At 41.6% G+C, this 143,871-nt stretch overlaps 7 protein-coding genes across 10 annotated transcripts; 2 read left to right on the plus strand and 5 right to left on the minus strand.

Moving 5' to 3' along the window:
• Window positions 1-18,462: 18,462 nt before the first annotated feature.
• LOC308118753 (uncharacterized protein) lies at window positions 18,463-28,825 on the minus strand. Of its 2 annotated transcripts, none has more exons than XM_080478278.1 (7): window positions 27,452-28,825; window positions 26,039-26,112; window positions 25,552-25,780; window positions 21,996-23,965; window positions 21,669-21,887; window positions 20,257-20,393; window positions 18,463-19,457 (listed from the first exon to the last, which is right to left on the minus strand). In XM_080478278.1, exons 1-6 carry the CDS (start codon window positions 27,804-27,806, stop codon window positions 20,289-20,291), a joined length of 2,952 nt encoding a protein of 983 aa, XP_080334404.1. In that variant the 5' UTR covers window positions 27,807-28,825; the 3' UTR covers window positions 18,463-19,457; window positions 20,257-20,288. The 2 variants fall into 2 exon arrangements, with proteins under 2 accessions (XP_080334404.1, XP_080334405.1); XM_080478279.1 differs by having other exon boundaries at window positions 25,552-25,777; window positions 27,452-28,823.
• A 5,316-nt stretch (window positions 28,826-34,141) lies between these two features.
• chaf1b (chromatin assembly factor 1, subunit B) lies at window positions 34,142-45,399 on the minus strand. Of its 2 annotated transcripts, none has more exons than XM_080477823.1 (14): window positions 45,309-45,399; window positions 44,823-44,987; window positions 43,640-43,772; window positions 43,212-43,332; window positions 41,814-41,917; window positions 41,625-41,721; window positions 41,414-41,498; window positions 39,465-39,558; window positions 39,288-39,357; window positions 39,112-39,203; window positions 38,874-39,033; window positions 36,728-37,267; window positions 35,853-35,941; window positions 34,142-34,804 (listed from the first exon to the last, which is right to left on the minus strand). In XM_080477823.1, exons 2-14 carry the CDS (start codon window positions 44,946-44,948, stop codon window positions 34,620-34,622), a joined length of 1,896 nt encoding a protein of 631 aa, XP_080333949.1. In that variant the 5' UTR covers window positions 44,949-44,987; window positions 45,309-45,399; the 3' UTR covers window positions 34,142-34,619. The 2 variants fall into 2 exon arrangements, with proteins under 2 accessions (XP_080333949.1, XP_080333950.1); XM_080477824.1 differs by having other exon boundaries at window positions 45,225-45,383.
• A 1,314-nt stretch (window positions 45,400-46,713) lies between these two features.
• Window positions 46,714-57,024, minus strand: morc3a (MORC family CW-type zinc finger 3a). Its single transcript, XM_080477915.1, has 19 exons — window positions 56,950-57,024; window positions 55,024-55,096; window positions 54,469-54,601; window positions 54,110-54,336; window positions 53,807-53,963; window positions 52,980-53,127; window positions 51,839-51,967; window positions 51,628-51,750; window positions 51,454-51,551; window positions 51,052-51,159; window positions 50,851-50,979; window positions 50,549-50,620; window positions 50,393-50,420; window positions 50,165-50,272; window positions 49,661-49,769; window positions 49,505-49,577; window positions 48,303-49,392; window positions 47,806-47,981; window positions 46,714-47,692 (listed from the first exon to the last, which is right to left on the minus strand). Exons 1-19 carry the CDS (start codon window positions 56,986-56,988, stop codon window positions 47,551-47,553), a joined length of 3,162 nt encoding a protein of 1,053 aa, XP_080334041.1. The 5' UTR covers window positions 56,989-57,024; the 3' UTR covers window positions 46,714-47,550.
• Window positions 57,025-57,949: 925 nt separating this feature from the next.
• On the minus strand, window positions 57,950-81,997 carry dop1b (DOP1 leucine zipper like protein B). Of its 2 annotated transcripts, none has more exons than XM_080479235.1 (38): window positions 81,879-81,997; window positions 79,039-79,216; window positions 78,535-78,716; window positions 78,251-78,421; window positions 77,467-77,656; window positions 77,226-77,324; window positions 76,347-76,470; window positions 76,144-76,253; window positions 74,432-74,543; window positions 74,232-74,352; window positions 74,014-74,133; window positions 73,575-73,683; window positions 73,134-73,370; window positions 72,729-73,024; window positions 72,375-72,655; window positions 72,018-72,289; window positions 71,758-71,910; window positions 71,513-71,613; window positions 69,475-69,665; window positions 67,778-69,365; window positions 67,536-67,635; window positions 67,244-67,435; window positions 67,014-67,136; window positions 66,774-66,908; window positions 66,633-66,688; window positions 66,442-66,546; window positions 66,230-66,296; window positions 65,965-66,124; window positions 64,860-64,942; window positions 64,656-64,765; window positions 64,421-64,570; window positions 63,858-63,919; window positions 63,408-63,536; window positions 63,172-63,308; window positions 63,026-63,081; window positions 62,776-62,919; window positions 62,548-62,680; window positions 57,950-60,130 (listed from the first exon to the last, which is right to left on the minus strand). In XM_080479235.1, exons 2-38 carry the CDS (start codon window positions 79,174-79,176, stop codon window positions 59,870-59,872), a joined length of 6,798 nt encoding a protein of 2,265 aa, XP_080335361.1. In that variant the 5' UTR covers window positions 79,177-79,216; window positions 81,879-81,997; the 3' UTR covers window positions 57,950-59,869. The 2 variants fall into 2 exon arrangements, with proteins under 2 accessions (XP_080335361.1, XP_080335360.1); XM_080479234.1 differs by having other exon boundaries at window positions 73,125-73,370.
• Window positions 81,998-87,482: 5,485 nt separating this feature from the next.
• slc5a3b (solute carrier family 5 member 3b) lies at window positions 87,483-95,669 on the plus strand. The gene is made up of 3 exons (XM_080477942.1): window positions 87,483-87,538; window positions 88,039-88,260; window positions 91,576-95,669. Exon 3 carries the CDS (start codon window positions 91,855-91,857, stop codon window positions 93,988-93,990), a length of 2,136 nt encoding a protein of 711 aa, XP_080334068.1. The 5' UTR covers window positions 87,483-87,538; window positions 88,039-88,260; window positions 91,576-91,854; the 3' UTR covers window positions 93,991-95,669.
• Window positions 95,670-106,170: 10,501 nt separating this feature from the next.
• Window positions 106,171-111,449, plus strand: casq2 (calsequestrin 2). Its single transcript, XM_080479107.1, has 11 exons — window positions 106,171-106,654; window positions 108,446-108,530; window positions 108,655-108,755; window positions 108,860-108,971; window positions 109,446-109,519; window positions 109,608-109,738; window positions 109,871-109,916; window positions 110,004-110,058; window positions 110,575-110,675; window positions 110,767-110,841; window positions 110,981-111,449. Exons 1-11 carry the CDS (start codon window positions 106,418-106,420, stop codon window positions 111,305-111,307), a joined length of 1,344 nt encoding a protein of 447 aa, XP_080335233.1. The 5' UTR covers window positions 106,171-106,417; the 3' UTR covers window positions 111,308-111,449.
• A 2,569-nt stretch (window positions 111,450-114,018) lies between these two features.
• Window positions 114,019-132,876, minus strand: LOC308119272 (vang-like protein 1). Its single transcript, XM_080479165.1, has 9 exons — window positions 132,651-132,876; window positions 126,687-126,936; window positions 125,199-125,370; window positions 118,915-119,343; window positions 118,480-118,655; window positions 117,728-117,861; window positions 116,006-116,156; window positions 114,576-114,810; window positions 114,019-114,358 (listed from the first exon to the last, which is right to left on the minus strand). The coding sequence occupies exons 2-9, from the start codon at window positions 126,755-126,757 to the stop codon at window positions 114,098-114,100; spliced, it is 1,629 nt and encodes a 542-aa protein (XP_080335291.1). The 5' UTR covers window positions 126,758-126,936; window positions 132,651-132,876; the 3' UTR covers window positions 114,019-114,097.
• Between the last annotated feature and the right edge of the window lie 10,995 nt (window positions 132,877-143,871).

The raw sequence follows: 143,871 nt of genomic DNA on the forward strand, positions 1-143,871 counted from the left end.
GTGTGAATGGGTGAATGTGATTTACAATGTAAAGCACTTTGGGGACTGCTCAAGCAGGGGAAAAAGTGAAATCCATTTACCACAGTGGTTTGTGGTGATGTAGTGTTTAGCACACAATGGCCTCACAGTGAGAAGGCCCTGGTTCAGTCTGGGATTTTGGATAATTTTTTTTTTTTCATGTGAAATTTGCATGTTATCCCTGCACATGCATGTATTTGCTTCTTCCTGAGGACCCCAAATTGCCTGCTGGTGTGAATATGAGTGTGTGGGGTTGCTCCTGTGACTACCTGGTGATCTGTCCAGCATGTATCCCGCCTTCACATATGGGTGAAGAGCCATAACTGGATTGGCTCCAGCCCCTTGTAAAGCAATGTAGAAGGTGGAAGCCTGAGTGTATGAATAACTGACAAACCATTACATGTCCAGAGATATTATCTTATTTAGATAATCCTGTTCCTTGAACATTACATGGTAAAAATGAAGACCAAACATAATGAAAAACACACTTTATGCAACGTGACTGCAGAATAAAAGCATAACATGTGCATCAACAACGTTAGTAACAGGCTGCAGTAACAGCAGTGATTTGAAAGTGGAAAGAAAACTCCAGATGATATCCTTCATTGCAAACTTTTGCCTAATTTGATTCAGTTATAAATGATTTTGAAGTATTAATGTTCCGGATTGTTTCTAAAAGTCAGCCAATGATTATAACATTGGCTTCTTCATGACACTGAAGTTCAATTCAATGCCGCAAGAAGTGAGAGTTAACTTTAAATAAGCTTCCTATTTGAAAAGATGAGCTGGCTTATCTAAAATGCTGTCATTTGCATTTCGTGTCCTCAGTGGTGTTGAAGTGAGCATCTTAAAGTTTTGAGTTGTTTGTGCAGAAACATGAAACTCGCTCTGATATGGCAGGTAATTTTCAATGTCTGCAGAAAGTATTGCCCATACTAGTAATTAAGAACATAATTGGCAGATAATATAATTGTTCTCGTGGCAGCCTGATGTTCCTGTCACTGCTATTCACCCATTCAATCCACACACCCCCTTTTGTTTTTTGTTTGTCCAGATGTTTTTCTCCTGTAATGAAGCTGTCACTTTATCTCCAGCTGTGTCTTGGTCTTTTTTGGGGATATAAAAAAAAGACACTTAATTGGCCTCAAAATTACCAGATTTATTTGGGATGCACTATAGCTATTGGTTCTCATGATGATTATTGGCTGTTTGTTCAATTTTACAAAATGTGAGAGCTCACGGTGTTGATTAATCATGCAAATCTTAATTATCTGTATTTCCTAAGCAAAAACCAATCAAAAAAGAAAAACCTTACAACTAAATATATACATAAATGTCTACAAATGTATACTTATTTAGATAACAGATGAGGTTTGTGATAAAACCTATAAACATATCTACTGTATATATGTGTGTCCTTACATCCATACAGTTTCAGTCTTGTTGTGATACGGTGAATAGTAAATACTCAGGCTCTGCTTTGTCGTGCTGCTTATTTGTGCTACATTATACAGGTCCTTGCTTCCAGTATCCTGCCCTTCAAAGTTCTATTTTGATACTGACATGAGGCCTTTCTGTGCAGAGTTTGAATGTTCTCTGTGTGCTTGTTCTGGGTTTCTACATTAACTTCTTCCCACTGTCCAAAGATACGCATGTCTGGTTAATCGTTGACTCTAAATTCCCAGTGAGTGTGTCTCTGTGTTTGCGTTTTGACGGATCTGTGACCTGCCTTTTGCACATAGTCAGCATAAAGCAGGTGGAAAAGTTGGATCAATGGATGCTCGTACAGGTTTGTTATACTGATGCATTAAAGTCTGCAATACCAGAGCTTTTTCGGTTCAGAAAACAGCAATGACATGCCATTTTTCCCTCTTTCCTTTAACACATTAGGTTTTTGTACTTTGCATTTGCTATTCCAGCTTTGGTTTTACGCTCTGAAAGAAAATTTTGTCCCTAATATGATGAGGCACAAATCTGATCAAGTCTACATCACAAAACGTCTCAAATTCCTACTGCGTGTTTCCAAACTTTGTCATCTGCATTGCCCTTCATCTTTTCTTTCAAGCCAGGGTTATTCAGTGCAACCCAGATTTAATAGTATTCACGATGAGCCAAATAGGTAACGACGTTCGAAAAAAAATAGATGGATGCCTCTTGATAAATAAAATTATGTTCGGCCACAGCACACACTTATCAGAGAGTGACTATCATAAGCCTCAGAGGAAGAGTCAAACATTAAGGACATGCAATGTGAGAGTGGTCCCTCTTAATATTTAATCAAGATACATTTCAGATCCAGCCCAAATGTATAATCAAGACAACTGGGGATTGAATGAATTGGTGTTTAAGTGCACACATTATTAGCTGGCCTGATTGAGGGTGTGTGTGTGTGTGTGTGTGTGTGTGTGTGTGTGTGTGTGTGTGTGTGTGTGTGTGTGTGTGTGTGTGTGTGTGTGTGTGTGTGTGTGTGTGTGTGTGTGTGTGTTCTGCTTCTCCCGTCTCTATGAGAACTGATTCAGAGTCTTGAAGTGAAGATTTTTTTATTTTTTTTTCCAGCAAAATGAAAGCTTTGTTCTTCAAGAGGCAGCTTGATAGAGCGAGTGCTGGCTTTTGTGTGCGTAACAGTTTAAGCGTATTACATGAATGGAGGGTATTGAGCCTCTGAATAGTGGTGCGTCACTTGATTACAGTTAGCAACAGGATGTTCTCAGTTCACCAGCTTCAAACTACCTGGAAAATGGCAACTGTATCATCATGAATGAATGGCGGTAAAGTCTGTTTCATGTGCTCTCAAGAGCTTTCGTGCGACATAGTTGTGTCATGTAGGGCTGCAGCCAATTGTTTTTCTTTCTCGTATTGATTTAATGTTTTAATTTTCTCTCAAATAATACACACTGTTGTGTAGAACTCCTCTCTAACCTACACGGATTATAGATTCATAACGTGGCCTACTTTTTTAGTAAACCAGTTAATCGAGCTTCCCATATTTTCTCTTTCTGTGCTTACTTTTCACTCGCTTTGATAATGTGCTTTGCTGTCATCACCGGAAGTGTTTGTTTGTCTGGACAATATTCACATCCTGTCCATAGACTCGTGAAAAAGTTGACTTTTCGTTGTTTTTCAATGGATTACAGAGCATTTATTTGAATTTGCGAGTGCTTTGCACAGAATCTATGGTAGCTAAGCTCACAACGGAGAGCGAGCAGATATCGGAGCAGAGTTTTGTAGAGTTCACCAACAAAATGCGAAGAAGAAAAACAAAAAACGTGTCCCCGTTTTTTATTTGTGATATTTGTGTCTTTGGGCGAGGCTTCAATTGTTTCCACATTGTTACAAAACCGTATAAGACATTTTGTTATTGAGTGATTTATAACATTAATTCCAATCATTCACTGTATATGCCCTATAAGACTTGAAAAAAGCTATTCTCTTTTTGTTGTTATTTGATTAGATTTTCTATACAGAAAAGTCTGGGTCCTATCAGGATAACGATAGAGGTTTTTTTTTAAGTTATTTTTGTCCAGTTGACTGTGGAAGAGAGATTATTCTAAATGCAGTAAAGCATGTTGAGTAACCTCTTTGAAGCCCATCTGATTGGTTATGGAGAGATATTATTTTGTTTTGTAACTGCATTTGCTGTCCGAGGCATATATATATATATATATATATATATATATATATATATATATATATATATATATATTAAGATTACAAGGCAACTTTAAGTAAAGTTCAAGTATCATCTAAATACTGTATCTCCTGGCTCGGCCAGGTGTGTTTGTTTTTGGAAATCACAATACAGTCACACTGCTGTGAAGGATCAATGAGCCTGAAACTTTTAACGGCTCTCCTCATTGTGCAATGACATTATGTACGTAGGACAGAAAATCATGGGATGAGAGCTGCATATTTGTGACTTTTGACAAGCAGGCCATGGATATGTTGGACATGTTTGTGCATGCCAGCAGAGATCAGCGACACAAAAAGCGCTCTCTCTCTCTTTCTCTCTCTCTCTCTCTCTCTCTCTCTCTCTCTCTCTCTCTCTCTCTCTCTCTCTCTCTCTCTCTCTCTCTCTCTCTCTCGCTCTCCCTGACACACACGCACACACATTCCCTCTCATTCTGGTTCTGTATGTGTTGCGTGTGTTTCTCTGTGTATGAGCGTGTGGGTGTGTGCACGATAAACCCCACTGGTGGAGTAACAGTAGACTGGCAGTATTCCCAGACTGGGTTGTATTAGACATGCACACTAGCAAAGCTCTTCAGGTCGATGTTCTGGCTCTCCAACACTGCAACTCTCAGGCATGACTAACCCAGAATACTTTGGAAGCGCCAGGACAAAATCCAGATTCTGTCCTTTGCTGCGTTTAAACAAGCGGGAGGGCGACTGAATCGTATTTCTTCCACTGCACACACGCGCGCGCGTGTGTGTGTGTGTGTGTGTGTGTGTGTGTGTGTGTGTGTGTGTGTGTGTGTGTGTGTGTGTGTGTGTGTGTGTGTGTGTGTGTGTTAAGCCGGACACCAACATTGACTGTTCACTTATCATATTACCATCTGCATTATTTAAAGCTTTGATAAACAGTCTTATGCTGGGGAGATACGCTGTAGACACAGAGAGAGGCAGGGTGACGTGGGCCGATGGATGCGCATTACATTTTATGGATAAAGAATGTCACCGTGACAAATTAACACGTAAAACATGAACAGAGCCGCTTAAAACAGATGCCCAGTTTGTCTATGATTACCAGCTGTGGTGTTGTTGTGAGGCTGAGGAATGGGGGGGGGGGGGGGGGGGGGGTTGTTGTGTGTCCTCAGGTGTTGTCCTGCAGCTGGAGAGGATGGTTGTATTTGGGTTCGCTCATTAACAGGTTTGTAGGCGATGCTGAGACGAAGACAACAGTGGCTGGGTTATCAAAATAGTGAGACAGTGAGCTCACTCACACAGCAGTGAGGTCACTTACCGGAGTGTGGCAGCCTGACCAATCATCACTCGGCCTATTATCGTGGTATGCAGTGTTGCTATGAGTAACAGAGACAAGCACTGCCTCATGGATCCCTAATGATGGCTGATGCACCGAGAAACTACCACCTCGTCTTTGCTGTTCTGTTCTCCCTCACGGTTGCCACCTGTTCCTCATTTTTCAAGGCATTCCTGCCTTTATTTCAGGGTTTTTTTTCTGAATAAAGTTGAATCTCTGGTAGTATTTAAAAAAAATATTCAATTATATTTTCCATTATCACATTTCCTGTCCTCTGCCCTCCTGTCTTTTACCCTTCTGTGTGTTTACTGTCCCCTGCAGCAGTGTTTTCTGACTCTTCCCCATGGAAGGTGAGTGTAAACAAGCTGGAGGACTGAAACAATGTTAATTAACTGATCATTAACGAATCGAGGCAGACCCAGGAGATGTAAGCAGTTGCCCACCCACCTGCGTCTCACCATTTCACTAACTGGACTGTTAATGACTAATCAGAGGCGAGAGCGATTACATCGCCTCCTAACGAGAAGGATTTATGATTGCGCGAGTCTATTATGCTTATATTGCCGAGGCTGTTATAGTGACAACAGGAAATTAGCACAGGTCCAGCAGGGGAAGATCAAATTCCCATAAGCAAAAGTATCTTTTTCACTATGCGAAGGGACACAAAAGTTCTGCTTTTCCCTTGAGTTGATGTTTATTTGAATTACTCAATTCACTGGTTCCCAACCGAGAGATTCACAGGGAAGCGATGGTAAAGAAGTTCAAATAAAGCAAAGTCCAGTTGTGTGTATAAATAAAGGATGATTTTGAATAATTTTTTTCATAATCTGAATATTTACCTCAAACTTTACCACCATCTCTCATTGATATTAACCGTTTTGAACATCTAATTCATAATATAGCATGTTGACATGGTGGATCTTACATTATATACAATTATACTAGACAAGGAAGGGTTCCCGCTTATGAAAGAAATTACAGCCTTTATAAATCATTCAATCTGTTTTCAACGGGACTATTCAGTCTTGTGTACGCATTCATGGCTGTAAGGTGTTGTAGTGAATAGTGCTCCAGCCTTATAGTGAGGATGTGTTGATTTTCTCTGGATACTCCAGTTTCCTTCAAAGTCCAAAGACAGCATTTGTGGTTTAATCGGTGACTTTAAATTTCCTTGTGCTCGTAAAAGTGAGTGTGTGTGAACGTCTCCCTGTTTCTCCTGTGATGGACTGGTGACATGTCGAGTCAGCTGCGTCACCTGGATCAGCTCCGGTGCCCCGTGAAGCTGAGTGCGATGAAGTGGGGCAGATAGATAGCGCTTTGCACAAACTCAACCCACCGTCTTCTGTCACCTTAACCCGAGTTGAAGAAATAAATGCGGTACTTGATTCAGTCACACAAATATTGCCTGTGAACATCATCCAGGCTGCAATTACGTATGCCAGTACAAATTTAATTATGTAATTGGTAAAAACAGTTTAACAACATAAGCGTAATGGTTTGGATTTGTGTCAGGGGACACTGAGTAAAAGGTTTATTTCAGAAGGGTCACAAGCCAAAACTGTGATAATGATTAGATAAGTAAATGGCATATTTGTATGTTTCATTTGTGTCTTTTTTAATTTGAAGGGTAACTCAAAGCTTGGACTGTTCTGGGTTGTGGTTTTCAAACTTGAAACTTGTAAAAATGAACAAATAAAATGAACCAGAAATAGTTGTGCTCGGGGCAGAATGCATCAATTTTTAGCATCTATTGTTAGAATGAGCAAAAAACTGAGTAAAGTATGATGAAAACATTTTTGTTAGGTTCCAAAATTGATTAAATTCATTTTCCACCCTCATTCTACAGCCCATACCCCATAATGACAACGTGAAAGACAAACTTTTTAAAAATGATTTCTTAAAAATATATAAACGTGAGAAATCACAGGTATTGACGGCTTTTGCCACGAAGCTCAACATTGATCTCAGGTTCTTCCCCTTTCCACTGATCATCCTTGAGATGTGTCTACAGCTTCACTGGAGCGCACCTGTCATATATTCAGCGTGGACATGATTTGGAAAGGCACATACCTGTCTATATATGGTCCCACAGTTGACAGTACATGTACAAGTAAAAGGAACTGTTTGCAGACCTCAGAGACAGGACTGGCTCATGGTACAAATCTGAGGAAGGGTAAAGAAATGTTCCTGCTGCTTTGAAAGCCTCAATGTCTCAGCAAAGTGGCCTCCATCATCTGTAAGGATGGAGCTTGAAACGACCAGGACTCTTCCTAGAGCTCGCCGTCGGTTTAAACTGATCAGAGGAGAAGGGCCTTAGTCAGGGAGGTGACCAAGAACCTGATGGTCACTCTGTCAGAGCTCCAGCTTTCCTCTGTGGAGAGAGGAGAACCTTCCAGAAGGACAATCATCTCTGCAACAATCCACCAAGTTTGCCAAAATGCACCTTCTGGACGCTCACACCATAAGAAACACAACTACCTGGTCTGATGAGACAAAGATTGAACTCTATGGTGAGATGGCCAGGCGTCATGTTTGGGGGAAACCAGGTATTTCTCACCACTGGGCCAATCCCAGTACAGTGACGTGGTTTTTTTTATAGTGGCATGAACTAGGAGAGTAGTCCAGATAGATAGAAAGATAAAGACAGCTATGTACAGAGACATCCTGGAGGAAAACCTCGTCCGGAGCACTGCTGACCTCAGACTGGGGCATAGCACACTGCCATGATATCACAGGAGTGACTTCAGGACAACTCTGTGAACGTCCTTGAGAGGCCCAGCCATAACCCAGACTTGAATCAAATTGAGCTTTTCTGAAAATGGCCGTGCATCGGCGCTTCCCATGCAACCTGATGGAGGTTGAGAGGAGCTGCAATAAGGGATCAAACTGCCCAAAGATCGGTGTACCAAGCCTCTGGTGCCATATTCAATAAGACTTCAGGCTGTAATTGATGCCAAAGGTGCGTCAACAAAGTATTGCGTAAAGGCTGTGAATACTTACTGTATGTACATGTGGTTTCTTAGATTATCTGTAATACATTTTCAAACTTTTCAAGAAAGCTTTTTTCACATCGTCATTATTGGGTATTGTATGTAGATATTGTACAACTGGACTGTAAAAGTAGATAAGTGTGATTCTTGGAAAGCACTGGGCTGAATGTGAGTACATTTCTAAGCTTTTAATAATCTTGTATTTTAGATTGTGATTAAAAATGTCCCCATTCAAAACAATGGAATTGATTACAGATATTTAAGTGTTTGAAAAATAAATTCAATACAGTGATGGGTTGAAGGCAGCTGGCTTGTGAAATCTGTTCTGTGTAAGGGAGACTCATCCTGTTGCACATTGAAGACCTCTGTTTATTGGTTGTAAAGTGGCGCAAATATAATGCAAATGGGATATTTCTTCAAGCAGAAGTACATTGGAAATACTTGAGTAAAGTAAGTACGTCAGATTTATGCTGAAGTAGCATATGCGGTTTATTGTGCACCAATGCTCAGATCACGATTGGGATGACAGACAGACGTGGCAATAGTTGAGAAGTGTGTGTGTGTGCGTGTGTGTGTCTGATTTTTCTGTGAGAACCCACTTTGAAACGCCACCCAAACAGAACAACACCCTGACTCACTGAGCGTGCTCTCGTTCTCCCTCCTATCTTTGTGTATGAATGCTTACCAAGAGGAAACGATAGATGCAGACATTCCACAACCCATATTCCCCCTCACTCTATCTTGTTGCCATGGGAACCGAAGCAGACGGGAGACAGGTTCATATCGGCCTCCCTCAGGTCTCCAGTCACAGTCTCCTTCTCTCCCTCCCTCTCTCTCTCTCTCTCTCTCCCTCTCTCTGTGTGCTGTCAGAGCTGGCTGCTCCTGTGTGGGCCACTGATACTCGCTGATTAAAGGAAGTTATAATTTGATTTTCTCAGCAGGCGCCGTTTAATAGAGCAGTTTAACTAAAGCTGTGCCATCCCCAGGGCTTATAGAAGGAGAGGGAAAGAAAGAAAGAGGGAGATGCATATATATATATAGCGAGAGAGAGAGTGGGTGAGAGGGAGAGAGACCCATGTTAATCCCAAACACTGAGCAATCACCCCACCATGAAACTCTCCCACTCATTCTGCCGTTCTAATTCTGTTTGGCTATTTTGCCGTCTGTCTCCCTCTGTCCCCCTCAGTGCCTCTCTGTCTTTCTGTTTCTGTTTCTCTTGCTCTTCCTCCGCCTATTAATCTGTGCTTCCCTCTCCCTGCCTCCCTCCTCCTTCATTCCTTCCTCCCTCCTTTTAGTGAAGCAAACATGGGAGGGCAGGCTTCTCAATGTACAGGCTGGCTGTATTAGTGGCCCATTGTGATAATAGCGTTTAATTATCCTCTCAGCTAAAATCAGCCCCATCTCTCTGCCTCTCTTCCCTTACCCCGCTTTCCCTTGCCTCCACGCTCGCTCGCTCGCTCGCTCGCTTCACCCCCCACCACCACCACCCGTCTGTGGTGTGTCTAATACTTCCCCCTACCGCCCTCTCCCCCTCCGTGCATCTCTCTCTACCCTGCCGCCACCACCGCTCCCCCGCCCTGTTCTCCAGCTATTTCAGACCCATTTAGCGGGATAAGCATCTTGAGACAGACAGAGGGGTTTTTGCTCTCTTTCAGAGAGAAGCGAGGAGAGGATATGGAGACTGGCATCTTGGTGCCCGCCTCAGAATACCAAACAGGGGCCCGGGCATCTTAATATGCAGTGTGGGACAGAGGCTGAGATCAAAGAGAGGCACAGACAGACAGAGAGATGGGCTTCAGGGGGAGGTGGGGGTAACAGAGAGGAGGAGAGAGGCAGAGATGGAGAGAGAGGTGAGAAAGGGAGGGAGTGAGTCCTCTCATTTCTCCTCATCTTAGCATCCTTTCCTTCACATCATCATTTACGCCCTGCTCTCCTGCGTCACTCCCTTGACCCTAAGAAAAATCGACAGCTTAATTACCACACCGTGCAAATCTGCATGCCGGTCTGTGCGCTGGCGTGGTTTTGTTCAGCCGTGCAGATGCCGTTTCTTGGTGTCACCCTGCTGGTTACACGTTTGTTTGTATGGGCTGGAGGGTTGGATGGTGGCTCTACCTCGGCTACCTACCCAGCCCCTCTATCGCCTCAGTCAATTAAGATCGTGAGTAGCTGTCCCTGAAGCAGTGCAGACAGGCTAAATGAAAAGGCAGTAGATGTGAAATATGAATCATTAGAATACTGCAAGGACAGGCTGGAGGGGGGGGGGGGGGGGGGGGGGTGGGTGTAAGAGAGGGAGGTTGGGAGGGTCTGCTTCAGAGATAAGGAGAAAAGGGAATGGAAAAGAAAGGGAGAGGAAGAATGAGAGAGCAGATAATAAAAGATTAACGTCACGCCTCTCAGAGTGGTGGAATTTCAAAACCCTCCAGATCAAATTATTTATCCCTGTCTATAAAGGCAGAAGAAGAGAGGAAAAGAGGAAGATCAGGACAAAAAAAAAAACAGAGGGGCTCTGGTGGAGGTGAACAGAAGTGGGGGGGCAAAAAAGGAGAGTGGAGAAGGAAAGAATAGTGCAAAGACCTCTCTCACTCTCTTTGATGATGGCGCTGACAGCGAAACAAATGCTCTGTGTGTGTATGTGTGTGAGCATGTTTGTGTATCGGTCCAAAGACAGAAGAGAGGGAGAGACAGACAGAGAGAAAGAGAAAGTGCAGGCAGATGTCTGCATTCAGTCTGTGGGAGGCTCAAGGCTGTTTGCCGAGGACAGGGAGACAAGAGATTGAAAGAGAGAAAAAAAAGAAAGAGAAGAGGAGGGAGACAGAAAGGCTGGGATTAAATGAAACCTGTTTCGCTTTGATTCTTCGCTAATTTGCAGCAAGATGAAGAGCACACAGAACAAACCACCTACGCAGCACAGTGCCACACCAAAGCACACACACACACACACACACACACACACACACACACACACACACACACACACACACACACACACACACACACACACACACACACACACACACACATCTCCTGATTCTCAATGGACTCCACGCTGACACACAAACACACACACACAGTCACATTCATGTGTAGTTCATTGCCTTTCGCCCTTCGCACCAATGACATTGACATTTCTCTACATGGACTGTGTAACCCCGGTTTGACTCCATCGCTCCTCTATTTTTAATTTCCCTCTCATCCTCAGGCTCTCAAATGCCTCTTCCACTGTATTCCTTTCCACATTTCTTTTTTTTAAATTTCCTGAAGTGAAACCATTATACCGCCAACACTCAACAATACCGGCAGACTCTGTTGCTCAGATACACTGACTAAACACTTGCACGTACACACGCAGGCGCAAAGTCCTTCCTCATTAGCCCTGATTCCCCCTGAGTGACATCTTTAACAAAAGGATGCAGCCTCTGCCGCCATGGCAACAGCCTCCTCCATCTCTATGCGGTGCTTCAGTCTGTTTACATGACGGGATCTCACTCTGTTCTTTCCTCTCACTCATCTCTCTCTATCAGCTTCCTGCACTTTGTCACTCCTCTCTTTCTCTTTTTTTCTCTCCTCCCTTTCCCTGTTTCCCTCTTGCTCCGGCTCCATGCACATTTTTTATTTCTTTTCCTCTGTTTCCGACTCCGGTTTCTTTCTCCTGGCTGCGTCGCCGTTTGGTGTTATCTTTTTCCATTTTTCGCCCCCCCATCCTCAAACCCTTGAGGACATTCAGTGGAGACCACCTGCTTGCCAATCAGAAAACGATATGTAGGTCTGAGAGAGGGAGAAACAGAAAGGGGCAAAGGGAAACAGAAGGAAAAGGGAGTCACACAGATGAGTGTTTGCATGTGATTTTGCGTGTGTGTGTGTGTGTGTGTGTGTGTATGTGTGTGTGTGTGTGTGTGTGTGTCGGGTGGGTGGGTGGTAGAGAGAGAGCGAGAGAGAGAGAGAGAGAGGGTCTTCCAGGGGACTGATATCTAGGCCATGGGAGTCCAAGGCAGCCCGTGTGTCTGGTGTCACAGCAAATCAACTGTCAGCTGTACACCACCTGCCCGCCCACACATGCTTGTGCTAACACACACACACACACACACACACACACACACACACACACACACACACACACACACACACACACACACACACACACACACACACACACACACACACACACACACACAAGCACACACACAAGCACACACACACACACAGGCCTAAAGTCTGAGGAGAGAGAGAAAGAGACAAGAATAGAACACCCAGAGAGCGTTGCCACTTCTCCCTCCCTTCCTCCCTTTCCCTCTCTCCGCTCTCCTCCTGCCACCATCAGAGGTGTTTTGCAAGTGGCCTCCAACACGATAGGAATCTTTTCTGTCTTCCACCTTCTCCCCTGAGCTCAGCCCAGCCCTTCTCTGGCACAGTGAAATGAATCACCCAATCTCTTCGCCCCGCTCCACGTCTGCACATGCCGTAGAAGTTAAGGTCTTCTCTTCTGAAAGGGAAGCTAAGCAGGCAGACGTCATCTCTAGCCCTCCGGTACCTTCTGCTTTTATTGACGGAGAGGGAGGGAGGAAAAGGGATGCGAAGCGGTGAAGGCACAGGAGAGATGCTTCAGAAGCGGGATTCGATCCGAGGCCGGCAGGGGTGCGTGCGGTTTCAGAGGCCTCAACCGCTAAACCGTCTCCTGGGAGGGTTTTCAGGGCCTGCATCCACATTAATGTGTGCAACCTGAAGATATTAGACAAGATGGAGCACAATTGTCTCTGCTGCTGTCTTTCACCAGGCACGGATTGTTTGTGTGGGTCTCAGCAGAAGGAGTGGTTGGACCCCTTTGTAGCGTCGGAGACCACATAATACATAAGCGATGTGCGTGTGGGCACGTATACGCAGAGATGTGTGAGCGCTTGCTTACATGCGGTGTTTGTGTGCGTGTGTGTGTGTGTGTGTGTGTGTGTGTGTGTGTGTGTGTGTGTGTGTGTGTGTGTGTGTGTGTGTGTGTGTGTGTGTGGTATGCTGCTCTCAGTCTGGTCCCTCTGTTTCTCTGCTGTCTGTGGCCTCCTCTTCCCCATGAATACTAATGTGCTTCAAACCCCAGAGATCAACCCTCCTCCCTTTCCTTTCACTCCCTCCCTCCTCTACCAGCCTCCCTCCCTCTCTCCATCCGTGCCTTCCTTTGCCACAGTCTTCATTCATTTCTCCACCCCTCTTACCTTTCAACTTTCCCTCTCTTTCATCTACCCTTTTACACCCCATCTTTTTTCCCCTCCCTTCATTCCCTCCCTTGCTTCCTTTCGCCCGTCTTATTCCCTCATCCTTTCCTCCCCGTCCCTTAGCCTTTCCTCCTCTTTTATTTTTAACCCTCACACCAGTCTTCTCCTTTTCCTCCCTCGTCTCACCTCACGCTACATTGCGCAACTCTTCTTCTTTCATCCTCACCTCTCCTATCTCTTGTTTCCTCCTTCCATCCTTTCTGTTTTTGCCCTCTCGTGTCATCTCATCCTTCTGCCCTCATCTCTCGTCTGTGCTATCGCTCTCCTTTTCCTTTGTCTTCCCCTGTATTTTCCCTTCTTCACATCTCCCCTCTCTTTACATCTCTCCCTTTCTTATCTTCTCTTCATACTCTGATCTCCTTTGCTCCCTCCGTTCTTTACGGTGCACCTCCTCTTGTTGACATGTCGATGAGAGCGGCGCGGCCGCCTGTATCGGTCACATCACCCAGGTGCTGGCGTAGGTGCGTGCCAACACGTAACTGCACAAATTAAACATGCAAGTCGATGAATTTGTGTGCTTGTTCATTACGGTTTGTGTGCGCGCGGAGCGTTACAGTAATAATAAAGAATTTCCTCTCTTAAGCTGTGTACCAATGAACCAAGTGCTCCAATTACATAAATGCCTTCACCCCAATACATTTTGACATCCTGAAAATTATTCACGGCCTAATTCATTTAAAATTGCATCCCGTTTCTTGGCCCCTTCCTGTATTTTTTTTCCTCCCTCTCTCTCTCTCTCTCTCTCTCTCTCTCTCTCTCTCTCTCTCTCTCTCTCTCTCTCTCTATTTTTTTAACCACAGGCTCTGGAAACAGATGATGAGTGGGGGTGAAGGGATGAGAGGAGCATTCAGTTTCTTGTGTAACACAGCGGACAGTGCTCTCTCTGGCTTGCTGCTGCTGCTGCTGCTGACTGGACAAACAGAAACTTTACTTCTTTTCCACATATGCACACACACACACACACACACACACACACACACACACACACACACACACACACACACACACACACACACACACACACACACACACACACACACACACACACACACACACACACATGTATATACATACATGCTTTCAACCACAAGTATCTCTCTCCTTATATTGCATGTAACTCTACTATATGATACCTTGATCTTGAAAAAAACTGTATACATATATCTTGGAAAAGTCCTATACTACATTTTTTTAAAAAGGACATACTTATTACATGCTAAGATGGATGTCCAAGTGAAATCTGTTGAATGTACAGATGTAGAAATGCATGAGACAGTGATAGAGTAGTGAGGAATAGAGAAGAAGACAGCAATAAGTAGAGAACAAATGTACAATTGAAAGTAGAAAACTGGTCAAATGTTTCGAGGGAAAAGAAGCAAAAGTGGTTCATCATTGGGATTGAAGTCGATTTAAGTTTTAGGATGTTCTTGTTTATGTCAGCAAATAGCAAAAAAAATAAAAAATGTGCGTGTGTTTGTTCAGCAGCGGCAGTGGGAATAATGACGCCGGGGACGAGGAATCCTACAGGAATCCATCTCAGTCTGCATTCCTCCTGATGTGGAGCTGAGAGAGCAGTCAGAAGCAGAAAGCAACAGGCTACTGGAGATTGACCCCCCCCCAACACACACACACACACACACACACACACACACACACACACACACACACACACACACACACACACACACACACACACACACACACACACACACACACACACACACAATCTTAAAACAATACCAGCCCCTACTGGGGAGAAAGTACATAACACACTGAGATATAGAGACACTTGCATGAACAAACCCACCCACATACAAGACTCAAAACACACACACACACACAAACACGCACACATACACACACACACACACACACATGCACAGATTGTTAGTATACAGATTAAATTGGAAAAGCTATCTGCTCTGGCATGCATGGAGCTGCACATATGCAGATGCATGAACATCAGTGTGTCTACACACACTCCTACAATTCACACTGCAGGACCACTTCAGGTTTCATCATCTTCTTTTCCTTTTTTTTTTGCTTTCTTTCTCCTGAGAGCCAGTGAGAGAGAGGGGAGGGGGCATGAGGGTGTCTCATTCCCTCTCTTTTGTTGCTGCTGGGGAGAGAGAGAGAGCACATATCCATACAGAACGCTCTCTCCAGCCCCATTCACACCCACACAGTGCTCCCTCCCTCCCCTCTCCGCGCGCGCACACACACACACACACACACACACACACACACACACACACACACACACACACACACACACACACACACACACACACACACACACACACACACAAAGATACAACATCAAAGAGCCGACACCGCCGAAGGATTACTTCAACCACACACTGGCTCCTCAATCCGGGTCTGTTCCTGTGGTGGAACCCCCCTCTCTCCTGGCTGCACTTGGTACGTCCCAAGCATTCCTGCCAAGTAGCTTTCACACATGGAGGGGAAGCTTGTCTCAAGCAATTGCTGACAAGCTACAAACAAGACAGCCTCCCATTCCCCCTCGCGCTCTCTCTCTCTCTCTCTCTCTCTCTCCCTCTCTCACCCCACTAAACCCAGGTCTGCTTTGCTCCAACCCATCCTTACGCTTCACCCTTTACACTCTCTAAAATCCCATTCTTTTCCTGCTCTTCTTCCCTTACTACCCCCTCCTCTCTCTCTCTCTCTCTCTCTCTCTCTCTCTCTCTCTCTCTCTCTCTCTCTCTCTCTCTCTCTCTCTCTCTCCTCTGAGAATGTGGGGGCCCCACTAGCATAAATTGTCAGCTGTTCCTGGGCGTGCTCTCCATGGCTCCCTAAACTCACATAAGCCTGCATATGCAGTGGCTGGTGGGGCAAGGGTAACCCAAGTAAGCCCTGTTAGTTATGAGTCTGAAAAAGTATCCCTCCACGGCCCCCGAATAATGCTGCAGTGTGAAGGCACTCAAGAGTTTTACTCTATAATAAGCTGCAATAGATACTGGGCCTATTAGAATTGCGGGGTTAATGTCAACATACTCCATGCCCCCCCCCCCCCAAAAAAAAACCCTTTTGGTTCATTAATGCAAACACACTTTTATCAGTCTGATCCTCATGATGCACAAGGGATGTTACACGTGTAATATCACCCTTTTGTGTATCTCCTGTTTTCCTTTTTTTTGTTTGTTATCAAAGACCGTGCACTCTTGGGCACTCAGACTGCTGACCTTTAAGAGTCGAGGGTGCTTAAAACCTAAATCATTGCCCTTTTTGTAGCATTATTATCGTGTCGTACGTTTACAAATCATTGAATGTCAGAACATAAAGGAGTTTTTTTGTTTTGTTTTTTTCAGTACATCCAGCTGGAAGTCAGGCTAGGTTTCTCTCCCCGCAAACGAATCAAATGAGTGTTTTCTCCTTCTTCATTGGAGGTGTTTCCAGGTCTCCAGAGGTGATGTTTCACACTGCTGGAACCATTTTGCATTGTAGTTTTATTGTTAAGGAGCAGCCATTGTTATCTACAGCTGTAGGGCGCCATCTAGTGTCTGGTTCGGGTTTTCTCGGGTTCACGAAACGAACACATTTTTCGGGTTAATTTTGTTTTACCAGGCAACTTGAAAGTGAACTTGAGTTTGTTTTTTTTTCTATTGTTTTCGTACAAAAAGATCTGAATAAATCCTGCACTTTCTGGTCCAGGGTTCAGTGCTGTGTTACAACACCAACATCCCCAGTGAATAAATCAGATACATCAGTTACTTTTTAGAGTGTTCATTTTCAGTCAAGGACTTCTTTTCCAAGTTATGCGATGCCATTCCACAGGTCGGTCTTGGTCACTGTGCAATACGTTATTTCAACATTAAACCTACAGCGTCACAGTGAGAACGTTCCTGCTTTTTTATTCTGGGTTTGGGAACCTTTCTGTGTGCAGTTTGCATGTTTTCACTGTCTGTATGTGGGTTTGCTTCAGGTACTTCAATTTCCTCTCACAGTGCAAAATCATGTTTTAGGCTCTCCCTCTCTCTCTGTTGTCCAGATTGATAGATACGTTTTGTTTTCAGTTTCCCTCAAATCAAGGATGATAATGCTGAATTCAAAGGATTAGATTGGAGTTTTATGAGATTTGTTAAAGCGTGTCTATTCTGAAAAGTGTTAACCCAAACTCGCCAAAGAAGCTCTCTCTTCCTCCGTTTTGTCTGGCTTTAATGGTTCGTGTGGGATTTCTCTGCTGAATATTGTGTCGGTGTTTCAGTGTCTGTCACAGGAAGGACCTGATGCAGCTGCAGAGCAGTTTGGATTTCACTGATTTGCACAGGGACATTTATGCAAATTCCAACATTACTTCCCTATGCTGCACTCAAAGCTATGCACGGGGGAAATTTGCCTCAATGCTGAAGACGATGGAAGCTTCTAAAATCGTTTTTTTTAGAAAGTAAAATTATTAGGAAAAAAAAAAAAAAACAGGTTTGAGAAGAATAAAAAACTAAATAAAACATTCCATGTAGGCTCTATTATGTTGTACACAGGTGTACATGTATTATTTGTACAAGCTTAACTCTGAAACCACATTATTTTTAATGTTTTATAGGTTCAGAATGTTACTCTCCACTCATCTTTTAATTGTCACGGGACTTGAAATTTCCCAGAGACTATAAAACAGGTGCAGACACACCCACACAAGTTTCCGTTCTGACGCCTGTTGAGACTCTGCGAAACCTCTGAAGACCTGCTGTGGCGTCTGGCACCGAGACGTCTGCTGCAGGTCGGCTCAGTCTTGTGACTCGCAGGGTGGACCTCCATGGACTGGACCCGTTTGTCCAGCGCGTCCCACAGATGCTCAGGTGAGATCTGTGGGATCTGGAGGCCAAGTCAACGCCTCAAACTGGTTGTGATCCTTAAACCATGTGTGGAAGGTTCCAATACTGTCCTCACTGTGATGAATGTTTCACCAACTACCGCATACAATTTAAAGACTATTTGGATTTATGTGTTTCACGGTATTTTCGAAAAGATCAAACAATCATTCATGCTTAATGTTCCCCAGATTTTCTTTCTGGATCATAATCTTTACCAAATAATTAGTATTAAACGGAATCTGAGGCAACGATTTCATAGTTTCTGCAGCCAGGTTCCCCTTGAAAAAGATACTGGAGTGACTTACCTGGTTCAATTTAGATTTGCTTTTTTTTTTAATCTTCAGCAGTAAACCAAAATATTTTTTTAAACAAAAGCAGGAACAGGGGTATAAAAGGCAAAAAAAAAGAAAGAAAATTTATTCAGTCTTTCAACAGATACCAAGAGACAGCTCGTTTATTTTTAAATCAATTTGTGAAACATAAACATCTCTGTATGTGCACACGTTGCATTTACTCAGTAGGAGAATTTAGTACAAGATTCTCGTCTTGGATTAAAGTGGAAGAGGAGATCAACAGAACATCCATGATACAACTGTGTTGATTACTATTCATAAATTCACATTAAAAACAAGACGGAGTTCCCTTTTTAAAATTGGCAGCCTTAGAAAAGACAGTGGACTACAAATGTTCCTGCAAATGCACATGCAGTGGTTTCACCAGACCACCTTCCCGGGTCGAATCCTCGACTTCGGTGAGCGTCGCAGATCATTACGAAAGGAGGGGGGGGAGACAAGTGAAGTCGTTTAAAAGTTAGCACACGAAAGGACAAAGACCCACTGAAACACCCAAAGGACAGGCTCACTCTGAAGACCCCCCTTCCAACTTCAAGTATTCCCTCCAGCACTTGCGTCACTTCAAGTATTCCCGCCAAGGACTCCAAAACCTTCATTACCACTTCTTAGGTTTACAACGTAAGCTATGATAAAAGTGCACTCAAAAAATTCATCCGCACATAGAAAAATAAAGATAACAATAAGTAGAAGTAATGGTCTTAACAATCACTCTACGTTTCATTTTGTACACAAACCGTGACGTTTAATCACTTTATACCGTGGCATCTCTTTCCCCAGCCCCTGAGAGTAATGTTCAAGTTTAACCTTCTTTAGCTACGGAAAAGCAAACAGGAACAGCAACCTTGGTTTGGTTATTTAAATAACATTAGCGATCATTGACAACGGCAATGATTAGAATAGAAAGTAATTATGCCTTTCCACAGACCGCTGTGCTTGCGTGTGACGAATTCATTATGTACAAGCTGCGGATCGATCATGTGCCTCTGGCTTCGGCCCGTTCGCCGGCGGTAAAGACGCCGGCAGCCTTCATCCTGCAAAACAAACGCGAGCGGTGAGAAACAAGACAAAGGACTCCAAAATGGAAATCGATGCAGATATTGAGCTCATGTGATCGCGCGGCGCTGTGGGGTATTGAGGGCTCCTTCTGCCAGATATGAGGGAAGGTGAAACGCGTGCTTAACTCTTTGCGACGGTCAAAACTCCATCGCCATCATTCGGGATCGAACGGTTTGAGATTGAACCAAAACCAAACTTCGGGTTCATGAGATTTAAGGTTTAGAAACTCATTTTGCTGTTGGTGCTGATTAGAGCAGTTTGGACAAAATGCACCAATTAAAAGTTCTTCTCATCAAAGATCACACACACACACACAGCACGGAATATCTCCTGCCAAGCGGTAATTTATGGTTGATGTCAGGGTTTCATTGTAAAAGATTCCGTTTCTAAAGTCAGTTGGGATCGACGGGGAACTGAAACGATCTGAGAGGCCTGTGGTCGTCATACCGGGTAAACTTCTGGTTCTTCACAGGAGCCCATTTTATTATTTGACGTCTTCATCGCAGTCAGTATTAAAAATGTGTTTTAATAAAATAAATGGAAATCATTCGATTGACACTCCACTTGTGATTTTAAAAGTGTGCACATTCTACAACCTTTAACAAACACAATAGGAATTGAGTAAAATGTTGAATAAACATTTGATGGGCATTTTTGTACTTTTGTCGATAAAAAGTGAGTGAAATTTTTTTTTCCCCGATGACGCGTTTCTACAACCGCACACACAGAACAGGTGCTTGTCTCGAGCGCGGCTCAGGCTTCATTTTCACCCACCGTGGTCTCCAGCGCTCCAGCGGGCCGAAGCCTCAGGAGCCGGCGGCGATGCAGCTCCGGCATTTGTACAACTTGGGGTCGTGGGTGCGGATGTGGTTCCGTACATTCCTCAGTCGAAAGAAGGATTTACTGCAGAGCTGCAGAGGAGAGAGAGCGCGTTAGATAGTGGACACAAGTTTTGGGGTCGACATTAATGATTTGCGATGCCAAAGTTTCCGGAGGCGTGCAAGCATGTGCTAAATAATGTCGTCATGGCAACAAAAGTACAGCAAAGCGGACCGTGTCAGGATCCATGACTGGATTTCCATACATGGATGCATGTCGAGGCGGTTCCATGCGGTGGAGCAGGAATTCTTCTGCCAATGGGTTTGCAACAAGATTGAGTCGAGACTTAATATCTGACTTGGGTTTGAAACTGATAAAAAAAAAAAAAGAGTTGCTCAGTATGTTCAGAGTGAATTCTCTTGATTGAGTTTCAGCTTTCTAATGATGTCTTACAATGGTTGTAATAAAGTTAGATTGTCATTCTACTTTCACGTTTAAAGGAAGATGACTGATCAAACTGTAGAAAACAGGAAAAGTTGATTTATTAAATATGATGTAATGATTAGGCTGAAATGCGATGTCAAACATATTGATGGATTTACCTGAAACTACAGACTGATGTTTTGACATAATGCAATGGATCACTGCTGTCATGTACATCCTGGAAAGTAGCATCCATAACAATGATGTGTGTTGGGTTGAGTGCAAAGAAAACATTGCATGGTGGATGATTAATACTTGTACCAGTCAGGAAGTCACTAATAACGTAAACATTAAAGGCTGTTCAAACGGCAGGAAAATCCTTCATTGTGCACACATGTTCAATTTACTTCTGTCTTTATTATTCTTTTTTGTAACATTAGCAGTGCTGCTAAGCGAGATAAAGAATGTTCTATGATGAATATGGGTTTTCTTCACTTGCCTTCACTCACACAGAAAGTCTCTTTGACTGACCCATAGTTCATACTTTCATTGATTTTAGACAATGGCTATTAAGACCAACTGAGTCCTTTGGTTCGGGGTACACCAGAGTTTGGATCACAAAGTCACACTTTTACATGTAAACCACACTAAGGTTTTTTTTTGGTTTGGTTTTGTTTTGACAGGACCAAACAATGGCAAGTAAGACACACACTGAACCAGTAGTCCATCCTGACAATACATAAAATCCTCATGTCTTTTTGATTTGTTTGGTAGAACGCAGCTCTAACACACTCTTGATCTGAACTAAAACCTTCCAAATGCACTGAAGTGTAAAACTAACCTGTGTATTTTGTGTAACACGGGTTTTAAGTTCGATAGGCTCAAGTACCCATCAGACTTTTGGCACGACACTCATTCAAAGTCACATTATTCTGACGACTCACCGGACAAGGCCAGTGCTTGCCCTCAATGTGCCTGAGGCGATGCATGATTAGAGCATCACAATCTTTGTAAGAGGCGGAGCACTGCAAACAGGCGTGGGCTGCCTTGGGGACTTTGGGGGCTTGACTACGAGGCCCTCGGAGTTGCTTTAGCCGAGCCCGACGTACAGCGTCTAGCATGGCACAGTTTCTGCTTGTTAGGGCGAGAAGTTTTTGCTGTGGCTGGAGACACAAGGGGGAGGGGGGGGGGGTTAGGAATGAGTTGGCTGCAACTTTCACAATACAAATACAATAGAGCTTCAATATCATCATACGGGCTTCATTATGTACCTTTGGCATGGTCTTTGTGGGCTTTGAGGCAGCACATCTGGCCAGGTGCAGTGTTGTGCTTCGAGAGTTTGGCCTGGATCTCGGAGCCTGGCCCTGATTCGCTCTCCTCTCCTCTCCCCTTCTCGTCATCACAGGCAGGATGGGTGGTCCTCTGGCTCTCAGGATCCTGTGCGGGGACTCCGCTCCAAATTTCTCCCCAACTTGCGACACTGACCGCGTTAAACATATATCCACGCTTTCCTCCTCTTTCTTCAGCCCGGCCATGGGTCCCCCCGTCGGTCGACAGAAGGTGAACAAAAAGCCAGAGTCCAGTAATTTAATGGGGGGTTTGCTCTGGCGTTTCCCCAGATCAGGGGATGGAGGGTCGGGGAACGCTCCGACTGGCACGGGGTCTGCTGGTTCTTCTTTGATGACTTTGTACAGAGGGTGGTTGTAGAGAGAGGACGGAGGTGCGTGTTCTGGGAACGGGACCTCATCGGGTTCTTTATCCTTCATTTTTGGTCTGGCCTCCACCACTGCCCTCGGGCCCTGGCCACCCACCTTCTTCCCCTCATGTCTGTTCTTGCACTTTGTCTGCTCCGCCCGAAGTTTGGCCTTCGCCGCTGGTCTGCTGCTGTTATACCGCGGTGTTTTCACCGCCTCCTCCTTATTTCTCGACTGGGTCCTTTGTGAAGTTGGGGGTTTGTGGTCGTGGTAATTGTTTGAAGAAAGATGCAGCCGTGAGATACAATAATCCTCCGGTTCGGTTTTGATCCTGATGGTGTTTCTCACTTTACTCTTTCTGGGCTTGCGTTGCAGAGGCTGTTGAAGGTGGGCACCCTCACCCGGTCTGACCGATCGTCGAAGATCTCTCCCCCCAAAGATGGCGCGGGACGCAGGCTGGAACATGTCCGGTAATACCCCTTGACTTCGCATGCGCCGGTCACTGGGAGGAACACGCTGCTTGGCAGGTTTTGGCCGCTTGGCTGTACTCTGCTTTGTGCTGACTGGACTCACAGGCTTGATCTTCACGGACTTGTTGAGGAGGCGAGTGTTAATGGGGTTACAGAGCGGCAGAGATAGTGTGACATCCCCAAACGGCACGACTGGCGATGAAGAACGGGGTTTCCGCCGCTTGGTTAGTGAATAGTTGTTGGCTTTCAGCTTCCTCAGCCGCTTCTTTTGTCTCCAGCCAATCAGATCCTCTGGTCGCGGGAGGAGAGCAGTCCTCTGTAGGCCCAGAACATACATTAACTTGTACTTTTCTTGTGCTCTGGCGTAATCCTCCTCATCCTCTCCGACATCCTCTACTTCCTGTTTCACCCTCACAGGGCTACACACGGTACTGGGCCTGGATCTGGACGTACGCGGCGGCAGCTGGGTGTCAGGGTGAGATTTTCTGCTTTTCCGAAGAGTCTCTGATTGAGGCAGCAACCTCTGGACCTCCTTAGCAGCTCCAGGGGTGGAACGGAGAAGACGAGTGTTTGACCGAGAGATGGGCGAGTAATCATGTGACTGTGGGATCGTCACAGCGTGACGAGGTGTAGTGCCCTTTTTAGAAGAAGGAGATTTGAAGTCCATGAGCTTCATCCTGTGTGAAGGACTCAGCGGAAGGCCATTATGACCTTGAGGTTTGGGGATTCTGCGCAGATTGCGCCTGGGGCTCCCTTCAAAGGACTCCTCAGATGCGTCTAATGTTAGACTGAAGCCATTGTTCATGCTGTCCCCGAATCCCAAAACTCTTTTACTCTTGCTTTCCTTTCGGTGGTGGTGACGCTCCCTGCATGCACCAGCACAGGCTGGAGTGAAGCCTTTCCCAGGATGGAGTTGCTGTTCCTGCTCTTTAATGAGGGCAGAGCAGGCTTCCACTGCAGGCCACATGCCCAAGTGACGAGCCATGGCAATGACTTCGGGTAGGTCCTGCGGACGAACGCACAGAGTGGAGGAGTAGGAGAAATCCAGCAGGGAGAGAAGGTTGTCCTCACTGAAACCTGGAGGAAGAAAAAAGACCTCTCATTAAATATGCTGGCCAATCAGTGGGTGAGACATACCCGATGAAAGGAACTCATTGTTAACAAATGATCAAAGAGACGGCAGTATCAGCATGAAAAAGGTGTAAACACGATGACTGGGATTAACACAATGCTCAAGCACAACTGCTTCAATCAGACACGATGTCTTCTTCTAAGACATTCATCAAGATAAATTAAGTAAATCACAGGAAAGACTGTGTCTTAATTGAGTGTGTTGATTGCTGGGTTAAAGGTAACACAACAACCTGATGAAGCAGATGCATCCAAAATGGCCTTTGACTAACAATCAGTTGACGTGACGAATGTATCGTCTCCAAACCTCGGTTTACTACATTGTTGGAGGAGTGATAAGAGGTCTACTTTGTAAACTCAAGTCTGGAACAGTCATGTGAATGCACATTTACTCAATTTGTGAATTAAAGCCATCACACAGCTCACATGGACTGCTGGAGAAATGCAAACCAGTAATAACAGACTCCTGGGTTTGTTCCTGCTTGGAATCGGGGTATTACAGAAATTCTGCTCTGTATACTTTGGTTCCATCGCAGTGATTGCTTGAGCTACACAGTTTTTTGGTCGATTAAAAAAAAAAAAAAAAAAAACTATAATGAGAAATATCTTGAACAAAATGTATATTGGCTGTCATCATGGGAATTTGAAAATTGTAATGGGCATTTTAAGTACTGCCTCTGGATACTCTAGTTACCTCGTCAGGTCCAGAAGCATCTGTTTGAGGTTAACTGCTGACTCCAAAATTGCCCCCTAGGTGAGAGTGGTGAGTGTATGTCTCTGTGTTTGTCCTGGGTTTACCCTGCCTGTTGCTTATAGTCAGCTAGTATTGTCTCCAGTCCTCCACAACCCTTGGTTGAATAAAGCCGTATTTTAAAAAAAAAACTTTGAGGTTGTAAAGAAAAATAAAAAACATTAAAAAGTAAGGATGTATGACTGAGCTGAAACTGAAAGTATTAAGTGGGTTGTGTTAGAAAAGAGAAATACGCTGTGCAACCACAACAGAAAGCCAGTGTGTCTGAAGCTGTTTGGACTGGCTGCACACGAAGGCGAGCTTCATGAGGATGGAGGCACATTTCTAGACACCACCTCACCTGGTTGCCACTCCCAGTGTTGCGCTTTATTGGTTTGGCATTAGTTGGAAATGTGAGCAAAAGCAGGTTCTACTATAGTTCTTAGGTGCATCTGATCAACTTCAGTATGAGCAGATTTCATGTTGAAGGCAGCTTTTGGAAGGGCCGTTAGTTTAAAACATGTTATGAATGAAAAATCTGTAATTGTCAATGTACAGTCCAATGACATTGCCACTGGATATTATTTTTCTTTGTTAGCTTGCCAATGCTGACCTAATAGTTTGAAAAAGAACTAACAATTCAATGCCTAATTGTTTATTTATTTTTTTATAAGAGCAAGATTGACTCAATTTGGTCTTAAAGTCCTAACCCTCTAGCTGAATTAAAACGTGGCTCCAGCAGAGAGGGGGTTTTATTGGAAGGGGGTTTTGGGAGAAACAGTCCGTTGGTGCCTGATCTTACCAGTCAGATCTATGTCTGCTTTCATGTTGGAGTCCATCTCCGTGAAGATTTCCTGAAAGTGATCGCTGACGGCCGCCAGAACAGCTCGGTGGGCCGAGAAGGATCGGCTGTTGGTCCGCAGGGTAATGTCACAGAACAGCCCCGCCTCTCGCTGACTCCTCAGCTTGCTCAGCATGTCCGCGCTGTGCGACTCCATCGTCTTTGTGACGCATCCTCCGCCCCTCAGCTTCTTGGGGGGGGGGATTTGAAAGCAGGCAGAGAAAGGCACCGTTACAAGAAATAAAACGTGTGAGAAAGCACTTGTGGTGAGACAAATGTGAGAGAGGGATTTAGTGAGAATGTGCGACAAAGTGTGAATTAAAGTGTAAGAGATAAAGTAAAATGAGGCGTCGATAATAAATGAGAAATTCTTAAAAGTTGAAAGAAGAAAAAAAAAAAAGAAGGCCAGAATGCTGTTAGTTGTCAGTTCTGTCGAACTCAGCCATACCTCTGTTTTCTTGTTGCGCTGACTTTGACAGTCTCGACAGCCCAAGACAAAGTCTCTGATCTGGAAGTATATTCCTGTGAAGAAAAGCGTGGTGCAAGAGATCAGAACGCGAGGCAAAACGGACAGGAACACATTTTTGTACAACTTTTAAAGGGTGAATAATCGCAAGGGGTCAAAACTCCAGTAAAACCAATGAGAGAGCTTTTAGAAAGCCCTCACAGACACTAAAACAAAAATGTCTAATGTGCCAACGTCTTCTAAGAATAAGGAATGAATGTAGGTCCCGACGTCATCACTGCTGTTTGAACGCAACATTAAATAAGCTTGAGCTTTTAGTAAAACACTTAGTGGTAAATTAGTTAAGTCAATAAACACAAATATGTCGAATGTATGACTTCAGGCTCTCTACATTTGAAAACATATAAACTGTATGGGTCCACATGCTGTACTGTAAAATCTAATAAAAGAGTGATGCTCAGCCTAATGAATCCCACCCCCACCAACCTCGGTTTTACAGATGTTTTGTATTATTTTGCTCGGCTTTGTTTCATTCTGCTTCTCATCATGGTTGTTTTTGTCTAATTATAGCCGTTTCATAACTGCCTGCCTGGGTTTATTTTGATTCTATGGCAGCAAAAATCTCTTTGAGAGCAATTTCTGTCTCATTTTTACCATTTTACATCTCTTTGTAGCTTATTCTTAATATTTAGTGTCTTTGATTTACATCGTTTATTTCTCCTTTGGCTACTATGTGTCTCATACGGGTCACTTAGCATTTCTTTGTGGGGAGCAAGCGCTGAATTTTAGTTGTGTTGTGACACATTTGGGTCATTTTGTAATTCCCTGGGATCATTTTGTGTTTAATTTTGGTTGCTTTATATTTCTTTGTGGCCATTTAAGATCATTTTGTGCGCCTTTCTTTGTTTTGTCACTTTTGTGCTTCCTTGTATTACTTTTATTCTCACGTGGAAACAAGTTGCATCTCTTTGTGCCAGCATGCACTAAATTTGAGTCATTTTACAAAATGTCTTGGTCACTTTTGCATCTTGCCGACGTAATTTGGTTTGAAATTGTGCGTATTTGTTTGTACATTTCTATTGTCTCTTGGTCAGTCTTTGTCTCAGAACGGTCATAATACATTTAAATGTGTTGCATATCTTTTATTTGACATTATCTCTTTGTAATATGAATTATATGACCACTGTACCCAAATGCATTTAATTGTAATTGCGTTGTGACATATTCTTATTGTTGATGTCCTTGGAATCTTTTTGATCATTTGACTTCGGACCGAGTGACGCGTGTGTGATATATTATTTCATTTGTTTTCCGTTTTATGTTTAATTTGGCTGTTTTTTGGCAATATGACTCTTCTTTGGGCCCCTGATCTGTGAATGGCCTCTGCATTCATACCTTCCCACCAGTAGTTCTCAGCAACACATTTGTAGGTCTCCTCCAGAGAGAAGTGTCTCTGGCCGGGTCTGCGTTGATGGAAGGTGGAGATGGCCTCCAGCCTCCGGTCCTCAGTCAACACCTCCCGGTAGTTGATGAAGCCCCTCTCCAGCTTCTTGCGGTACAGTAGCCCGTCTATGACCTCGAAGTTGGGCGACCATCGTGAAGGGTGTCCACGCCCTTTCGAGTTCCCCACCGGCTCCACGTCCCCGGGTCGCTCTCGGTCTCCATCAGAACAAGGTTTGGATGGACAAAACGCGTCCGCTTGCGCGTAATGACGCGCTCTGGTGTGGGTGCAGTCGCCGGCCATGTTCATCAGTTTTTTATAGTTTATAGTGATAAAGGGATGCAAATCTGAGAGAGCGCACTTCTCCTTCCTCTGAAATACATAAACACAACCCGCTTATTCCGAGGCGCCGGGTCTCCTGTCTCTGTCTGTGTCTCTCTCGGCGGGGAGCCAAACTTTACCCCCCGACCCGAAACCAGATCCACGTGGATATGGTGACAGCAAACCCCCTAAGAACCCCCCCCCTGCACCCCACTAACTCTGTGAAATGTGTCGGCGATCAATCACTGTGACGCTAAAAAGAAATAAAGTATAATATCTGTCATCGTGGCCGGAGTGGAGAGTCAGGTGGGAACCAGCAGCGATTCACTGGACGGTCCTGCTTTGTATCCTAGCTGTCACCGGGAGCATCACTTCTCACCGTCTCAACTGTGGTGGCCGACATCCCCGCGGATCACGACATCGAAACGTCCGGCTTTCAACACGATCGGTCTTATTTCGGATGCGAGTCAATAGAAATATCCGTCTGTCCATCCGCGTGTGGATAATAAATGCGGGCAGGAGACAGAACCGCGCCAATACCGCCGAGCCAAGTGATGTAAAGTCCGCGCAGCGACCGCGTAAACAAGGCTTCACCGCCAACGTCTCACCGGGAGTCCGGCTTCCATCTACCTCAGGGGTCGGGAGTGGCCTCCGGGGCTGGATGGCGGCGGGCAGCCTCACCTCCGGCGTTAACTTGAGATTTCTTTTTGCCAACTCGAGTCGGAAGCAACATGATGACGCAGCTCTCCGCTCAGCATCGCCACTTGAACGACCTAAAAGCGAGGCTGCTCTCCCAACGGCCAAGCCCCGAAATACCGCACAAACCACCGCCGCACGCCCTCGAAAGCTCGCCAACTCGCTCCGGTCGGACACCCGACTCAGCTCGGCCCGCTCCCGTCACCGTAAAGCCAACCTGGCGGGCACATTTACCAATTCCTCAAACTCGTAACCTTCTGTTTGTTGCTAATCGGCAGCCTAACAGCGGCAGCTGCTCCCCGCCTTCACACAAAGGCCATTAGCAGAAATCTTAAAGAGCTCCGACCAGGCGGCTTCTGATTGGCCGAGAGAGCTGCCACTCAGGTTAGTTTTCAGCCCTGTGCGTCAAGGTCGGTTGTCCGCGCACGGTGCCAGTAGTAATATGTGCTTGAAGCAGCAGCAAGTTAACCTGATCCACCCTCGAGGTCTCACTCACACTGTTTTATCTCCTGAAAATACTAATAACGGATCCAATAGTCTGAACAATTAATGCAGTTTACAGAGGTAAGTCACAATGTAGAAAAATACACAAGTGCATCAATGTTAAAATATGAATTAGTGATACATTTTAAAAAAAAGGATCTCTTTTTAATATTATCAAGAATAATAACGAATAAATTCCTAATGTTTTGAAAAATATATATATAAAAGAAGAAAGGTCAGACAAATGTATTTCTATAGCATCATTCAGACACAAGGCAACTCAGATTTGTACAATTACATAAGGCAATACATTACAACAAAGCAATTAAGAAAAGCACAAAAATGACAATTAAAAAAGTGAACATTTTATCAGGATGAGGTAATAACATAAGTGAAAACTATTGTTTAATGGAAAGCCTGAGCCAATAATAGTGTTTCAGAGCCAGCTTATATATTTGAATGTATTCATTTCCAACACCAACCAAAGCTTTATAGACAAGAAGTAAGATTTTGAAGTCGATGCTTTTGACACACAGGCAGAGACCGAAGCTCAGGTGTTCTGACCTCCAGCATCTTTGTGGGAATTTCTGAATGAGCTGCAGCTGTTTGGCTTTTTTTTTTTTTTTAAAGATGCAAAGACTTATAAGAATGTGATCCTTTTTAATGGATCATCTGTAATTCATTAAATATACTTTACTCTTCATAAGGATAAAGATTCGTTTGAATTTACATTAAAACTACAAGGGTCATTCAGAACATCTACTGTGTGTAATAATTTGTTTTGAATACATCATCAATATCCTGCATGTTTTACTCTGATAATAAGTATGAATGATGAACGTTATAAGATGTATTATTATCAGACTAACAAACTAACTAACTAACTGACGGATGTCCGCACAATTCAACCTACTAATAAGACACATTTCTCTAATCTTGGTAATACTTAAAATGAAGGATACATTTTATTCAAAATGTGATGCTTTGTGCTCAAATACAAGGAATCATTTTACTATTTCTCATCACTTACAAGCCGAGAGTTTGAAAAGCTGAGATGAATGATACAAACAAATCACAATTCAGAAAAAGCATTCAGCCACATCCTGCATCAGCCACACTCACAACCCTCACAGTCCTTATGTGTCAGTCTCGACGTGGCCTTACTTAACAAAGGATGTGAGTCCTCAGAGTTTGTGGGTCACAAAAGATGTTCAGCATCCTGGTCGAGTTGCTGATTGTTAAAATGAACCTACAATTGAGGGTGTTCAAATGCTGACAGCTCCAACCATGAGAAATATAATATAAACTAGAAACAAGCCAATATTTTTTTGAAAGAGTGCGACCAGCTGGAGGTGCTAGTTTCTGCACCAACACCTCCAGCTGGTGCTAAAGGTGGAGGTCACTCCTCCTTCTTTATGGACCTGTTGTTATCTATTATTTTTGCCAACATCCACCCTCGATCAAAAACAAAAGCTACAGGAGACATCACATCTATCTATGGATCCACTCCTCACTGTGCGGCCGGAGGTCGAGGACGCTGAGAGAATGAAACTTTTTTTTTTTTTAAGCATATTTATTGTTGTTTTTTTTGGTTTGCAAATAACAGCAAAGCAAACAGTAAGATGTTATTACATGCAGTAAAGCAAACTTTCCTCCCTCTTCACTCTCCTATACCCTTTACCCCTCATCAAATAAATCTAAGAGAAATGTGTTGGAAAAATATAAATGAGATTAAATAAATAAAAAAGGTATGTGGGTATGGTTTACACTGTTTGCACATGCCCACATGTTTACAGATACACATATGGATTAGATTAGATCAGGCTTTTCTTCTTATTTAATAATATATGTCCACAGTATCATTTGAATTTTGTAGACAAATGATGAAAACAGCTGTAACAGTGATGAATTCCAAGGACCTTGTATCTCACCACGTGGATATTTTACTCCTGCAGAGCTTCCGCCGGCTGAAGCAAGTTACCGGCATTTGGATCGTGTCTTTAAAGACTTACAAAAAGGTTTCCAGATGTCTTCAAAAACAAGTTGTTGCTGTTTAATTATGCATGTGATCTTTTCCAATGTTTCATGCCATCTCTTTAATCCACCCTCCAATTTTAATACACATATATCAACAAATCTAGATCCTTCACTCTGTAAATGTGGGAGAGTTGGATATATATATATATACGTATATATATACTGTATCTACCCAGAAGGAAACGTTTGGAGACCAGTGGGAGCTTCTTAGCTCACCTTGATCAATTATATTAATAATATCTTGCAATATATTCCGAAGCCGAGTTCATGTGGCCAACCAGTCTTTGACGTCCAACTTTTTTTTTTTTTTTTCCAGCGTCCTCAGGTCGATTACTTTGTTCAGAGGTCTAGTTGTGGTTCCAAAGTCCTCTCTTTGTGTCCACGTTCTTTTTGACATGATGCATTGTTTTCATGAAAGGATCAATGACCAAAAAATCTACCGACTTGTAAGTCAGTGCGACTTCCCAAAAAACCAGAACCAAAAACCCTTTTCACTGATTAGCAGCAGTTTTGTATCTCTGATCTGTTTTTCTGTGCTTCTTACAGCCGTTCCTCACATTCACGTTAAATTCATACCAGTTATTTCTGATGTTTCACATCAATTGTTACAGAAGTAGTGGTGAATTTTCCAGGTTCTGGGAGACTTTTATTTTTTTTATTTTATTTTGTGCACCAATCTGTTCAACGCTAAATTATGACTTGGATGTGTTGGGCTCGTTGGCCCTGGCTCCTCCATCATAACTTATCCATATTTCAATATTATAAAACCTTTGGAGAGCGAGAGCTTGAAATGATTCAGTCATGCACCTTTGGAATGGGTCAATGGTTTTAGAGATAAGTAATCCCATCACACGCTGAGGAGCTGCTCCTTCTGGGATGATTCTGTTTGTACACTTCTGCTCCTTCAATCATTATCTATCCTGTGTTATCCAGCTTAGGCTCAAACAAATACAGGGTTCACCCCGGACATCACGTCACCAGTTCCTCACAAGTCAAATACAGAGAGACAGGCATTTTTTTTTTTTGTAATTTATTGGTTGTTTAAAAAAAAAAATGCAGAAGCAAAACAGGTTCAGAGGCCGACTCAGCCCGTCACCTGTAGATAAACAGTTTAAGCTCTGCTGTGGCCATGAGGTTATCTTGGTTGTGCTATTGAGCAGGACAGTTTACCTCACTTAATTAACATGTTGCACAGCGGTCGGTTCTTTCACTCAGCCCTAATTACGCACTCTGCAGGTCGTCGTCGTCCAGTCGACTGCTGACTCAAAACTGAAGGGTCGTGGAGGTCAGTGAAAAAGGTCTTCAATCATTGCCTTCAGGTTAGCTCACAGGGGGAGGAGCCTATCCACGTGTTAACCCCAAGGTCAACCAGAGAAAGCAAAAAAAAAAAACAACAACCCTGTACTATTATTCACGAATAATACTGTCGTTCAAACATGTATTTGAGTAAACGTACTCTTCTTGAAAACTATCCAGAGTATTAGTTACTTTATTGGCTTGTTTTGTTGTGTTGTCATGCAGTTTTTGCAGTATGTACTCAAAAATACTACTTAATTACAGTAATGCATTTGTGATTTGTTCCCTCCGCCTCCATCTTTGGTTTGCAGGGGGATGGCAGCGTGTTCATGAAACCACAGAGTAAAGCCAAGTACGGGGGTTACACTCAGGAGGTAGTCTTTCTGTGAGGCAACAGTGCAAAACACTGTGACATCATGCCTCATATAATCCCCCTAGAACATTTTCAGTAGGATGAAGTTTGGATACTGTATTCATTTTAGGCAAGAAATGATGACGCTCAAATTATTAGGCAAGTGAGTATTTTGACTATATTGTCATTTTTTTAAGCACACATTCCAACTCCAAGCTGCACAGACTTGAATCCCTTTTGGATTTAAGTGAACCGACTGATGTGTATTTGTGTAATGAGGGAGGGTGTAGCCTGAGGAGATCAACACCGATATCGGGGTGATAATTAGAAGGCAGCTTTTTTTCCCCCTCAAGCAATACGAAGCACAAAGGATATCCGACAGACTTTTAGAGGGACGCAGGACTCCTGAAATGGCAAGATGTTGGAGCGGGATCGCAGAACCATCAAACCTTTGGTTGCCTGCTGAGAGCAAAAGACAGAATGTAACTGGGAAAGATTTGAGAATGAAAATGTAAAGTTATAAAGGTGTTCACAGCTCAGAGGAAGGGCCAAAGGAAGAAAGGCTGAAACACACAAGGAGACAGTGAGACAAGAAACATCTGAGTACAGATTTCAAAGTTTTATGGACTGAGAGGTGAGAGTGACGCTTGATGGACGAGTAATGAGCATAGAGCTCCACTCAGAATCCAGGTGGAGGTGGAGATCTGGTATTATTAAAGATGAGCTAGTTGGACCTTTTTTGGTTGAAGATGGATTAAAAACTTGATTCCCAGACCTGCTGACAGTTTCGAGAAGACACTTTATGACAAGCCGTGGTGCAGAAAACAAAAAAAAAGGTATTTTAAGAAGAGCAAGAAAGCAAAATCAGTAATCTAATATTTCCACACACCAATAGTTATCCAATAACTGGGCAGATATTGTCATAAGAAAGTCAAAATTTATATTTCAAATTGACTGTTCATCGACAACAGAATCTATCCAGAATTCTTGATAAAAAAATAAAAAAATAAAAAAAAAGCCTTAGAACAAGTGCAGCAGATGGATTCAGACAATACTGGAAACCCTGAGCAGTTAGGACTTGTAATGCTTGTGGAGCTCAGAAGCAGTTAATATATATTTCTTTATGAACATTTGGAAGTCGACATTTAACCCCAAAGTTACTACTTGGCGTGAAACAAAGCATGTGGGAGAAGTTGGAAGGTAAAATATACTTCCAGCTCAATCTCTCACGCTTTGAAAATCCCAAACACTGTCCAGTGAACTGAATATGAATAATTACAAAAATTCACTTTAATCTTGAGTAAATCAAATATATTACATTACTTTTAAACTCCCTATATTTAAAGAAGTCAAAATATTCAACACATTTAATAGAAACACACATTTACCACATTAGCCAGCAATGATTCCAGTGCAGTAAAAGAAACTTTATGAAAATATGAAATAAAAACTTCATCTATATTTTGAAAACTCCTTTATTTATCAATAATACAGACTCTTAAAAAGCTTGAGCATTTCGATTTTTCTTTTCCCTACAGAAGCACTTTTTCAAGTAAAAGTCACATTACATTAAACATCACAAAATAAAAACCCTTAAAATAGCCTTTTTTTTGTTTTATAAGAGCACTTTTTTTTTTTTATTATAACAAGTACATATTTATGAGAGAAAAGTGAGACAATTTTCTGGTTCACAAGACATTTAGGCTTCTAAATGTCACACAAATCAAATATAATACAAAGAACTAATTCCCTGTTCACTATATGATATAAAACACAACTACAAAAGAATCAATTCAATGTGGCTGAATGAAAAACGCCCTCCGCTCAGAAGCTGTATAAACTTTGCCGTCACACCGGGAAGCCTTTATCTGAAGGCCTCTCTCTGCACCAGGCACTCTGCTCTGGCCTTACGGCGCCACACCGTTTCCCAATAATCTCTAATCCTGGGCGACGCTGCTCTTTGCTGGAGATCCGCTGCTCTTTGCTGGAGATCCGCTGGTCTTTGCTGGAGATCCGCTGCTCTTTGCTGGAGATCCGCTGGTCTTTGCTGGAGATCCGCTGGTCTTGGGCCGTTTGGACTCGGGAGGTTGACACAGTGGATCAGTGGGAGGAGAAGGGCGCTCTGGTGGCGGAGAAACAAAGACATCAGCCGTCAGAAGGTTTTGTGCACGTGCGTGATCTGCAGCGTCCTCTCTGTGGGCGCGAGCCCGGCACTTCCTGGATCCTTGTTCGTCCATACGCTGACGATTGTTCTTTACAGCAGCCGGCAGAATGCTAAATCAATTTGGAGCCAATCAGAGGCCTTCCTGCTGGTGTTATTAACGGATACACCCTGGTAGTATCATATCCCAACAGACGGAAGGTTTTGCAGTGTTCAAGTAACAAATATGCACAGAAACGTTCAAGAGAAAGTGAGATTTTTGATTTCTCTATATATTTTTGTGAAAAATCAATAATTTTTAACTGAATTGAAGTTGCAATGTGATCGCTCAGGCTAATCCACCAGGAGAAAAAACAACAACATTTTGAAATATGGTTAAATCATGTAATTCAGTCTGCACTTTCAAACGGTTTCTAATCCCTCCACCCCCTTGTTTTTTTGTTTTTTTAACTGATTAAATGACTAATTAATTCAGTTTGGTTTTATTTGTACTCAATTTTAACAAATAGCTGTTAGAAAGTGTTTCCTCACTTTGAGGCGTTTCAAATAAAGTTTAGCTTATCAGACTCGGCTAAAGTGATTTTAACACATTTGTTTGTTTGTTTGTTACTGTGTCCATTGTCTTTGTAGCCGTTTCCAGATGTCAGTGATTGACTGCAACAGATCTAAACACCATCTATTATTATTGTTTATAGCGAAGCTGTGGACGATGATAAATACTGGTCACATTATATTGTTCTGCATATTTTGTATTTTTGATCTGGAAAAAAACAAAAACAAAAAATCTAAACACATTGTAATAATTTCTGCTCCTAGTTTAAATAATCCAGACCGTTTTGCCACCTGTGACTAATTTTCAGAAGCAAAATGTTCGCCAAATTTGTATTTTAAAACTATTAATTGCAAACATGTTGCTGTTGTGAAGCTAAAGAAATGACCCTATTGGAGAAAGTTCAAATGCAGAAACGAGGCGTTTACGGCTCTAAATGAGGAAGTAATTCTCACTAACCATGTTTGGCCTTTTCTGTGGAGGAGGGAGAGTTGAACAGTGCCCCAAAGCCTGAAGATCGAGCTGCAACGGGAGTCAAAGAAACTCTCCTGCAAACAAATGCAACAAATGAAGAAGCTTTAAAGTGGAAGACAAAGAGTGGGAGTAGTAAATCATGAATAAAAACACCTTAAGGTGAAAGAAAAGTGATCCGTTTTTACTCAATGTAGCATTTTCTTTGTTTCACTGGTGCAATTGTTGCCCAACAGTGAAATCTACAACCAAAAAAAAAAAAACAGTGCATATGAGCGTAGCAGGCCTGCCATTGTCTGAGAGCAGTCTGTCAGAGTGATTATTATTTTATAGTCAGTGGGGGGTCCAACGAACCCTCGTACCAGACAGGGCTTTGTTCACTCTGTTGAATTTGGGTGCATGTAAACGCCCCCCAAAAATATCAAAAGTCCCAGGACGTTTACATTTCTCCTGCATTACGCTTAACAATAAAACACACTTTAAAGGTCACAGCGATTTCTTGCTCCTGATGTAAACAGCATCTTTAGAGATAATCAGCTTAGCTACTTTAACCATTAGGGGGAAGGGGAGAGCAGCAGCTTGTCCTGACCGAGCGTCTCCAGTCAAAACAAAGCTGGATAGTTGAAGCATTCCCATTATGCAGTCCTGGATCAGGGAGCACTTCAATAACTAATTCAACTTTCATTGTCCAAACTGTAAGACGAGACAACGCAACCGAATCAAATGAAATCATTTTATGACAACTGCGAGAGTTCCACTACGAATGAAATATCCATGTGGACAAAGAACGTTAAATAATAATCTCTGCTTTCACTTTCTGTCACAGTGATTGAGGGACGCCATTCGGCTCCAGCCATATCTACCTGGGGGTGGGCCCCTTGGGGGTGGCCGTGCCCTTGGGGGTGGTTGGCTCCACACTGTTGGCACCACTCAGGACTTTCTGAGTGGAGGGAGTGAGGGGCGTGAGGCGTGGCAGTGCTTTGGAGGAGTTAGTGGGGGTGAGCGGAGGAGATTTTGTGGTCTGAGATGGTGACGGAGCCGTGGTCTTCTGGGTGCTGGTCTTCCCCCAGCCCTCCAGCGTGTTGAGGGTGATCCTCCGGGGCGGAGGTTTGGATTTGGGAGCAGCGACGCTCTTCTTTTCCTCCGGCGGGGTGGCGGAGCGGGCGTCTTTGACCGCACTGCTCTGCGGTGTCGGAGTCTGGGCCGAGCTGGGAGGTTGTGATAAAGGAGACGAGTTCCTGGCTGCCGATGCCTTTTTGCCCTTTTTCTCCCCGCTGTTGGGAACAAAGACCTCCAGGGTGGGCGGCTCCTTCAGCGGCGTCCCCAGCTGTCCCGGAGAGAAGGACAGGAAGGAGCAGTAGCCGTCAGTGGAGGACACGGCCAGGAAGGAGCCATCATGGGACCTGAACAGGATACATAAAGACACTCAGTCAAACGAAAAACATGTCGGAGAGTGTCCTTCAGATATTTACACCTCGACATGAAAACCTGGTTAAAACCATGACAGAGCAATTCTTTTTCTTTTCTTTGCAGGACACGAATACATGTGGTTATTAGCAAGACTAAACAGGATTGTGAACTTTTTTTTTTTTTAAAACATCCAGTGAGAATTTGATCCTACTGAGCTTTTTCTGACCAGGTTCACACTTTCCAACAGACCTTTAAGACACATTAACACTGGATTGTGTTTTGTAAGACTGATTAATAGCAGAAGTTAAAAAAAAGAAGATGGTCTTGAGTGTTTTTTACTTCTAAAAATTGAATTAAGTGCCCTAAAAATGGTTAAAGGGCTTGATTTCATTCAATCCAGTCAAATTAAAAGGGGAAAGGGGATTTCTTCCAAAGTTAGAGTTACTTACAGTAACTTTTCTCTTGACTGAAACCTTTAGTGATTTTTACAAGTTGGAGGCTCTCCCTTCTTAGGTGAGATATAATCAAGTCTTTTTTCCCCACAACAAAAACAAACAAACCACCTCTCATACAAAACGAGATAAAGTTTGTTACTCGCAGTGAGACGTGACGTCTTAATTATTTCACCCTCAGTCAGACAGACAGCAGGTACGCCGTTGCCTCGAGAAGAGAAGACATTATTAATGCTCAAAGTGGGTCCCGGAAAAGCGGCATTAGAGTCCAGGCGTCCTCGTGGCGAGACACCGAACCCTAAGCGAACACCTTGCGCAGCACCATCGGTGCATGAACGGGTGAATGTGACTGCTGAGCAGTAAACTGTGTTATAGAAGTAAATTTAGCGTTAAGAAAAGGCAGCACAGTGGTGTCGCTGCTGGCACTGTGGGAATGTCCCACGTTTGCGTCTGGGAGCTTTTATGTCCGTCCCATACGTCCTGGTGGTTTGGTTTACGCTCACAGTCCAGCAAAACATGCGTTTGGACTGTTGGTGACACGAAGCTATCCCAGGGATCGGCTCCAGCAACCTGAATTGCCTCAATTTGATTGTGATGGTTGCAACACGACACGCTTCTTTTTGATCGCTCCTGTCCCAACTTTTCTGCCACTGCCATAAAATCCAAAGGCTTTTCATGAAATAGTAACTTTTTACTTTAATCATGTGACTTGTTGTCTTTGTTCTACCGTGAATAATAATCATTTTTTAAAGACTGTATCGTCTATTTTCTTTTTTTTACATTTTGAATACTGTCCAAATTGTAATATTGTGTCCTTTCTCATTGGATTGTTTGTATTATGTATCGCAAAATATTTTTTTAATACTCTGTATTTTAGGAGACCAGGTGATGAATTTTATTGGTTATTGCTAATGATACTAATGCTACTGCAGGCATTGTAATAAGTACTATAATGTGCTGAATCAGGGACAAAGCAGCTTTTCTTTAAGATGAAAGTTGTTTTTGTACACGTCAATGAAAAAATAAAGAAATAATTCAACTAAAATTCTTGATACAACTCAAATAATGACGATATTTTGTCGAGGACGCTCACAGCATTTCAGGTTTTTTTGTGAGGAAGCCAGCACGAGGGGAAGTGTTGGGTTACCATGTGAGGTCACTGAGTGTGTGGTAGTGGATGTTGGACACGAGGCCAAAGGGAAACGTCTGCTGCGTATCGTACAGATGGACAGAGTCCTCGGAGGCAACCGCAAACACCATCCTGTACGGCAACTGGAATACATTGGGAAGAGGCTGAATGGCGCCGTCTGCAGGAGAGAAACGGAGCGAAGTGAGAAACGCAAGCAAAAAGGAAAAGAACGCCGTCTTCGTTGAAACGCACGTACCTTCTCCCTTTTTGGTCCTCAGTTCAAAGTAGACGGGGCAGCAGCGCACAGCCAGCGTGGCTTTGCTTGGACACGGTAAGTGCGCTATAGGCCTTTAGGACGGAGAGATCCACAGTTAAGGGTGTGTGTGGTGTTCAGAGTGTCCTGGTGGCGTTGCAACGTGCGACACAAATCACCTCTTTAGACTTTTCCTGGAAAAGATGTACGTGGTGTTTATGATGTTTTCCCCGAGCTCCACACATCCAGCTGAGGTCAAAACAGAAGAGCGAGCGTAATTCATACAAATCATTCTTGAGCAAATCATATATCCCTAGACACAAATTTAATTTCAGTGTGTGTGTGTGTGTGTGTACCAGGGGCGAGCAGGAACGACCCATCAGGTGTGAATGAGAGACGCCGAAAGAAGGACCTCATGCTGTCGTCATGGAACATTCTGTACTGCTTCGCCTGAAAAGGTGGAAACAATAGTAGCTCTGTGGGCGATTACGTGATAACTTTCATTTACTGCACGGTCTGCGTCACCGGTTAGAATCATGAAAAAAACCTTCTGCTACTCTGGTAGACAGTTAAGCTGTGCCTTATGTGTCCTCTTGTGTTTTTAATAATATCATGACCTGATTAACTTTTCTTAAGAGTTGGAAGGCATTCTGGGACATTTATAAGGTATTTAGTTTCAAGGGAACTGCAATCTGGAAATACATTTGAAAACTATAAAGAACAGATTTGTGAAATCCTGCAGTAGAATGAAAATCACGGTGACGAGCGTTGCTTTGGATGACATTTCAAAAAACATATATTTTTACAAACATGTCACGTCTGGTGACGGTTGAATTTAGTTCATCAGTTATATTTTCTGATACAGCCACTGATGATTCGCCCTAAAACTGAGAGAGAAGATTGACAGGACTTTTCTGGGTGCATTACTCATCTGCCACCTAGTGGTAAATGTGGGAAACTTTTTTTTTTTTTTTTTTATAAAGTAAGCAGTTCATTTGATTGTTTATTTGATTAACTGCAAAACGTGATTCTGTTGGAAAATAAATGTGAATTTAAAAAAAGGCAGATCTACTGATCTGGACTGGCACACTGAATATGATACATCACCCGAGACAGAATATATTTATTGTTGTACAAAGTGCAACAAATTGAAAACGACAACTGATAAAAACACTTTAAAAGATACAGCTATGAGGCCTTTAGTGTGAGCTTATACCAAAACATCAACAGAAATGGACCAATTAAGTTGAGGATACTGACAGCAGAGCAAAAATGATCAAATGTTGTAAACACCGGTATTTAAAGTAGAGACTGTCTGGGGTTCTGAGACATTTATTTATATATTTATTTTGTCACTTTCTAGGAAATGAAATTCATCTGAAGCCACATAAGATGTTTAACCTTTAAAGTGAGGATAACGCTGCGTTGTGAAGTTGTGCCACATCTACAAAGATTGCTTCATGTTGCATTGAAGTCCATGTTTCATGAGTACAATATAGAAGGGAAGAGGTTTATCAGGTTTTAAACTGTTTTGGTAACTGGGTTTGGTGGTTTCATCACTTTTTTTTTTAAGGATTTTTGTTTCAATTGTATTTCTATTTATTTTGCTATTTTAGTCGTATGGCAGAGAGGTAAATAAGCCCCTGACGGGAATCAGGTGCACGGCCTCACCTCTCTGCCCATAAAGGAGGAGCCGCTCAGACACTCGGTGTGACAGGCTGAAAAGCCTGCATGCGAGTTGGAGTTTTTTTGTGTTACTTTAATAAAAGAAGTATGATTTTGGGGGAGCCTTGACTCTGCGTCTCTGTGGGGGAACCCGGCGGTGGCATGCTCAACTACCACAAGTAGACTTTTTATTTTTTGCAGCTTCTCCTCCAGCACTTTCTGGCGTCGTCAGTCAACCTTTGTATGTTTTTCCATTATACATTTTTCCATGCGTTACTTCTCAAGCCGCTGTGTGTTCAGGTTGCTGATAGCAGAGCTCAACATTTTCTTAGATGGTACACTACTTAAAAAATTTGAAATGAGGTTGAAAGTGACCAATGTAAAAGTCCATTGCATCACCAGATTCTTCTAAATACAAAAGAAGAAGAATTATGGAAATTGTAAAAACTCCAACCAATTGGAAGGATGACAAATTTAGACTAAACACAACAAATAAACTTTGTTTGAAAGGGGCCCACTGGTTCAGAGTGTATGATGATAACGTATTTGCTTTGCAGGTCGGACTATCTTGATTTTACAGCTGAGGAATCCCACGACTGTTAAGAATGTTAAAAAGAAAGTAAAAACAGATTCCACTGACCTCTCCCTCTGCCTGTGGCACAGGGCTCATTTTACTGACACAGAAGGCCTTCTTCTTAGTGTGTGCGCTGTACACACGCATCACCCTGAAGGAAGACAAAAATAAAAAGACCCTGAATATCCAGCTGCTGTAAAACCCACTGGGTCAAATTCAAATATGTCATGGAAACAAACAGGAAGTGTTTTTTCCCCCCCGTTCGTTTATTCTCTACCTGTCACAGCTCAGCGTCGCGACATACTGGCCCAGAGGATCCCAGGCCACGCCCTGCACGTAACTCTTGTGGTCATTCAAGATGCACAGCTTCTGTCCTGAACCCCAAACACGGCAAACACAATGAACACAAGCACTTTGACAACAGAAAATGAAACCAAACATAAATTCATTTACACTTTGAACAAACCTTTGTTGATGTTCCACATGATAGCAGTGTTGTCAACAGAGCCAGAGACCATGAAGTTTCCATCGCGTGTCCACGAGATGTCATAAACATCCTCTATGTGGCCCCTTGAAAAGTGAAAATGACAAGAACATTTGAGAATACTGCACTAAGTTCAGCATAAACACAGCCAGGGCTTCGAGATACTAATTTGTTTTGTTTTACTGAGATAATGCGGGTCACTGCGGATGTAAAATGCACACACAAGTGGAGCTCCAAACTGAGACTAGGATTAATCAAAACAAGAGAAGGCATCCTGGACGAATTTTCTTTAATTTTGCGTCAATGATTTTCCTCCTCTTATAACCTGTAACCTTTTATTTTATAATTAGACGTTTCCACAGTGGATTTCTATTGCCCCCATCTCCATTATCCTCCATTTTCACACCGATTGCCTACATTTCCTCCCTCACTGCATCCATGAACCTCCTTGCTGGACGTCCTTTCCTCCTGGCCTGGCAGCTCCATCCTCAACACCTACTTCCTGTCCATTCCAGTCATTCCCACTGCAAACCTGAATGTTTGCAGCTTTGCCAGCTCCAGACGAGTAAATCATCCATGTGTCCATGTTTCAAAGTGTCCTTGAACAAGACGGTGAAGCTCAAATGGCCTTGCATGACAACGGTCCTCATTGGTGTGTCAGTGAATACGGAAATGATGAAATCCAATCATCATAATACGGCTGATTTCAATACCATCCTGTTGGCCCGTCCATGTCAACATAGCTGGGATCCTTTCACAGATCACTGCTGACACTAGTCTCCATTTTTGTCTTCACTCTCCCCATCTCTTTTTCACACTTTCCACTGCTTTGGGCCATTGACCCTGAGCACTTAAAACTCCTGTTTCTTGGCAACATCCAATCTTCACATCCTCACTCTTTCACCACCCTTTTGCTTCACATGCACTCTTCTACTCCTGCCTACCTTCAAACCTCCACCTGTCCTGGTTCTAGTTAACCTGCTCCCTACTCTCAATACAGATTCCTACATCTTTAACATCGCTGTCTACGGAGACTTACGTTTCCTGGCTTCATGTGCTAAAAAACCCACAAAGGGTTGGTAATGATCATTGGTTTAATACCGCCACCACTTTGAAATATTGCTTTTCTCATAATCACATCAAATTAATTATCAGTTGTGACCTTCAAGTTTCCAAATGGTAAGGACATGAAGGAAAAAAAAAGGTTGGTCTAGACAGGAACGAGGAAGCTTAGGTAAAACTATTGCACAGATGCTTACGAGGTAATTGTTTAGCTTGATAGAAATAGTTTGTTACAACAAAGACAAAAAGGACCACAAAATTGATCATGTGTCATTGTATGGAGTACAATAGGTGTATGGACCTTCTGTTATTGCTTACCTTAGCGTTTTGACAACAGACCAGCTCTCCTTGTTGAGCTGATCGTCTTCACTGTCCTGAAACAGGGGAGTCGGCTCTGGTTCTTTAGAGTCATTGAGCTTCCACAGCAAAATCACTGCATCTGTATCAAAAAACAAAGAAACAAATAAAATCACTAAATTTTAAGCAGATTTTCTATGCTGAAAAAATGTGTCCAATATCTAATTTTTTTTTTTAAAACACACACACACACACACACACACACACACACACACACACACACACACACACACACACACACACACACACACACACACACACACACACACACACACACACACACACACACACACACACACACACACACACACACACACACACACACACACACACACACACACACACACACAATTGCAAGCGTCTGCATGGTAAGTGTAAATGTGACCCACCATCCCCTCCTGAAGCCAACAGCTGCCCGTCGGGGCTGAAGCGCACCACGTTGACAGCCTTGGTATGTCTCACCAAATTAGACAGAAACTCCACCGCTGCCTTCCCATCTGGTCCCGTGTCAACCCGCCACAGCTGTACCAACATGACACAAACAGCTCAATAAAAAAACAACATTCAAGTCAGGCCTCGCTGCGAATCCATGAGAAACACATCCAACCATCTCCTTCTATGCTGCTTCATCGAACTCGGGGTTGCAGGATGATGGAGCTGATCCGAGCCTCGACAAGTCACCAGTCCATCACAGGACGAACACAGAGACAGACAACCACACACACAACCAGTGTGCTCCATAAAGCACCTTGTGTGAAAGGCACAAAATAACCAAATTGGTCTCACCATTAAAAATGAGAAGAGGCTCAACAATTTTGAAAAAACACATGAAAGTTGTAATGTAAAAATCTGAAAAATCTTCAAAAAGTTATATTATGCATAATATCATCTAATATTCAAGAGAATCTAAAGCAATTCCAGCGTGTACCGAACAAGGGAATTGAATACCAAATACAATATTTTGCATCTTTATTAATAGAACACTTGTAGTGGTGTCTATTGGTACAGACCACAGGCGGACGAGGAGGAAGAAGAAAGATTTCAAACTTCTAAAGAGGTTTTGCATTTTTGACAATGGACTGAAAGATATAAACAAAGACACGTTGAACTATATACAAAGCAATGCATAAGAGAATTCTGCTGTTTGGTTATTACAGGTAAGAATGCAAAGACGGCATATAACGTGTGTCAAAACACCGGCAGGAATTTCTCTGTGGGATCAAGAAAGAGAATCGGCTGCGAGGAGCCAGTGATTGTTACTTCTGTTTCGTCCTTTCAGACATCTTTAGTCCTGATTGTGTTCGGTGTCAAACGGGCTGCATTAACTCTTGTTGGAAAAGGCTTGGATGGCATTATTCACACTCCCACAGACCTGCTGCACTATCACAGTGCAACTGAACCCTAAAGAAGATGGATGGATGGACAAAACTGTCTCCCTAAAATGGAGTTAATGGATCTTTAGGGGGACATTTCCCTGTGCACTTACCGTCATCATCTATTAACATCTTTTCCTTTACGTTCGTCTCCTTCCTAAGTAACTGCTTAGTTCAGATTTAGTGAATGTCCACTCACCCTGACTGTAGTGTCCACTCCAGCTGTGGCCAGTCGGTGAAAGCGTCCATCTGTGCTGTGCTGGAAGTCCAGACTGTACACCGGCTCTCTGTTGTGCCAGGCTATTTCACAAGTTACCACCTTCATTTTTCTTTTCTTTTTTTTTTTAATGTGCGACACCGACCTCTGGGGACAAAAAACCAGTATTAGACACTCTAAATAAATTAAAGTATAGGTACATAATCCCTGAAGCGATGCGAAACCGTCAATACAGGACACGTATTATGGATTACATACAAATAATGTAAAAAGGACAGAAGTAGCCCGCAGTGTCGATAAATCCCACATCACCGGAGCTAACGCTGTTAGCAGCTACCTTCTATGGACTTGTAGCTAAATGAACGGACAGAACCGGATACTCACACAGCCTCGTGAGAGAAACTTCGTAAGCGTGTTAGTAATAAACCCACGCTGATTACACTAGTTTATTCTTCAAACTAAAGTTACCTCGGAGTAAGTTAGACTTTTTTCTCCTCTCTGCCGTCCAGCTCGCTCACTAAAATTCCCGCGTACGGTTCATTCAAAACTTCCGGTGTGTGGGCTGCAATGATTGGACGACAACAGAGGGGGCGGGGCTAACTCGGTGTCAACCTTCCTGAGACAACTTCATCATGACAGGCACGGTTGAGCAGCGCATCTGCTGTACCTGTGACTGGTAATGCAGATATTATACCTCAGATGTGGCACATTCACATATGTGCATAGTTGAAACGGGAAAAGGGCACACAGTAAAACATTTCCCCCGTCGGAGATTACTTGCATACAACTTGTATACACTAGCCAGTGGCCACAGTTATCTAGTTAACCAAGGTGGTAATATAGTAAATCATACAGGCTAATAATACATTTATATATAATTAAAAGTCTTTGCATTACAACCGACGTGAAATCTGTGCATGTAAACTCCTACAACTAAATTTACAAAAAGCATATATATGAATGTCGTGGATCACCAGGATGACTAATAATGCTTCATCTGTCACGTTTCACACGCAATTAAAGAGTATGGATTGATTGAATTCGTCCTCCTATAATGATTTATTAGTCACATATACAACAAATATACAGGGAAATCTGGCCACTGCATTTAACCCATCGCTAGGGAGCAGTTGGGGGGTTCAAGGACCTTACTCGGGGAGCAACGTCTAGTCCACCACACCCCCATTTCATTCATTTTAAAGTTATATTTAGTCATTCATTTTCCTCAAACACATTTATCAACTACAGGAGGACATTGGAGTAAATAGAGAAAAAAAACACACACACAAGGATAACATGCATACTCTGCAAAGACAGCATTCAGTTATATAAAACATGTAGGAATATAATGCAAATTATAAATTGATGGTGTCATTTTTTCATATGAATAACCCTACATCATTGGATAAAAACAATGACAAATAATGCATTTGCAAGCATGTATGGAAAGTGACTGAATGAATATTATTCAGTCTAGATAGCAAATGAAACCTTCCATCCATGCCTAAGCAAGTTCCACCATGCAGATCAAACACAGACAGACAACCACACTCACATGCATACCTACAGGCAATTTACAATCACTTATAACCCCCGAATCCATGCTTTTGGACTGTGGGAGAAAACAGTCCCATGCACTGGAAGACCATGCAACCCCAGAAACGACCTGGAGCTATTCTTGCTGTGAAGCAAGCAAGCTAACCACTACACAACACGACAGCCAGTTGAACGAAAACTCAATGCAGCAAAATAAAAAGCACCAAATAAGTAATCTTATGTAAGATTCAAAATCCAATAATTGTAAAAATCTTACATTAAAGACAAAAATCTGTTGAATACATTTGGTAAAGAAAGAAACTTTCAATAAAGGGTTTGTAGTGCAAACAAATTTTATTTGCGGCAAAGACTGTCCAGTAAAAAAAAGGCAATACACTTCTTTCAAAGAGAGAATTACATTCATGAATCCACAATATTTTGTAGTTCTTATCCCTGATGATATAATACATGCAAACAAGTTAAAAAAACAAAACAACCCAAACATGACAAGATTGATGAATACTTTCTCAGTTGACAAACCGTTAAGCTTGATTACACATGATTAATAGGAGAAATGAGAAAAGTTATCATGATCACTTTTACTTCATATTTGTGAATGTAAATTATTTGTGTGAGAGTTTGAGAGCTGGGATTTCAAGATATTAAATTTAATCTGAAGGACCATAAGAAACTTTATTAAAGAAATACATGTTTGTGTAATAATAACTCCCAACGTGCCATTAAAATCATTTCCACATCAGTTTTACAAGGATGAGGCCTTGATAAGATACTGTAAAGTATAAAGATAAATTCCCCTTCTTGTTGCAGGGCCCAATGACAGTGTCATTGAACTCATCATTACTAAATATGAAGGAATATATACATATATAACACAACTAGTATCCATCTTAAGAATTTGATGCAGTTGACTGGTAAACCTAAAGAGGAGGTGCTATGAATTGAGGGGTTATTTCCTCAATCTAATGTATGACAAGCAAAGGGTACTCACCTATGCTGAAATGGTATTCCATTATATTGCTGTTCTGTTGCAGAAACAGTGCAAAGCTCATGAATTAGACAGTAAAAACACATACTTCAACCAAACTTCTAACCCTGCACAGATAAAGGTCTTTGATATGAATTCAGTTCCTGTGTTGAATGTCACACCCGCAGCCTATAAAGTATCATGAGGAGGACTGAGGAGCTGTTCAAGGATCTCGTCAATGACATTGCACTCAAAGTTCACTTGCTCCAGGGCCAGAGCCGGAACGTGTGGGACGAGATAACGGCCAATGTTGTGCCGAAGCTGAACCAAACTGGGAAAGAGAGAAGGAAAACAGAGGTAAATGCAGCAGATTGACGTTCAACAATTCCTTCCAAGTATATTTCACAATGATCCATTGATGTGTGAAGTGAGTAATTCTCCAACCTGCTGAAAGCGTCTGAATGTGTGTCAGAGTTTGATGACTGTCCTTCCTTCTCTGGATGTGGATGAGCAGAGGAAGAGCTGGTCGTTGGCTCCTCTTCACTCTGTCGCTGCAACCTCAACCTGAGCTGTTCACACTCGGCTGCCAGCCTTTGTTTTTCCTCCTCCAGACGTTTCACCTGGTCCCAGATTCCACAGTGAACACCGGAGAAAGGGAGACATTAAAGAGATAAATGAAAAAAATGTACGACAGAAGTTATCAGAAAATGACACACAAGACAAATGATATCCTTTGGAAATTGTGGACTTCTTTCTTTTTACTGTAACATTATTTTACATAAAGATCTGTGAGGGAATTTTAGGTCCATTTTAAGGTTTACCAGTCAGAGTATGAATTCAGTCACATTATGAGAGAAGTGAGAGCTGATTAGTGATGGATGCAATCGATGTGTATTAAACACCCAGTGTACACAGGCTCAAATGAGAGTCAGAACACTGACCTGTGAGGCAAGTTCATCCTTCTCGTTGTTTGTCTGAACCAGATCACGGAGGAGTCTTTCGACTTGCAGAGCAACCTCATCCATGTCTTCTGGCTCAGCAGTGGGTTTATCTCTATTGTCAGAAGATAACAGTAAAGCCTCTTTGCCTTTAATCAGTTCATCAACTTTCTGTTTGGCCTTCTCAAACAGAGTTTTGTAGCTCATCTCCTCAGTGTCTTCTGTTTGGCTGGCTTGGTGTGAGCACTCCTTCTTTACATTGGAGCGTTCCTCCAGCTGGCAGGTAAGTTGCTTGACTTGCTCTTTTAAAGCGTCTCTTTCCTTAGCTGTATCATGCATGAGCTCCATGAGCTGGTCTTGCTGCTCCTGCACCTCGGTGATACTGCTGAATTGAGATGGACAGTGTGTTTTGTCCGAAGCGATTGCGCGGGAAGGTCCAGCCTTTTCTTCACTTTTCACTCCATTATGCAACATCGGTTGTCCTCGATCCTCAGTGTGACCGTCCCCTTGGCTTTCTTGCTTAAATGCTCTCTGCCCGACATCGCCGGGACCCGAGTCCGACCTCTGTTCTGTACCGCCAATGGACTCTGTGGTCTGCATTGCTCTCTGTTCCTTTTCGGTTGAATTCTGACTCAGATTTTCCTGCTTCACTTTGGGCATCTCTGTCTGGGTGGTGGAGGTGGACATTTTTTGGGGGGGTGCAAACGAAGAACCTGTGCCCCTTTCTGTGTTCACTGCCGAGTCTGCACCTTCAACATCCGGAGCGTCATCCACAGCAGCGTCGTCGGTACACTCTAATAACATGCTGATTCCGACGTCACTTTGATCCTTTTCTATCTTCACTTTTTTGATATGAGGCGCAGTCTGTTTGGGTTTGGGTGTGCTGGCATTCTCCAAGATGAGAAGGTCATCATCAGTATCATCATCATCAGTATCATCATCATCATCATCACCACAACTGACAACGGGCACAGTCGGAGAGCTGGCTGAGCTCACGTTGACTGGCGCTGGTGCGCCTGAGCTGCTTGTGTGGAGGCCATTTATTTGAGGTCTTTTTGATGCTTGTGGAGGAAAAGGACACTTTCTTTTGCCACTGCAGGGCACAATAAAGAGAGTTAACACACGTCATGGTTTCATGTGATTTGGTGTCATTTCTTTTTTTTTTTTTTTCTTTCTCCATACTCACAATGAAGACAGAGTCATACCTCTGGTGGTCCACGGACAGTGAGCAGACACTTGTTATGACTGGAAGGCCACTGCCACTGGAGGGGCTGCAGGCTAGACCAGAAAGACCAGAAAGTACTCTTCAACTCAAGGACTTTATTTCTTTACCCCACAGACCAGGAATAGTATTTTCTTACCCGCTTGCGAAATATTGGAAAAAAACTGTGGCGAGGATTCCGCCCTGGCGGCGCCACCCTGTAGTGATTGACTCTCTGGGGTCATGGGAGCAGAAGGTGAGTGTTTCGCCTGTCAACAAGAAAAACCGAAAACATGAGCACGCCTGAAACTAAATTAATCTGCTGTGATACTCTAAAGGAATATTTCCACCCAGTGGAAGTGTAAAGCTGAGCCTTTTTTAAGACCTGGCCAGCCGAAATAACCAATTTAATGATCAGCCATTTCAGCGTCTTTCTCAAATCTGCACTCTTTGATAAGAGCAACTATGTTTGTTATTGAGAAAGACAATTTGTGTATTTATTTGTGTTTGTACTTCCCTCGACTGCATCTATTACATGCATTTCTCCTCCATCAGCTTTTTATTTACTTTATGTAGTTATGTTGCTTGTCAATTGCCTGTGCATCCATAATGAAAACAATAAAATAGATAAATAAGACCCCTTGGTGCAGAATAGGAAACACACCGCTTTATGGAAATTTTTTATCAGCTCATCGTTTCGTCTTTGGAGAGCCGCGGCTTTTCTGGAGACTTCAGCGAGACGCTGCTGTTCCTGACGTCTTTGCTCATTCGCCTTAAAAAACAAACAAACAAACAAAAAAAAATCACTATTCATTATAATTGATGTGCCAATTCCTATGGAATTAGTGATCAATGTCATCAGTGAAATAATTAGGATTTGTTTTAGCCGTACCATCTGTTTTCGTCTGTCCTCTCTCTCTCTGTAAGAAATAAATCCCAACAGTGAGGACTCCCAAAGCTTTGATCGAGTAAACTTTAACATCCTTTTAGGAGTACAAGCCACAGGCCAAAGATAAGACTGTGTTATTAAAGGTAATATGTGACTTACTGGTCCTTATAGGTCTTGCGGTACGGTTGGTCATCATCAGAGTCTTCAGGTTCTTCGTCTATCTTGCAGTTCCTTCACAAAAAACACATGAGTTTGACTTTTAAGAAAATACCTTAAGAGAAGTACCACCATTATGATAATCTTTAAAATAAAAAACCTTAAACGTGGTTTTACCTAACTCTTTTTAGTGCCTCTAATTGACTGTATTGTGAATTGCTTTTGCACAAATTAAACTTAAACAGAAAGAAACAATTTGAGATTCTGTTAAAGTGGCGTTCTTTTTCTTTTCTTTTTTTTTTTACCTGAACTGAGGATCAGGGTTCATGTGACAGAACCATTTATCCGGCAGCTTGCTGCAGTCAATCCCATCGGGGAGTTTGCGCCAGTGCAAACACTCATCGCACTGCACCCAGTTCTGATCTGGTTGTTTGCTGAAGAAAAGTCAACTTTGTTAATTAAATGTGTGGATTAACATAATGCAAATCAATGCAAATCGGACTTACACGGTGTCCTCCACTGGCACGACGCTGTTTGGGTTGTCTTTACTACGGCGGAAGCGTATCTCCTTCCAGTAGTCCTCGAGTTTGATACCCAGACTGGTGATGGTTTTCCTGTATCGAGATTCAATTGCTTGTATTGTCAGACGTCTCACACACACAGGAACACAGACATATCGAAAGAGGGCTGGGTAGCTGGAGTTGAGCTACTTCAAAGACGTTAAGTGAAGAGTAGAAAGAAAACTACCAAGTCATGTGTTCATATGCCATTTCCTTTCTGCTTAGTTTTGAAAATAAACAAGTCTATTTCTGCACTACCTGTTGTTGACCTCACACTGGAGGACGAAGCGTCTCCGGGATTTCAACAGGTCCGTTTTTCAGAACCGAATTCAGTATTGATGACATTACCTGTACTTATCAGATTCGAGGAAGTTCTGCTTGTTGTGAGTCGGCTCCAGAAAGTTGCATTCGATGACACCAATGACTCCGACACCTTTGATATTCGCCTGGAGATGATAAAGAGTCACCTCTTTAAATCAACTTCAAAACATGCACAATAAACCCTTCATGACAAGCACTCACCTTCAGCTGACAGCCCACACGTTCATAGGCTTTGATGAGACGATTCTTGTGATACATCATGATGCCATACTGGTCTTTACTTTTGGTGTTATACCCAAAGGTAATAGGAATACGAACATTATTCTGAAAAAAAAAAATATATAACCCAAACACATCAAATACTCCATTAAAAGAAAAACATTAAAAAATAAATCTGGGGATGAAAGTATACCAGGAATGTGGGCCTGTAGTGATCTTTTCGTATCCAGGCCAGGCTCTTGGCGATGAGTTGAGATTTCACCTTCACACCGCGCACAATGATCTGCATCCGAGGCTTCAGGTACAAAATGCTACAATAGGCCTAAACGCAATGAAAAACACAAGCGGTCAGTTCAATTGTACCATCAAAGGACGTGTGAGGACGAATACAAGACGCAACGCAATAAAACTCAGACTTGGAAATACACCGGTACTCAACAAAACTGAATACAGTGAAAAAGTAATACTATTTTCACTTGTCTGAGATTTAGGGCACAACCGCCTTAATCTAAAACTTAAGGCCTTGGTTTGTTTTATCCTATTCTTATCCAATGCATCATAAAATTAAAACTATTTCGCAAAATCAAATACATTTTTAAAATAAAAGAACACACCCAAGAAAATTAACTGATAACTGTTTTTTTGTTTTATTTATTGCAATTAACTAACTGTTATGAGCAAAAAAGTGTTTTAATGGTGTTTTGCGCATTTTGATCTGAAGTTTCTGATATATATATATATATATATATATATATATAAAAAAATGCAATGCAATTTTATTCACCAACAACAATTACAACAACAACAGTGTTCCATTTACACCACAGTGTAAAGGTATTTGCACAAGTTATTTGCAACTCCTGGGGTTTTACTGTTTTATCCAGTTTGTTGTAGCAGAACAAGCTGCAAATTTACATGGTTAAATGTGTGTATGTGCGTTTACACCACACTCCAGATATTTAAAAAATAAAATTTGAAAAAACTGTTTATTGCCATGCGCTTTCTATTATTATAGAAATAGAAATTAAAACTGATGTGTGTCCCACACCAAATGCTCTTCTAGGTGGAGATGTGACACAACCTCGATCCCAAGCAGTACTGATGCAATGCTGATGAAAGAAATTGTGAGTTCAGGAAAAATCACTCATCTTCACATTTACACCTCTGGGGAATTACTAGTTATTGCGAGACACAAATTAACCTCTGATGCATGTTTTTGCACTGCGGGAGGGAAAAGCCCATGCTCACATTGGCAAAACAACCTTGACGTATTCCCACAGCCTAACTATGGTCTTTATGATTTATTTCAGAACCTGCATAGTCCTGCTTCTTACCCGGAGTGAGAACACACTTTCTGGAGTGTATGAGATGACGCTGTCCACATGTTGAGCATCTTTATTCATTGTCTCATAGACCTCAGATGGAATCCGTATATCATATCGGTTTTTCTCAAACTCAAACTCTGTTGTCCCTGAAGATGTCCTGCAAGACATGTGAAAGAGATTTGTCAGGACAAGTAGAACACCGCTGGTATTATGGTGAACACCTGTCCTGTTCTGTCCGGGACGCACGGCGCCTTAATGTCTTTTCCACAGTTCACATCAAATGCAATTAAATTAAATCAATCACCAATCCGAGTTAAATGACTAATAAATAGGAATTAAAATGGAAACCTGGCTTCCTTGTGATTTGTGGCTCCAGTAATAACCCTTAAACCCAACTGGCATAATCTAAAATGGTCTTCGTAGCAAATTCTCCAGTATTTCTGCTTTTACAAATAAGGAGGAACATTATTTTATATTATATAAATATATATATATATCATATCTTATTTTATACTGTGGATATGTTTGCACGCAGACCATATATTTGGCATCGACTGCTCCAACTTGAATTTTGCTTCAATGGCGACTATCACCTCACCTTTCAAAGGTTACAATGTTATTGCTGGTCAGTGTAATTCCATGGCGATAGTCCTTTTAACTGCATTTTTACTTATCACAATGAGAATACCCGTGAGAATGAAGAACATAAGGTGATGCGCTTTAAAAAATAAAGTCATTAGATCATCTGTTTTCCAACAGGTAAGTGGTTTTTAAATAGTCTTGCAGTTCGCCTCTGGCATAAAACTGGTGTGAGGATGAGTAGACGACAGACGGACCTGCGGAGATTCCAGATGATGATTCGAGTGCCAGTTTTCGTCCCGGACCAGTGCTGACCAATGGCATTGATCTCAGTGAGCAGCTCCTCCGTTGTACTGAAGGGGGAATATCGCAGAATGTCCTGCAGACTGGGTTTGTACTCTTCTGGTACATGGCGTGCACTTAAAGTTAAGAACAATTACAATGGGAACGTCTGAAAAATATGCGTCATCACAATGACATATTTCAACTGAGCTCCTGTGATAAAGCCTCACGACAGAGTCTATGTATTTCATGCGGAAGATGAATTATGTAAAGGATATAATTATTGTCCCCCTGTGTTTCAAAACAAACAATAGGTACTTGAATTTCATTGGCATCAATCTTCTCCAGGTAAGTCTGAGACAACATCCCTACACATGAGGTGTTGGTGGACTTAGAGAAGACGATGGCATCTTTGCCGAGTCGCATGGATCCAGACTTGAAGCCGTTGCCGTAGATTCCTATCGGCTCCTGACCATTTACGGCAATCTTGTCACTGTATCCAAAACTAAATGTGGGAAGACGGCATAGGTTATTGCAGAAATGTGACATTTTCCAGATGTAACTCGCAGGCAGTAGTTACTTATTAGATCACTTGTTTCTTGAACTTTCTAGCAATACAGAGAAGCAGGGTTTGCACCTGAGCATTTTAAGCATGGTTTGATTGTCCAGTCCGTTCCCGTTGTCCATGAAGCAGAGGCATGGCTCTCCTTTGACCACAGTCTTATCAATCCAGAACTGTTTGGCGCTGACATCTGGATCGTAGGCGTTGTCTTGTGGACAGAAGAAATGTCACATGAAAATCAAAGTTTTCTTTCTTTCCAACGTTGTAACAGCTGTTGATGTACAAAGTTGTAAGGAGGGCCTGATTCAACAGCTTCATTTTTGTTGTTGTTGCTCTGTTTACTTTGTGCGTGTATGTGTGTATATATACATGCGCTTTCACATGTATATATGTAATGTACTATTTTTCCTTTTAATGTTTAATTCAATTGTGTGAAACACTTTATGAGCTTTTGCAAAATATTGTGAATTGTGGTGACTCACAAATGTCAATAAATAAAGTGAGTCATAACAGGAGTCATCACTCCTGTTATGACTCACTTTATTTATTGCGTCATAACAGGAGTCATGCAAACGAAGAAAGCCTGTAAAATGGAAACCTTCCGTCTCGGATCATGTGATAATGACTCACCTATGAGCTCAGCGATAGCGCTGAAGGGCCACGTGTGACTTGTAGAGTTGGAGTGAAGAAAGTTGCGTGAAAGCTATGACAGAAACACAAACGTTTACACGGTTGTCAAGTCATCATGAACTTTCTTATTGATTCTGTGTCTAATATAAAATGTCCAACGTACCGACAAAAAAGCACCTCTTACACTGGATTATTTGGCTTTGAAAAATGGACTAATTACTATATTATTACATCTTTTAATAGAAGAAAAGCAGCAGAAATAGTCACCACTCTGTGATAAATTTAATCACATCAAAAATGAGTTACCAGATTTGTCTTGAAGCTTTATTATTGGTCTTTACCGAAGCAGTTATTATATTATAATGAAGAGAGCCTGAATTTCACTGTGGGATTTCGCATATTTTCATAAATTCCCCAAATCTATCTTTCATAATGCAGGAAATTCCATCACACAAGGCTGTGTGTGTCCGCCTGCTGCAGAAAACCTTCCCCGTCAGTTCACCCTGGAAGCCCTGCATGGAATCGTCCGGAACGCCACTGTTAGCGGCAGGTCTGACAACACCTGTGGGTGTGGCTAGATTTTTCTTCTTATTATTATTTTTTTCAACAAAAAAACAAACAAGTTTTAAACACGGCTTCTGTGGTGTGGCGGCAGACGGGCGAACGTGAGGGGAGAGAGAGGGCCGAGATTAAAAAGAGAATTCCAGCAAAAATACACAAACACTGAGGCTTTAACCTGTGTTGATAGTCTTTTATCGGTTATTTACAGATTCTGATTCTGAGGAGGAAGATTTTAAGTTACTAGATTGCATTGATGCAGCAGTGAAACGATATGGAATTGGGACCAACATGGATCATGTCTCAGAAAGCAAGTGTACCAGCTCTGAACTGATTTGACAAACCCCATGATGGCTTCAGTTTGAGAACAGTCGATTACAACTGGTTCAGTCATCTTAGTTTGGGGTTTTTTTCACTCAAAGGTAAAGACGAACAACAGTAACAATAAAGCCAACCTCAATGAAAGTCAGATACTATGATTCACCAGCTGACAAGAAGGTCATGTCGTTTCATCTCCACTGGACTAACAAGTTATGCAATTTACAGCATGAGCAGAAAGTCACAAGTAAAGAATGCAACTCCAACGCCTGATCAATTGTTACGATATAATGCATCATGATGTCAGAATCACTATCATCATACATAATTTAGGTCTTTTTTTGTTTCTTTAACATATAGTACAAGTTGTAGTTTGATTCTTAAAGCTACATTACAGTACACAATCAGCAAAAATGTATCCTGTAAACATTTGAGAAAGCACCACAACCCCACTGTTTAGATTGTTCCATATGGAAAACTGCTGGGAAATGTTTTTTGGTTTTGTATATCATTAAAGATAAAAAAAACAAAGTTTCAATAACCAGCGGAATTAGGAATGACTTGATATCCCAGGCTGACTAACGTGAGAATTGAGTTTCGTTAATTATTCCTCACGAACTTTCCCAAAAACTTTGTAAAAACAGGTCGCGGCATATTAAAATCCCACGTTTGATTATTCTGGTAGAGTCACGAGACAAACAACTCGTGAACTCAAAAAACAAAAACAAAACAGAAGTCAACGCTTGAATATGATATCCCCCACACATAGACACTGGATTTCTAGGAGACGATTTCTATCAAAACTTACAAACCTACATGATCGACGTGCCATAACGAAGAGCCCAAAGGTTTAATAACAGGGAAGCTGTGGTGTAAATATAAACGAGCCCCACAGTGATGTCTGGATACACAGCTATCACTGGAATACTGCTCTATCTACACCACTTTAACCATATTCCCTACTTTGGCAGAATTCCCACATCCCTGTGTTATTCTTTGATCAGAATTAAGGATAAATATCTTAAAAAGAAAGAGGTAAAAGTATCTTACAGTGCTCAGGGGGACTCCGCGGTCTGCTTTCGCCGCCATATTCCTACTTCCTTCTCCTCTTCGTCTATCCTTCAACGACTGAGTGCTCGACAAACGGTTTCTCACGTACATTGCCCCCTACTGGTGCAAACCGTGTACTACTCAGGTCCAAATGTGTCTTGATGACATGGGCTGAATGGGTAACAAACAAATACATTTGGGTAGGAGAGTGATAAATAAAATAAATAAATATATATCAGCCAACAGCCTGGTCAAATGTTTAAATACTGCGTTTGTCAGTTTAGTGAGGGAGTAGGGTAGGGTAGGGAGGAGAGAAGTCCAGGAGAGATTGCAATTCAAGATAAGCGAGATAAGCTGTATGTGTATGATCATGAGCCAGGACTCCGGGGCTGGACAGATGGAGAGTGTAGCATTTATCAGCGAAACTGCTGTCCTGTCGATGAAGTGAACTGTGGATATGCTCAGGGTGCAGCAAATCTCCCCCACCGGCTTTTGGGGGAGTCAAGGTCAGCACCGATGAGAGACTAAGTTTCATGATGGGTGAAATATATCGGCGTAGCACAAGTGACCTTACGAGTAACCCATTACCCCCCCAGGCTCACCAGGCCCACAGGGAGGTGAATTTCCATCACACTGTGAACATCCTCTTCAAAACATCTCCTGGGTTAAAAGGTCATTTGGGTTACGTTGTAACTCCTGAGAAAAACAGATGAACAACAGACACACTTTGTGTCAACTTGAGTTAACCTGCCAAAACACACGTCGCCACCGAGACTGAAACAAGAAGCAGACCAAGGTGGAAGAAACGTGATTTACATGAAGGTGATTATCCGACAAGTACATGTTACAATGCAAGAGTGTGCACCACTGCAGAGGCCCTGCTGCATGAGCTGACAAGTCAGGAGCAGACCATGAAGACCATCGATGACAGCCGCAAAAAGTGATGGCGTTCTTGGTCCCAAACTCTTCATCCTCTACATAAATGACATCTGTAAAGTTTCCAAAATTGGTTTTATTTGCCAACGACACAATGTCTCTTTTGTTAGCATGTATTTACAGGAACTACGAGAACAATATCTTCAGAAAAATGTGTAAATTAAAGAAATGGTTTAACAGGAATAAATTATCACTGATTCTGAACAGAACAAACATTATGCTGTTTGGGAATGGTTAAAGGAATACTAATGCAGTGACAAAGATACAGTAGATGGGATTAACATAGTGGGAACTCATAGAATCGTCATCATACGGGATGAAAAAATAAAGTGGAAATCTCCCGTTAAACATGTACAAAACAAGCCTTTCAATACTCAGTAAGGCAAAAGACTTTCTGGACCCCATTCTCTAAAGTTCAATAATAGTCATATTTTACTCACTGCTCACCAATGTTGTGTCAATATTTTAAAAAGTATACTACATTCAATACAAAACATTACAATTCACTCATCTGGTTCATTTTCAAACGGCACAAATCATGTACAAAGAATGAATTAACTCACTCCCAGGGAACATCCAAATGCTGCTTTCTCATAGAGAGTGGGGATTCAAATTAAAGACGGAACTAAATTTACAACTTTAAAAACGTTCAGTACTTCTCTTTGTTGAGTGAAACTGTGGAACAGACTGACGGGGAGTTTAGGCCATGAAGCAGTTCATACAGAGGTACAAACAAACAGGTACAGGGAAGAAGAATGTTTAAAATGTCTAAAAATATTCTGTTTTTCCCAATCCAGTTTGCAAAAATTTTTTATATAAAAAATAGATAAATCTCAAGCTGTGGTGAACGTGCCACTCATTAAGGTAATAATGGAGGAAGGACACCTGAGAAATTAGGTGTTGATTATACCCGGACCCATTTTTGTCTCGGACTCCCTTCATTTAGTATTGTAGTATTTCTTCCCCTGCAAAGGCATTACCAGACACTTCTGGGAAGGTGAAGAGCAGAACTGACAAATCAATATAGCTCCGCAAACACTTTATCATGAATGCAAATGCAGCAAAACACACATTAAAGCGAAAACACGGCACATATGTTTATTATTTAATTTATTGAGACTTTTTTTCCTGCTGTCAAAACTTGACATGGTCCATTAACATCCAAAATAAGTTACTTCGACATTCAACATTGTGGAAAACAGGCAATGGGCGGTTGTAAAAACTATTCATGAAGCCAACTACACAGGAAGGCCAATTTCCCTTCAAACACTCCGAAACTGGTACGCATGTGTTATACTGAGGCACAGCCAATAAATGAATTTCCTGGTGTCCACAAAGCACATTCAGTAACTTAGCAATAAAACATAACATTAAATAAAATTTTAATCAAGGGTAAAGATGCTTAATCTTTACATTCTTAGAGCCTGACAAATGTAAGTACCACTGTATCACAGATTGCAGTATTATGGAAAACCAAGCTCACAAGAGTTATTGAGGTTCGTCACAGTGGATCTGTTATTTTGAGCCAAAATTAAAAATACGACTGAAACTACAAATATTAAAAGGTGCATGCTGTGTTAAAAGAATAGATAACAATTCGGAGTTGGTTGCTATTTTTACTATTTTACTATTTAGCATAGTCAAACCAGGAATGTGCGACTAACTTGCAGTGAGAAATAATGTCCGTTTATCAGTAAAATGTAATTGTTACATATCAAAGTAAAACAACTATTAAGTCCCTTTGTTTTTCCAGTGTAGATTCAGAGTGTGAACCCCTCAGAGGTGCACGTGTGAATGAGGATTCCCAACAAGTTCAAACATTAAAAAAAAAAAAACAGAACTACAAAAACATTTCCTTTTCTTCCAGCTCACAATGCAACATTAACTACATTGTGCCCATATTACCTATCTTAACTGTTATGGCTGTAATTTTCTTCTTCTTTTTTTTTTTTCTTTAAAACAAAGCCGAGTTGACAAAAGCTTTCTAGCTCTCCATGGAGTCCAGGAACTCGTTCTCTGTGATGTGCTCCATCCTCACCAGGACCGCGTGCGAACTGACTGCTGGGTAGTCTGCTACAGGGAAGAGGTGGCTCACGGGCTGGTCCTGAGGGGGCGGCTCGTGGGAGGGACAGCAGAGGCTGCGCAGGAAGGGCAAGAGCTGGGTGATGGAGGATAGTGAGCGCCGAGTGAGGAGGGGGAACTCCAAGTGGTCTGAGGAAGATTCCTCACCGAGCTCATTCATGGCCTGAAACCACAGGACAGGATGCGGTTAGTGAAACAGTACTTATAAATGAAACGAGTTGGGCGCTACAATCTCTTCCCACAATTTAAAAGCATGCATGTTTGGCTGAATCTGCTGTGAGCTGCCTGTTTACTTCATCTTCACAAGAATTATATTTAAGAACAGAATTGGGTTTTTCAAACGTGTGTGTGTGTGTTCCAAGGTCTCAAATGACCCAAAGACCCCTGCAACCTTTCCAGTCACCTCAACCTTATATAGGCTGGTGTGTGTGTGTGTGTGTACTGGCCATCAGGTAATTCACTTAAAGTGAAGCAGAGTAAGCCGAATGTTATTAGATCACGAAAGCCTATGTCTGCGCTGACGAGTCTGAGATGGTATGGTTGAACGTCAAAAAGCCCATGTATTACAAAACTGTTTGTGTTTGTATGTTTTCTTTTTTTTAAATAAGAAGACTCAGCTTTCAGAAAAAAAGGTGTCAACACAAGCAGTCGAAAGGAAGTTTGCAGCAAAAACGATGATTGACGTAATTGGAGGCGGTGATGAGCCAAGGACAATGAAGGCTGACGTTCTATTATTTGAATGTGGGGCTTAGTGCTCACCCCTCTGTAAGAATCTAAGAAGGATTCAACACACTATAAAACAACGTAGAAAGTGTGTTTTCTGTCAGAGAGCCTTTGCTCAGGTTTATTTGTCTGTATGAGAATAAACTCAATTTGCTTCAAGCACTGTGTTTCTCCTCAGCTTTTGCTCACCATCTTCACTCTACTCTTGAGGATTTTGAGTAGAATTGGGGAAGATTGAGATTCAGCGACTTCATTTGGCCTAGACTGAGATTGTTGGCTTCTTGTCAAGACAGTGGCAGCCTCTGCCAAGAACAAAGGCAGACTGCAGCGTATCAACGGTTCAGCAGAGAAGGTGATCGGCTGCAGAACTCCATCTCTGCTGGACTCGTACGACTCCAGGACTCTGAGGCCTTCAGGAAAGATTGGGACATTTTGAGCTACTCCCCTCTCGGATGGAGGCAAGGAATACGTATATGTAAATAGGTCACTTAGAAATATATCTGAATATTTTTGGTCATTTGTTTAACTTTTTTCCCCACATATTCCAGTTTCCTCCCAGAGTCCAAAAACGTGAATTTGAGGCCTAATGTGCATTAATCTTTCCTGTCCTCAACAATGCTGCTGCAGTTTCTTTCAGGCTGAAGATACATTCAATTCAAGCTTGAATCACGGATTAGTTATTATCTCCTGCACCGTGTACGTTGGGTTGCTTCTGTAATACCAAAATTAATGAGAAAGAATAAAGATTTTAGGAAAGAGAGAAAGAAAATGTTGAACAAAGTAAAAGCATAGCTGCATAGTTGCGTTTGTGACTCATTTGTGAGAGCTCTGTCTCAGAACTGGTGGTGTTCTCATGGTGATTATTGTGGTGATTATTGTAACATTGTATATATCCAGCACTATCTTTGCTTTGCTTTGGTTTAAGACCTTTTCACCTGGAAATCAGGCCTCTTTTTGTTAATAAATCCACCTTTGAACTGACATTTAATTTATTTTTGTCAAGCGTTTGTTTTGAGACAAAGTTTACGTTCCTCACTTCCTTTTAATCTTTTATGTTGCATCCTTGCCCCTAGACTGGGTCGCAACACACTGATTATGGTGAGAGAGTGTATTTCAAATTTAAATATTCACTTTTGTGACAATTATAATTTAATGGTAAATGTGCCAGAGAAGGTAGGTTAATACACGGGTTTTGCTCTTTGTGCCGAACGAAAGACACTAAATTCCAAGTATTATTTACGGGGTTTTATTTTCCTTGTACCCCCACAAAGTAATGGGAGCAGAGACGTCTGTCTTCCGCTTTGACAGGAGTCCCAGAAAGGGTAAAGGTCGTAGGACAGGAGGTTCACCTCCGGATAGTCCTCTGGTAGATTTATGCTACTGGTGAGCCGTTGCTGAGTTTTGTTCTTCGTGGTCCCAAAGTGGGCCGTACGGTCAGTGGTTGTGGGAAACACAAAGATCTGGAGATTTACTTTGTGACGAGTATAATTTAATCGTAAACATGCCAGAGAAGGTAGAATAATACTTGTGTTTCGTGTATCTATACACAGGTTTTCCTCTTTGTACCGAACAATAGAATTTAGGCAGTAAAGGTCATGACACAGGAGGTTTATAGTCCTCTGGCTAGATGTATGCTAATAGTAAAGCTTCATTATTGTATTGTATTAATGTATTTCTTTTTATTAATATATTTCTTATGTCTTTGTAAAGCTCTTCTGTATTTCTTTAATTTCTTTGTAAAGCACTGTGAATTGCCCTGTGTTTGAATGGTGCTCTATGAATAGATTTGCCTTGCCTTGGAAAATCAGACCTTATAGATACAAGTATGAGGTTACAGTTTAGACCCAGACTTCTTACCCCAAAGCGTTGTTGTATCCCTTCCAGCACTCGGACAACATGTGGTTTGCATTCCTGTTGGCCCTCAATCAGCGCATTTTCTGGACCATTGTAACGGTTCACGTCCACCTCAGGAACAAACGCCCAGCGATACCTGGATTACGAAAAAAAACAAACATCCTAAATAAAACACCCAGATAATTGTAGGTGGACACCTTAATGTCCTCTTGTCTTTAACCCTGCTCTTACATCTGAAACACTGGTATCCTCTCAGGGGGAAAAGCCAAGGAGGTGTCCAGAAACTTGCATGCTGACAGGTACATGTCCAACTCAGCCTGGGAGAAATTCACCGGTACGTTTCTGTCAATGGCTCCACGCACAACTTTGGCAAGCCTAGGCAGTATTAAAAAAAACAAAAAACACATCACAAGTACTATGAGTAAGACTTTGAAACAGGTGCTGATTAAGTAAGAATTTCTGAATAAAGAGATAAACCCACTTTGAAACATCTTTATCTGCGAGCAGAGCTTTCTCCAGACGTGTGAAAGCACGGATCTGGAAAACAAAAGGTTCCCGTTTAAATAAAACGTCACAATTTAAATCATCTATGAAATCCAGCTCTTAAAAAAAAAAACGGTTTCATACCAGTTCTGTGACCATAATAGGCCAGAGAGACGTCAAGTGCTGGAATGAGATTCGCAACAACAGAACACGGAACATCAGGAACATCTGGGCTGAGACAGCTGGGCTCGGGTTCATCCGCAGAGTCTCTGTGAGACGCTCTGAAAGGAAAGGGAGCGTTAATATTTTTATTTAGGCTTTTCCAAACGCTGTTGAAATTAATAAAACATATGCATATCCAGGCAGTAACAAACGTTCACCTTGGATCAGGGGCAGGTAGAGGTGGTACTGGTCCAGTTCTCCACTAAACATGGCAAAAGCCTGACGTTTCAGCAGCATGGGCTTCTGATCCACATTAGTGAACAGTTTCAGGGAGCCACTCTGCATGCCTGCACCACAAAGAAATGCAAATTTAATCAACAACATCTTTAATTTGAATTTGCTTGATGATGCATTTGACAAAAAAAGTGACAAAACATATTTTGAAGTTTAAAAATTTTTTGTTGGCTAAGATGTTTATTATGATAAATAATTCAAACTACATGAAATATCTTGATTTCAGTATTCTATTCATTACCTAATTGTGTACTTCTTCGCAGACATTCTGTACTCAAAGTAAAACCACCAACAAACATCTTTCCGTGGAACGGCTGTCAACATTAGAGTGCAGAAATATTTACTGAAGTGGACACCGACTCTGATGTACTCACTCATGAGGTCCTTGAACATGGTCTTCTCATGAGTCAACAGGTGGTCAATGATGGATTTCCAACTGCAGAGAACAAAGGGGCAATCAAACAGCGAACATGGATGATCTTTAAGTCACGTAAGTAAAACTTTAATCGGTACATTCTTAAAAGATATATGTGAATGCTGTTGTACAAGAACTGCAGCTTCTTTATGAGTTTCAGACTATAATGTGAATTTGTGTAAACCGTATAAAAGAAAAACAACCCATGGCTATTCATTCAAAACTTATTTTTCGATATGTATTTGCCTAATTGTTAATCTCTTACCTATGTGTGCATTTATTTGATACATTTGAGATTTGTAGTCTTTGTTCAGACTTATTCTAAAAATCATTTCCTGCAGTGAAAAGTGTTTTTGTATTGTATTCCATTGGATCTGTATTAAATGTGCAATATAAATCAAGACTAATTTATTCATTGATAATAATTTCTAATATTTTATGTGTGTGTGTGTGTGCACTTCGACATTTGTGAATTAGAAAATAAGCCATGAGTAACCCAATTAAAGTCCCAAACATACTAACCTGTGTGCACAGGAGGCATCCATGGTGAAGAAAAGGGGGTCCATGAAAAGCTCAAAGACCTCTTTCTTCCAGGCTCTCTTGGTGTAGGCATACCCACTCAGACTGCTCAGCAGCTGAGCACCGGCTTCAAAGCTGGGCATGTTGTAGGCACTGCAGGAGGCAAAACCCAGGTTTAGTGAATATCCTACACCACACAGAGTGATCGCAAAGCCCCCCCGCCGGCTGCAATAGTTACCTGTGATTCTTCAGGTAGGGGAAAACATAGTACATGAGCCGTGAGATGAGAGGAACGGCTTTCTCCTTCTCATCACTGCGATATACCATGTCCAGAAGTGGTGCCAAGATCTACACAGCCAGAGAGATGATAAGTTTCTATTGCAAAAACCTCAGAAACACCACTGATACATCACACGTTTCTATAGGATTATTTAACGTGTACCTCAGCCAGAAGTACAAGAGCCTGCACGCTGTACACTGAGGGAGCGGATGAGGAGACCATGGTGCTGGCTTGAGCCACTGATTCTGACAGGCAGAGAAAGAAAAACAATTCCTGAGTGTCTCCAAGCCTTCAAACGAGTTTCAGTTCATATTTCATGTGGCCTTGGCAGCATATAAATGATGAAAACTGAACTGTTAAATTGTACAATCGAAGTGGCTACTTAGTATGACGTTGACCTAAATATTACAAGCGACCAGAACCGAGGAGGAAATGTAACATGACTGAACAAAAAAGGGATTTAGTGTTAAACAGCTGCAACACATGTAAATGCAGATGTCCCATGACAAATCATTTAATTTCAGATAATATCTAGTTGAGCCGTTGTTTCATGTCTCAAATGAAGCCTCACTTTCAAGATCAAGTACATATTCTTCATTTGCTATCTTAATATGAAAACAAAATCAAAACTTTGAATTTCCAGAGTGTGACAGGATGATAAATATGTATACGTTATATAACTTTATTTAATTTTATCCACGCTATAGCTATGTATGTTTGTTTTTTTACTTTGTCACACAATCTAGACAAAATCTGCTAGAAAATAAAGTCATTAACTAAAGGCAATTGGTGCAATGTCCCATATGTCCACTGGATGGCATTCATAAGCTTGGCAGTCAGTTTTATTTAATGTTTCGTCAGAAAATGTCACTTTTGTCGCATCTTGTTGAACCGACAAACAATCCTAGATCATAGTATATCTTATCAAAGAGTAGTATTACAGGGCTGGATGACTTCTTGTCTCTTTTACCAACTTCATCTTTAAATCCCTGCTGCATAATACAGATATTTGTGAAGTGACTGAACTGATTTGTCACATTTTAGGTGATTTTCTTTTCTAATCTCTGATGAACAAATTTTGCACACTGTACCTTTAAAGTTCGACAGACAGTGTTTTACTTATTAGTATTGTTTCCAGATAGTACCTGAGGTCAATTAGGTTTTCATGGAAATAGAGATAAGTATCTAATCCGACTGATTAAACAAAGCCAAGAACTGCAGCAGAGGGGAAAAACATGTAAAGAACGTTCAAAGTATCTACAGTTACCACAGAGTTCTCCGTCCACGTCTGTGTCATCTGGCTCTTCGGCCTCCGCGCACACCTGAGGCTGAACTTTGACCTCCAGGCTGCGGCTGAGCCAACTGGTCTGCTCCAGAGAAGAGCCTGCAATCCCTCCTACTGCCTCTAGGATCCGTTGAGTCACCTCCTGCAGGATCATTACAGTAATTACATTCATAATTATCATTAATACATAAACAAGATCCCACCTGATCATAATTTCTAAGCAATAAGCAGCCATTTCCCGTCTCACCTGCAGATCTTTGGTGTCCTTTTTACTGTCCAGGTTAGGGAGTCTATTGACAAAGTCATTCAAGATTCTGCAAGACAAGATTGTAAAATATAAATATGACTGTTTTTCAGACTTGTCTGCCAATTACATTTCATTTAGAAAGAAGTTTTAGGAATTGACAAACTCATATGACTCCGGAGTAGTATGTAACAGTAACGATGGTGAGAACTCACCCCAGCAGTAAAAAGTGTCCAGGCGGGGCCAGATTGAGCTGAACAGACTCTCGCAGTAGAACAAGGAGAGGAGAAACATTTTCCTGCAGCACTTGAGCTGAAATGCTAAACACAAATCCACAAATTGTCATGAAAGTTAACATTCGCAGAATGCAGCTGGTGAACCGGACACATTTCATTTTTGCACTTACCTCTGGATGTAGGCGTAACTGAACTGCAGCATGGGAATATCGACCAGGGTCGATTTCTGATGGGGACAAATGTATAAAATGAAATAAATAAGTGACCCGAATTCAAGGTGAGAACAAATTAAAAAGACGTTTATGTTTTACCTGTTCTCCTTTCAGCTGATGTGGTTTTTTCACCACCTCTTTGACCAAATGGAGGATAGTGTCAGTGTGCAAGGTGTGGAGGGATTTGACCAGTTCCACAATGGTCAGACGAGACTCGCTGGTCACAGGTAAAACCTAAAGAAAGTCGGAGACTTAGGATGCTATCCGCTGCTCCTCAAGGCAATTAGTCATTCTTATATAATAAACGGCTCCTCATTATTTAAAGACTGCAATTCTTACTTTGTTTCTATGTTTCCTCTTGCCCTTTCTGTTGCTCCACACAACCCCTAGTGAAGCCATCAGTTGAATGCCATAGAGTTTAGTTAGCGGGAGCAGGAATTCCAGTATTCGCTGTCGCAGTGTCTAAAAAAAAGCAGACATTGTGAAGAGATCACATTGCCGTTTGCCACAAATGCACAAAACCTAACGGATGAAACAAGTCGGCTGTCCCATGTACACCACACACATACCCTGGAGTTTTTGAAATAGACAGAGGTAGACGTGTGTCTGCTGCCCTGGGCAGAGTCAGATGCACGCTTTTGAACGTCTTCTTTCAGGATCACACCCCATAACAGGGCCATACTGCTGAGCATGTGTGGCAGGGCTTCGAGTACAGCATTGCGAGCGTTGCGGACATCGACGGGGTCGCAGGCAACCAGGGACTGACAGAGGGAGGTGGGGACAAAAAAGAAAACATTTTACCATCAAAGATATGACAGATGTGTTGCGTATCTGTGGATGTGTGGGTGCCCCATTTCTTACTCTCTTGTTGTCTAGTAGACAAAAGTGTGTGATGGTGGTCAGGCCTTCCAGCAGTGTCAGCGGGTAGTCGGGGGCAATGTTTTCCTTCCTGCCACTTAGGCTGAAAGAAAGGGAGAAAAGTAGAAAACAAATTTTATCTAAAGCGCACCCACATCGACTCTGTAACAACATTGCTTTTCTTGCATAAACAAGATTGTGACATCTTAAGACTTGAGGTGAAACGTGTATTCATGTTCATATACCTCTGGTTAGTCTTCCCTCCGTCATGTTCGTAAAGCTTGACAAGTTCAACCAAGTTTTTGCAAATCTGATTGATGAGCGGCGACACAATGATGCCCAATGAGCGTCCCAAGTATGGAAGACACGAGCACAACAGTGTCACCCAGTGGGGGTGCATGGCATAGCCATACTGAGGCTGCAGAGCTCTGGCTGCAGCAGACACAAACATCCCCTGGGCCGTGATTGGGTGGCTCTGGACGTACTGAGCCGCCTTGATGGACTGCTGGAAGAGGACCGCGGTTTGCCACTCCCGAGCAAGAGGTGTGCTGGCAGGTGAGGCTTCGCGAGAGTCGCTGTGCTGGCCCGACGCGCCACTTGACCCCGCTGCTGAGACGGCTCCGCCTGGCCACACGTGGTATTCCAGGACTATGAGTGCCTGCAGCAGCTTGAGTAATTCCATTTGTAAGGCAAACTGCTCCTGTCCCCCTCCTGTCCCAACGTTCACCAGACTCTCTTCAGACTGGCCTCCCTCATCATCCAGAAGCTCCACATCTTTGGACGCTCCCTTGTCTGTTCCCCTTTGGCTCACATACATGGATGCACAAAGTGTCAGCAGGGCATATTGCTGCACTTTACACGTGGAGAGGAGCCGGCGACAGGACTCCAGGTAGTCCTTGCTGCCTTCTTGCCCGCGTGCAAGGAAGCAAAGCTGGTTCACCATCCGAGTCAGAACTTCCACGCTTTTCACCTGAACCTCCCGGTTGCCCTGCAGGTCAAGAGGACTCAGGCTGAGGTAAGAAGGGTACTGAGAGCGTAGAAGTTGCAGACACAAGGAGACCAGCAGTTCAATGAGCAGGGACGGGGGCACAGAGGGGGACGAGGCGGGTGAAAGCAGGCAGCCATAGAAGCTCTTGCCATCTTGAGCCTGTTGGTGGCGCTGCAGAAGGTTGGAGACCAGGTTTAAGTGTGCGGCAGAGCTGGTGTCTAAAGAGGTAGAGGTAAGCGAATCGACCAGAGGGCTCTCCGTCCTCTTCAGTAGGCTGTCGAGCAGAGCCAGGCCCTGCAGCAGATAGCGCCAGCCGCCTGAAACGGGATACAGCAGCACATGGCGGAACAGGGAGTTGATGGCCTCTCTCTTCTCACGTTCCTGTTTCAATTGGCGAGACCTGGCTATGGCCTCCAGCTCCAAATCCTCCTCATCTTCACTCGACAGTGAGTCAGATGCCTGTGTGTGCTCCGATTCGGCCCGCCGCAGCCCGTTGACCATGGCTCCCTCCTCAATGCTGTGGGACGGAGCAGAGCCTGAGCTGGAGTTTTCCGTGGAGACCTGTGCGCCACTCGTGTCGGCAGACTCCGTGTGTTCACTCTCGGCCTCCTCCTCCTCCTCGTCGTCCTCATTATGCTCCTCTTCCTCCGTCTCCTCGCTCTCACTCCTGGATGCCACCAGAGTCTCTGGTGGTTTTGGCAGCTCTGGGGAGCTGTTTAACTCATCCCACAGAGATTCCCGGTCCAGGATATCAGAGATATTCAAGGTGGTGACTTCTGTTGCCAGAGTGTCCACAGAGGTTTTGGTAGAACTTCGACTCCTGTTATTAGGAATCTTCAAATCACCTTGAAAATGACAAATATTTTAACGTAAGAAGAAATCTAACCAAATTTTAGCCATGAATGATGTAGATTTCTCATCGGAGAGGCATCACATATGGACAAATGCACTTACCAGAGGTGAGATTTTGTTTGATGCTCTGAATGGAGCAGCGCTGCGTGGCTGGATGAAGCAGCAGCAGCAGAACAGGTTCCAGGATCCGGATCACATCATTAAGGGACAGAGCCCGGCTCAGCCAGCACTGAGCAGCTGCACTTATTGAGCTATCGGTACAGCTCAGACTGTCCACCACAACACACAGAGACCTGAGAGAGACATTTTACAAACAAAAAAACCCCCACGGATTTTTTTAATAAAAATTTCTCAGCAAAAGTTTTGTTCACATATGAATGAAAGTCTCAAAATCATCCAGTATGGAACCCTTTCATGGATGGATACAGCCAGGAGCATCAAGCAGGAGCCTCAGTGTAAAGAAGAAAGTGACGGTATGACTTAAAGAGAGCACGAGGATCTTGAAGCAACAGATCTAATTTATTCCCGCTGAGGATTTGTGGTTAGTTGTGGTGGTTTGGAAAACATCTAAGAAGAACTGTGGCTATTTAGATGGTAAAGATAGATGCTGTTAAGTGATTGAAGGTGATTTCCACAGCGTTTAGTCACTTTTTTGTTTTGTTACTCATGAAAAACAGAAGAATACGTTTTTGCACCTTTTGCAGCATTTTTTCCAAGACTGCCTAAAGGTTTTCCACAATATTGCAATTTGTTCCATGTTCTGACAGGGCTACATGAATGACAAATGGGAGAATGGGGCAAGGGAAAGAGAGAGAAAAATAAAATCACCTCTATCATGTATGGCTGAATATCGTTTAACATTTATGAAGATCTCGACTGGCATAAAGTATTTTAGTCAATATCAATTTGTACAAGATCACGGATGAAATATGAGAACGCAGAACATGAACAGAATACAATTTTCCCTCTTTGCCTTAATGACGTGTACAGTAGACGGTCAGGCACCAGCATTATATCTTAGTACAGGCACTCTACACCCTTATTGACTGACGCTGATGGGAATTATATTTCTTAAGAATCAAATAGCAAAGCACTTTTTGATACCGGATAGTTGCAAACCAAGAAATGTTTCCATTACTCAAACAGTTTTGAAAAAGTTTAATGAGGACAGACCTTTTATTTGTCTGCTCGTATTGGTTACCAGGGTGCAGTTAGGTGGAGGGTGGGAGGGATCATCGAGGTAAAAAAAAGAAATAATATGTGACGTTTAGGATGTTGAATCACAAATGAATGGTTTTATACAAATTTGTATCTCATTTCACTAAAGTTGCATGAGAGTTTGACAGCTATACCAAAGTTTGATTTTAAAAGACATTTATTTTATGTTTTATTTGTTCAGTCTGCTGGCTGAGCTTCATTAATTAAGCGAGCTCAATTTTATATGTCATTCGGGTAAAAATATTATACCTGAGAGGGGATAGACCTCTAAAGCCCACCACTCCCTATCACCTTCACCATGCACACTAACGCTTCTTATATTTGTATAGAATTAACATGTTAAGTTTGCTTTGCTTTACGTATGTACATAGTGGATGTTTACCATGTAATGTAAATTTGCTTAAAACTAAACATTTGTCACAGCTGAGCCATGTGATTCAGGTTACACTTATGTTATATAAAAAGCATTCTCATTATTTAGGATCACAACAAGAAATATTTTACTATTGGAGCTACACAAATACATATATAGATCGAAACAATCCTCCAGTAAAGTTTTGTGTCATGGATAACAAATTAAAAATAGGCATCTTAAATTCTAGATTGTGCTTCACCACGTTACATTAAATATGAGAACTCAGATTTTATGGAGTTTTTACTTGCTGAAAATTGTCGTCTATGAGAATTACAGTGCTGCTATTTCCCCGGGACATTTCATTTTAGTGGAACTTTCCCACAAATTTGACACTAAAAACTGTGTTGCTTTAAGGGCGGCGGCTGGTTAATCCCCACCTGAGAAGCATTAACAGTCATATTGACCATGGAAACAACATAGTTAATTGGAGAATGCGCACAACAGGGACCATTAATAAAGACGCTGCCCAACAAGTGTATGAACTGCATACCACGACTATGTACCAACCTGTCAAAAGAACGATTGAGAGACAGAGTCCTGTTTGTCTGGACCTCCCGGGTCAGGTGCCATAGCACTGTGAAGCGGTGTAGCGCTTCCAGCCTCACTGCCTAAAGGAGAACATACAAACCTTTAGCTTATTTGCTCAACTTATCCGATTATCCATCAGCTGTTTGTGTGTGCTTGTTAAACTAACACGGCTGCAAAACATTGAGGAAAAGAACAGAATGTGTTTTGCCTGCAGGAGCACATACTTTGTCTTTGTGCAACAGCGCCTGGCAGATGATGTCTTCGCAGATGGATGCTGACGGTGCCAAACAGTGCAGCCGGTAAAACAGTTCCACACAGGAAATGTGTTGCTCTCTCCGCTCTGTGTCCAGCTGACTCCACAAAACCTGGGACACCCTCTGATTCACATGAAAACAGAATAATGACAACAAAGAAAACACCTTGAATTCTGTATTCATACTGCGGCTTGTGAGTTCCACAAATATCGTCTCTTTGATAGTCTCACCTGGTAGAAGTCGGTACCCTCCTCTATCGACCGAAGCACTGTGGGAAAGATGGGTGGCACTGTGACCATCTGTAGCCGCCCACTCAGGGGATTATACTCAGAGCTGTGGTAGCGCCTGTGCTTGTCCTGAATGACCAGAGCCAAGGACTGGGAGTGGTTGATGAGTTCCAACAGTGTAGCCACTGCTGTGTGCTGGACGCTGTAGTCTCTGGACAGGCAGCAAAGTGTCATCAGGGACCTCAGCCACACTGGAATTGTCTTCATCTGACCACCTATATAAACAAAACAAACAAGATGATTTCACATTTTGCACATTCTCCAAGACATGAGTGATAACACAACCATCCATATACTGACCTGTATGGCTAAACATGTCTGTGTGGAGGGCCAGAGTCTCCTCCTCACCCAGGTAGATGGGAAATGTGGTACACTCTAACATCAGGTGGCAAGAGGCGACGAAGGCTTGCCGACATTCCTCAGAGATTTCTGCCCTTCCCCTGGGCATGTACCCGGCAGCCCAGTCCAAACAACCTAAATGCCCGCGATCCTTTTTCTTCTCTGCTGATGGTTGGGGAGTTTTGTCCGGTTTGGTCTGCTCGTCTTGTCCCTTGACATCCTCCACCTGCACCAACAGGTATCTGAAAAGATTCAGAGCACTGTTAATAAATGAACACCCTTTAAGTTACACGTACAGCAGGTTCAGAAGTTTACCTTGTGGTAATGAAGGCAAGGATGTCCTGCAAACACTGGCTCATGGCGTCTATGCTACCTCCCCTTCTCCACACGGCGTCACCCTCTTTGCACATTCCATTTTCCTCGGCTCCTATTCTTACTCCATGCAGCAGATGCTGCTCTGATGGTGAAGCACTGATGCCCAGCCCGCTGTCTTCAGACCTGAGTGTTGGGTAAACGCCATTTGCAGGCTCTCCCCCATCGTCTTGGTTCAGTTCTCCATCAACACGATGGTCATTATCCTGACCGTCTTTCTCCTGCTCAGTTTCTACCTCCTAAAGTGAGGACAAGGTTTTATATGATGAAACAAAGAAGAACAAAAAAAAAAAAACACTGAATATGAAAAAAAAAAATCACAAAACCAAAGACTATAACCTGCTCAACCTGGGTTTGTGTGCTTTCTTCGTCTTGTGACTGTAGGTCCAGCTCCTCTGTTTGTGCCCCAGCATCTGTATCCAAGTAAGCCACGGGCATCTGGATCTTACTCAGGACCTTGAAGCACGCTCGCAGTCCCTGTGTGACGTCCTCGAGGCGAACAGAGTCCATGTGGGTATGCAGGGTTCGCAGCATGGTGCCCAACATCTCGGGGAGGAAGTGTGACTGGATGTCTGCATGGAGCTCCTGTGGCGAATAAAACACAAGCCAATCTTACAGTTTTCTGAAGACGTACGTGTGAGTGAGACAATTCAAAAAGCACTGAAGAACTTAGTAAAATAATAGTTAGTCTTCTACTTCTGTCTGTGATTTTGTTGGATATTTATCAGTCCAGAGCCATTTTTCTAATAAATCATTTAATCAGTGTGAGCAAGTATGAATGTTGTTCACCAGAGGAAGGACATCCAGCAGGAAAATGATGAGGTTTGACATCTCAGCGACAGTTGGAGCAGGATGACTGCGGTCCTGTTCAGGAGGTGTTGGTGGATCATCTTGATCGCTGGAGGAAAAACAGAGAAACTGACCTCAGTTATTGCTGTCATGTCAAGTGACACCCGAGCCGAAGTAAAATCACCAAACATCTTTGATGCAAATGATTTAAGTTTTCATTCTTTTGATGAGGAGACAACGTACACCCAGGACGAATCACAAGTCCACCACAGACACACATTAAACACGATAATTTGGACTGGAGGAGGAAACTAGAGAACGTACAGGAAGAAAAAGCACATCTGCACAAAAAGGTCTCCTGGACTCAAACCTGGGACATTCTCACTATGACCACTTTACCACCATTTATTAATACAGATTCTGTGCATCTATTTCATACCTGAGGGCTGTGCAGAAGCGCCGGGTCATGTACTCCCAGAGGTATTCGCTGTTCATGGAGCTCACGAGCATATTCATCGTCTTTATGATCTCCGATGCGTTCTTATTCTCTTTGATTTTACTGTTCAAGAAAAAAAACAAAAAACGTCATTTGTTTCTGGATTCACGTCGTCAGGAGCTATTCTGTCACTGTGTTCTTTCAATATTTGTGCATCAGACCTTGCCAGCTGGCTGCCTGAGAGCCCTGAGCTGTTGGTGGTTTCGTCGCCCAGCATCTTTCGACAGTAGCTGTAGAAAGCACGGACCACCTCCAGCATCACACTGTTCAAGACAACTGGACCTAAGAAGAAGTATTGTCAGTACAAAACAGGCCAAACAAAACAAAATCATTTTATAGCAAGTGTTTGTCTTCTGCTCACCTATCTCTGGTTTATCCAGCAGGCTGATGATGATGCGGAAGGGCCGGAGGTAACCAGTCACATTTTCTGGGGCACAATCTGCATTTTTCTGTTTGAGGATGCTAATCAGAGCCTGAAGAGAGACAGACAAACAGATGGGAACAAATACTGTTAACACAATACTCAAACAAACTGCCCTAATGCAACATGTAATGTTCTCAGTTGGTAAACAGTTCGGGAAGTATGTATTTTTTTTTGTTGCTTTGAGGCATTGAGTGAGACAGAAAACAATGTATACCTCTCTACTTCTTAGCCACATGGGAAAGTCTCTGGAGACCAGACTGGTTGCCTCAATCTAACACAGTGTCAGGATCTAGTCCTGCTTTCATTCAAGAGACAGATTCATGTAAATGTGTGTGATTTGTGGGGGAAGAAACAGAGGGAGGGAAATCACCTAAAGAGGTTGGGGAAAGAATTTTCCAACGTACCTCAGATTTTTTCCACAATAAAGTGTTATAATAAAGATTTAGTTGAAAACACACCATTAATCCATTAAAAATTCAAATATAAAATAAGTTGTAGTTCAAAACCATAAGTGTATGCAGGATTTACCCAAATCAAATCAAACTTTATATGTATAGGACTTTTCATAAAGTGCTTTACATACTTTAAAAAGAGAAATAAAACGGCGCCAGAGGACCTCAGGGGCCGCATGAGCTCATAGTGTAAAAGCAAATCCAAAAGATAAGAAGGCCCAAGACCATTATGATATTTAAAAACAAGTAATAAAACCTCAAAATCAATCCGGAAATGCAAACGCAGTGATTTTAAAACTGATGTAATGTGGTCCTGTCTTCTGGCCTTCGTCAGCACTCACGCTACTGAATTCTCAGGTAGCCGAAAGCTTCTGATAGTTTTCTTGGGAAGACCAGAAAGCAGGACATTACAATAATCAAAGTGACTGAAGATAAAATCATCAGCACCGCCATGCTGGCCAGAGAGAAATGGGTGAATTCTGGCTATGCTCTTCAAGTGATAAAATCCTGTTTTTGTTAAATTAATATGGGGACTTTAATCAGCTCAAAGTCAAAGAGAACATCTAGGTTTTTAACACAGTGCAAAGTTTTCCAGTCCTGCAGTGACAGTAAAGGCTTCTCTGTGTGGCCTCTGGCCACTTCCTGGAATATTCTTTATTGTTGACAGTACCCAAGAGCCAATAACATATTTTATCGTGAAATTCCAGACAGAATACCTGTTATTGTTGATCTTAAAAATCATTGCATGACCACGACTATATTCCACCTGAGAGTCAGGGCAGCTGCCTCAACTTGTTTGCACTTAATCTTTATGCCAAGTAAACTGGATAGGCAACACATGTATTTATATTTATGTCTTTTTTGTCCCCATTTTCGTACATCTAACAGCTATTGACAAAAGTCTGATTGAAGAAACAATCTGTAGGCTGCGTGTACACATAGCTGTCAATTTTCCCATTCATTAAGTTCAAAGTGAAATATCTATATATTTTTATATTTATTACACATGGTTTGAAACATTTACAAGTTTTGTTATATTCCTAATTATTTAGTTTCATGTGTCATGAAAATCCCATTTTTAGTAACATTTGATAGGATCAGATTTAAACCAAAGGCCATCGTCATCTCAATCAAAAATGTGATGCGTAAAAAAGTATTTAATTAATATGTGCAAATAAGTGGCAAAACAATAGCTACCATCACAAGAAAATCTTGAGAATAAGTGTTGAAGTAGAACGTCATATGTTCCTCTGTGGTGGCGGAGAGGGTTGGATGTGGCGCCACCATTCCTCCTTTTGTGTCCGTACCTGACAACAGAGAGACAGGAAGACACACGGGTAAGCTTGTCACTTGGCAAGTTAAACTGCATCATCAGTACAGGGTGGCGGAGGGGTCAGCACCTAAGAGCCAGGCGTAGAGGCGTCGGTTTAGCGACATGTCTCTTCGGAGCAGCGTCAGTGAGGCTGCAGACGCCACTGTGGTCATGTCTTCAGCATTCAAAGCTATAGACGGCTCTGCTGGGTTCTAAAAGAATAACACAGGGTGAAAAGATAAAAACACTTGAGAGCTGAAGAAAATTAAAGAGTTCAGTGGAAAAGTAAACAAAAAAATAAATGAGTATCATTTTAGTTGCAAACCTTTGACTTCATATATATAATCTGCTTATTGCAAAAACAAATGTAAGCATATTTTGATAACTCCTACAGTGAGAAACATATTCGAAGAAGGCAGAAAAAATTAAATATTGGCTTGTTACCAGTAGCTGCAGCAAGCATCTTGTCAGTTATTTTCCCCAAATAATCCTAATCAAATATTTGTGTAGCTGCGACATTTAACGCTTCTATTTAATGGCTGTAATTTGATTAAATTACTGGATCATGAGGGTAAATTCTATCCCTGAATTACTAGTTAAGTCAACGTGCCAAAAAAGATGACACTTGACTAATACTCCCCCCAAAAAACAATTAACGCAAATAAAGATCAATCATTTCTTTAAGTGTTGTGTTTATGTCACTGGATTAACTGTGGAAACATATTCACTTAAGTTGTCTTTTTATATACGGACCAATATTAAGATACTATTTATATCATTTACTGATATTCATCTATTGTAGGCTAATGATGATTATTAAAGCGGATTTATAAAGAACATTTTAGTTGAACATTAAGTAAAAATGAGACTTAATCAGATAAGAATTGCAGAAGCAACTTACAGTAACTCCAGTCACAAGGAGCTAAACACATTATTCACAAAGAACAGCAATCATGTGGGTACCTACCAAGCATGTGGCGAAGGGGAAAAAGTAGAGCAGGATTTCCAGTGTGTTTCTCTGCACCAATACATTTGTATCTTGCAGTGAAAGACAGACTGACTTCACCTAGAAACAGCCAGACAATCAATTATAGAAAATGTAACCTCACCGTGAAAGAAATACAACCATACTGGACAGACTTGTTTGCAAATTGACACATTGACGTGTGTTTGACAGCAAATGTGTGCAAGAGTACAGAGACGCTCACCACAACGTGGTGGTCGTAGCCGAGCATGTGCGTCTGTTGACTCAGCGGCGCCATGCGGTCAAAATGTGTGACTATATATACGGTAGCAGGCAATCGCACCATGGGGGTCACCAGCATGCTGCCCCACAGGGCACCGAAGAAGACCTGCTGACCCACCAGCAGGGACAGCTTGACGAGCAAAGCATCGGTCCTGGAGGGCAGGAGAAGACAAAGAGTAGAGAATAAGTAACCTTCCGTCTGGAACCAAACAGACCAAGTTATCCATTGCCCCATGGTACGGAAGACAATATGCAATCCTGTGACTCTGTACCTTTGTCAAATAATTAAGGTCATACCTGAGTCACAAGTTTAAACTCTCCTGGTTGCTTTATGACATTGCCTCCAGTCGACAGACACATTCATAAATTACCTCCAAAATAAACAAGGTTGACAGATCCTAAACAGATGCTAAACATCATGTTTACAGGGCTTTTCTGAATAAGCAAAGAGAACCTGTCAAAGTGTGACATGCTTTGCCTCATTGCAATGGGTTGAAGGAGTTTTATAAAATGAGGCGCAGGATCTCAAATGCCAGTACGGTGTGTTGCTAATGGGCAACTGCATTGTCAGAATCACTTTAAAACAAAAAGATTATCTACAAATATGAGATCTAAGCATGCACTACAAGTCTGTAGCGCTTATGGTTCATTAAGAAGTGTAAATAACATGAGGTAAAAAAAAAAAATTTAAAAAATAAATAAAAAGAATACACAAAAAGTTGGAGAAATGTTCTTTTTCAGTGTACCTGTCATAGACCTCCAGTCCTTCCTCCAGGCCAGGGAGGAGTCCTGTTATAAAGGCCTGAAGACTGGGCAGTAAAGCCCTCTGCAGTGGCAGGTAGTAACGCTCATACAGCGTCAGCAGCACAGGTTTTACTGCCATGGCTGCGTGGCCCAACAGCGGGAACAACCCCGAGCTAAAACACAAACACACACATTAAGTCATAAAATATTTCACCTATAATAAAGACAGCATTGTTAAAGTTATAAAATTAAAAAAAAAAGAAAAAAAGTAGGTCAGCTTCTTCACCTGTAAATAAATAGATCTTTGGCCAGCCATTTTGTTCCGATGATTTTGAAGATGACCTCGTAGGTCTCCAGGGCTTTGAGATGCACGCCACTGGGGAGGGCCGGGTGCAGGCACTGAGCCAGACGCTTCCCGATGATCAGCCTCTTGGGCAGCAGTGAGTAGCGGAGGTTACTTTGCAGGGCCTGGTAGAAAGAGAGACAACGCAGAGGGAGAAGCGCGTTGACCTTTGACCAAGGAGCAAACGCAAAATCTGACAAAGCTATCCAAGAAAAGAAGAAAGGCTAAAGAAATCCAATTACAGGGTCAACATCTCAGGGTCAACATCCGCTCTGCAAACGAAAGATAACAGTTGTTCTTTGTGTGTAATAAATGGCCAGGTGAACACAGAAGGGAGCGTCGCAATGAAACACAAGAACTTCCCTAAAAGAGACCGAGCAGCAGCGAAGACGGCACCTCCACGTGATCAACGCTGACGTCACGCAACCTCTCAGTATCGCATCGTACCTTATTGAGCTTTCCCAGGGACGAGATGAGATCTGCCCACTCGCTTGAAGACTCAAAGTTCCGCAGCGCCTTTTCAATGACCGACGCATAGTTGCGGTACCGGTAGTCATTCTGCAGCTCTAACTCCTCAGGATCCATTATGTGTTAGTGGAATCCCAGCATCATCAATACAGCAGATCTAAGGAAAAAAAAGAAAAGAAAAGTAAAGACAAAAACAATGTAAGTGAGCATAATTAGCAGCCTGTCTGAAAAACTTCAGGATATCTCTCGGGCCTCTGAGGCCATTTTGTCCCACATATAATTAGTGACTTTGCTCTGGTCATTGACATATTCAATATTCAAATTCTGAGACAAACAGCTTCCTTCATGGCAGGTTGACCTGTCTCTCAGTCTGTGGAGGAAAAAGCATCTTCTGAGAAAAACATTGGAAACTGAGCACAAACCCAAAGTTATAAAAAAAAAAAAACTAATTTAGGTTTGGGTTTTGTTTACACTGAAATTGTAATCACTATTAGACTATTGGATTTTATTGGCATGATAAAAGCAAAACTGAAGAAACACTGATATACTATCAAATCACTAAAATGCCCAAATGTCATATTAAATGTAGCCGCAGAGACTTATTTATAATCGAAATGTATTTATAGTTACATAGGTCCTTTGGTTCCGCCTGTGAAACGAGCTCCCGAGCTGATGAGTGAATGAATTAGAGAGTGTCGCGCCCCCGTTTTCATGTACTCAAATAGCCCTAAATTTGTGTGCTCATGGAGCATATTTGACTATAGTTTAACAAAAACGTGGGTGGGGGAGTCGAGAGCCAGGATTAGAGAAGCACCGACATCTGGACTCCCCACGGCTGAGCTGAGAAGGCTTTACCACTGAGAACAAGGCCAACAACACGTGCTCCGCGATGACACTGCAGGAGCAGAGGAACAATGTACTGACTGATAAATACATGATCACTGAGCAACATCTGACACTAAATATCTTTAAAGATCTGATGAACTCACCTACGCTGATGACTAAAGCTTTAAAACTCGATCACTCACCGATGGAATGATACAGTGGGTCTCTCGCTACCCATTCTAAGAGGAGAGTTTGAAAACACTGGATGACGCTGAAACGATGCAGGATACATAGAGTCGTTATTATAACTGTGCAGAGGCTAAACACGTCAAAGATGTCAATCATGCCAGGAACTTTCAGCCCCAAGGAGCCCGACTCACCTAAACCACAAGGATACAATTAATGAAAGGAATGTAATTGAATTCTCGTTGATTGAACAAAAGCAGTACGTATGGTTTTAGAGTAGATAGCACTTTTTGCCTTACAGTGAAAAAAATCCTGATCAATCTAAAGTGTCAGAGGTTTCTTAACTCTTATTGCATCCAGGTTTGTTGTGTTTTTGATTGTTTTTGCAGTAAACTATTTTGTGACATCTCTGCATCTGTATTTGAAATACAGAGTAAAGGTGAGTCAACCAATTTTGTATCATCCTAAGACGTGAACACATAGAGCTGCTCAAAGGAGACTTCTAAAAAGACAAAAACAGAACTATTTCTATGCTTCAGTAAAATGTACATAGCTCTCAAACAGGAAACCTCATGTGATTACCATCTTTTGGCACAAAGGACAGTTTAACACCACATCCTGTTTTTAATGATTCTGATATTTAATATATGGTGACATACATTGTCTGAGCCATCATGAATCAATCGGATGATTCATTCTAATGTTTGGAAGAAAATAAATAGGACGTCTACGGAGAAAGACATTGGTTGGACCTATGAATTCAAAAAATTCAAATAAAGCAGCCCACAACCGTATAAATGAACAGATTTGCAGGGTAAATGGTGGAAGGATGAATTGTGCTAGATGGATTAATGTTACCAGGTATGATGGTTTGTTTATATGTTGGCAAATAGAAAGCATCGGCAAATCCAATGGTTCACACACTCGTCAATCCCCCCCCTGTTTAGATAACACACACACATTTAGGCACATGCTCCACTTGTGACTAAAGTACTAACAACCTGGCCACAATCCCACCACTTTCAGATCTGACTTTCGAGTGTGCTGTCTTCTGAAAAAATTAAATGAGAAGTGAAACACTCAAATCTAAAATGCAACAACTGACTTCAGGATGGCCAAATGTGATTCTGTGTGGCACTCTGTGTATTTCCTTTGCATCTGTTGTGTGTACAAACATGAAGGAGATGTGGATTGGAAGGTGTGCTTAATAAAAGTGACAACTTAATAATCGAATCGTGTTGTCTTGGCGGAACAAAGTGGACAGTCTCACTTCCTCTCTGAATGAATCAGTTAAAAAAAAAAGTGAGCTATTAAAAAAAAAAAAAAAAAAAAGCATGCGTTTCTGCAGGCTGTGGTGGGGGTACAGGGTGCACGCACACAGGGCCGCGTCACCTGACCGCCACCGCCACCACCACCACACATGAAGGTACACGGTGGATGCAGCAGCAGCAGCATGAACTGTGGCCAGATCACAGTTGGCTGCTGCAGCAGCAGCTTTTGGACCGTGAATACACGCAGGCTGCAGCTGATTGTTATTATGTAACTACGCGACCTCAGACCACAGACTCGATGAAGAAAAAAAAAAAAAAAGCGATGCCTCAAAGACTCGGAAATGACCATGATGCTTTACAGTAGTCACGTTGGTCTGCACGCAGCGAGATCGTGCGTAATCCTTTGCCACACGTGAAAATAAATTGTAAAATCGATATCGATTACTTATGGTGGCATAGCAATGCAATATATGTCGCTAAAGCAAGGCAGCCCCGTCACAAACAATCAGCTACTGATCAGGTGCATCAGTGACTCACCAACAAGCGCAGGATGCGTCGCGCCGCACGCGCGTAAAACCCGTCCGACTCGAATAAACAGAAACAGCCCGGTTCTGATGGTGCATCCTCCTCTTTCACCAGAGAATTGGGATCTATTTGTCCTGAGAAGGCGGGTGTGTGAAGACAACCATCCCCACAGTACCAACACTGGTAGTCAAAACGGGGCGGGATCCTCCGACTCAGCTGATCCACCGCGGAGGCACGGCTCACTTCCTGACGCGCGGAGGGCGGGGGTGGAACGAGGCGAGAACGGCATTGCAATATTTGCTCTACAACTGTCATACCGGAGTAAACATGACAAAAGTAAAGCATTTTAAGTTCCGCTTGAAGCAAAAACAAAGTCAGTTTCTCTTGTGCAAGCATAAAATGGAGAAAGGCATATTTTTGCGGTCTCACTGTCCCCCGGGTGTTGGTATCTTCCAGGATGTGCAGTGTTTACAAACCTCTCACCTCACTGTCAGATACTTCAACCTGTATTTCACAGACAACAGTGCTCGGATCATACTGGCTTTTATTAACCTTTAAACACCGTATTAGTTGTCTTTCTATTGGCCTCAACGAGTCAAAACAGTTTCCTACTCAAATATCTGCGCGTATTGTGGTGTTTTAGTACTCCTAAGGTGTACAATCTGGGATGGACTAGAAAAGCAACAGCAATATTGTCTTGGCATGAAGTAAAAACATTATACAACATTGCAGGCATATCTTGAAACATACTGATACTTTCTGTAAGTCCATTGATTATGCAGCCTCAAAAGCCCTCACTGTTTTTGTTATTGACATTTGTTATTGAGCAGTACTTTCAAGGAATATTTTTAAGGTTACACCAGCTTCTTGTCTGTGATCGTTTGTATATGTGATGGACGATCTGCCGGGGGTATTAACCCCCTTCACCCATATTAAGATCTGCTCAGCCACCCTGAACTGGATGAAGCAGTATAGAAGATGAATGGAAGTAAATTGTTATTCTTTTTCATTCACATGGAAAAATAACAAGAATCACAGCAATAGCTCTGTTCAAAAAACTTCACTTGGAACAATTAAAAAACGTGTCACTCACTTCCAGATGAAAACCGGTAAATATAACTACATGAGTATTTATAGTCTAATATTTACAATTCAATCGTTGTATTTTTGGCACATTTAACCTGTAGTTGCATGTTTATGCCGGCAGGTGGAGCCACAGAACCAGTGGATATGGTTTTTACCGTGCCTCTCCGGTGCAAGTCACGGAATATGACAATTCACCACAAAATCAGTATAATAATAGATTTAAAGACCGATTTTGTTTTGGAATATCACTTCTCTACAGCCTGTGCGACATAAGCCAGATATATTGTAACACAGTCGGCTGTGTGGGTTCTTTTTGAATTATTTTACCCAGTTGAAGGAAACTCTTTTTAATTATCATTACAAAGCCCATAGTACGTTTATGAAAACATATAAAGACGTGGCAATGACTGTAACTGTCTCAATACGATGTGCAATATTACAAATGACAAGATACAAGACATGATTTACACCGCTGCCCCCAACAAAACAAAAAACAAAAACAAAAACAAAACCTCTATCATTTTGCTATAATTGGCCCATAATAATAATGAAATTGGACCCAGAACATGGATCAATTTGTAACACTGGTAAAATAAAATAATAAACTTGAAATATTTTGAGGCACTTTGGGTTAATTCAAAATGAGTATTTAAAAGTCAGGTTAAAATAATTTAAGGTGTTTTTAATGGTGTAAAATTATTAAGTTAGACAGTTTGGACACTACACACTATATAAAGATCTGTATTAGTTACATGAATCTGAGATGTCTTAATTTGCTTACTAAAATCCCTTAAAATATTTTAATTCATAGGCTTAACAAGCAAATTTCAGTATAGCTCAGTTTCCACCCAAACAACAAATTTTTTTTAAATAATAGAGTCTTTTTATAGACTGAATGTGACAAAAGTGTGTCTAATATTAATAATGCTTTATGTAGGCTCAGTGACAAAACCCAATATTGAAAACATAGGAGCAGTGGAAAGCCTGTTATTTCTACATTCTCTGAAGTGTTTTAATAAAATAGGTTGAAAATCTGTTGCATGTTAATTTACAGTTGTTTTGATTTCTGACACATTCAGAATCTAACATGATTGCAAATGAGCCTCCTGCCAGATCACAACTTTGTTACCCCCAAAGAGGCAAATATCACAATTTCCAAACCAAAGATTCATCAAATTGTGATGGTCTCAATCACTTCAAGTCCTGAAGACACGGGTCCTCCAGTTTGCTACCACCATCAGAAAAAAACAAAAAAGCTTGTGTCTGGTATTTTTGATGTGGCAAGACACATGGAAATAGCGACTCAATGCTCTGTGATTTATTTTCACGACTTCATACACAACGACAATACAGCTTTTCTTTTTTTAAAGTGCTACAGGGTGCTGTGTAGTAAATCCATTTGGTTGTGCTGCGACAGAGGAGGAATAGGTTTCCGGTTCTGTATGAGATGAGTCCAGACCACCGGTGCGACTCGCTCCTGATCTTCAAAAACTTGCCAACCTGCATTTGGGAAGATTTTCCGTCATAACAAATGCTACTCCTATTTCTCATAACATAACGTTGGTGATTTATGCCTGAAGAGCACAACTCAGGATATCACTCTCAAGTTAAAATGTTCTAAAAACAGACTCCAGATTCTCAAAGGGTTAAGGAGGAAGTAGATGGTTTCGAGTGGAAGATAAGGTCTTTGATTTGATTTGATTTGATCTCATCAATTGTCTGTTTCCATGGCTCTACTGGCATCTATAAATAATATACATGAAATATTCAAAACATCTGTTTTGTCTGTAAACCTCATTTATCAGGTATAAGAGTTGTGACACATGTCATTGCTGGTTTGGAAAGTTCATGCCCGCATGTATGACACAGAAACTTTATATCTATCCTGTTTCCCCAGGATCTCCATGGACAGTCTTGAGAAGGAAGTTCACTCAAATCTATCCCTGCTGTGGCTTTATCCTCACAGAGGGGGGAAGTTATGGCCATGTGTGGATACTGTACACACAACAGAGTGCTCTGGTGTTTCTGATCATCCAAGTTGTACGAGGGGGAGGGGAAACAAAGGGTTTATTGTTAATCTCAGCCAGGGGAGCTGCTTTTTTTTCTTCTTCCACTTAAAAAAAAAATATTGAATGACTCTCAACAGATTCTCCACTGTGGTACTATGTGTGTGTAAGTGTGTAATTGTAAGCAAATTTAGATAATATGTGTAAACTACAAACTACAAGTAATCCTGAATGGTGAAAAGTCTTTCCTATAAGTAGATCTACAGCAAAATTAGAATTGTATGCAAATAATTGCATGACTAATGTCAACAAAAACTTGTTTATAACTAAATAAAATCAATGCTTTCTTGAATTGTCAAGGATTGGATGATAAATAAACACTTTTTTTAGGAAGATATTTATGATAATTTAGTGGGATTGTCTAATAACAATTTTCCCGAGCATTTTGATTAATGTATATCTGAAAGTTTTCCAAAATATGGTGTTGAAATAATTCAGAAATCACTGATCAACTGACATTTCCACGCAATGACCATCTCTAGTGTTTATGAAGAAGGGCCTGAAAATGGAACAATGTCCAGTGAGAGGCAGTTCTCTGGTCGAAAAGGCCTTTCCAGAGGTCAGAGGGGAATGATCGGATTAGTTTGAGATGAAAGGAAGTCAAGAGTAACTCAAAGAGCCACTCATTACAACCAACATATACAGAAGACTGCGGTGCACAATGCTTTTAACCTTGAAGCTGAGGGGCTACGGCAGCAGAAGACCACATCTGCCACTCCTGTCAGCTGAGAGCAAGAAACAGAAGCCTCAGTTCACACAACAGTTGGATAAAAGAAGATTTAACAAAAGTTGTCTGATCTGATTCAGACTCGATGTTGCAACTGTCATATGTTTCGATTTGAATTTGACTTCAACATGAAATCATGGATCCATCCTGCCTTACATCAGTGGTTCAGATGGTGTAACGTTCTGGGGGCTATTTGCTTGGCACAATTTGGGCCTCTACCATCAATTGCGCATTCTTAAAAGGACACAGTCTATCTGAGTATTGCTGCTGACCATGTCCATTCCTTCATAAGCACTTCTTACCATCTTCTAAAGATAACTTCTAAGCTGATTATCAATGACTGGTTTCTGGAACTTGACAGTTAATTGTATTTAAATGGCCTCTACGGCCAACAGAACTAAATCCAATAGAGCTCCTTCTTCTATGTGCTGGAATGAAATGGGACATTTGCATTATGGATGTGTATCTGACAGATTTGTACAGTCTAACATGATCAATGTGGACCTAAATATCTAAGGGATTTTTCCAGCACCTTGTCAGATCAATGAAATTAAGAATTAAGACAATGGTTCTAAAAGCAAACTCTCACAATGTACCCGATAAAGTGGCCAGAGAGTGTTTGTGTGTGCATTCTTATGATTTGTCATATATATATATATATATATTAATATAAATTTAAAATAGATCTGAGGAACACTAATACAATCAAATTGTTGGTTAAAAACATTTAAAGAAGCGTTAAAATATATTGCATGGTGGGAGTCTATTTAAAAGAAATAATGCTAAAATGTAAACGCTGCAGCTAAATAGCTGACGCGATGACGTCACGGCCCACACCAGAACCGTCGTTGTGGAACCCAGGCACGCGGGGCTTGCTGGGAAATGCAGTTTCACACTAAGTGGAAATTTCCGAGAGCTCTCCCTGGAGGTGTGAGTGGAAATTTACTCTGTTTTCCTCCCCTGCACTATGCAGATCTGAGAGACCTTGGGGGACGCTTGGTTGGAAGTCAACCAGTTTGATCACACCATCATTTGACTGCTGACACAGATGGTTATCATGATTATTACAACATGACTGATCATGACAGCCACAATTTCACTGCTGTATTATTATGATGTTTTCCTATGTCATATTAAAGTGTTTCAATAATACCACCAATACAAAATGTTTATAATAATAATAACAATAACAACATAATAACGATTATTATTATTATTATTATTATTCTTATTATTATTACTTGTTTAATGCACACACACCTTGTCCAGAATCTCACTGAAAATTAGCAGCAGTATTAATTGATTTTCTTATCTTTATAAAAATAAAGCGTCCTATGTCTTCATCCTGCCTTGCCAGTAGCAGTGAATCAGGTTGTTGTAGATGTAGTTTCAGTGGGATATGAGTTGTGGGTTTAATCCTGCTCTATAAAGTGAGGTATTTCCTCTTAATCACTTACCACATGCTTTCCAAAGACGAGCTTTTCAACTGTGTGCAGTCACAAAATGCAAGCAGAGGGTTATAAATAGCTCTACATGTCTTTTCTGATGTTCATTATAGTAGGGCTATAGGATCAATTGTTTCCTGCGGCTTTGGTAAAGGATGCATTGGGAACATTTTAAAACAGATAGTAGTTGGCAGTTCTGGGACCTTCTCAGATTATAATTTGAATCTGATGAGCTGGCAGACTTCCGTAATGAGTCCAGGAGTTTGTAGAAGTTTCTCTGAGCTCGGAGACACCAGAGCTGTGCCACTTCAAGTCATCACCAATACCTACTTTTGCAAGGAAATATCTGTAAGTATGAAAATACCTTTACTGATGTTTATCAGAACGGACCGTTTTAATTTCGCTTGCTATTATGTGTACTTGAAAGCGGTTGAAGCTTAAATGTTGTTGTTTATTGATATAAACCTTTAGTCCGTATAGTTTTTTTTGATTGTTTCTTTAAACTTTACAGGATCTGCGCATCATTGCTGGTGTTTGAAGCAGGAATTTAGTCAAGCTGACAACAATCTCATTCATCTGTTTGATTTCTCTAATGTTTTCGGCTCATTTCTTCCTGTTGAAGAAGGGTGCGCTCAGAGAATAGCATTCGTTTATTAAATACTTTTAAAACACTGTTACAAGGTGCATCTTTCAACATGAAATGGTGAAAGCTTTTCAGCATGTGAAGGAGGTGGGCGTGTTGCTTCGGCCGTCGCTGCCCCTCCGCCCTTTTTTTTAAAAAAAAAAAAAATTCACAACAGACACTTCAAATGCCTCAGTCCTTCTTCTATACGCCGATATATTTCCAGGTCACGGGTGTGTCGCACGTGTGGGGCGTGGAGCGGCGCGAGCGAAGTAACTATAAGGAGAGGAGGAGAGAGAAGAGAGGACCGAGGAGACATCACCTCCACAACCGCGAAGAGAGGACGCAGTTCGAGAGAGGAACCGGTCCTGAGCTCGGAGTCACTTCTGCTTCCCTCTCCCTTCGCAGCGGCTTTAGCATCCTTAGCGCTAACACTGAGCTAACAAAGGTACATGTTTACTGTTCGTGTTCTGACTGGAGGAGCCGGTGAGTCTGTGTGTATTATAAACATCACGTCGCGGTCATATGTCAGTTTAAAACGCCGTCGTGAACGTTTTGTATGTTTTATTTTTTTGTATGTATTTTGCATCCAGTGTAATAACCAGGACATGACGCTTATTGAAGATGCGGATGAATGAACGATATCAAACGTTCTAGAAATTTCCCACCAAGTGATTGGTGCGTATGTCTCGCCTCTCCTGGAGTCTGGACTGGAGTCTGGACTGGAATCTGGACTGGAATCTGGACTGGAGTCCGGACTCTGTCAGATACATCTGGACCTAAAATAAAAATTAAAGCCTCGTTTGTTGTGCAGAATGCACACTGCTTCTTGAAGCCTCTCCTCCTTTTATTTATTTATTTATTTATTTATTTATTTATTTATTTATTTATTTATTTATTTATTTATTTATTTATTTATTTATTTATTATTATTATTTTTTTATTATTTTTTTTATTTTTTTATTTATTATGTTATTTGATCTGAGCAAGAGTTGCATTACTCCAGGAATGCAACTTTTACTTTTCCTGTTACAAGTACCAGATTAAACTATTTACTTGGGGAAAAGTATAAAAAGAGCAGGTTCTAAAATGTACTAAAGTAAAAATGGACACACCAGCACTGCTACAACTCAACTTGTATTACACTGTAATTTTGAGAGGCAAACTATTCTAATACATTGAAAATATGGAGGTTAATCTGGCATGACTTTGAATTAAACGCAAATTCAATTTGAAAACTTTCTTTTGGAAAAACTGTGCTCATTCTTACATTTTTGAACATCTTCACCTGCAGCATCAGTACCTGTCATTGTAAGGTACCCTGATCCTTTCATTGTAGGACGCACAGATATTTCAAACGCAGGGAGTAACAGGTTGTGAAGAATAATAATTACTGAAGTATAGATATTTGAAAAATGTACAGTAGCAAAGTACAAATACTTAAATACTTGTCATTGTTGTGTATTTCTGATATGTAGCACTGTGCATACACAGTGCAAATTGAATGAGCAGGTTCACCGCAGGTAAGTTGTCTGAAACATCTTCCAGAACCAGATCTTCAGTGGGTGAATGCTTCTTCAAACCTTCCCTTCTCTTCATGGAAGCCCAAACACATCCCATGATGTTAAGATCGATTTGGCTCATGTCTTTACTTCCAGAACAGACGAATTTGTCTCTTAACTTTTGTACGTATTGACATTGGCGATGTTTGTTTGGGATTATTGTGCTCTGCTGTCGAGTAAATCTGGAACCAGCCACATGTTCCTTCTTGTATATACCTGTGGCTGTGGGCTGAGAGTACTCTGAAAGGAAAGTGATTATGTTGAAGTCCTGCATCATAGGGCTGGGCGAAATGGCCTAAAAATCTATATTGCAGTATAACTTGAAGTGTGTGCAGTAACGATTTATATTGTGATGCCAATTAAAGAATGTTTATTGTACAAATCTTATAGATAAAGCTTTTCTCCACTCTATGAAATGGAGCTATTGTTCTTACACATGTACACGGTAATGAGCCTTGTAATATCAATCCACACGGAGTGCCTTTAGAAAATGCTTGTCAGATATCAGTCTGCTGGTGTGTCGGGCCTTTTATTCTCTCCACTTGACTGACTGGGCGTCTGTGGAGGGTGCAGTTGTTTTTTGGGGGCTTTCTTCGTGTTCCAAAATGTGCTTCGTTTTGAGGTGATAAAACAAATGATTTATTTACAGTTTCCACCGCCCACCCCTGCTGGATTATGTAACTTTATTTATCTTTATTTATCTGTTGAATGACATTGCTGCTTTTTAAAGCCAGAGTGTCTTAGGCAGTTTGTGGCGAGAACATGGAGAGTTGCCCTTGATGACGAAATGCTAAAATGAAAACAAAGACTTCTTTTATTCCGATAGATGGTTTTTGCACAGAGCATGGCTGTGAAGACGAAAGCGTGGGGTTATTTCCTGACATGCATGACAGACTGAGACCTCCAGAGGACAGAGTGTGTTCATGTGAGTCAGATGCAGAACAGATGTGCTCACACGGCCCCTTGCATATAACCTGTTTTTGGTGTCATAATATTGAGATTATTCAAATAGTTTTTTTTCATGAATATCTGTTGAGTTTGGATTTCTTAGCTGATGTAAAGAGAATTAAACTTGATGCAGTGGTTGCTATGGATTCTCTTGAGATAAACTCGGAAGCTTCAGGAAGGCTGCAACTGCCAGAGAAATTTGGGGGTCATCGATGTTGGCTTGTTTTTTTTCTTCTTGATTTTCAAGAATTTGCTTAAGTTTAAAAGAGATGAATTATATATATAAGATAAGCTTCAATGAAGACCTTACAGATGAAAAACTAAACAAAACAAAAACTAGTGTTTATGGATCCCAACATGTTATAATGTGAAAAAGATCAATAATAATGTATTCAACTATAAATGATCACTGAGCATGAGAGAAAACTTTTGACATGAGCGTCTTGGTGGGGTGTCATGTTGTTTACTCTCTCTCTCTCCCTCTCTCTCCCTCTCTCTCCCTCTCTCTCTCTCTCAAGTTTGAAAGTTTAAGGTATATTAATAGTATTTTAATATTACATTTTAGATAAAGTTTTTGGTGGGACTTGGTCATGTCTTTTTAGCCTTTGTGTTTTTCTTACTACTCATTTATTGATTTATAATTGGTTGACTTCTCTGTTGTTGGAGGTACCACCATAGTATGACTGTCTGTAGTACTCTCCCAAAATACTTTGTGCATTTGTTTGCAATCGATTTTCTTCATGTGTATATTATGAATTTCAGAACTTAAGTAGAGGGTTGCGTATTTGGTTAACGTTAGACCACCTGCACAGTCTTCAACGTTACAACTTTTATTTCTGCATTTCCTTATGTGTTACATGTACGTTTTTACAATCGCATAGCTTGAGTTCTTTTGTCTTTAAAGCATTACAGGGGAACGTCGTGGGTAGGCTAAACCCAAAAGGATTACTGTTTGTCGGAAAAATAGCACAGTACCAAGACTGAATTCATTTAAACCAGCAATTCTTAAATTGTGTAATGTGATCTACAGACTATCATTCCATATTTTATGGTTTCTTTCATTAGTTTTTTTTTATGATTTTATGCTGTGGATTATGATGCGATGTCAAGTTTGATACAAGTGACAGTTAAACAACCCTTTGTTTTTATCTTGTTATCACAGAGGCTGTTGTCAAGCGTTACACATTTGTGTTCCTTGTCTTACCTTCTCAAATCAAGGCTCTAATGAGGTGTTTGTCTTTGCTGTCTTGCAGGAATGTTAACTCTAGGCTTTTCTAGACCAGAGGCCTGCAGCATCCTCCTCTAAAACTAGAACGACCTCAGTGCCGGTGGATGACCCCATCCAATGCGCACCTAGTGAATTTGACCTGACGGTGGATCCTACAACTTCCATCCAGACAGCAAAGCAAGCTTTTTAACCAATTACACCCCTTGCCTTGACTTTATAGACGCACACTTTCTTCGTTTTTTGGAAAGATTCAGATAGCTGCGATTCTTTCGAACAAGTGAGACTTTAAAGGTAATCTTTAAAGATGGGTCCTGGAATGGAAGCAGCAGACATAGCTGTGGTAGCCCTGTATTTTGTGCTGGTGCTCTCCATCGGGTGTTTGGCTATGTGGAAAGCCAATCGCAGCACTGTGAAAGGGTACTTCCTGGCTGGACGCTCCATGACCTGGATAGTGATAGGGGCATCACTCTTCGTCAGCAACATTGGCAGTGAACATTTCATTGGCCTGGCGGGGTCGGGAGCAGCGAGTGGCTTTGCTGTAGGAGCCTGGGAATTTAATGCACTTCTACTTCTGCAGCTGCTTGGCTGGGTGTTTGTCCCTGTTTATATCCACTCCGGAGTCTACACCATGCCACAGTACCTCTCCAAACGCTTTGGGGGCAACAGGCTGAAGGTTTACTTTGCTTGTTTGTCTGTGTTACTTTACATTTTTACCAAGCTGTCTGTGGACTTATACGCCGGAGCCCTATTTATTCAGGAGTCCCTGGGGTGGAACCTTTATCTGTCTATTTTTCTACTCATCAGCATGACTGCTCTACTGACTGTCACCGGTGGGCTCATAGCAGTGCTGTACACGGACACTCTTCAGGCAGTGCTAATGATTGGTGGAGCTCTAACCTTAACTGCCATGAGCCTGATTAAGGTTGGTGGGCTAGAAGGTGTCAGAACAAAGTACATGCAGGCAATTCCTAATGTCTCTGCTATAATAGCCACTGGAAACTACACCTATACGCCTTCTTGTCGCATTGAGCCCAAACCAAACTCTCTGAGCATCCTTCGAGGTCCCCTGGATGAAGACATCCCCTGGCCAGGTTTCATTCTTGGCCAGACCCCTGCATCTATTTGGTATTGGTGCGCAGACCAGGTCATTGTTCAGAGAGTTCTCGCAGCAAAGAACATTGTTCACGCCAAATGCTCAACTCTCATGGCGGGATTCCTCAAGATCCTCCCTATGTTTGTCATTGTGATTCCAGGAATGATCTCCCGCATCTTGTTTGTAGACGAGATCGCCTGCATCGGGCCAGAGCACTGCATGGCAGTGTGCGGTTCTCAGGCCGGCTGCTCAAACATTGCCTACCCTCGCCTGGTCATGGCCGTGATGCCTGTGGGACTCAGGGGTCTTATGATGGCAGTCATGATCGCAGCCCTGATGAGTGATCTTGATTCGATCTTCAACAGCGCAAGCACCATCTTCACCCTGGACATCTATCAAACCGTTCGAAAGGAGGCGTCTCAGCGCGAGTTAATTTTTGTCGGCCGCATGTTTGTTGTGCTGATGGTAGGAATCAGCATAGCCTGGGTCCCTGTCATTATCGAGATGCAAGGTGGGCAGACATACCTCTACATCCAGGAAGTTGCTGGATACCTCACTCCACCAGTCGCAGCCCTTTTCCTGCTTGGTGTCTTCTGGAAACGATGTAATGAGAAAGGTGCATTCTGGGGAGGCATGACCGGTTTCACACTTGGTACCCTACGACTGATCTTTGCTTTTATCTACCGCCAACCTCGCTGTGATCAGCCGGATGACAGGCCTGCATTCATTGTTCATGTTCACTACATGTATATTGCGGCCGGGCTCTTCTGGATTTCGGGTTTGGTGGCAGTGGTAGTCAGTCTCTGCACATCTCCACCAGATGCGGACCAGATTCGTACTACCACAGTCTGGGGCCTTCGCAACGTTAAAAAGGTTCCCATGAAGAATCGAGAGGAAATGTATGGCCTTACGGAGAACAACCATTGTAACGGCGACAGCACCTTCCATAAAGAAATGCTCCCAGACGTACAAAAAGAGAAGTGCTTGGATGGGGCAGATGTGAGACTTTTAGTTCCATCCACCGACTCTGACCCGGCAACCCCAAGTCCTGAAACATCAGCAGCTACCACCCCTGCAGAACAGTTCAGTAAAGGAGGGATGGAGGAGAGCAGAGAAGACAAAGACTTCCATGGGAATCGGAGCTCCAGTAAATGCATGCGTTTAGTGGATTGCTTTTGTGGACATGAAGAAGGAGCAAAAGGCACTCAGCCAAAATCGGTGCAGGATGAAGTCAGAGTGATTGAGGAAATGTTGTATGAACCACCAAGAGTTAAAATACTCCTCAACTTGGGCCTGGTGTGTGTCTGCTGCGTGGGCATCTTCTTGTTTGTTTATTTCTCACTGTAGTTACACCCTGTATTGAACTAACAGGGACGTGAATTCTCAGATTTGAGAAGCTCTGTAATATTTACAGTTGGTTTTTTTTGTAGCTCTCTAATAGGGACTTAAGTGTATTCTAAACAGACTTTCTAAACAATTAAAGCTTCAAGGATTAAAAAGTATTTCTATAATGATTGACTATTTGTACAGCACTTGTTAATCCTGCAATCAAAACATCTACTGGGGTTTATGTAAATCGGAATTTGTTTATATGCCTTATTTAATAAATGCACTTATCTTTTTCATTTTGGGGGGTAAAAAATGTAACGTGTGATTTGAAAACATATTCCCATTGAGTGTCTTAGTTGCTGTAGGATTATTATTTCTACATTAACTTCAAAAAAGGATTTTAAGTTTAAAGCCATGTCGATTTGTGTGAGTATTTGCCTAAACAGTGACTGAGTAAGCTTTATTGGTAGAAGTTCAATTATGTGATTCCTCTCGTTTTTTATTGTGCCCTGATCGGCAGCTTTCAGCAAGTAGCTTTTCTTTCATCTGAAAAACAAGCAAAACTGGAAATGTTGTATCTGAAGTCATTTAGTCAAGCTTATACTGTGGTTACTATTTGATATGTACATGTTTCGCAGCACACCGCTGTGAGAAAAGCACAAGAGTTCTGTTCAAAGACAAAAAGTTACAGCTGTATTGCTATTGTTGACAGTTCCTAATCTGTTTTTATTCTACTGTTGTGATTTTGTTGTAATATTTTTTTTGTGTGTGTGCAGTTTTATTCTGTCAACTTTCAAAACCAACATACATCTTTTTATGCACTTATGTATCATACAGAAAAGCTGCAAATACCAATGCTTGACTCTGTATTAGGTTGTATTTCATGTATTTTTCTTTTGCAATCAGTTGACTAGAGCTTTGTCCAGTTTCTTGTATTATCTTCCTGTTGTGTTCAATATTTTCCAGAGATCACTAAAACCCACGATATACAGATCTCCAACTGTTGTCTCATCACTTGCGTATCTGCTGTGTCTATATATTTGTGAGTGCTGCCGTGCTGAAATGCCATTTAAATGTGTTTTAGGTAAATCTTTTATGAACCTCTTACCAAATGTGTCTTAGTGGGCAACGCTGAAGCAAAAAACAAAACAAAAAGAAGAAGAAAGAAACTCATGAAAAGAACACAAAACTGTTTGAATGTCCAGAAAGTTTTGCGCAGTGATCAAATTTATCCAAAGCTGTGATATAAAACTGCTTTTGTGTTTAATGCGTTTTCATTCACCTTCATTGGACAATGTTGTGGCGAAAGAGAAATCAGATTTCAGCCATTTGTTGCAGATTAGCGTACGTGTGACATCATCAAGAGTGTTTCAACTATGTGCAAGTTCTGGCCTTCTGGATTGTGATCATTCTTTCCATTAACTTCTCAACCCCACGGTGCAGAAAATAAGTGCAAAAAGTTTTTCAGTGTACTCTAATTGACCCGCAGTGTTGAATGTTTGAAGTGTTATAATTTCTTTAATCTTCATCAGTGTTGGACGTGCGTGATGAATGACGTGGAGGGTTGTTATGGGACAAATGCTGTATGAAAAAGAGCTTTAAATGTTGTTGTTTTTTTCCACGCTTTTTCTTCTGAGAGAATAAATGTTTTTTTTATGGATTTTATTTTTAGAGATTGAAAATAAAGTTCCCTTGACAAAACACAAACGAGTTGTCATCCTTTTCTAGTGAGAAAGAAAATAATTTTCGGCAATAATATCTTATATTTCATCTTCATGTGATTATCATCTGCTTCAAAGGTCATTTAAGATGGTTTGGATTCAGTTCCAGTTACTTTTGTTACTGATATTTACTTGGTAATGACACAAGTTATTGTATCACAGATTATCAACTGCGCTGATTGTTCGTGAGGATTCACAACTTTGTGGTGACTGAAATATTTTCAAGCCTCGTAAGGCCAAGTTTGTAATTGAACCATGAAAGTGCAATGTGACCATCCCTTCCAGTGTTCAGTGTATAAGAGGCTTTCTGTTATTGGTGACCGGGATTGCATAAACCCCAGCAAGGTCCTCTTAATCTGCTCAGAGCCAGTCCAGGATTGGGTGATTCCAGGTATCTTTCAGTGACAACACAAGTCTCCACTTCTTTCTTTTATCCCCAGTCAACATCACGCTGCTGTATAAATGACCTTGGGAGCGTACTTTCAGGACATAACTCATAATCTTGAATAGGATTGTGTCACGTGAATGTCACTGTCGAATTGATCTTTTTATCAGAGGGTGTTACCCAGAGGGTGCGATCTGCATCCTATTTAGAAAGTGACTCATGTCAATATTGTCCTGTGGCTCCACAGAGCTACAAGTCCGGGCTTGAGTAAGTAGCAGTTGGGAATAAGATTAAATTAACGTCTCTTTCACCTGAATGTTCTTTTTAAATCAGGAGTCGTGACCAAACCAGGAGTTCAATGAATGAAAGACCACTTCCCTGATACCTGAAACAACCCCGCCCCTCAGCTTCATCATTCTGGGAAACGGAGTCATGTCATAAATATGTGAATTATGTGACCGACTGCCAGTGTTTGAACAAGCGTAAGACTGACCTCAACTCACTTCTGCGCTGACGGAACTACACTCTAAAACACTGAAGATCCAAATGTCAAAAAAGTCTTCCTCTTTTTCATTTTTTACTGATTACTCATTTTGACTCCATACATTTATCCAATGACAAACCAAATCTTGACATTTGTAGACTTTCGAAAAGTCTTCCTGATCATACAATAACAAAAGCATACCTTTGATCAAATCTACTACGACAAGTTTTTGCTGCAAGCCACAATATCAAGGGGTCTTAATTGTGAAGAAATGCAATTTAAATAATCTGATTAGTTTTCTTATTAAGGTTCACTGAAGATGGCAGGGTTTCCAAAAAAGTACTGCACACCTGGGAGACTTCTTGTTGCTTTGATTTTAAAAGATCCTGCTTTTGTGGGGGAAACCAGGGCATGACGTTAGGGACAAAAGCATGTTGAAGGACTTGAAGTAAGTAACCTGTTCCATCAAAGCTACAACTAGTTGTAAGACAACGTTGACTGATTTACAGGTCAAGTCAGCCCAAATTCTTTTTGCTTCTTATCACTCCACCTCTGGTACACATTTTGCGTCCTCCTCCACAAGCCTCTGCCCTACTTCACTCCAGGCCCTCCCTCTTCACCAAGAGGAAACTAATAATATTGTCCTTGTGGAAAAGTACTGGCATCCAAGCCATCCTTTGTTCATTGTCTATTTTGGAGAGTGAGAACCCCAAACAATGATGTGAGGCGAATGCTTGAAATGGATGGAGTAAACAGAATGAGCCCGGCGAAATAACTCATGGTTGGGTGTAGTTAACATATATAAAATAATTTTTTAAAAAGTCGTTACTTCATATAAAATAATCATGAACAATATGATTTATTTAATGTCATTTTCAAAATTTTATTTATTTATTCTTTCTTATATAAAGTATCATTCCTTCAGCACAATCTATTTCATTGTCATGTTTTTGGGTTTATTTTCAATTCACACAGCGTTATTCTGATTCGCACTCTCATGTCTGACCTTGAATGCCATATGTTTGTGCAGGAACTGTAACAACCAATAACAACTTGCCAATATTGTAATAAAATTTTATAATATATATTTTTTCAACTGGTTGAGAGAGAGTGATGCAGAGTATGTACCTCAATGAATGAATATGACAGCTATCCATCCACTAACTCTATTTTCAATAAGAAAACAGTACAAAAGTTGCAAACAAGCTTTCATTCAATTAATGTGACCTATTTATGTATTTTTTTTAAAAATTGACTGCAGTTATACATTTTGGAAGGGCCACATTTTCAAAATAAGATCCATCTCTGGTACTCTCCTTTTGCTTTTTTTTTTTGTCTCTGCTATTTTCCTTGGCTTGTGATGTGTATTTATTTACTTGTGACAAATTCATTAAAAACTTTGTCTTTAGAAATGCCTGATGACTTCCAATTTTGTAATGTCTTCATTGTGGCTCAAATACCCCCCACATGAAAAAAAAATAGAAGTGGTGTATTCTTGAGACGCACGACAAGAACAGACTGAAATAATACAACAATGAAGTCCAGGGTAGCAGCACTTTTGTGAATTTGTGTGAGAGATTTTATCAACGTCCACAATGATATTTTGTATTGTTTTGCTTTCACCTTGGTAATTTGTATGAGTTACAAGACCGTGATCTCATGAATTCCGCTTCTAGTTGTGTTAAGTTGCCATCAACCATTGTATTTTGAAGGGTAAATAAAACATAAAGCAAAGTAAATTGAAAGTGTCGCACTGAACTTATTGTCTCCTTGAGTTTATTTCTGCATGTTTTTTTTACGGTATAAAAGGAAATAAATGGTTTTATTCCGTTATTATATTACAGACTTCAGTGGAAGCCTTATTTTTGTTTTGAAAACCCCTCAGTGAAATTCTTGCTGCTTTTTTTCATACTTATCGGCTCGACGCACAGTGCATTTGATTTCATTATGCAAAGCAGAAGTGCATTCTGTAAATAAAAAAAAACAACAACTAACACATTCAACATCTGTCTCTGATTTCCTTGAGTCTACCACTTTAATTGGGAAGAGCTGTCAAGAGATGCTAAAGTTACCAAATATAGCGTCTTGTAAGTGGTTCAATAAGAGGAGAAATTGCATTTACGAGTCACATGGGGTCACCATGTAATCAACTCCTGACAATTGTGATGCAGCAACCATGTACAGCTGGGTCTGACAGGGGGGAAATAACAATTACAGTGTTTAGTGGTGGAAAATTGTGGGCTGTTAAGTTTACTCCTTTACTGTATCAGATATTAGACAAAAATCCAAAATCTCAGGTTAACCCATCAGTATTAATATTTCCAAACATTGTATACAGTCAAATGAGTACTGCTTTAGTTAACGTAACATTGAGCAGTGATCACAGCTGACTAAAGGAAGGTACATCCTTTTAATCAAACAATAGAGAGTTTAAATCAGTATTTCTGCCACAATTCTGTGCATATAATTACAAATAAAGACACGTTACTGTCAGTGGTTGCAACTTAATACATGCTCATTTTCAGCTCTGGCTGATGATACTTTAGTGTTTGTTTGCTTTATTGGGCTCCCGTTTATTCAGGTAATATGAAGTGTTGGGTTGGCATTGAAAGCAGCCATGTCCGGTATGCAGTGTGACTGTTCAACTATACGACAAAAACACGGTCAATGCATTCCTTTCATTCCCCAAACAAAGTCCAGACTAAACTATAGTGGCATGCCTGGGATTCTGGGAATAATCCATGGAATAAAGCTTCAATGGCAAAAGGAAATATTTACCTCAATTTGAAATAACAGTAAGAAGAATAGGGGTCCTGACATAACGGCTGAGTGTCAATGTAGAAAAACAACCCGGACGCCTTTTCCTGTCTTTGTGGGTCAAATTGACCAGTGACGAATCAACAACACTGCTGCTGACAAACCAAGAACTGCTGTGGAAACAGGGAGGTAACGATATATATATAGTAAATTTACACTTTTGTTTATGACAAAACAAGGCTTATTAACATCATTGTAAGTCATTACATGACGAGAGAAAAACAAACCTCATCCCTCTTTTTTTTATCAAGTGACTGAACTCTTTGCTACAACACGCATAAGACTACGTGAGGGTGTTTGGAACTGTTTAAATTGAGTAACGTTTAAAGCATTTGTTGTATTTTCTGCCTGGACTTTATTCTCCTACATTGTTTTTTTTTACAAAGTGTTAAGTAAAAAGTTATTTGCTAAATGTTGTTCATAGATGGAGGGATGGAAAGTGCAGGATCTTGACAAACCTGAACACCCACAAGTCACCTGGGTCCCAACAAACCGGGAGAAAGTTGCAGCAAGAGCAACAAACAAGCACAGTGTTTTCATTACCATAGTAATGCAGTCAGAATGTTCTGGTTGTTGTAAATGGAGCATTCTGCAGAGAAATGTTCCCTTAACTGGGCAACTTGTCCAGACTGTGCTCTGCCCGTCATTTCAGATTTAGTCAGCTGGGATTTGTTCAGTTGGATATAGCGGTATTGAAGACGAGATGGAACTTGCTTTTAACAGCTATTCCCTGGGACGGAGTTCTGTTTCTGATCACAGTCAGTCACAGCACAATCAATACGTGGAATTGATGAAACAAAGTGCAAAGCTCGGAGGAGACACGAGAAGAAAAGCAGAAAAACACCTGAGAAGAGAGGAAATGAGCATGAATCCACACGCCACAGACATGCGGCAAGAATCTGAATATAGACTTGGACAGACGAGAGTAAACTACACCTAACTAAACTTGAATTAAATAGGCACAAAAAGACACAATTACAAACAAATGGACCACAATTATCAAGACAGGAACACTATCATCAAAGGCTACAAAACAGGGCACAGACACAAAATACCACAAAACAAGTAAAGTATAAACAATGAAGACATAATCTGCTGTGGTGACACCAGATGCAAGCTGCTGAAAGACTTTCTGTTAGAAGAGTAGCTCATATTGATCAAATAATTAAGCAACAAGTAAATATATTACAGTCTTAAGAGGCAAGAGTTTTAAAAAAATGCTCATGTAATGCAGCATTTCTGAAATCCCCCTCATTTAAACAAGAGTTTAGGGACAAAGCGAATACCTGAGCTGCTTTTCACAGGTTTGGCTCATGCTGAAGTTAACCTCAACAGTCAGGTGAGTGAGTAGGACAGACAGAGATGACAGATCTACAACTCCACAACAATATATATATATATATATATATATATATTTATTAATAACACAGTTAGTTTTACAGAAACAAAACAGTAGGCTGACATACATACAAAAGATATTTGTGCAAGCTCAACAGGATGACAACTAACGTTCTGGTGTCATCGTCACACTGTTTGATCATCGACGAATCACATTTTCAACCACTTAACCTCTTTCTTCCTACAGTGCAAACTGCTTTTGTTGCTTTGCCTCTCCAGGTGTGTTGTCCTGTTCGTGGCTCCCTAAACCTGGGACTGACAATGGTTTCAAATTCAAACGGAACCAGGTGGAATTACCTTTGTGTATGTCAGTGGGATAACAGAAGTGGTCACCTGTGGTCAATTGAAGGAGTGGAAACGTAACTAAGAAACCTCGTGTGTGTGTGTGTGTTTGTGTGTGTGTTGTGTGTGTGTGTGTGTGTGTGTGTGTGTGTGTGTGTGTGTGTGTGTGTGTGTGTGTGTGTGTGTGTGTGTGTGTGTGTGTGTGGTAAACTACTGCAGTATCGCCCCACAAGGTTAAATAATAAGTGAGAATGGAAATTCACCACACAAGCAAGCTGCAGCATGTTTCTACTGATTTACAGTGAAGTCTAATCTGTCCTTGTCTATTCTGTGGAGTGATTTAGGGATGGGAACTCTTTGCCCCTACATTAAATTCCACTGAACCCAAAACCTATCTTAGCCAAGACTGTACTCAATCATAAGTATGTGATAAAGTCTGTGAATCACAGGACGCCTAAAACCTGATGTAAACTTTGTGAACCATCCTCAAAGCACACAAACACACTCAGACACTACATGTGCAGTCCTGTTCCAAACTGTATGCATTTCAGAGTTTATGCAACATCCTATCCTTGCTGGGGGTTCATGGTTGATTGGCTCTGGCGGCACACCCCTCTGTTTGGCATATGGCACTTGGGGTTTTTCATGGTTGTTCTGGTTTATCTTTGACCCCTGATGTTTAATCCAGCCTGGCTGATGATGATGTCAGAATTCGGTTGAATCTGATAGTTTTAGAGTTAGAGGAGCTGAGTTTCACAACACCTCTGTCAGATGTTATTCTTGCAACAAAGTGCTACAAAACAGTGTGGTGGCGAGAGCCCTCATCTAAAGTTGAAATGACCTTGGTTCTTTTCCAGGCTCTGGGCTTTTTTTGTGTGTTGAGTTTGCATATTTCCTTATGTGTGTAAGCGTTCTTAGTTTAAATTATCGGTGAAGCTATTAATGGCATGGTTCTCATCAATGACTTTTTATGATGTCCTCACAGGCTGTAGGATTCCTGGTATATGGAGCTGGGTACATTGATGGAATTTACTCGAGAAAGATCATTTGTTGCTTTATTCACATATTGGGATTGAAACAGTTGTTTATACATTATATTATTTCTAATCTTTCCACTTTCCAGGAACCATTTTGTCTGTAATTATATCTGGATGTTGTTCTAAACTTCCCCTGATAGTAGAGGAATAATTAGCTTTGACTGAATGAATACCTGTGTTTAATGGTTGACCTTGGGATTTTTAAAGCTGTAGCACTTTGCTTTAATGATGGTTAATCAGTAATCAAGTGTTGCTTTAGAGACAAGTTAAAAACAACAACAGGATCAACGGATGGAATTCCACTTACTGCCACATGGAAAGGTTAAATGAAAGGTATTATTTCTATTGTGGCAAAAACAAAACACAATCACATATTTGTCAATTAGACAATTTGTGGTCATATTTGCGTTTATTAATATTAGGAATTAATCTTCCTGCTGCTCCAGAGGCTTGGGCTTCACACTCCAACACTCTCGGAGACAAATACACATAAGCTGATTCACAGCAGTGTCAAGTTGCTTTTTTTTTTTTTGTTTTAAATATGTGTTGCAACTTTCCCCTTTAAGCTGTGGAAATTTACCAACTCATCTCAGTTCCACTTTTCTCTGTGTGTATCTTGTTTCACTGTTTTGTGCTCTTAGTGTAAACGGTTCCCTTCCCCCCCCACATTTCTCTTTGCAGAGAGAAGAGTCAGCCCAGCGTCTATGTGTTCCTGGCATCGCGTAGCAAAAACATTAATGATCTGGGATTCATCAGCGGTGGAGGGAGACACCCCCTTCAGCAGTGTTGGGTAGAAACAACACCCCTCCAAACTGTCTCAGGATTCAGTTTCCCAGCAGTGAACTGATACTGCTCAGGGGTATCATGAAGCCAAATAATGGCCGTCTGATGACTGCTGACAGCGGAAACTGATACCTCACAAATTAGGTGAATGAGGGCTTCAGTTCATTTCCTTTTACCCACAAAATGCATGTAGATACATGTAACTGTCCCATGCTTCTTTCAGAGCAGCAGTTTTATTTTTTTATTTTTTACATGATTATGAAAAAGTTTAGAGTTTTCCTTTGAATAAAATGCAGGTGCATGTTGAAATGTTTGTAAAAAAGAAAAAGAAAAAGGAATTAAACGCCCCAATTAGCTCACACACACACACACACACACACACACACACACACACACACACACACACACACACACACACACACACACACACACACACACACACACACACACACACACACACACACACACACACACACTCACTGGAGACATGACGTCTAATAATGCACCTTAATGTGGTTGTCAAAGTGATCTTCATGTGTATCTGTATAAATTAGGTTGAGTAAACTGTCTGTAGATATGATGATTATTTCAGGATGCAACAGTTATCATGGTATCTTATTACATGTTGCTGCTTGAACACATTGTTCTGTACTAACACTAAACAAAACATGATAAATATACATATCAAGAAGTTCTCGGTGGGAAGAATGATGTTGAACGTTGAACACATTATTCTTCCTCATTCTATCTGATTGTTCGGACTTGTATTATTGTGTGCTTTCTGAATAACAAGCCAGGAATAAACTTTCAGCCAGCTGCGCATATAGTTGAATGTTTGCATGTGGTTGACTCAAACCTGAAGCATAAAAAAATATTCCCCCAGAAAGTATTTTCTACAGCCATGATATAACTGCTTTCACTGTGCCTCACTCTGTGTCAAATTCTGCTTGGACTCTAGTCTGCCTTTTAAACCTTGGACAAGCTTTCTGTTTTTGGACATTTCTGAAAAGTTTGTAGAATATTTCTTTCAAATGTAATCGCTTGTTTGTGCTCATTTGGAAATACTGCCATCTAGCGACATGATGTAATCATTACACAGACCGCAAAATACCTGCATCGTAGGTGTACTATATTGTATATTGCAGTATACACTTTTATGTCACAACGTTTTTAATTGGATCACATAATTTGTCCTAGTAGGTCTTATGTTTGAAGCCAGTACTCTCGAGTCCAGAACACCACAACCACATTAATCGAAAAAAGAAGGTCAGATATTATATTCCCTTTTAATAAATGCTCACATGAAGTTTGGAACACCACACACTGCAAATCTGAGGAATATCAGTTCCTTTGTGTTTGGAAATTACTGCAAAGTTTGAAAAATGAAAGAAATTACTTCTGGAGGCCTTTTTTCCCTGCTTCCCAACGTCTTGAAGGTCATGCTGCATTATCAGATCCAGCCAGTATATACGGTACAAACACATAAACAGCAAAGAAGCAAAGCTAGAAACAGTAAATAAAATATGAGCAGCGACTGAGTGTGTTTCCATATGAAGGAGTGAACTGATGACGCTGCAGCTTATTGTGTTACGGGAACACATAGACTGCAATAAATTTTCTGCAAAATTACTCTAAGATCAGAGTACTTCAATCTGCCTCACCCTCACCAACCTCATACTCAAGATAAGTGTGATTCTATAACATGTATTCACCTCAAAGTGTATTGGATTCTTATCTCAGTGGCGACATCAAGTCCTTATTGATGAGTGTGCAATCAGACTTAGAATGAAAATGTGAAATAAACTACTACTACTGTTACTACTTGTAATAATAATAATATTCTTTCACCATAATTCCGGCACTAGCAAAGGCATCTAATTCAATTTACCTTTGTGCAACAATAATTCCTCCATGCAGAAGGTTTCTATTAGTTTTCACTGAAATAATTGAATAAGAGACTATTCAGATATGAACATATATGTGTCTTTTGGGTCCAGTACATAGTTGCTTCCTGATGTTTAGACAATGTCAATTATACTCAATAACACTCAAGTGAATTTGTCAGAAAATGTTAATCCGAGAAAAAAAAAAAAAAAATGGTTTACTCAGTACTGAATGAGACTGAATACTTCTGAACAGGTAATGTAGAAAACTGCAAAAGTTACTGAAGAAAATGAAAAACAGTGGCTAATCAACATTGAACAATATAATATCATATAAGGAAATACAAAATGAATCAAAAAACAAACAAAAAAAACAAACAAAACAAAAACAAGCAAATTATTCTATTCCTGTTCCTTTAGTCCATTACAATCTTAACAGACTGAGTCACAGTGACTTGTCATCATCTGGCTTTGTTCAGCTGTTCAAACAATATTGTGCCTGCAGAGGTCAGCATTATCTTTATTCCAAACTGCCAGGCAGCAGCAGCAGCAGCAGCAGCAGCAGCAGCAGCAGCAGCAGCAGCAGCAGCAGCAGCAGCAGCAGCAGCAGCAGCAGCAGCAGCAGCAGCAGCAGCAGCAGCAGCAGCAGCAGCAGCAGCAGCAGCAGCAGCAGCAGCAGCAGCAGCAGCAGCAGCAGCAGCAGTGCCATTGTAAATTGGACACAGGTTCAAATCTGGGTTTATGTGTAAACACTACTATGCAAACTGCTTGATAACAGTGACAACCCCGGTAAAAGGGAATTCTTCTTAATCTCACACATCTGGGTTTATATATTCAGTAGTGTCCATCTATATTTGACACATTGTCCAGAACCTTTGAATTGAGGCTGTATTTATGACAGACTGTTGACATTAGCCTAGCCTCTCCTCTCTATGAGAAATACCAATTTTCATACATATATTTTGAGTCCATGATGTGACAGCATATTTACAAGCCAAGCACACATATGCAAACTTGAGAGACTGTTTGAGTGTCCCTTTGCACACCTGTTTGCAGATTGTCCAATGAGCTGTCACCATGACCGTCTACTCCAACATCAAACATCAAATCTGCTTTTGTCTGATCACCTTTAAATAACTGTAGCCCCAAATCTCCTTGGCTCAACGGTCTCATACCTCATCAATGAAGATCTCAAAGAGACATCATAGGAAGAAAATACAGTAACTCATTATTAAAGCCCCACTGTCATCCTCTGCTATCTCCCGCTCTCACTTGGAGTTTTATTTTTAGCATTCAAACAACTGGTCTCCTAAAAATGGGCCTATCCTTCACGGGTTGGGGAAGAGGGCTGTTGCTATGTATGGTATCCACCCCCAGTACTCCACAGGCCTGAGAGTGCTACTCTTTCGCCTTTGTGTCTGCAGAGCGGAGGCGTGAAGGAGTAATCGCTGTGGGAGAATAACTTTTTGAGGATACTTAAAGTATTTCTCCGTGGAATGCCTGAGAACTGCCACTGAGGGACCTCCCGAGTTTTTTCCCTGACCATTCCTACCACCACCCGTTTCTTTCATAGGAAGCAGGTGACCTGACCAGTTTGTCCAGTTTCAAACTGTGAGACCGAACCGTGCAGTGGAGGTGTGCGGTGACTCCGGACCATGCTCCCCCTGTGGTTGTTTGTGCTGCCCTGCCTGAGCCTCGTGCCTCTGGCTCCGGCCGAGAAGGGCCTGGACTTCCCACAGTATGACGGGAAAGACCGTGTTCTTGATATCAATGAGAAGAACTTCAAGAAAGCCTTGAAGAAGCACAGCATGCTCTGTCTGTACTACCATGAGCCCGTACCGGACAGCAAGGAGCTGCAGAAGCAACACCAGATGACTGAGTTGGTGCTGGAGGTAAAGTATAAGAAAATAACAGAAAGCAGTGCCTGAAAAGAAGCAGAGGAAGTTGAGGGATGGATAAAGGAAATATGACTTTGCTTTGGATTGCTGCCAAACAGACTCAGGTTTAATCTTTAGTGCTCCAGTGGGCGACAGAAGGGTCAGAAAATCCACCAGCCCTCCCATGTGAGTGTCAGTGTGCATGAGTTTCCTCAAGGTCAGCATGTATGGACTCCATGAATCCACCGCAGTGAGATACACTCCTGTCACTTCACTTTATTTCAGCATTGTTCAGTGTTAATCACCACCCCGCTGAAACACATCTTCCTGCGGCTCGCCGCTGCTGGTAGAAATAGGCCGAAAGCTCCTGCATAGAGTTTTCGAGCTGCACGCCTTGAAGGGCACCGGGTACCTCTTCCTCTTTGACTTGTCAATGCAAAAATAACACTTAAAGCTAATCTGCACTCAGGCGCCGCTGAATATGTCAAATTGATCGATCAAACAATTCTCTCTGTTTGAATCCCACATAGCGGGGAACCGTGAACTGTGCCCCGTCTCACATTACAGGAAGGCTTGAGGGGGCGAGCTGCTCTTTGATCTGCTGAGAGTAATCTGAGCTGAAACATGCAGACCTGATATTAGCTTCTCTTATTTTACACATCACAGGTGCTGGAATGGCACCGGCTAAACACGTCATTTTGAAAAGGAAACTTATAATCTTCTGCGCACATGTGACCACTCCTGTTAATTGAGCAGATTTGATCCAACTTTTTTCCACACTATCTCAAATTTGAAAGTCTTTCTGCGGTTTCAGCAGCCTGCTTGAAGTGACTTTACTTTTTTTTTTTTTTTAACCAAAAACACTCTGCTGCTAATTCGTTTAATTAAATGGGTTTTGCTTGTATTACTTTAGCCTGCTTGTCACTTGCTCTATTGTTTCTGAGATAGCTTATACTGTCACTACAAAATAAAATGCAGGATTGTGCTTTTATATTTTTGTTTTATTTAGAATGGAACAAGGGAATTTCTTAGGGGAAAAAAAGAATTCCAGACACAAGAGCTTCTGCAGTAATAAAATTAATTTGCAATATCATTAATGAATTGGGTTACAATAATTCTTCTACCACACAATCAGCATCTTATATTCCAGGTAAACCACACATCACTGACACTCACATTTGCATCTCGGACTTTATTTTGCGACCACTTCCTGCCACTGTTGGATCTCCTGCTGCGGTTACTTTGCCAAGTGTTTGACATTGAAGGCAGCAAGGAAGTTCAACCAACTGTATTCTTGATTGTGCGAAGAAGGGCGCTAAAAAAAAAAAAGAAGAAGAAATGGTCAATGCATTGCTCAAAAAGTCCACAAGCTTTTAACTTTATTAGTTTTCTAAATCCTTTGCTGCAGCAGAGCCTAAATATTACTGCTCATTCACTGTACCCCCCGACAACAATTACCAGTCCAATTATATGCATATGCTGGCTTCGGCTATATTTAGAACGAGGCAGTCATGGTGGTGATTATGTAACCGTATCTCTTTGGCCTTGGGGTAGCCTGAGTCCCTCTGTCATATTGCCAACTTTGGTATTGCTGTCAAACACCCTTTTGGACATGGAGTTTTATATAATATTTAATATTTAATGACCAAAAAAGGCTTTTTTTAAAAAAAAAAATTTAATCCCCACAACACAAAACCCCAACTGAATACATTTCTCATGTTCCTTGCTAATTGAACTGTCGCGTAATCAGCCCTTTTTGTGTTTAATTCATTTATTCATGACACCTAAATATATTTATATCTGCAGCTTGCAGCTCAGGTTATGGAAGAGAAAGACATTGGGTTTGGAACGGTCGACTCCCACAAAGACGCGAAAGTGGCAAAGAAACTGGGTGAGTATTTGTGCGTACATGCAACTGATGATTTTCTACTGCAACCACATAAAAGAACATCATTTTTACTTTAAGGCTGAATAAGTCATGGGAGTCTTTAAACGTGTGCTTTCTTCGGCGGCAGGCTTGGAGGAGGAGGGAAGTGTGTATGTTTTCAAGGCTGACAGGGTGGTGGAGTTCGATGGTCTGCTCTCCGCCAACACCCTGGTGGAGTTCCTGTTGGATGTGAGTCGACTCATCAGGAGGCCTTGAATCTGCTTCTGTCTGGTCAGGGTTAATGGCTGACAGCGGCGTCCACCAATCTTCTTCTCTCCCGTTCTGCGCTGCAGCTGCTGGAGGATCCCGTTGAGGTGATAGAAAACGCTGTGGAGTTGAAAGCCTTCGACAGGATGGAGGAAGACATCCGGCTCATTGGCTACTTCAAGAGCGAAGACTCTGAGCGTGAGTATGTATGTTTGCAAGATATCTGTTTTTGTTGTTGTTGTTGTTGTTTTTTTGGCAGTCTGAACAAAGCCGGCTGCCTTGTTGATTGATCTGTGATCTTGTGGCGCATGCCCTTTATTGTGGCAGGAGTGCTTTTTTTTTTTTTTTTAACCCACTCATCTCAATGGATTATCAGATCCATTTTTACCTCTCCTGCACACGCAGCTGCCGCTTGCCTGCTCCCCCCTCACATGCTGCGGAGTAACTGACTGCAGGGTAATCTACTCGCAGTGACAGAACTGCAGCTCAATCCCATCTGACCAACTGTGGGAGCAATAAGCTGGGGTCAAAGTTGAGCTATTTCCGCTCCGCTGTTGTGCAAATGTCGAGTATACAACGAGCAAGGAAAGAACAAACAGACGTGGATGATGAAAGCATAAGAACACAACGTGGACATGACTCGTTCTTCCCCCTGCTCTCTTTTATCTGCAGATTATGAAGCTTTTAAAGAAGCTGCAGAGCAGTTCCAGCCTTACATTAAGTTCTTTGCCACGTTTGAGAAACCTGTAAGTAGCCTGGAAAACATGTGAACGTGATCCATTATTTCATGATTTTTCTCATTGATCTATATAGATACATTTTTTTTTCCTTTAGGTGGCCAAGGAGCTGACGTTGAAGCTGAACGAAGTCGACTTCTACGAGCCCTTCATGGAGGAGCCGGTCACCATTCCAGGCAAGCCTCTCTCTGAGGAGGAGCTTGTGGAGTTCATAACTGAGCACAGACGGTAAACAAAGAGCATCTTCCTCCAAATGTGGATTCCTCGTCACTGATTCATGACATGTTATGAGAGAATTTAAATGGTCAACCTTTTTACTAACTTCTACTCGGACGTGTGATGCGTTTCCTGTTCCATCAGACCGACGCTGAGAAAGCTGCGTGCAGAAGACATGTTTGAAACCTGGGTGAGAGTGCGGGCGCCAAGCTGCACCGACAACAAATATACCATTTCTGTCGAGGGCAATGCAACATTTCTCTTTCTTTCTCTGCAGGAGGATGACATAGATGGCATCCATATTGTGGCCTTTGCAGAGGAGGAGGACCCTGGTAGGATCAAAGTCCAGGCTGCTGAAATTACTCAAACCACAAAAGTGCTCAAACAGTTAAAGGAGATTAAAAGGGGAGCTTGTAATGCACTAGTTAAAGGTTGTGACATCACTTTGCTCTTAGAATGTCAGACATATTGTTCCACAGACTAAACGCTTCAGTACAGAAACCGTCACAAGCAGTAAATACTTCAAAGCAAAACTTTCAGATGCCCGTCGAGATGCACATCTTATTTTCTAGGTGCTTTATTTGTCATGTTCTCATCTTTAACCTCTATTTTATTGTTGTCTTCCTTTACCTTTCATGCCTGTTTATATTTATGTGCTGTTTATCCATGTTGTTAATAGTACTGGTTCCACACAAGCCTTCAGTGGCTTTTAACCTCTTTACGTTTTTCTGTTCTATACATTTTGTTGTGTTTGTTTGAAAGTATCTGCAAAGTAAACTAATTCTTAAAGAGGTTTTTTTTTGTTTTGTTTTTTAAATTAATTGTCGTGTGAACTTGCTTTCTTCTAGATGGTTTTGAATTCCTGGAAATCCTGAAGGAGGTAGCCAGAGACAACACTCACCTACCAGAACTCAGCATCGTCTGGATCGATCCTGATGACTTCCCTCTGGTGAGCCTGACACAACCTCAGGGTTAGACGAGTCAAAGTTCCAATCCACAATCTAAACTGTAAAATGGTGGCATACCTGTGGTTGTTCCAGTTGATCCCCTACTGGGAGAAGACCTTCAAAGTGGACCTGTTCAGACCACAGATTGGAGTCGTCAATGTCACAGACGTGAGTCAACGACCGCTTTCCTAACCTGACATGAGCAATGTGCTGAGGCCTTCATCAGGACTTGTCTCTCTCTCTCTCTCTCTCTCTCTCTCTCTCTCTCTCTCTCTCTCTCTCTCTCTCTCTCTCTCTGTGAGAGCAGGCGGACAGTGTGTGGATGGAAATGGAAGATGATGAAGACCTGCCCACAGCTCAGGAACTGGAGGACTGGATTGAAGATGTGCTCTCTGGAAAAGTTAACACTGAGGATGATGATGATGATGATGATGATGACGATGACGATGACGATGACGATGACGATGACGATGACAATGACGATAACGACGAAGATGATGACGATGATGACGATGAAGATGACGAAGATGACGATGAAGATGACGAAGATGACGATGATGATGATGATGATGATGATGATGATGATGATGATGATGATGATGATGATGATGATGATGATGATGATGATGAGTAATTCAAAGTCTGACAGTAGCCAATGTTACCTCTTCTTCAGTCTTTATTCTCCAGACTGACTTGAATATAACTTTCTGAAATACTGTTGTACATTAGAATCATTTCTGGTTAAGAAAAACATAACTATCTTTGCACTAATTCCCAATAATAATAATAATAATAATAATAATAATAATAATAATAATAATAATAATAATAATAATAATAATAAATGAATTAAATAATGTTTGATTTTGATGATGTAAATAAGCCTATAAGGGGTTTGGGGATTTAAATAAAAAAAACATTAGTCAATAAACATATGAGTTTAGACACATGGCTGTAACAATAAAGAACTGTAAATGTCACCAATCCGCCTGCTTAATTATTTTTTTCTTATAACACCTTAATGCTTGATTATAATAACTTCCCTACAAACTGAAAGAGTTTCCTTTTTTATCAGGTGGATAAAGAGACGGCAGGTCTGCTTCTACTATTTTCTTGCACAACAAAGACAATGATCCCACTAGAATTACCTTAATGCTTTTAAAGTAGTATGTCTTAGTCGCTGACTACTAAGACATCATTACTAAAAATATCTCATCCAAACATCAAATTCAATGTTTGCTTGTAACCTCTGAATTTGTAAGTAACTGTTCTAAAATAAGATGTCTGCCTGCACCTCTTATGTTATTACCTACTATCTGTTCAGTTTTTTGTTTTTTGTTTAATCAGGACACCACAGTGTTAGTAAACTGGTTATCCTCCCTACTGTTTTGGATTGCTTTCCTAATACAAATTGGGATCACCCAGAAATGCAATGGAACAAAGAAAATCCCTTCAAAAGATGAATGCAAAATATAGTTTTAAAATGTATTTTTATTTTTTACAAATGTGACCTTGACACCACTGCAGTGATTTTACATGTTTCGTAGTATAAAAAGAACCGGAAACGACTTGTCGGCTGCATCCCATTTGGACATTTAAAAAAAAAAAAAAAAAAAATCAATCTCTCTCTTTTAAACTTGTGTTTTTCTTCTTTTTATCTAAAGTCATTCTCTCGTCCTAGCTCTCATATTTCACACACACTTGAAAACGGCACATGTACGCTGAGCACAGCCTGAATATGTATAACCGAGGCACATGTGTTGTTAACAAGAAATTCCTAAAGAGGTCTACAAAAAAAAAAAAAAAAAGACTACACAGTCTGAGAGCACAGTAAAACTCTTGTAAGTATAAATGTACGACACAACAAGCATCATCATAAATACAAATGTTTTTAAGAAATACAGACAAGAAATTCTTTTTAGTTTGATTGATAGTGTTCCTGTAGTGGTCAGTAGGTGGCAGTATTGTGACAATCTTGTGTTGACAGTGGAAATACTGTGCAGAAATACTGACACTGGAATGGGTTGATTTAATCTAAATAATAGATATTTTAACACTTGTTCAAACACTTTACAGCAGGAAATCACTGGGTATTACTTTTTTGAAGGTGATGTGGAAGTGATGCACCATATCTATTGACATTACCTAAGAACGTTGTGTGACGTGTGAAGCCACGATCTCATCAGCCTAAGACATATACTTATTGGTTGGAGACATGAAAATATGATCAAATACATAAACTTGTAACAATTGTTACTTAATTTGAGCATGTTGCGTGATTATTGGGTCATAATTCTCCAGAATTTGCAGACAATGGGTGCCACAACTGACCTTATGTTGCTCAGGAGTCATACAACATCCACCAATTCTCCTTCTACAACTGCTTTATCAACTGGTTCAGTCCAACCAGACTATAGGCAAAGGAAGCGGAGACCGTGGAAAGGATACACACACACACACATTCACACCTTTGGAAAAGTTTGCCACCGATAAACCTCTAATGAATGTTGGCACGCACACACACAGGGGAGGGGACATGCAAACTTAACTGAAAACTCCGACTACATAAACCTCGCACCAGCTGAATATTACGCCTGGTCGCAGGTCAAACTAAACAATCCGCGTACACTGCACATAGTGAAATGTACAAACGCAAGCAGTCGGGTGTTTTCCTTCACTACTGACTCGACTGTCTGGGTTCAGTCGTATTGTGTTTGGCATTCAGTCTAAGATACTCCTACAATTTCTCTGACATTTACAAACATGGTGCGATCTATTTACAGACCAAATACAGCGCAGACAGATAAGATCAGTACCAAAAAAAAAAAAAATCTCTGTCACGTTCTCAAAAAAAACATTAACCAATGCACAATTTTTGTATAAAAAACGTCTGTAGGGATAAAGTATATTGACATATAAATACTGTACATACATCTGTAACGCAGGACAATGAAATGATACCAGCTAAGACTGCCGGTGATTCAGCGTATATCAAATGTCCCGGTCATTACAGAAAAAGCGAAGACATGTAGAGACAGACTGCAGATAATACTACAAGTGAAAAACCACACAAATGCACTCACTTTTGTATCCGAAAACCACAAAATCCTCCTCAAAATGAGCTCTCCCAGGCAGGCACACACTGGCACATGCAAGTAAAGAAAGATGAGAGTTTGTGAGTGTCATCTGTAGTGCATAGAGGAGTAACCGAACTGCCTTCTGCTGATATCTGTCTTTTATCGTGTTGCAAGACAAAGAAGTACCGATAGTCCACATGAGAAAAATACATCAACGGAAGTACAAAAACAGTACAAAAAGGTTTTTTTCTTTCTTTCTTTTTTTTTTGGGGGGGGGGGGGAATCCGTCGCAAAACTGTGACTGTTCTCTAAGTTCAGGCCAGCTGCTCTGGCCCAATGTCTCACTGTTAAACGGACGTCTCAGATTGGAGCAGCAGTATAAACTTGTGTGACTTGGGGTCGATGTACTCCTCAGTCAGTCGGATGTAAGGGATGGCCTTGACGGTGACGGCTAAGTTGAAGTCGAGGCATCGGAGCAGGAACTCAGTCCCCTCCTTAATGCCGCTGGTGACAGACGCCTCACTGACCAAAGTCCACTGATCCGCCATCCAACGCTCGGGGCCGTACTGCAGGGTGGGACCGGGGGCAAGATAAGCCTCGAGGAATGCCTGGACCCACACACACACACACACACACACACACACACACACACACACACACACACACACACACACACACACACACACACACACACACACACACACACACACACACACACACACACACACACACACAATATTTTATCAGACTCATTGAGGATATAATTTGAGTGTGATGTATGCTGAATAATGAATGGAAACTTCAAACCTATAAGACCAAGCTGACCTTAGGACTCATGTTATTGACCAGGCAGAAGGCCAGGTGTTTCTGGATGCTCTCCATGCTGTGGCAGTGCTGCCTCCTGGTGGTGCGGAGGTACTTCTGCAGGGAACGGGCTAAAGAGGGAAATACTGCGAGAGCCGCTTCGCGCACGTCCATGATGTCGGATGGTGTCGCCCGTTCGTCTTCTTTTTTCATGCGCCGGACATGTGTGAAGGCTTCCTCCACAGCCACCACCAGCCTGACACACATATACACATCACAGTTATCTCACTGAGGGAGGAAATCCACTGTCGGAATTAACAAATCCATAGTCCTTGTGCTAGATTCCTGGCCATAGTTTCAACTGTGTGGTTGAATATTGTTGGGTTCCACACACTAATTGTCATTCCCTTCATTTATAAATTGATGTCATTGTCTCTTTAGACCTTCCTAATGACTCTTTACTAAATTTGTCACAATAGTGATCTTAAATACACTATGCTCCATTTTTTACAGGACAGGTTTGGGACAACAATCCTCCTGTGGGAAAACGTATCGCTGCTCCACTTCTAATGCAATTTACATGATTAATTCTTCTGTGGCTGTACGGGTAAGACATGCTTATTCAAACAGAGAATGTGTGAGTAGTAGAGAGAAATACACTGAAATGATCTCACACATGACATCTCATCACAAATGACTGTTAACATAGGTTAGAAACATAAATCAGACTGCAGAAGTAAGAGCGCACAAAAAAAATCTGTAATAAGCCCAAAAACTAAATTAGTGAAGATGATAAGATGCTAAATACGACATAATAAAAAAAAAATATATATAAAAAGCAGCAGCTTTGCAAACATATATTCGATTTGAGCAAATGAACAGAAATCTGTGAATAGGTTGAAAGTATCAGAGTTCATATGCTTTAATAATTCATTGAGGTATTTGAAGCATATGAATCTCATAATGTTGCATGATCAAAGTACTCCACAAGTCTCAGTGGGAATTTCTGAGTAACACTGGCGTAGTAACTTTCACATAAAAGTGACCTACACTTATTCACACATGAGATCATGTTCATTTTATTATCATAGTCTGTAGTTTAATTGTTATCTTCATACATGCTCCGATGTTATGGAATGATATTAGGAATTATATATGCGTCACAGAGCAACATTGTGATATGTTCTAATTTTTCATTGTGATCAAATCAATATGTGAATACTATCAGAAATATCATTTCAAACAATGACTAATAGAAAAGGGGGGAAGTTTAATATGTAATTAAAATTTCTTCTCGCTCCTAATGTGTATATGTACACATAATTGTACACATTTCTGAACCTGACTTTAAGTGAAAAACCTCCCATCTGTGCTTCCCTTTCATCACCTAATATACTGTATACAGTACTTTCTCTAATGTGACCTGCAGAGGTTTTGTTCCCATGACTCACCTGGCTTTACGTTTGCGGACTCTTCTCTCGTAGTCGGCCTCTTCGTAGTACAGCTCATTGTGGGCGCTGTCTTTGCGTTTGGCTGCAGCTGTAACCATCGCCCGTGACGGGTTTCCATTACCAGGCTGAGCCCCCGCTGCGCTCCCCGGGGCTGCACCAGAGGGAGAGGACAGAGCCAAATTGGTTACATCACTGCGGGTTGACGGGAGCAGTCCTTGACCCACCAGTCCCCCTCCAGTGATTAATGGGGTGTATCTTAATATGAATCATGGAAGGAACAACTCGCACTGGAGGGGAAAACTGATCTTATCACAGGAAGTGTAAAACAATGGTGAATCACCTTTCCTGGTTTGTGGTTCGCTCATTCTACTCTGTACGGATTCAAGCACTATGTATGGTAATCTTTTTTACTTATCTGGGACACTGGGCCAGTTTCAGTCACAGCACATTTTAATTATAGGAGTGAGGACAGAGGCAACTTTCATGAGAAGCATCAACATTCCTTCACAGACGTCTTCTGATGCAGAGACGTTTTAACTGGGGTGCTGGATTAAACATTCATTATTTTACATATCAAAGGCAGTAGTTATTGTCTGATCTGTGTCGCTGGTGCGACAAACACATAAAACTAAAGGAGCTCTACATCAGAGTTCCCACTGTTTCCATGTGGAAAAAAAAGGTAATTATTCATGAAATTCAGTAAAGTTTGGGGGAGGATACAGACAGTAAGCGCTGCAGGTCAGGTGAGGATAGAAATCATTAAAAGTCCGATCTGCATATGCATGTGTATGCATATGCATCAAAGGTGAGGCAGATGAAGTAAAACAATCAGGGTGTACAAAAAGGTGTGTAATGTGTAATAATATTCAGTGAGATCATTGGAATCATTGTGAATATTTTCCCCAGGAAACATGGGTAAACACCAGCCTCCTTAACTTATTAGCCTACTGAATGATAGAGAGAAAGGTGCGTGGATAAAGGTGGATGGAAAGAGGAGAAGGAGTATAGCTCGAGACAGGCTGAGCAGGAGGAAGGAGAAATGTGGGAGTATGTGAGGAATGAGCGTTACTCTAATGAATTATTTAAGGATTGAAACTCAGTGGCCCCCTAGAGGCCTTTTCCTTGCACTTTGATAGAGAAGGGGGGTGGGGTGGATGAAGAGTGCTATGAGGACGCCATACCCCGTACTCATTCCCATCTATAGATTGGCAAATCCACAGTATTGTGCAGTGGGAGGGGGATTATTGGGTGATGAGAGAAAAGCCCTTTTAACTGCAGGAAAGAGTGCAATATGTGGCATTATAGGATGTGTGCACGTGGGTGCAGGGAGGCAATACATCAAAGACATTACGGCGCCAGTTGAAGTGTGTGTGTGTGTGTGTGTGTGCGCGTGCATAAGTGCACTATATACATTGTGCTGGAGATGGAGGCTTTATAGTGCAGTGAAGATGGAGAGAACTCAACTGTGAAATTGGTGGCTTCCTGTGATAAAGTGCTGTGTGGAGTGAAAACGGAGACTTTTATCTGTACTTACTGTCCAAAAGGTATGTTCTCAGTTTGTTTTTAAAAGCTGCTTATGGAAGAGATGGATGGAAAAGAGAGCATCACCACGAGAAAGCAGAAGAAGAAACAAGGGAAGCCGAAGGGGAGAACAAGAAGAACACCAGCAAGAATTTTTATGAAACACAGAAGTGGATTATTGGGATGTGTGGAGTAACTTACCATCGACATTGTAGACCTTTAATCCGGCCAGATGTTTGGCGGCCCGGTGCTTAGAGGCAGAGAGTAGCGCTGGGTTATGGAGGGGGAAATCTCTGTAGTAATACTCCAGAATGGACAGGGCAGCCCGTTGAATGCTGTGACACAGGTGAGAGAAAAGGCCAACATTCTGAAACAGCATGGATTTGGTTCACAATTCAAATAATAAAAGATTAGAACAATAATGCTATTTAAATTACTGAAGAAGTTCTGTAAGTCTGAAATGTCTCTTTTATTGCATTATCCTTCTTGATGACAACCTGCTGTGTCCACATCATACCCAAGTCAAGCCACCATGTAGCTGTGGCTTGGCAGGTTGGATGTTATTTAGAAAATCATAATATATCCAAAATACTTACTACAAACCTCAACTTAAAGCCAACATCTCTCAATTCTATGATAGCCATAGACTTATACATATCACAAATAAAGTGACGCAGCCATAAGCCCGTTCTCAACCTCTGCCCATCCTCTCATCTCTTTCCTAGAATAGCCTCCGAGCCGAGGACGCTGCTGAGTAACTCGATTACTGTCTGTGCCAGTCTTCCCTGTGGCCATGACCCTCCAATTACTCCAGCAAGGAGAGCATGACGACTGTGGTCAAACGCCATTGTGTGTCTCAATGCTATATTCAAATGTTAAAATGTATTTTTATTAAGATTTGTTCAGTTTTGCATTTCAATAGAAATCTCGCACGTATTAAACCGCCGGCGTACCTCAGCTGGCCTATATTGTAGTGACGTGTCTCTCCATCTGTGGAGCGCATGATGCACACGCTGTAGCACGGCTGGAGGTGGCGAAGCTCCAGCAGCACCACTGCCAGGTAATGGACGAAGAGCTGGGAGTCCACCAGGGACACAGCAAACTGGACGATACCGTGGTAATCCTCATCCTGGTGAAACAAAATCACAGGTTGAATGAAACATTGTTGAGGCTTTACTGACTTTTTTATCTCATTTGTTCAAGAACATATTTCTTAGAGTTAATATCTTTTTTTTCTCCAAATATTAAATACTATGAATGTTTAAAAGCACAACATGTTGTAACAGAGATGATTGTCTCAAAGATTAAACATCACAGCTTAGCACCCCAAAGCTATACATTTTAATCCGCAAAGCCGCCTTCAGTGAACGTTTTACTTTGAAACAAACCTGTGCATCAAGGATCCGAACTCCATAGAAGAGCCAATAGGACATGGTGAGCAGGAGAGTGAGCGTGGTGAGAAAGGCACGGTACACACACACTCTCGGCAGGCAGGCCCGGCTCGGCCGCAGAAACAAGGCCCAAACAGCCACCAGGAGGATGAGGAGCTTGAATGAGATGGAGAGGAAGAGGCCCTCGCAGGCTGCACCACAAGCCTCCAGTCTGTCAGGCCACATGACGGCTGGAAGTAGCAGGAAGACCAGGGGCGTGGCCAGCACCAACAAACCCACGCACGAGCCCACGGCCACGGGGAGATAGCGGCGGAAGCCCTGGGTCCGGTCCTGGATCTCTTTCCCGAGGCCAACCACTTCCTCCTGGGAAACACTGAGCTCAGAGGTGCCGGTCACAGCGGTGGTGGTTTCTCCCCAGTTATCATCCTGAAAAGGAAAATGGAACAAAGAATTCTTAGTTATTTTAAAGAATCCATTTAACATATGATGACAGTGATTAAAGAACCTTGTGAAATTGTCCCCTCAATCATCACCACTCTCTGTGAAAACACTTTGTCCATAAATGCATTTACAATTCATCCAACAGTCCGAAGACAATTTATTGAAAAAAGACTAAACAATCATCCTTAAAACATAAAACACAAAGATGTAAAAACAAACGAGGTAATCCAGACGTTAATATGGCCAAGAGACATTTTCACCACTTCCCATGATGCATTTCCTTCAGTCCATTGTGAGTAAAAAAAATACAATACTTTGAATAACTATCAATATTTATTTTTATTTGCTTTGACCATGAACTTCATACATGTTTTAAAGGAGGATTGTGAATAAAACACTGCAAAACAACTGAAAAAAAAACCAAGACTTCAATTTGAAAAAGTCAAGCAGAGCAAAGAGACAATATAAACTCTAGCTTTTGTTCTTCACCACAAATATAATGCACCTTATGAAGAGCACATCTACCATATTACCAAGCCACGTTTGAGTCATATGGATTTTTCCTCGTTATGTGAAACCTTTAAAACCACCGAAGTAATAAAATATGACAGGATATGATTTGCAGTAAGGTTCATGCTGGCAGAGAGATCCTCATATGAAGATGCGCACGCTCGCACGCACGCACGCCACACGCACGCATCACAACAACAACCTACTGTAAGCTGGAGCTTTCCCTGCCCATCATTGCAAATTAAAGTGAGGGATTTTTCCCTGCTAACAGACAGGGTCATTTTAAACATAAATCTTTCTAACAAAGACACAACATTTTGAATAAATTAGTGACAAGTCTACTCTGAAGAGGCATTTATTTTTTTGGGGGCGCCTGTCATTAATTGACGTAATTAGCTATTCATTGTCCCCCGGAGTGTCGCTGTGCTGCAGCAACTGCAACCAATCACAAGATCAGCGGCTGCAGAGGAAAAGATGAAATGACAAGCTGAACAGATAAGACATCAACACACACACACACACACACACACACACACACACACACACACACACACACACACACACACACACGCACGCACACACGCACACACACACACACACACACATCAAGCAGCATGGATGAGCAGACAGGCTGTGAGTAACAGAGGAGGGTCACCTTACTTCACACCTGTCTAACGTGTGTGTGTGTGTGTGTGTGTGTGTGTGTGTACGTCCTACAGCTAACCAGATCTCTCAGAAAAGTAAAAAAAAAACCTTTTACAGACTCAAGTAAACCCTCCTGCTATGTGTTAAGTATGGTATCTAGGAAATATGAACTAAATGTGGCAGTTGCACATCTGCAATGAGGGAAATACATCAGCAATGTGAATTCTACTCTCCATCTTGGTTCTCACCCAATTACCCCAGCCTTGCTGGCGGAGGAGATGCCAACGGGAGCTAGAAGATGAATGAGGCAGGAAAAAGGGGAGCGGGAGAATGAGAGAGGGGGATGGCGAGAGAGAGAGAGAGAGAGAGAGAGAGAGAGAGAGAGAGAGAGAGAGAGAGAGAGAGAGAGAGAGAGAGAGAGAGAGAGAGAGAGAGAGATGGTTGGGATGTTTTGTGGTGCTAAAGCATTTTTCCCCCCTCGCTATGTGACTGACACCAAGGTGTGAAACGCGAGGTTAGCTATGTGCCCTACAGGATGTGTAACGCCAACTCTATTTACTGTCCAGTCTCATTTCTATGCAGCTCACGTCTCTTCTCTTTTGCTCCATTTGTTTCTTAAGCCAACCCCCACTTATTAGGGTCTTGATCTGATAACGGGATCTGTGAACGATCGGTATTATTGCTGTGCTTCACTGTGAGAACAAAAGGCATTACCCAAACAACACAGTGAGGCGAGGCTAAATAATCCTTTATTAATGAAGTTGTGATCCAAATCAGGCAAAAAGAGACATATTTTCCCTTTCCTTAAGGTCCACGCTGAGCTGATGTTTGTCTCCTCCCCAAGTGATGAAATAAAAGATAAAATCAAGCCTTTTCAAAGTGACCGATTCCGACACACTGAGGCTTTGTTTGGCAGTAAGATGAAGATGGACCCTCGACTGTTTAGCTTCACGCTGAATGAGCAGGTGTGGGGCTGCTATCAATCTTCTCATCTGCCTCTCAGCAAGAGAATAAATAGGCGTATTTCCCCCAAACAAAAAATATATCTTTGATCAAAATACATCCCAGAGAGCAAGACTTCACAGGGCAGGTTGTCTGTGCTGCACCTCAGGTGTTGTTGGCTGGATGACAATCTTTTGTTGTGTGTAGAGTCGTTTTTTCCTCTGTTGTTTAAGAGTTTTAGTGTGGCTGCGAATATTATAAAATGCCTGCTACGAGTAGAAATAATGCATAATATTTTTGATTACACCATGTGTTATACTTTGCTATTTCTAAAATCCCAACTCTCTACGAGTGCATCCACAATTACAATTAACCTTCAAACCCATTGATCTCGCAATTACATTGTTGAATTTTTATTCACCTTATTACTTCTTAAAAATATTACCAGACAACTCCACCATGAAATATTTTACAGTAAAATAAAATGAAATGAATGCCTCTTGTTGACAAGACACTATAGAGTACAATAGTTAAAAAGTGACTGAGTAGTTTTTGAATACTTTGCATTACAAATGTATATATTTGTCTTTATAGTGCAGTACAATTCAAACAATGTAACATGAGCTAAACTAATATACTGGTAGTTGCAGTAGACCTTTCAACACTGCTTCCACCTCTGTTCACGAAATACAGTTACACTTAATCACACCCATTTGGTGGCACATCTCTTCTCTTCTCTCTATTCAAATTGCATGATTGGAACATTTTATCCTCCTCTTAACAATCTCATTACCTAGATGTTAATACAGACAAGTTCCAACGCTGATGTCTCATTCAGCGGTAGAAAACAGTGCATCGCTGACTGAGCTAATACACAGTTAAAACCAGCCATTAAGTCTCGGTGGATTAATCTTGATGATTACTGCGGCACTAATCAGACCTGATCTCTGTATGGAGTGAGAAGTAACTGAGGGAAAAACACAGAAAGGGTTAAATCGGGGTGAGTAGCAGAGAGAGGCGGCCTGATTGCTGCCTGCCTGCTTGGCAGTCTTTTCATCCGGCAGTGGGTGAATACGGATTATGATTGGACCTTTATTCACAACCGCCAAGCTCAGAAACACACAGAAAACACAGCCACTGATAAGACACAAAAGCCCCTCTGGGTTAAAAGTGACATTTACATGGTGACTTGTGCTGGGTGTTGGTGAGGGCATTCGTGTGAGGGTATTATCCCTGTTTAGGATAAAATGAGTCATAGCTCCTGCGAGACAAAAACGTTTTAAAATGCCCGGCAGAACCGCTTCAATTTACTGTTTTCATTTTATTGCCGGGGCTGTTTTTCCACATCAAATTACAAGCTGGTGGTTTGGGAGCCGTGAGTCCGTGTGGCTGTAGATTCCAGGCTAAAAGGACAAAGGGGGGAAAAGCTGTGAAATGCTAAAACAGGAGCACCATATGCTTTGGTGTCGCGGACTGGGAGGAAATTAAAGCTGCTCCCTCCTGGCACCGAGTAACAACGTCTAAAGAATCACAAAGCAGCGCGGACGGTCTCGGTAACACACTTGGCGCTCTCGCTATGACTCACGGAGAAGCTGCACTCCAACACAGTGTCCTTATGTCAGAGGCATGGGCGTAAACATGGAGGATTACTCATATCGGCTTTCGTCAAAGTGGCTTTTGGCTGGACGCGGAGGCTACTCTCAGTCAGTGAGAATATTCGTCTGCATTGGAGACGAGTTACCGAATCAGCATCTAAAATGAACCTGCCCCAGAAAGCGTCAGCCTGGGCGCGCCATGCAGCCACGGTCCTGATGGTAAGGTGGCGCTGCTCGCCGTGCCATTTGGACGTGTTTTCCCGGAGGGACGGTGCAACACAATGGCGGATCACCTTACACTGCCAACAATGGACGCGAGCTGCAAGCTGACGATCACGTGTCAGCGAGGAATGTGCTTTTCCCGCCAGAAGGAGGCGGCGAGCAGAATTGGCAAAGTGAGACACAACTCTTAAACGCTGTCAGGAAGTCTGGCTCCAAATCACACTGAATCTGTCTGGGAATATTAACTTCTTCTTTTTTTTTTTTTTAAACAAACATTTTCTACTCCTTTTAAACACACAAATTAGGAGCGCACACACAGTGACGAAGTGCTCTCGTTTAGATTTCAAGTAGGTCAGGGACATTGTGAAGGCAGCCCAAGGCAGAGTCTGTGAGGAGAAGTATAATTTCTCTTTAGAGGGGTTGACAATCGTTACACTCTTTTTTTTCTTTTCACTTATTTCTATTTTTTTCCTAATTCTTTGCTGGTTACTCACTTGCTCCTACTTTTAGTGCTGATTACCCTTTTCTCTGCTTAGAAATCCTGGAAGATACACGGAAACAGCCCAGCACGCAGACTCAAAGCAGACAGCACGGCTCTGCTCTCTCATACTACATGTTTCCATGTCGAAAAGCTCCACTGCTCACAGTGAGTGAGCTGATACGGCCCCTCGCGTCCTCAGGCTTTACTCTGAGTCATCCCAGCAAGCAGGATCAAGACCTGTGCTGGAGGATCTCTCTCTACCTGAAAACCTTTCAATGAAAGCTTAAAACCGCTTTTATTTATAAAATGTTTATAGAGATAGATACTCTCATGATTTCAACTTCATGTACTTTATCCTATTATCTATTAATCATTTTATTTCTGTTAACATTTTCTACACTTTTAGGCATTTTTACTTGAATTGGATCTCACATCTGATTTAGACTTTTTCTTGTTATTCGTTCATTTTTGATTTACTTATTCCATTTATTTTATCTTAGTTCTGCGGTTGGAGATTTGTTTCAAACCTTTTTATTTATCGCTCAATTCTATTAATCATAAATCAATTTATCTGTATACATGTTGTAGTTGTTTCCCTCATTGTTTTCCTTGTATGTTGCTTGCTTTACTTGACATGTTTTACTTGCTTACATGACATTCAAATAAAGTTTGATTGATTGATTGATTGATTGATTGATTAAACCTGTATCCAAAATCAACAAGTTGTTATTTTTTTCGAGGGTCTGCCCGGGAATCCAACAGTTACAGTCTCCAGTTAGGATAACTGCCGGTGCTTCTCGCTTGAAATGTTAATTCAAAAGTCGTTTTTTTTTTGTTTTTTTTTTAATCCAATTCACTTCAAAGAAAGGGAAGAACACATTAATATTGAAACACTTCAGCAGAAGCTGATTAGAGCTGGACGGCATCTCTAATCCTGGCAGCGCTGACTTAGTTAAATATGCGCTCGGTCTTTCAGCAACATAATCACAGCAGTTTGCTTTTCTCCTTCCATTTAAAACCTCACACAGATCAACACAATCAGCTTTATATCTTATGCATAATATAAGACCAGTGTCAGGGTGCTTTGCTCTCAGAGGCATCAGGAATGACAACACTCACACACGCACGCACGCACGCACGCACGCACGCACACACACACACACACACACACACAAATCCGTCCAGACCAACAAGAGGGATGGTAATCCTCTGACCTATTTGATCTCTTGCCACCGTAGTTTATTTAGTGTGGGCAGCAGTGGGCAGCAGCTGCGAGGGCAAGTCTATAAGGTCATGATGCAAAGTTCATACATGGATTACTGGGTCTTGTTTTTACTCTGAAGAAATCTTCAATGGCAGCTTGAATGCCTTCTGCAGAGGCTCCTGGTTTATAAGATGACGTTACACCAACAAATTCAACAGTGGCCCTCAGAATCAACAAGTACCTGAGCTTCATCTCCAGGATCTCCTGCTGGCGTGGGTTCTCCAGGCAGCGGCTCTCCGTTGTGAACGGGGGATTCCTGGGAGGGTGTGTCGGGCGGGTTGATGACCACGGATCTCTCAGACCGGCTGCTGTCTTTACTGCTGCTGGCTTTGTGCCGCTCACGGCTCCGATCCCTGGAAAGACGACCACACATATTATGCACCCCCGACGTGAGACTGAAACTGTGGACTAACATATTATCATGCTAATGAGCGACTCATGGAGATGATCTTTTTACTCATTATAGTAACTGCTTTGTCAGTAAAAAATTGAATTGTAAGCAAAGTTGTCAGTTCCACTTTTGCTGATAAAACAAACAAAAAGACGTGGTTTTATTTTGCATAAAAACCACAAATAGTTCAATCACCAGCATGCATGAAGCAACAATTGACTAATGAATAAATTATAAAAAGTATATATTTTACACAATTTATAAATTAACAAAATGTAACCAAGCAATCGTAATTTCGAGTCTTTTAACACAAGTATTGCAGTTAAAGCTGAAACAATCACTTGGTTAATTGTTCTTCAGCAAAGTCTTTGATAACTGATGTATAATGGGAAGCAAACAGGGATATTCAAACTGTGAGTGGATGACTCTACCCCACGTTGTGGATCCCCCCCCAACTTTTACAACACCAATGCTTTGTCATGCCAAGTAGTTATTGGTTGAATGATGGACTTCCTAATGCTTTTTATGTAAAATAAATTGCTTATTTTAAATTTTTCTCAATGTTATTTACCAAAACGTCAGTTCTCAAAATGGATGCATCAATGTAATGAGTAAGAGGCGCCACACTGCAGTGGCTAACTGTTCCTAGTATGTGTAGTTTAGCTTAGTCACGAATAAGATGGGTCACATGCAGAAAAATCAAGTTTGAAAGATGAAACATTGCTTCTTCCCCCCGGTGCCTGGATTCTTGATATCCCAATGATGAACCCAACATTGACAACATAAGACCACACCATTTTGAAATATCTGTTAGTTTCAGGCCCACGAGGTAAAAAAAACAAAAAACAAAAACGCTGGATAAAGAGGGAAATGAAAACTCCAGCATGTAATCATGGACGTCAGGAACAAGCAGGAGTCAAACCAATATCTCTTTTTCAGAGTCAATCAGGGAAATAGGTTAGAGCCACTCAGCTGTGACGACCCTAATCCACAAGCTTTGTCCGTCTCACCCTCTCGCTTGCTGTCTCTCTCTATCTCTCTGTCTCTCTGTGTGTCTCTCTCTTTGCATCTCATTCCATTTATTTTGGCTGCAGAAAGACATGCTGCCAACTGGGACTAACGCCACATGTTAATACTCTCCGAAGCATCACTGTGAGGGTGTTGAGACAGAATGCGATATGATAATAACAGAGTCATGTTGTGGGAAGGACTGTTAAACAGATACACCCCTCCCTCAGCAGGCAGTTCGATGGAAATACGAGCAGACAGGAAACATACCCGTGTCGGTTCGACCTCCCAGAGCGGCTGGAGTGATAGGAGTAGCCAGAGTGGGTCGACTCGGTGTCCATCTCAGCGCAGATCGGAGGCGGCGACGGGGCAAGGGGGATGAGGCGTGACTCGTCGTGTGGCAGAGAGGGCAAGTTAGCAGCAGTGATCAGGAGGACTTGAGGGGCGATAGAGACGAGCCGGAGGAATCCACGACGACTGACAACTTCCCCGCAGAGCTGCTCGGAGTGACCACATTGACCTGAGTAACAAACAAATAGAGCACACCACATTAATGCTGTGTCAGTTGCTTGCAACATCTATAAAAAAAACAAAAGACATTAAATATAGAAGACAGGCTTCAGCAGCGGTGTGGAGGACTGAGCTTTATTGCATTTTCAAAGGAAACAGAATTACGATTAAAATATTAGCCACAGCGCTGCTGCTTTGTCACAGTGAGGCAACCTTTTATTTCTTTTATCAACACTGTTTTGAAATTGAAGATTTGTCCAATCCACCTCTGTAGAAAATCCTTTTAATGTCTTTTACTTACTAGGTAAATTATTGATAGAAAATGTTCAGAGTATGTTCTGAAACTGCCTTTCAGTACTCTGGTTGCTGAGCTAAAAATAATTTATAGCATATTCTTTATTTGGAAACAATGACTTATACCATTCAAATTCAAAACACATTTTTAAGCGGTGAGGCTGCTTTTTAATGGCTCTAAAACAATCAGCACTGTGTTATTTTGGTCATGTCGGAATAATGCATCTCAGGAGAGTCTTGTTTCAAGAGACTTTACATAAAAACAAACGGGCTTCTTGCACAGAACCTAAAAGATTTAAGAAGTAAATACAAATGTTGCTATCAGACATGGCTCGCTCGCTCGCTCGCTCGCTGATCTTGGCAAGATCATATTGAAGCCAATGGAGTCTCCCTCCTGCCACCATTGCACACAAACACACCCCACCACCAGTGCCAGTATAAACTATTGGCCAGAAACTACAAACACATTATTTTTCTACAATAGATTTTATATGTTTTAGTCAGTAGTCCAACTGTTGTTGTTTTTTTTTAAATATGGTTAGTACAACTCTTGAGAAAGCCTAAGGCTATTTCTTTTTTAAATAATGATTTTTTTTTTTTATCCCAAAATTATTAATTTAAACTGCTCTCTGTTTGCCAATTATCAAACATTTGGATTTGAAGAAAAAGGGTAAGAAGCCACAGAATCAACAAAAATTCAACACACACCATCAATGTTTTATACTGTTCTATGGAGCAATGCTTGATTTTAATCCCATTGTATAATGATGTTTGGTGCTTACCACAACACAACCATCACTCGTGACATTTAAAACAATAAAACTATAGTAGCTTTAAAACATTGTGTTCATTCAATGAAAGAACACATTTTTATCTGATTAAAACAAAACGCACGCACGCACGCACGCACGCACGCACGCACGCACGCACGCACGCACGCACGCACGCACGCACGCACGCACACACTTCACAATCATTACCAGTTCATGCCGGGCTGTTAGACTCACTTCAAGCATCCTAATGTATGTAGCGTGATGTACGCAGGAGGATGTGTCAGTGCTTCTCCGTGCATGACCATTCATTTAGACCTCAATCTCCACGCTGTCTGTCTCCCAGCTGTTGTCCTGACAACCGCTTGCCAGTCACCATCCCCGGCATCGTCTCCTTTTACTAAATGGGATTATTGTTCCTGTCATTAGCAGACTATTTGTTATTGTTGTAGCCAATGGTGCGTAACAACAGTAAAACAGCTCATTCAGCATATTAGGATGGAAATGCCACAAATATCATCCTCTGGAAATGATGTTTGTAGGATGTTTGTACGCAATTCAGCTGATTTCTATTAAGATTGTTTTGATTGTTTTTCATTTTCTTTTTTTTTTACTGCCGATAACTGGAAAAGTCCCTGGTGGCTATGACATACTGTAGATTTTAAATTAAAGAAAAATTCCTATGAATATCATAACATCATTTGATAGTCCTGTATGTGTTGTGTGTATTTCTATAATCTTACAGGGATGAATTATCTCGATACAAATACATCCCATGATGACTGAACAGAAAAATATCTCACAAACGACTGCATCTGTGGAGACTGGACTAGTGCAGCTACTGTACTGGAAGACAGAGGAGTGGCGTGGCACACATTCAGAACTTCAATAAGTAATGACAAGCATACTGCTTACTGAATCATATTTGAAGGGCTGCCATTACATTTTAATCACAAACCAGAGTTTCAAAATGTTTGTGTCATGTCATCCCTAACCAGATCTGGAGCGTCCACTGTTGCCAAGGCGACACTGGATATAAGGAGGCCCCACGGAGCAGCAATAATCAATCACCCCCACTGAGGGCAGATTTGTGCGATTCATTTGTGTGTGTGTGTGTGTGTGTGTGTGTGTGTGTGTGTGTGTGTGCCACAGTGAGAAAGGCCACAGGAAGCAAACAATGACTCCTTGTCATAACCCAGCCTCTGGACAGTTAAATGAATATGCCCATGATTTGAATAAAAGCTGTTAACCCCCTGAGTGCTGATCTCTGAGCGCGTGGCAGTGGGTATGTGGGCCAAGACGATCACACTGAGAAGCCAGTCATCCACGAGGCGAGCATGAGAGGCATAGTGAACCAGGCCATGTGGAAAATCGCTGCCACGGGGTAAAAAAAACTATCAGTTACAATCCAACGATAACTATGAATAAAGCATGCGGGAATAACAACGGGCTTGAGGGGCGTGCAGCTGCGTGCTTACTCTGAGTCAGTTCATTTAAAAAATTTCAGGAGCCTGCTCTGAAGGAGTCTTTGGAGAAAATACAGTCTGAAGCGAAGCGCAGTTGCATTGCTGCACGTTGTTCCGGCTGGCTGCACCGAGGAGAGACTCACAAGGGCAGAAACTGACACTGATGTAAAACAAACACTCATTAATGTGTTTGTTTAGTGGGCCGAGGCTGTTGCACAGTAGGAGCTACTGTAATTACACATGGTCAGCCTCAGAGGTGCATACACGTGGTGCTACAAACTCATATTCTGTTGCTATTCCAAAGAGAGAGAGCGTGAACAGACAATACTATTGGAGCATATATGTGTATTGCTTTATAATGAGCGCTGCAACATCAGATGAATAGAAGGCTTTGCAGCGTTCTCCCCCCACCATTCCGAATTCATCAATTAAAAATAAACCTGTAAATGTGGTGAAATTTGATGCCCGCCAAAACTGGGCAGAGAAACAGAGGATTTTAGATTCCATTATAGTGTCCGTTGCAGTGTTGGCACCCTGAACGGTACAGATCAGGCTCATAGAGCACATGCTGAGGCTTGGTTTCCATGGCATCTGTGCCCTCCCTCACACCAACTAGTCCTTCCTTCCTTCATGTACTGTACACTCGTCTCTGGTGGCATCACACCATCATCTGCCAGATGTGGCAGCTGGCAGTCTGCTGAGGGAGTGGGTTTATTTTATCTGTCCTCTGCACGTCAATCTGTGAGCTGAAAATCATAAATCTTAAAAACAAAACAATACAATACATTGAATGCCAAAGGTTCCTTTCAGTCGTTTATCATTAAAAATGATTTAGTTTCATGTTAAGTATTGAGTATTGAGATGGCAGTGTTACTCAATTCACAGGTTTGTGGAATAACATCTGGTTTTATGGACCACACATTTTTTATCAAAAATAAAAGTCATTCTGTGAAATGGAAGTGGAGACATTCACACACACAGTAGGCACCCACCCACAAATGCACACATGCATATGAATTATATAGTCTAATGAACTGGGTAAACCCTCTTTGAATTCTAACAGAAACATGACTCTGTGTGTGCCCGTGTCATTTATAGTGATTACAATCTCCAAACCCTCAGTGGACTGGAGATAACCCAGAGGAGCAGCTGATCATTAACATGTTATATTACTATTAGACTAATGTCACAAAATCCGATTTAAAGGTGCAGAGGTATAAAACCCCCTCAGAAACAGATTTATTTCATATTTAATTAACATCACTGCTAGAATATGATAAGGACTTTGTATATCCTGTCTTTATTGCTTGTTGGGCGCCTCCAGCTTTGGACTGTGGGCAGAAAGTATGTGTTTGATAAGTGCAGAGAGCAAACCTATGACCTCCGAGTGACTGGATGGAGTCTCTACCACTCCCACACTGCCGCTCACTCTCAACCCCTCACCCACACCCACAGGGTAACAGGAGAAAGTTAAGACCTGACACAGTTCTCTGGAATGCAAACTTTAGTCCTCTCTGATCCGCTCACGTGGAACTAAATGGAAGTACAGTAGAGGCAGAAAGAGGGAGTCGGTACGGGGCTGACAGGGTGTTACAAGAGATACCTCGGTGCATTCCTGCTTCAAGAGCCGTGCTTTTAAGTCTGTATATACAGCGCTGGACACTCCTCCATAATGCATCATCCATAAATGTATGCCACCCAAGTTCTGCAGGATCCTAAAGCTGCTCTTAACCTCGAGGTCGCTCCAGTTGTCATTTTCACTCTCTGACACACTTTAATATCATTTCAAGAAAACAGTGGTTTTAAAGAGAACAATGGAAAAAAGGATGTTTTCCATTGGTAATTCATGTTAACAACAGAAATGTAAATGAGGGTGATTCACTGATCCAAGCGGACCACAGGAGTTGATATATTTCTACAGAAGAGCAACTGCTGTTATATTGATTAAAGAATTATTCACTTTTCAACCACATTTAATTACATTTCAAAAAGAAGGCATTTGATTTAATTTCACATAAAAATCTACATGGTCTGGCAGCCAGTCCAGGGTGTATCCTGCATCCACCCCAAATAGTTTTTGTCAACAAAACAATGAACTTGATTGTAAATTGTTTTGTAAACATGTGTAGATTTAATGAGGTTAAAGTACGACTCTGCAAAGATTAGCACTCTTGCTTGTAGAAATTCATGGGTTCGACTTTCTGTGTGAAGTTTGCACTGTTTAAGACTGAGTGATGGCCATAAATTGCTGTAATTGTGAACATTTGGTCTGTGGTTGTATCCCCCTCTTCGCATATAGCCAGCTGGGATGGGTTGGATAAAGCTGTTTATGAAGTTGTGCTGTTAAAATGAAAATGATGATGACTGGCTATATCAAGACAGATCAAAACCTTTACTCCTTTGCTCAGGAGTGACTTGCATTTTCAAAGTAACCTAGTGAAGAAGAGCTGAAGAGTAAAAATTACATGCCTGGAGAAAATACTGATACAAGTACAATAAAAGCTAATTGCGGAGAGCATTTGTAATCCGTTACTTCCACCCCTGGGTGCAGCTGGTGGTGCAGCTCGGGGCCCCATCAGCACGGCTCAATAATAAATAAGTGACGGTGCTGACAGTTTGATGCAGCATCATGAGTCTGGGAGACACGGTGGGAGACAGGAGGAGGAGGAGGAGGAGGAGGAGGAGGCACGTGAAGCGGCGGGGGTCTTCATGCGCCTCATCCAGCTGTGCACGGCACGTTCGGCGCGCGCGCAGCTGCTGATGGTGGAAGAACCACAGCCTCGTCTCAAACGCCCTTTAATTCCACCGGCTACTGACAGCACGGCGATGTGACTTCTCCGTTACACAGCTGCAGTGTCGGTTTCACCAGGTCTGGTTTCAGTGTGTCATCATCCCGAATTAAACCACCAGCATCAACCTACAATCACCTAAAAACCCCACAGCGCATTTTGGCCGCAGACGATTTACCCACTGCAGCAAAAGAAAAGAGGGAAATGCACAGCAAGGTAACTCCCTCTGATGGATCCGGGTTAGGAGGACACCTCTGTCTGATAAGGAGGAAACCATTTTCCACGACGGCAGCAAGCGTTGAAGTTCATCAGTAATTCCTGCGTGATGTACTGAGGATTTACGCAAGGAGAGCCTCCACCCGGTGCAATGAAAACAGCCTGATGCCTGCGGATTCATTTGCTTACCTTTATTTCCTGCATCCGAGGTGTCTCATATTCCTTCTCCTGCGTCTCGATGTCAGTGAATGTCTCAGCCGACGAGCTGCTGCTGCTGCTGCTGCTGCTGCTGCTGCTGAGAGTCTGCAGAGAGGCAGCTCCCTCATCAGCGCCTGGCCATTGTGGTGAGCAGCAGGACCTGAAAGAGGGAAGGGAGGCAGCAAGCATGAACAATACACTCAAGGGCTTCTGCAATGAGTGCTTTCTCCCGTGGCCCACAAGGGGGCGTCTTTTACCACGGCTGTGTGACGTGGGAGCTGTGCTGTGTGGGGGACCTGGGGAGAAGTTTGTGCATTTGCCCTTTACATTTTTTTTTAAGATAACGCCCACTAGTTAATAGGGCTATTGAATACGCACAGCCTTCATCTGCAGGGAATTAGAAAAGAAGAAGAATTTTAAAAAAAAAGAAGCAATTTAACTTGACGAACTTTCTTTATTTGTTTAGTATTTCAGTGACAATATTTTACAACTTCTGCATTTATTCCTGTTGCTTTCAAATTACAATGATGGTAGTGATATGATACACTATTAAACTGTTATGCTAAACACGGAGTGAACTGTTGATGCTTGTATTTCCTTTTGCCCTATTTGCTCTTTCAAAGCATGTTTTCTTTCCGGTCAGTTCACCTGATTGATGCATTGAGCTAGAAAATGTGATAAATAAACTACACATTCAGTGCCAGTTTATACATAAATACCAAAAGCTTTTAGTGAGTCATTTTCAGACTTTTTCTGCCAGAAATGGAGGAATATGAAATATTTTTGTTAGTGTGATGCTTTTTCAAAATTGTATTTTATTTTATTCTGTTAATGACACATGAATGTTGAAATATCTACAAATAACATCATATATAGGGGTAAGGTATTTCAACATATACCATATATAGGATGTTCCTTGAATTCAAGCCACATATACCTGATCAGCTATAGAACCAACATTCTAATGTTTTGATAATATACACCATCAAGTAAAAGAAAACAACAACATTTATAGCTCAGCATTTTTTTATCGGAAGTGATGTAGAAGAGTGAAGACAGCGCCACTCATATATTTATTGTAACTACTTCTCAAAGTTATTTTATAAAGTCCTGAGGCCTTTCTGCTGGCTTTCATTGAAGCCATTATTAATTTTGTACAGCACTCGAGCCTCAACTGTATTATTACATTTACTGGTTTAATTATTGTTTTCATTTTGTTTCAGTTTTGAAAATCATTTGGTTTGTTTAACCTTTATTATCGTTCTGATATTATCATTGCCGATGTGTATTGCTGCAAATTGTCTTGCTGCTAAATCATTCCACACAAAGTAGATTTTAATATCTGTGAAATATCATGGGCACAGTTGTAGGTTTACTTTAAGTAGCAAATTATTTATTGGGTTCCTTCATCAATCTAAAGCCCAAAAACATTGTGATTCAGCTGATAATGATTCTTAAATGCCTCCTATTTTCTTCCATGTGTTTAGTCTTGTTACGACGCAAAGAAGACGATCATAAATAGCGGGAGACAAGGAATTAACAAAGGACCAACACTTGCATGTCAGGCAATGTCTTACCTGTAGTTTCTATAATAGCCTGTTATTCTATAACCATCAGGAGACATAATACACTGACATTGTTCTGACCCTGAGACGTCCCCTCTGCTCGCCAGGGACAGAAGCAGGGGCAGGTTGCATGGATCTGTTCCAGTGGACGTCTGTATTAGACAAACTGCCATGAGCGCTTCATTTCCAGCTGGCTGACAAAGACAAAGTATGAAAGGACAGGGCCATTTTTCACAATTATGAACAGGGTCACTTCTGGAAAAAAAAGGCCACCAGGGTCCACAGAGGTGTCCGACTATAAGAAAACCAAGATGGCACTACTTCACCGTCAGCAGCAAGAGCAACAAACACAGCATGTATTGGACTGATTACAGTGTGATGTTACACTACATAACTCATCCACCAGAATATCGGTCAATTTCGTTTTTCTTTTAGTTGTCCTCCCCAGTTTGACTCAACAGCCAACAACATTTTATAGTATTTACAATTTAACCTGAAACTAAATGTTGAACACTGTAATGTTGTGAGCATCTCATAAATGAGAATTTCTAACATACTAAATCGGTTAGTCTTTTCTGGTTAAAGCTTCTTTTAGCTGAGGTGGATCCATTAGAGGGCAGTGTTGCTCCTTCTAGAAATAATGTTGAAGAGGCTGATAAATCAATGACTAGGTGTTTGACTTTGCATTTGGGATGGCCAGATAAACACTACACAGAAAAACATTGAACAAACCAGTGGTTTTTAAACTGAATGCAAGTTTCAATGCCATGGCTCTGGTACTTTTTTACTTCACCAGTGAAAATGAAAAACTACACAAATTATTGCTAAAGATCCACTTTTATGCTTTATAACTTTCTCCGCCCCACTTATCAGATGTGAGATACCCACTCACAATATATTTAATAGACACACAGACATCGCCATTGTAGCCAGTGTGTAGACTCGTGTGTGCCGTGTGTAATGTGCAGTGTGCAGACAAAGGGCTGTCACTCTTACTGCTGGAGTGGACATGAACAATACTTGTAGTCCCTTGGGCCACATTACAGTGCAGAGATGCACATAAAAGCACAGTGGGAGGAGCACAGGCAGGCTCTGACGAATGGAAATGAAAAGGAAGGGGACAAACGAGTTCGCATCGACAGCCTGATGACATAGAATATCATAGTTATTGTGCATATTATGAAAATGTTTACCAATTTATTTTTGTGTAACTGAATGTATCCGATATGATGTGACTAAGTGTAAATATCAAGTTTATTTTGACTGCTGACTTGTCCACAGTGAGCCCTGGAATCACTCACAGTCAGCTGGGATCGGCTGTAGCGCCCTGAAGAACGATGATGTAGAAGCATTTCTCTTTGTATCTTTCTTTCTTGCAACGTTTCAGCTTCTACACAATCTTCGCAATAATATTCGGGTGAAAAATGTGAAGCTTCGACTGCATAAACTATGTTGAAAAACGCTGCAAAGTGTATCTTTAGCCTAAAGTCTTTTGGTGACATATTTGTTGAGGTTGTACTGAAAGTGCATATGCAGCAAAAGCTATGCGGCACGGATAAAATCATTTGACTTAATCCAAGTTCATGGTTTGTTCACATTAAGGTTAAATGGGCTTTAGAGCATGTGCAGGATGGCATTGGATGAAATTACGCCTCGCAAAGGTTGCTACCACAGAAATGACACAAAAAATGCTGAACCTGCGAAATACTTTCAACCCAATTAAAAGCAACATCAAGACGAAAGCAGTTAACACAGTCACGCATCTGTGGTCTGGCCTCTATGTGAAATGTTTGCTTGGTCTACCTGCGTGTGTGTGTGTGTGTGTGTGTGTGTGTGTGTGTGTGTGTGTGTGTGTGTGTGTGTGTGTGTGTGTGCATATATGTGTCTGTGTGTGTATGTCAATTACCTCCCACAGTCCAAAAATACACATTTGAGGTTTATTGACGTCTTTAAATTACCCCTCGGTGTTTTTCTCTCTGCATTTACTCTGGTAACCGATCCAGGGTGCACCCTATCGTTGCCAATAATAGAAGAGAAGATGGATTTATTAAAATGGCTTCATCTACATTACAAGATAATTGAAAAATGCACGACAACGGTTTGTGTTCAATACATGAATTTGAAACCAATTTCACCGTCACTGAAATCCGCCACGGCGAAGCCTTCTTTCACAGTTGAATAATTATGTTCACAAATAAGAACAGATGAGGAACCAAAGGCAGCAATTTCTGTTCACAAATATGATTCTCAGCAGGTTTCAGTTAAATTTCGATATTTCCATTCATCACTTTGTTTGGCTGTAATCGTCTCCTGCACCTGATTCCAATGATAAAATCACTAAGCAGCGGTGGCAGCAGGGTTTCAGCTGTCATGTCTGGTTATAAATTGTCATCTGACTTCAGTATTACTCCACAGCAGGGCAGTTGTTTGTTCTAGATATCGAGCACATGGTTGAGGTAGGAGATGTAACAGATTGCAAGTCGCAAAATTTCAATCTTGGACAGCTTTTTGTCTGGCGGCAGTGTTGGGAGTAATTTTCTCAGTTTGGCAAAGGCCACGTTGAAGGCGACCACACGAATCCGCTCCCTGGTGGCGTGCGCTGATCGATATCTAGCTGTGGCGCGTCTCCTGCGCCTCCTTTCCTCCCGAGAATGAACCTTTACTTTTCCATCGATGGGCTCCAGTGGTACGGAGCCACACTGTCCACTGAGAGTGTCCAGCAGGGTCCTGCTGTCCGTTTGTCCCCAGGGGAGATCAGAGTCCTGCTGCTCTGGACTCAACATCATATTTTGGTCTTCATGCTGGAAACATCCTGAGAAATGAACAAAATTCAAGCAAATTAACAAGAGATTAAACCCCAGCAACACCTGCAAACTTTGACAATGAATGTTTCAAGTGTGCGAAGTTTTGCTGGGATATTCAACAATAAACTTTTTTTTTTGATACATTCATAATTGTAGTTTCAGACAAAAGTCAGACCGAGTGCAACCCTGGACAGGTTGCCAGTCCACCACAGGGCAAATAAAAAGACAGTTACATTCACACCTAAGAGCAATTTTCAGACTGAGGGAGGAAACCGGATTAACCAGTGATAAAATCCACATGCACAGGGAGAACACGCAACATCTAGACTGAAAGACACAAAAAGTCCCACATTCAAACTATGGATATTCTGCTTGTTTAAAGTCAGAGTACCATATACTACACCACTGTGTGGCCCAGGAGAACGAAATGCTTTTGACAATGAAAAAATGTGTTTGCCCCCAAAAACATTTTAATCAGTCATACGGATAATTCATACATTGTTGTGCCTTTCCAAATTAAACATGTGGCCTATTTTCTGCTGGTTAGTCCAATAGAAAACATTTATGAGACCGATGCTGCCCCTCAGTGGAGGATCTGTGGTTTTGTTTCTACCTCAAAAAAAAAAGAAAAAAAAAAAAAAAAAGACGCTGTCCGAGGTGCTGAATGAACTCAAACAAGACAAAAGCACAGATACATTAATAAGCATAGTGTATCTTGTCGATTCAAAAAGGTACAGGCACTTCATCTATTCGTGCACTTTGTATTATACATATTTATAAATAAATAATTATGATTAAAAATAGCATTCCCGTGTTGTTGTTTTTTCAAGAAATACCATCCTTTCTGTGCTAAGTCTTATTTCATGAAGAATACATGATGTAAAAATGCTCAAGTTTACCTTCTTTCCCCCTAAATGTGTGTGTACTTTTTTCATATTGTTTCTCTAATGACAGTAATTGTACTTTTTAAAGCTTCAAATCAACCAAACCTAAGAATGAAACCAGTGAAAAGGGCATGCAAAACAAAGAATGACGCGTTATCACACTGTTGTAACTTACCTTGCACATCCAAAGTACCAGATCTGTTTGTTTGCTGAGGATGAAACAGGCTGGGTGAATCAGATATCGTCAGTCACTGCAGGTATCCAACAGGTAGAGTTGTTAACTCTGCATCAGCCTTCCCGGTGTCTTGGTTTTGTTTTGTTCAGTTAATCTAGTGATCACTGGACATGAGGGTTTGGTTTAACGTCGGGTGAAGTAGAGAAACGTTCATCCTCGTCCTGGATCGTTGGTGTGTCCGTTTCCTTTGTCCAAGCTGCTGCGCGCAAAACTGGAGAAAGTGGAGCGCGATGAGAGGCTGTCCGAGCCTCTGCTTCCTTTCACTTTCATTTCCAGGAGGTGAAACACGTCTTCCTTCTTAGTATCTAATTTACAGTCTGATTGATGCGTGCAGATTGTAAAGGTTATAACCCAGTGAACTTATTAGCTGCCTTTTAGTGGATGGACTTAAATTGATTAAGGTCCACTTGACGTGAAACGTCTTCCAGTGACGTCATGTTTTCATGAATCCTGTTGGGATAAGGTCAAGTGAGCACCTGTGTCTAAATGGGTAAAAAAAAAAAAAAAAAAATGTCTGTAGTCTTATTACCAAGACAGAAATTACCTGAGAAACACCTGCTGTCTTCAGTCAATCAAACCTGAGTAAGAACAAACAAAGCAGATGCAGCTTGTTGAAGCTTTTTTTTTTATCACAATAGAAGATTGAGCCACATCTGTGCAAGTGGACCTGAAGCTGGAGACCAGATTGGATTTTTAAACCCCTGCAGGCCTGCAGATAGCTTAGGAGTTGTGGAACACATTGCACATTATTTGCTTTGGATATAAGCTGTTAAATGTCCCTGGATCACACAAAGAGATTGGGAACTGCTCAGCTAGGGACACCCATTCTAATGCACTTTTCAAAATCCAAACTTTATCTGCTGCTGGGCATTAATGACAATACATCTCATAAAGCATTGGTTATATTTGCCACACATTGCTGATTCGATTGTGTCTGTGTGTGGTCAAAGTTGGAAAGTTTGGCATTGTGGCTGTGGTATTTAGATTTGCTCTTCTCCACGAGGGAAATGTCACTGCTAATCATTGCTAACGTAATCACTGAGAGAAAATCAGCTCTGTGCCGATGGTGGAAAATGTGTCCTCAGACACTGTCACAAATAGTAGCCTAAACTCTTGATTGGGATCATGTGCTGTTATTGAAAGACCTGGGCATATGGCTGACGTCATTATCCTTGTTCGCTAAGCCGCTGTGTGGCCACTGCTGTGCAGCACATGGAGGTGGCGTGCAAACAAATGGTGCAGAATATTGACATTTACTGAACCTTTTCAGTTACAGACATGAGAGAACTGGTGGTCAAGTTCAAGTCATGTTATTGCATTGATTTGGAAAGCGGTGGTCGATTGCAGAGTGCTGTCGTGGTTTGAACTTTCACCTCATACCTAAGCACCTTGCGTGTGCACGTTGTCACCGTGAAACAGTTTGAAGTTGTGTTTGCCACCAGTTTGTTGAACGAGCGCCGCTCAGGGAAATTGTCAAAATTAATTTCAAGAAACCTTTCAGGCATTATAGTTTCTGATAATCTGTTTCTAAACCAGGAGGCAGTAAACCACAGAATGTGGCTCTCTTAAGTGTAAATTAATGTTATATGATTTTTTTTTTTTAACATCTTTTATGTTGAGAAGATAAAAACAATTCTTAAATAATAATAGAAAATAAAAGGTCCAGTCATTCACTAACAAAAATGTGCGCGGCTTCTCAATATGTCACCCTTCAACAAAAGGTAATGTTGAACTCATTAATTGGCTAAAATACCTCGTACAACTAAAATGAGAAAACTGGCTATAATAGCTAAACTGATTAAAATGACCATAAAAAGCCAGCAGTTCTTAATTGTAGTTTTTAAATCTCTAATAAAAACTACAGATTATTGTAAATATAATAAAACCCTCAATAAGTTTAGAAGCAATAAGAACTTAATTTTGAAAGTTGAACGTGTGTTATGGCTCCAGGTAAATGTATACTGATTTTGTAAGTAAACGACGATAAATGAGTTTATCGTAGCATGCATTTGTAAATACATTTGTGCTGCATCAGTGTCAAGCCTAATGATGTATTTGTTTGTATTGACTTTTCACTGTTTGTCTTGGAGTAGCTGTCATGCTGTTGCCAGATGCCTCGGATTAAATGTTATGATATAGATTATTGTGGGCCTTTGCAGCTGAGTTTGCCACCTCATAAATAAAGACCCACACTAAAAGGATCGCATCTGAAAATCTCCCTTTGTGAGCATTAAATCAGCAGTGAAGTGAAGATTACGGTTTAACGTTCCTCAATAAATCATTACCTTCAGTGTCATGCGGACGGCTTTGAAAGGTCAGACTCCTTTAATTAAACAATGCGAGAGAACTTGTCTAATAACAGGTCCCGGGTCATCATTGTGCACAATCTTTAAATGAGGTAACACATGGAGGTTTTATTTGTACATAAAATGCATAGTATTTTCCAGCATCTACATCTTTTTTTTTTATCCACGTCTTTGTTTTCAGTTTTATTTCTCTACTTCTTTACTTGTTTTCAGTTTTATTTCTCTACTGTTTATTTGTTTTCAGAGAGACCTTCCAACTTCAAGCTGCAGCTTTGACAGCAGCCGGGCTTCACACTGGGCCTAATGAATCAACAATGTCAAATCTCTCCACAGGAGCCTTCAATCTATACTGCAGATCTTTTTTTCTTTTCAAGATCAGACATCTGGCCAGAAGTAATTACATGTCTTTTATTTTTTTTTATCATCCCTCTTTTCTCATCTGTCAATGCAGTAAAAAAAAAAAAAAGAGTCCTGCATTAATTGTCTTTAATTCCTGTTTGAGCAGATTAAAACAAGCTGAATACTGCTCTTCCTTCTCCTAATATTTCTCCAGTGGTTCTGCATTCACTACTCATCGGTCTCATTCTGTACTCTCTTGAATCCATCCATAAACTCCAAACGGGATCAAAATGCACACGGTCATCACCGGAACACCTTCCATCCATCACACATCCCCAGTTCTCCAAAGGCTCCCAATTCAACAATGCATTCACTTCAAAATCCTCCGGCTGACACTCAAGTCCCTCCATAACCTCGCTCCTTCGTACATCGCCGACCTCCTCCACATCGACCCGCCCAGCTGCACCCTCACATCTGCCTCCTCTCTCAGTCTCACTGTCCCTGAAGCCCGCATGGCCACCATGGGGTCCACAGCCTCCAGCCACTCGGCCACCCACCTCCGGAACTCCGACCAGACCAACATCAGAAACAATCAGTCCCTGGATTCTTTTAGTACCTGCACACATGCATGGAGGGAACATGTAAATTCCACACATAAAGGCCCTGGAACAACATCCTTACAGGAATTCTATCTGCCGTCATAGTTTGGTTCTGATTGTTTGAAATCAATCAAGTTTTGTTGACAAAGGACGAGAAGGATTCAAGTATTTGCAGCCTTTTTCAATACATTTTTTTTTTTATCAATTCAATTAAACCTGTTATTATTTCTGATCCACCAATTCCAACAAACAAATCTTTAAGCAATCTTTCTTTCCAATAAACATGGGAATAAAACAAACAACCCCACATGAGCAAGAGCAGGCATCAGTGAAGAGGAAGAAACTCCAGGAGACTTCCAACAGAGGCAGAGACCATCTGTTTGTACCAGACAGTGAAAGTAAAGTTCCACTAAAAGATGTTTGTGTGAGAGACGGTTGAAATATCTCGTTGTGTGTGTGCGCACAGGGAGAAAATGCAAACAACATAACAAAACAAAGACACCTTGATCCCATCAGACTGGGGTCAAAGACCTTGAATGAACTTTACTTAAACAGGTTTTTTGTTTTTTTTTAACCTTTTTAAAGTTTGAAGCAAAACATGGCCACTTACAGTGAAGCATTACCAAAGTGTCAGTCTTGTACTTTGCAAAATCTCAACCAAATGTATAAAGTGTGGAGTGGGGATTTCATTTTGCCGACTAATTTCCGAGAAAAAAAATCACTCATCGGCCACTAAAAAGTTGTTGTTTAAAATTTTCATTCCAATCTGGCACTCAACAAGGTTTTGCTTCGACAGTTTTGAAAATAATTTGCAAGTATTAAGGAGACATTAAACAGGTACAAATATACCTGATACAGAATCCTTTAGTATCTACAAGGGGCGGCTGCGCCTCAGTGGAGAACACTGAGGAAAACTTTGAGAGGTAAAATATGAGATTTAGCTCCTTAAAGGAAAATAAAACAGCCACTTAAATGTGCTGCTAATTGTAATTACTCAGGCTGTGCTTTGCCTTAAAAAAAGTAGAAGAAATTACAAAGGACACCTGTTTCTGCGTCCTCAGGGACACTCAGCCAACAGCACAATATATTAACGTGACAGAGAGAATAGAGAGAGACTTTCAATCCAGTGAAGGAATCTTTCCACAAGCAGTAGCTCTTATCTCTGTGCGTGCCTGCGCCGTACCATCAAATAAATATACACAAGGTCTGTCTGTCATCTTCTCCATTTACAATGTAACTCGGTGTTTTGCTGCGAGACTCTGTCACAGTTCAGCGAGCATCTTTTCATCGCGCTGCCTTCGGGGGGTTTTGGCTCAGCAAACTGCACTTGGCTGACAAACACATAATAAGTGACTTATTATCCTGATGAGAAGGGAAGAGAGGCAGCACAGGAAGAAAGTACACAGAGATTAGACATGTGGCATTCACCAACACACTGAAATACAGCGGTAATACAGCACTTAACATACATTTCTCTTTTGAAAGAGACAAAATGCTAAAGAAGGAGCTCCCGTGAAAAGGAACGTGCGCTTTAACCAAAAAACAGCCCAACATGCAAACTGAAGTGACAATTTCAAACACAAAATCACACAATCTGGGTAAATAAGACAAGGGGTTGTTGCCCAGGTTCTTCAAATGTACACATTCTTTGACTTTCCTTTTGTTTTGTTTTAGTTATTGACATTAAGAGCCGTGCTTTGTAGCTGCACTTCTCTGAACAGAGTGAGACGATTGGGAGAAAACCTCAAAGAAGTGCTGTTGTAAAATGTCGATAATAATCCAAAAGGACTTCATGAGTGATTATCTTCACAGTTTTTTGTAATGTTGAACAAATTGCTCTCGTTCTAGAAGAATACATCTTTGTGAGATTGAAAGCGTTGAAGGATGATGTTCAGGAAGCTTCTTTTCAAGTGACGATGAAGCTAAAATTAAACAAGGCAGAGCGTAAGATATATGTGATGTTATTTTGAGCTTTAAAGAGGAGATAGGTGTGAGTGACGGGGCGCCTGTTAGTATTCGCCGCCGCTGTGTCTTTTCCAGGTTTCAATGTCAATTTTCAAAGAAGATTACAGCAACGTAATGATATACAAACGCATGCCTGGAGTTTTCGCATTCTTTATTCTCGGTGTGTTTATCTGAGGAATGAAGCAATGATGTGACACCTTTTTGGAATGCAAAAGGTAATTTATTGTTTAAGGGAAAAAAAACACAACAGTTATGTGTATAAATATCTGAAAAGGAGAGCCCAGTGAATGTTCTACTGTTGTAAATGTACACACTTGAAAATTCCACAGTCCAGCTGTACAGTATCACAGGAGCCGTAAATAACCAACTATATCTTTAAAAAATCTGCTCTGACTCAAGAAGTTCTATGTACTTTTTCTTTTCATGTATGATTGAAGTACTGAGGGTGAGATAACAGAAAATCGAGTCTCTATTCTGATTTAAAAGGAAGTAACAAGGGGTCAGTTCCAGTTTCA

This window comes from Lipophrys pholis, assembly GCF_963383615.2.
Source record: "Lipophrys pholis genome assembly, chromosome: 13".
NCBI lineage: Eukaryota > Metazoa > Chordata > Actinopteri > Blenniiformes > Blenniidae > Lipophrys > Lipophrys pholis.

Bases quoted from the DNA above. Each gene is read 5' to 3' on its own strand.
- LOC308118753 (XM_080478278.1), bottom strand. From the start codon at position 27,806: ATGAACATGGCCGGCGACTGCACCCACACCAGAGCGCGTCATTACGCG. The intron at 26,113-27,451 runs GTATGAATGCAG...TTTTCTTCACAG, and splicing joins TGAGAACTACTGGTGGGAAG to GAATATACTTCCAGATCAGA. The intron at 23,966-25,551 runs GTAAGATCAGGC...TTCTTCCTCCAG, and splicing joins AGCAGACATAGATCTGACTG to GTTTCAGTGAGGACAACCTT.
- chaf1b (XM_080477823.1), bottom strand. From the start codon at position 44,948: ATGAAGGTGGTAACTTGTGAAATAGCCTGGCACAACAGAGAGCCGGTG. The intron at 39,034-39,111 runs GTACGTGCGTTT...TCTCTCCTGCAG, and splicing joins GAGGACCAAAAAGGGAGAAG to ACGGCGCCATTCAGCCTCTT. The intron at 37,268-38,873 runs GTAACCCAACAC...TATCCTGTTCAG, and splicing joins ACACTCAGTGACCTCACATG to GTCCCATGATGGCTCCTTCC.
- morc3a (XM_080477915.1), bottom strand. From the start codon at position 56,988: ATGGCGGCGAAAGCAGACCGCGGAGTCCCCCTGAGCACT. The intron at 54,337-54,468 runs GTGCAAACCCTG...TCCCACATTTAG, and splicing joins ACCATGCTTAAAATGCTCAG to TTTTGGATACAGTGACAAGA. The intron at 50,421-50,548 runs GTAAGTCACATA...TATTTCTTACAG, and splicing joins CGCAAGACCTATAAGGACCA to AGAGAGAGAGGACAGACGAA.
- dop1b (XM_080479234.1), bottom strand. From the start codon at position 79,176: ATGGATCCTGAGGAGTTAGAGCTGCAGAATGACTACCGGTACCGCAAC. The intron at 67,636-67,777 runs GTATATGAACAT...CCTTTCTTTCAG, and splicing joins GGAGGGAAGACTAACCAGAG to CCTAAGTGGCAGGAAGGAAA. The intron at 62,920-63,025 runs GTGGGTTTATCT...AATACTGCCTAG, and splicing joins GCAGATAAAGATGTTTCAAA to GCTTGCCAAAGTTGTGCGTG.
- slc5a3b (XM_080477942.1), top strand. From the start codon at position 91,855: ATGGGTCCTGGAATGGAAGCAGCAGACATAGCTGTGGTAGCCCTGTAT.
- casq2 (XM_080479107.1), top strand. From the start codon at position 106,418: ATGCTCCCCCTGTGGTTGTTTGTGCTGCCCTGCCTGAGCCTCGTGCCT. The intron at 108,531-108,654 runs GTGAGTATTTGT...CTTCGGCGGCAG, and splicing joins GAAAGTGGCAAAGAAACTGG to GCTTGGAGGAGGAGGGAAGT. The intron at 108,972-109,445 runs GTGAGTATGTAT...TTTTATCTGCAG, and splicing joins CAAGAGCGAAGACTCTGAGC to ATTATGAAGCTTTTAAAGAA.
- LOC308119272 (XM_080479165.1), bottom strand. From the start codon at position 126,757: ATGGACACCGAGTCGACCCACTCTGGCTACTCCTATCACTCCAGCCGC. The intron at 125,371-126,686 runs GTATGTTTCCTG...TCGTCTTTCCAG, and splicing joins GGGAGGTCGAACCGACACGG to GGATCGGAGCCGTGAGCGGC. The intron at 117,862-118,479 runs GTACGCCGGCGG...CCTGTGTCACAG, and splicing joins TACAATATAGGCCAGCTGAG to CATTCAACGGGCTGCCCTGT.